Source organism: Heteronotia binoei, chromosome 21 (assembly GCF_032191835.1).
Source record: "Heteronotia binoei isolate CCM8104 ecotype False Entrance Well chromosome 21, APGP_CSIRO_Hbin_v1, whole genome shotgun sequence".
NCBI lineage: Eukaryota > Metazoa > Chordata > Lepidosauria > Squamata > Gekkonidae > Heteronotia > Heteronotia binoei.
Genome location: NC_083243.1, coordinates 31092794 through 31205127, shown reverse-complemented (window position 1 = coordinate 31205127; position 112334 = coordinate 31092794). Strand labels below are relative to the sequence as shown.

General features: G+C 45.1%; 3 protein-coding genes across 6 annotated transcripts; all 3 read left to right on the top strand.

Moving 5' to 3' along the window:
- Positions 1–1789: 1789 nt before the first annotated feature.
- On the top strand, positions 1790–31293 carry LOC132589973 (cholesterol 24-hydroxylase-like). Its single transcript, XM_060262779.1, has 15 exons — positions 1790–2003; positions 3857–3934; positions 8664–8745; positions 9388–9461; positions 10389–10475; positions 12476–12614; positions 15032–15142; positions 17161–17317; positions 17997–18059; positions 20296–20368; positions 22246–22330; positions 24292–24402; positions 27703–27791; positions 28274–28340; positions 30974–31293. Exons 1-15 carry the CDS (start codon positions 1867–1869, stop codon positions 31130–31132), a joined length of 1512 nt encoding a protein of 503 aa, XP_060118762.1. The 5' UTR covers positions 1790–1866; the 3' UTR covers positions 31133–31293.
- Positions 31294–36404: 5111 nt separating this feature from the next.
- On the top strand, positions 36405–64601 carry LOC132589971 (cholesterol 24-hydroxylase-like). Of its 4 annotated transcripts, XM_060262775.1 has the most exons (15): positions 36405–36542; positions 39752–39829; positions 40052–40133; positions 40642–40715; positions 43723–43809; positions 47955–48093; positions 49345–49455; positions 51023–51179; positions 52483–52545; positions 54263–54335; positions 55148–55232; positions 57226–57336; positions 61136–61224; positions 61630–61696; positions 63359–64601. In XM_060262775.1, the coding sequence occupies exons 1-15, from the start codon at positions 36406–36408 to the stop codon at positions 63515–63517; spliced, it is 1512 nt and encodes a 503-aa protein (XP_060118758.1). In that variant the 5' UTR covers position 36405; the 3' UTR covers positions 63518–64601. The 4 variants fall into 4 exon arrangements, with proteins under 4 accessions (XP_060118758.1, XP_060118760.1, XP_060118759.1 ...); XM_060262777.1 differs by lacking the exon at positions 49345–49455 and having other exon boundaries at positions 63359–63682; XM_060262776.1 differs by lacking the exon at positions 52483–52545 and having other exon boundaries at positions 63359–63682.
- Positions 64602–69276: 4675 nt separating this feature from the next.
- LOC132589556 (extracellular tyrosine-protein kinase PKDCC-like) lies at positions 69277–86347 on the top strand. The gene is given in 8 exon segments (XM_060262322.1): positions 69277–69726; positions 71812–71934; positions 78332–78603; positions 79798–79877; positions 79995–80099; positions 81213–81389; positions 86146–86310; positions 86313–86347. Coding segments are annotated over 8 exon segments (1407 nt in total).
- The last annotated feature ends 25987 nt before the right edge of the window (positions 86348–112334 follow it).

The window sequence follows — 112334 nt, the reverse complement described above, 5'->3', positions numbered from 1 at the left end:
CTTTTGCCATACCTGTAAGCCGCCCTGAGCCTGCCTCGGCGGGGAGGGCGGGGTATAAATAAAATTTTATTATTATTACTATTATTATTAAATATATATAGTGTTACACAATCCCTTTTTACCTTATGTAGCCCTGGAGTCGATCCATGTCATTTTGGATCATTTTCCTCTTTTCTTGATGCCTTTGACTTTTCCTAGTATTTTCTTCCAGTGACTCTTGTCTACCCATAATGTGACCAAAATAGAATAGTCTCTAGCCATTTTAGCTTCTAGGGAGCGTTCAGGCTTGAATTGGTCCAGAACGCACTTATTTGTCATTTGGCAGTCCACGGCATCTGCAAAACTCCTCCAACACCAAACTGTGGCCTGAGAGGGCACTTGGAGAAGACACTTCTTGGAATGCAACTTGACCCCCCCCCCCTTTTCATTGACAGGGGCACACGAGGTGGGAACAGATCACCCACAAAAAGAGAGGGAAAGAAACTAAACCAACCAAGCAAAATCCTCCAAAGGAAGTTTAGAATACTGAGGGGCCAAAGGTTAAAAACATCAATAGTTATAAACAAAAGTGCATATATTACAAAATATAGAAACCTTGTAGGGGCCCAAATGAAGCCCCATAAAATCATCAAAGTGACAAATGCATGTGAAAGATACATACATGGCCTGAACAGTGTTCCCTCTAAGCTGAGTTAGCCCCAGAGCAAACTAATTCATGCAGGAGCTCACAGCTGTCATGTCAGTGGCTCATGAAGTAGAATATTTGCTCACAAAACTCTGCAGCTTAGAGGGAACATTGGACCTGAAATGTTTCAGCCTGCATAGCCTTTTTCAGACATCAAATACAAGAAAGTCCCAGTTACACTTACAAATCAACAAACAATTAATGTAGGACCCAAAATGGATTGTTCCAATATGGAAATTAATGACACAATTATTGGAAGGTCACAAATGTATCTGGCCTTAGGTCAGCAGCAATTAATATATACAGCAAATAATAATATTGCAAATAAATACCTTCCAGGTTTAGGTTCTGATAGTGAAATCCCCTTATCAGGGACAGTGGCACCTCAGTATGTATCAACCAGGTCACCCGCCACCGTCCCCCTTCATCTGTTGATGGCTCGTGAGCACCTTCCTTGTCAGGGCATCCGTCACCCCTTCAACCTCTCCACTTCTCAGCTTGCCAGGCTCCCAGCTGCTGCCACCGCCAAAGTTCGAGTCCAGTGGCTCCTTTAAGACCAGCAAAGTTTAATACCGGCATCAGCTTGGGAGTGCATCATCAGCACTTCTTCCCAGTGTATCCAAAGATGTACTGCTGCTTCAGACCAACACCTGACTGCAGCTGCTGCTGAAGTTGCTGTGGTGGGGGGTGGGGGGACTTTGTGCCTTGATTCAAAGTATAAGCCGGGGTGGCCAATCTGTGGCTTGGGAACCACATGTGGTTCTTTAATACATATTTTGTGGCTCTCAAAGCCCCCATTGACTGGCTTGGAGAATGCATTTAAAGTTGCTTTCTTTCCACCTCTCCCTCTCCCACCCATTTTCCTTCCGGCTCTCAAACATCTGCTATTCATGTCTTGCATTTTTCAGACATCTGATGTGTATTCTATGCTGCTCTTGATCAACAGGGACTTCCTGCGCCCCCCTCCCCCCCCCCCCCGGCAGCTGCTGTTCTAGGGGTTAGACAGCCCTTGCTCTTTAGCATTTCGCCCACTTTCGCCGTTCCCCGCAGGGCCTCTTTAAGCCACACCGCCTCTCTTCCGCTTGGTTCCGCCCAGCCGCGCGTTACGCCAATTTGGAGCCGGAGAAAGGGAGGCCTGGGCATTGCTGCTGTCAGGGGGATCCTGCTGGCCCTTGGACGCTATGGAAGCGCTGGAGGCGACCTGGGGCTTGCTGCGCCTCTTGCTGGCCGCGGCCTTCCTGGCCCTCGGCCTCTATTGCTGCTACGTCAAATACGTCCACCTGAAATCCGATCACATCCCCGGTCCCCCGAGGGCGAGGTAAGAGGCTGGCGGCGCTGCGGAGCCCAAGCTTGCGTTGCGAGAGCCCCTTCCCACATCCAGCACAGCACCCTGGGAATTGCTGGTGCCGCTAAAGCTGCAGGGCTCCTCCGTTGCGTCGAGCGCACAACGTCAGAAGTTAGGGGGCACGCTGTGTGACCCAGAAAAGTCTCGTCACTCAAGGGATTGTTCTGAGCGTGCATTTTGTAAGGATGTGTTTTGTTAGTATGCCGATGGGGTGGGATGTCATCGCCTGGAAGAGACAAGAGACCACGTACATGGTTTGGAAAGGACTGTATCCTCCTGGGCGCCCTTTACTCTGTGTAGCCAATACTTTCCCAACTCCTCTGTTGGAGCTGAAACAGAACATATATGAAGAAGCCTCTGCAGAGGAAGTCCTGTTTCGTTTTTTGCTTGGAGTGTTGCAATCACTTGTAAACCAGCAGTTTCGCTTTCCAGCCTATTCTTGTTTTATTATTCTGGAACTTCAGGAAATTCCCTCCATGGATTTAACCCCCCAGTAGAATGTGGTGTGGTTTAGAATGGTGGATAGGGATGTATTTCTTGGGTGTGGCGACGGAGGCGACACAACACTTCACAACCAATCATCCCACGGTAAAGAACATGCTTGACGGGATAGATGGAGGGCAACAACTGGGTCTCAGTTAATCACTCTCAGGATTCCACAATTAAGGATACATTTACACATCAATCTTCATTGTTGACATACTTATTGTCTTGACATGTCTCCCCCCACCATTAAATCCAAAAAATGATAGCCATATAAACTAAGTGCGTTATTCCTATTTGGTCTTTACATCTGTTAGACATCTTCATTATGTTGTACGCTAACTGCTGCTCACTCTCAATGGTAACTTCCATTTCAATGTATCTGAAGAAGGGTGCATACGCACAAGAGCCTATACTTTGAATAAAACATTGATCTTAAAGATGCCACTGGACTCAAAATTTATCCATCTGGAATTACATAGGAAACAGAACTTGCTGGATTTTGCATGACAGTTGCCCAGGGAGGCTGCCCCTGTGCATGATTAACTGATTTGCACAGCTGGCATTGAAATGCCCATGAATACAACTGCCAGATGTTGTTACTGACGTACAGGTGTTGAACTGCTTTCTACAATGACAGTGCAGTCCTAAGAACACTTTCTCAGGAGGAAGCTCCACCGAGTAGACATTAGTTGCATTCTGAGTAAACCCGCTTAGCATGGTACTGTAAAGTTGTGTGGAAGTGCATAACCCATAGCACCTCAATTTGACTAGTTAAATAAAGGGGTGTGCAGTGAAGCATCACCCTGGTCAGCAAAAACCCAAGCTCCCCCCCTGCCTCTGTACAGACATTCTACATGCATATGTTTATTGGTTAAATCTGAGCAATTCTGCCACAGTGAATGTAATATATAAAATGATAACACAGTTTTGATTAGTTCAGTGATTTCAACGTTAAAGTTGAATTCCGTATTCAAATATACTGCAGGCCATACCTGCTATAATTATGATGAAGCTGGGTAGCTGTGTGTTGTTGCTCTTTTCTATAATTATGGGAGTCTGTTTTGGGTCAGGTAGCACTTTCTTTGATGCAAAATTTCTGTAATATTTTCAACATTAATTTTTTCTTGCCTTTCAGATGGCTAGGAATTGTGTGTTCTCACATATGTAGAAAACTGAGGCATTAATACAATTTTAAATTCTGAGTTATGCGTGATTATTTATGTTGTTAAAGCTGTGAAATAAATTTAGGCTTGATAAAGAAGGTGTGTATTGTGTGTATATATGTGTATGCATCTATGTGTATGTGTGTCTATATATAAAGGCTTTTTTTTAATTTGCAGCTTTTTCCTTGGTCATCTGCCAGTCGTTTGGAGAATGTATAAAAAGAAAGAACTGGCTTATGATCTTTTTCTGCGTTGGTAAGTTTTTAACAGTTTGAACAAGCTAGGAATGCCAGTTAAGACCAATGATCCCTGTAGTAGCTCAAGGATCTTTTATAGGAAGTGTACAAGAAATTTCGACTCTTCAGTTTCTGGCAATACAGGAATTTGGATGTGAGTTTCTCATTAAGTGTCTGAGAATGGGGTATTGATTGGCAGATGTAATGATTTACATGGAGTTTTCTTATTGGATTGCCTTATATTATTGGCCATTATAATTCTGTGGGTGTGTATAATTTGCATACTTCTGGCAATGCTTTTGAGAAGTGAGAAGGATTATAGCAGGGGTTTGGGGGAATCATAACTACCTATCCAGAAGAGGCCTCAGGTCCCAGGAAAAGAGCAAGATGGCCAGCATCTTGGGTGTGTGGTTTGGATCCAGGAATGTACAATACAGAGGTTAAACTTTGAGTGCTGTTTTTGTGGAGAAAAACGTATCCTGAGGCAGGGTGATGTGATTACCTCATGGAACAATGTAGTGGTTGGATTAGCTGGAAGTAAAACAATGTGTTGGGAAAGGCTGAATGGGACTCCCAGGAAAAGACAAAATATGTTGTCATATTTGCATCTATGTGTGGGGATGGATTTTGAAATGTAAACAGGATTTGTTAATGTTTCTATTGAAATGTGGCTTGGAATGTGAGATATCCACTGATGATCCTTGTTTGCTGAAGAGAAAAGGCTATCCAACTGTAGGAATTAATTAAAGTGATAGGATTAGAAAGGGAGGACCCCCAGAGAATGGGTTTTCGGGATAAGGATGAATCTTACCTTTTCTGTGGACTCCACTATAGATAGAAATACCTTTTTTGTTTTTAGATGCGGGAAAAATGATTAACATGAAAGATGCTCTAGAACCACCTCCCAAAATAGCAAGTCAGATTTGTGCAAGCTGCCAGAAACCATTGTATTCAGTCCTACTCCATTTTAGTGTGTACTGCACAATTCCAGGCCTTACTCTGGCCCACTCCTGGGCTAAACAAGGCTGGCAGTTGTACTTAAAGAGAATTGGGGGTGAATGATTACGAGGGGTTGCTTTTTCCCAGTGTGCCTTTTGCAGGGGTACATATGGGGCCTAACTCAACAGCGAAGAAATAAGAATAGTGTTCTCAAAAGTATTTTTAATATGTTTATCACTGTTTTAGTAAGGACAAAACAAAAACAGGAAGGAAATACATCCTCTACTTCTTAACACTGCTGCTTCCATTTTAATTTTAATATTGTGTCAGTTGTGTTTTCCCCTTGTTTTGGAGTTTTCCTTGCACTTGGAGGTGAAGAGGAAAATATTTTTTTCCTTCTGTACCAAGGGGTTTCCCTGGGAATGCAGAAACCTCACTCTTGAGTGATGATTGCTAAGGTTTGTTGTCTTTGTAACTGGCATAGGTGGGGGTCACACAATTTGGTAATAGGAAGAAGAAGATGAAGGCCTGCAAGGAACTGAAGGTGGGGGGGGGGAATCCCACTCCAACCCTCCAAAATCTCCCCCCCCCCAGGTGTCATGCAGTGCAATCCAAAGTGGAACCTACTCCCTGCTCTCAACAGTCCATTCCTTTCTGAACATCTTCAGTCCTCACTTGGACATTTTAAAGTTTTCCTCCCAAAATTTGGTTCATTTACTAATGGTGCAATCCTAAACATTGAAATCAATGGGCTGAGACTAGAGTAGCTTTGCATTGGATTGCTGACCAAACAGTGACAGTTCTACTACAGCAAAGCTTCAAAGGAAGATTACAATGCTAGACTCCAGAACTGGAATTCATTGACAAATCCACAACTATGAAACTCTCCTCCAGGACTATTAGGGGTCTAGGAATAATCCTAATCCTATTCTCTCTTTGTGAATGTTGCATGCTATCAGGTTGCTTCTGATTTATGGCCTCAAACTGTCTTATCATTAGGGTTTGTAGAATCTTTCGGGCTCAAGTGCCGTGTTCTGCTGGAGAAAGTTTTTCTTCCAGACGTTTCATTCTCAGCTGCGGAGAACATCCTCAGTGGCGTTGCAGCCGGAGCAGGCGTTCTGACCTTCAATGCACAGCAGCCAAGAAGGTCAGAACGCCTGCTCCGGCTGCAATGCCACTGAGGATGTTCTCCGCAGCTGAGGACGAAACGTCTGGCAGAAAAACTTTCTCCAGTAGAACACGGCACTTGAGCCCGAAAGATTCTACAAACCCTAATGATGATGCCAGCCGTGAAAACCTGAAATCTTTGATGTCTTATCATTAACAGCCTTTTTCTACTGCCTTCAAGTTTTTCTAGCTGTATTGTCTTTTATACACTGAGTCTTGTCTTCTCATGTGGTAACTAAAGCATAATAGCCTCAATTTAGTCATTTCAGTTTCTTACAGTGTTTACTTTCTGCTATGCTTCCCAATCCCCAGGTCCCAGCGGGGGATTCTCCGGTTTTACAGGCTTCCCCCCTCCCCCAGCCAGCTGGCCGGCGAGGGAAGCTCCTCCCCCCACAGCCACCATGTACCTCTAGATCTTGGGCAGGACCTGCAAACAGGTCCGGTTTTAAAATGTGTGTGTGCCTGTAAATTGGAGCAGGAAGTACTTCATGGGGAAGGGTTAGAAACAACAGACCTCGTCAGAGTGCAGCCCCTGCGTTTGTTTTGCTTTCGTTTCGGACAATGAGTGTGTGTGTAAAAGAGCAGCATAGCCCCTGTACTTTCCAGACCTCATTGTGGAGGCACCAGAGACTTCTGCTTTGTTCTGCTTCAGACCAACACCGCTGCCCACTTGCTCCAGAAACAGTTAAGCGTGTGTGTGAGTGAGAGAGAGAAAATGGGGGGAGGGGAGGGAACTTTATTATTCCCTTACGAGACTTATTCTCATAGGAAATAATGGAGAATTGATCCACGGGTATCTGGGGCTTTGGGGGGGGGCTGTTTTTTGAGGTAGAGGCACCAGATTTGCAGCATAGCATCCAGTAACTCTCCCCAAAATACCCCCCAAGTTTCAAAAAGATTGGACCAAAGGGTCCAGTTCTATGAGCCCCAAAAGAAGGTGCCCCTATCCTCCATTATTTCCTATGGAGGGAAGGGATTTAAAAGATGTGTGGTCCCTTTAATTGTGATGGCCAGAACTCCCTTGAAGTTCAATTATGCTTGTCACACCCTTGCTCCTGGCTCCATCCCCAATGTCTCCTGGCTCCACCCCCCAAAGTCTCCTGGCTCCACCCCCAAAGTCCCCAGATATTTCTTGAATTGGACTTGGCAACCCTACATTCTGCACTTCCCACCTCATAGAATCATAGCGATGGAAGGAACCCCCAGGGTCATCTAGCCCACTCCCCTGCACAATGCAGGAAATTCACAAATGCCTCCCCACCACCACCCTTAGTGACTCCTGCTCCATGCCCAGAAGATGGCAAAAAAAAAAAGCAAACAAAAAAACCCCCCAAACCCTTCCAGGATCCCTGGCCAAATTGGCCTGGAGAAAAATCGCTGCCTGACTCCAAAGTGGCGATAAGCATTTCCCTGAACATGTAAGAAAGGGTGATGAGAACTAAGTACTGAGTCAACCCTTCCTGACCTCCCTCTCATGGTCTGTGTATATCTCTGTGTATATCTTCTAACTCTGATAAGAACATAAGAGAAGCCGTGTTGGATCAGGCCAATGGCCCATGCAGTCCAACACATTCAGAAAACCCGCAATAAGCTTTGCAGAAGCCAGATCAAAACACTATTCCGGATCAACATGTGTGGAACTCTTTTCAAACTCCGAAATACTTTGTCAGCATGCTCCGAGGCAAGAGACTTTGCAGAATCAGCCTCTGTGTCACACAGTGGCCAAAAAAACCAAGTGATATCAGGAGGTCCATCGGTGGGGCAGGATGCTAGAAGCCCTCACATCGTTGCCTCTCCCAAGCACCAAGAATACAGAGCATCACTTGCCCCAGACAGAGAGTTCCATCAATACCTTGTGGCTAATAGCCACTGATGGGCCTCTGCTCCATATGTTTATCCAATCCCCTCTTGAAGCTGGCTATGTTTGTAGCTGCCACCACCTCCTGTGGCAGTGAATTCCATGTGTTCACCCTTTGAGTGAAGAAGTACTTCCTTTTATCCGTTCTAACCTCACTGCTCAGCAATTTCATTGAGTACTCATGAATTCTGGTATTGTGAGAAAGGGAGAAAAAGTACTTCTTTCTCTACCTTCTCTATCCCATGCATAATCTTGTAAACCTCTATCATGTCACCCCTCAGTCGACATTTCTCCAAGCTAAAGAGCCCCAAGCGTTTTAACCTTTCTTCATATGGAAAGTTCATATAAACTTATTCTCCCCCCCCCTTTTTTTTTTTTTTTTGCATTGCACCTTTGCATTCAGTTGGCCCTTCTTGGTAACACCTTCTGACCTGGATATAAGAGCTCTTGGATCTTCATTCATTCTTGTGTTTGACAAAAGATTTTTGACAAAATTTTTGTTGGTTTCTAAGGTGCTACTGGGGTTGAACTTCTTTCTGCTACTACAGACTAACATGGCTACCCGCCTTAAACTGAACCTTGTATCTAGGGCGGGATACAAGGTTTAAGTTAACTGACCAATTGGTAATCTTGTGGTACATCAAAATGCTCAAAACTTGCCCTTTGAGGCAGCTGTCCCCTATGCCTCCGATGTGGGAAATGGGAATACATTGTTATTCTGTAGTCTGGGTTGTGGAGTTGGTTTTTTTCTATCTTTTAAAACAATCTTTTTGTATTAATGTAGGGCTGAGGAATACGGACCAATTGTTCGTGTTAACATCTTCCACAGAATTGCAGTACTGATATTAAGCCCTGAAGGAGTAAAGGTATCTTATGAGATATGTGCCTCAGCTCACAATGCAGCCCTTATTCAGAACTTTTGCACTGCAGTCACACACACTAAATAATGCACTTCAGTCCACTTTCAGTGCACTTTCCAACTGGATTTTGCCAGTTCACACAGTTGGGAAGTGTATTGAATGTGGAATGAAAGTGCATTATTTAGTGTGTGTGATACACCACTTTGCGACTGAAACTACAGATGGGTGTACCAGCAAATTGCATGTTGGCTCAGTTTTGTTTTGTTCTTCTCCCTGTACTTCAAGTGGGGTAGGATAAATTTCCCCAAAGTTAGCTATCACCTCTCCTTGCATATGGACTTTCTCCCTCAGTTTGCAAAATGAAGGTATTTAAAGTCTAAGGGGAAAGATGGGCTTCTGTTTAGCAACCACCCTCTCAGCTTAGCCCTTCCAAGTACTAGTCAAGGTAGTGTGATGGAATCTGTCATCCCACCAGGTGACTGACTAGCCAGAGTCTGAAACCGCATCCAGGACTCTGACATGGGAAGGTTGGCTTAGATCTCCCTAAATGTCAGATCGTTTCCAAATGTTTTACTTTATCCAGGGCAATAATACCTGACATATTTCTTTTTTTATGTGAAAGTGAATTGACCTGTGATTTATCTTTAGGAGTATCTGATGTTGCCACAATACCCAAAGGACCGCATTGTATATCGTGATTTTAAGAATATGTTTGGTGTAAGGTAGGTTAATTTAAAATGATACTTGATGTTTGGGATTTAAAAAATATTAACAATTGAATAAAATTGTCAGTTTTCGGGGGAGAAGGAATGTTTTCTGATGCTGTTAAGCAGATACCTGTTGTTATATTACTTCATGATGAATGTAAAAATTCAGCACAGAGGGGGGAAAACATAATCCCATTTCTTGTGTTTATTGCTGTCATGATCCAGGGCCTAAGGCCGAAGCAGCAGCCTTAAGGAAGCCTCTATTCCACAAAGACCTGAGGACTTGTGTAAATTTTGCAATAGCACTACATTACCCAGGCACTTTCCAAGCTTCAGGACTGGACTGGGGGGGGAATGGAGGGAAAACAGGTACCAGTCTTTGTCAAGAAGGCAGAGCTCTGACAGCATATGAAGCCCTGCATAGTGAGGGAGGTGTTGTTCATTCCCTGAATCTGAGCAGCAGTGAGGCTGCGTTTAGAGGGAATCGGTCTCTCACCCACAGCGGGGTGTGTCTGGCCTACTGGAAGTAGAAATGAGAACTAATAAGGCAGGTGCATTAGGAAATTTCGATGTTTCCCATCTGGTTTCTTCCCTGAGTGGTTGTAGTGTCCCTGTGTTAATTCTGCCCCACTGTGTAACTTTTCTCCTATTACTAGTATTTGTTTTATAAAACATTTCTGGTTCACTCTGCTGAGTTCTTCATGCCTCAAATTCAGGGCATTTCATGGTTTCAAATTACTTAACTATGGTTTCAACCATGGTTTGCCCACTTTGTGCCTCAGGGTGGACCATGGCTAGAGGAAACAAAGAAATGAAGAAAGAAACTGTTAAGTAAGCAGGAAAGAGTGAACTTGAGAATGCCTTCCTGATCCTCCACACCATGACTCAGAGGATCGGAAGACGATATCTTTACTGATACTATATTTTTCTGTATTTTTTCAGATTTTTAGGGAATGGCTTGGTAACAGATCTTGACTATAACCACTGGCATAAGCAGCGGAAAGTCATGGATCCAGCTTTCAGCCGAAGGTGAGACAAAATACTTGCTTGAAATAGGCTATTGTTTTCTTCTTCCTTTTTTTCAGATTTCAGTCTGAATTAGTAAATTTATATTACTCTTCTGTTTTCTCAGAATCAGTTTCTACTCAGTTCTGTAAGATTTAATGGAAATTATGTTGTCCAAGATCTGATCCTGAATTGTAGCATCAGAGAGTTCAGCCCCGGAAATCAGCAGAGAGGGACTCCCTCTGGGTGTAGTAGTGATAACAGCATTGATAAACAGAAAGCCAAAGGAGTACAGGAGTAGGACAATAAGGCTCTACTACTGTGATGTTGAGATCAATCACAGGAGATGAATCTCAGATGTCTCATGGAAGTGGCAGACGATGTATTTACTTACTTCATTTATGCCCTGCCTTTCTCCCCAGGAGGAACCCAAATTGTACTTCTCCTAACCTCCATTGTATCCTCACAACAACCTTGTGAGGTAGGTTAGACTGGGAGTGTGTGACTGGCCCAAAGTCATCCAGCAAGCTTCTTTGGTAGCATGCAAACTTGGATCTCCCAGATCCTAGTACAACACTTAGAAGTTCAAGATCTCAAAGAGGAGGTGTCAAAAAAACCCTTTCTCTGCCATAGTGGACAAGATTGACCTAGATAAGCCAGTGGTTTGATCAGCTATAAAGCATTATATTCATATAGTCATCTTTAAAATATCCAAGACTTGGGATACTAGCTGAAGGAAGGAGCTTGAGTGAGGTACTGTAGAGGGAAAGAAATCTGTGTAGTGTGTGGCCCTGCCTAGGGAACTTAGGAAAGAGTCAACATCAACTTCTTAGATTATACTTTTGAAATGGCACACAAGCGGCTTTTGAAAACTTAAAAATGTTTTATTTAACTTGGAAGATAAAAGGTCAGGTGGAATCAGGTGTAGGATGAATGAGGTGAATAAGAAATAAAACTGAAGAAACTTTGTATTCATACAAACACTGGATAATTTGTTGCCAACAAGTTTTTCTTCCATTCAACAAGGTCTTTAAAACTTTGAGAAGAGAGGCCTTCTTTTTAGTTTCTGCTTAAACACTCAAGCATGTTTCTGAGTTTCACTGACAAATAAAGTTTAGAAGGCAGGAACATACAACCAGGTCCCCCAAATCCTTTATACATAGAGTAGGAATCACTCCTCTTTTCTAGAAATGATCTCCCTTAACAGGGCAGGGATCACTTCTCTTTACTAGAAACTCTTTTCCTGTTTTGGCTTAAATGAGGATCCTCCTTGATCCACTCACTCCCTTAGCCTCCTTCCCAGTTCACGGTCAGTGCTTAACTGCTCTTCTACAACTGTCAGTTCCCAAATGTCATTCCTTAACCAATTCCCTCAACAGAATTCCATTTGAACAACCTGTCACTCAAAGGTTATCAGACTCTGTTAGGCATTAGCCCTTGACAGTCCATCAGAGGGTCAAATGGAGAAAGAGGAAAAAAAGGTTACAGCATGTCTTCCCAACTCAGCTATGAAGTGTGGCATGTGGATGTGTCTACTGTTACCTTCAAAAGGGGAGCTGAACTTCCTTGACATCCTGCTACTCAGACTTCTTTTATCCAGTGCCAGAGATGAGAGGTGCTGAAACAAAGAAGTGTCGTTGTCATCATCATGGCTAATTTTTGCCTTGAGATGCTAGAAGGAATATTCTGATCAGGGGAAGGAACTCCCAGTGGAGGTTATAATATCTACTTCCTTGCAGGCTTTTAAGATTAGTTGCACAAAGCTAGAATAGATGGGATGAAATTAAAAGGAGAGGGGTGCCCTGCTGCAGAGACAACCTCCAACAAAAAAATAGTACTTGGAAGAGTCTCCTTCTGCATGAATCTCCAGGCTATCTCAGAGAGTCAACTGGAAACCTGTTCTGAAGAGCAATGATTGTGTCTCTGTATGATGACCTACTGGATACACCCTGTTTATTCACAGAAGGCAGTCTTGTCTCACCATAAAGCATCTTCCCCAGCAGTATTTTTTTTAAATTGTCCAGTTACCTGATTGGCTTGATGGAAACCTTCAATGACAAAGCAGAGGAACTTATGAAGGTGTTGGAAGAGAAAGCCGATGGAGAGACAGAAGTAGATATGATGAATATGCTGAAACGGGTCACTCTTGACATCATTGCAAAGGTACTAAGTGGATGAACTTCTGCTCATAACAAGTAAAACTGTTGGTCCATTTGTGGCTCAGTGGCAGAGCATCTATTTGGCATGCAGAAGGCCTCAGATTCAGTTCCCACGACGGAAGAGCTGCTGTGGGGTACTGTTAAGACTAGGGTAGTCAGGGACACTGGCCCAGGAACTTGAGCAATGGTTACTACCATAAGCTGCTAAATTAGGAGTTCTCAACATGGTGCTCATGGTCACCATGTCGCCTGCAGACACCTTTTGTGGTGCCATCAAGTATTTTTAGAAAGGGGGTGGGTCCAGATGGGGCTTTTGCCCAGCAGATCTTCTTATTGGCTGTGGAGACAGACTTTTTATCTAGTCACAGGCCAATTAAAATACCGAAATTTAAAAGCTTCAACACAGGGATAGAATCTGTGCTATAATAAGGAATAAGACAGACAATTGTCTTAAAATGTTAAATATGAAAAATTACATAGGACTCAAGATGCAAGTTAAAACAGATCATCTTAAAACTAAGAAGCAGTAAAACTAGTCTTTTGGATGCTATAGCAGGTAGCGCACAACTGTGGAGATTTTTAAAAAGTTGCTTCAGTAATAGCCGCCACCTAGGCTTCCCAAACCTCCCGCTCTGGCGGGAGACTTCTGGTTTCGCAGCCTCATCTCCCGCTCTTCAAAACTCTGGAAGCGGGGGTGGAGGGGGGGGGGAGAACATACCTTTAGGCTTCATGTTGTAGAGCTCCTGAGCCGTTTGCAAAATGTCTGCCCCTTTAAGGCTGAGCAGGAAGCTGGAAGCAGAAAGGGCTTCTGAGAACGGCCCCTCCCTTTCTTTGCTTTCGTTTTCACAGGAAGTAGATTTGTCCAGAGGAAGATCTGGTAAGTGTGTGTGTGAGAGAGGGGGGGGGCAGGGGATTCCCTAGTTTGGAGGCCCTCCCCCCTTTAGAAAGCGGGGGCGGGGGAGGGAAATGTCTACTAGGCACTCTATTATTCCCTATGGAGAACGATTCCCATAGGGAATAATAGGAAATTGATCCGTGGGTATTGGGGGCTCTGGGGGGGGCTATGTTTTGAGGTAGAGGCACCAAATTTTCAGTATAGCATCTAGTGCCTCTCCCCAAAATACCCCCCAAGTTTCAAAACAATTGGACCAGAGGGTCCAATTCTATGAGCCTCAAAATATGGTGCCCCTATCCTTAATTATTTCCTATGGAAGAAAGGCATTTTAATAGGTGTGCTGTCTCTTTAAATGTGATGGCAAGAACTCCCTTGGAGTTCAATTATGCTTGTCACACCCTTGTTCCTGGCTCCACCCCCAATGTCTCCTGGCTCCACCCCCAAAGTCCCCAGATTTTTCTTTAATTGGACTTGGCAACCCTACTGCCACCACAGCACAAGGATCTTCAGTGCGTTAATGTGTGTGTGCGCCAGAAAATATGTTAAAACAATATGTTCAGTGGTCATTTTATAGAAAAATAGGTGGTGGAGCTCATTAGCATAACTCATTAGCATATTCTCCTAGCCAGAACAACCCAGTGCAAGAAAGGAGAGCCCAGAGTGAGTGAGGTCTGCTTGGGCTGGCTAGAGATTCATGTGTGGGTCAAAAGGCCAACAAGCCACCTTCCACCCAAAATCACATAAGAAGTGGAGAAAGGGTGGTGTGGGCTTCTCCAGCAGTTAATGAGGGCTACTGGGGGCATGGCAAAGCCCCTGGTGGCTGGCTGGCTGGCTGCCCGCTCTCCTAATCCAGGGATTGTTATGCAGCTGCACCTACTATTCAATGGACAAGGTAGGTAGGGAGAAAGAGGGAGAACCATCAGAAAGGTTCAGGAGCTGCACTCCTGTGAGATCTGAAGCCTGAATATGTTCATTTCAAAATACATCCTCTTAAACAGAGCTTCTACCTGAATTGTTGAAGAGTTATTAGAGTTAATACATACCTCAGTCCTTGACATTTTGGCTCTGCTTCCTGTGGCAGCCATTTTGTAGACGATTCCACCTTCTGAGGCAGCCATTTTGAGGCTGCGCTCACCACCTTTCCAAAGGTGCCTGCAGGCTTTAAAAGTTTGGGGACCCCTCCACTACATATTAGTGGATGAGAGGGAAGCTTGGAAAGACTGAGGAGCTGTGCTTGAGAAAGCGCAAACCCCAATCCCTGGAAGCCATTTGATGGCCCCCTTCTGGAAAATGATGTTTGCAGTCTTCCCTCCATAATAATAAGGGCTAACTTCTGCGTGTCCATTTGTCTGTGGAATTTTCAATTTGCAAGAAACCATTTGCTTCACCATTTTGCATGATACAGAATTTGCACAGATAATGAAATAGAACAATCCCAGTAATGAGATACTTATGTATAAATCTGCTCTCCAGCTACTAAAGGTATTCAGATGTTTGACTAATCTCGTTTTTCTCAATATAATCAGGTAGCATTTGGCTTAGAACTGAACACCCTCAACGATGACCTGGCACCTTTCCCACATGCTATGTCTCGGATCGCACAAGGAATGGTTGAAGTGCGCAAACCTTTATTCAAGGTCAGTGAAGTCTCCCTCCCTCTTTTGAAGTCTCCCCCTGTGCAACCTCACCCCAGTTATTAGAAGATTTTTGGATTTATATCCCGCCCTATACTCTGAATATCAGAGTCTCAGAGTGGTCACAATCTCCTCTACCTTCCCCCCCCCCACAACAAACACCCTGTGAGGTAGGTGGGGCTGAGAGTGCTTTTACAGCAGCTGCCCTTTCAAGGACAGCTTCTATGGAAGCTATGGCTGACCCAAGGCCATCTCAGCAGGTGTAAGTGGAGGAGTGGGGAATCAAACCCGGTTCTCCCAGATAAGAGTCCGCACACTTAACCATTACACCAAACTGGCTCTTATTAGCCAAGAAAAAAAGGCAAGGGGGGGGGGATTAGTTTTTATTGATGCATAGTGAAACCCCCTCTCAACTTGCACTGTAGCCCTAGCCCAAGGGTGGCCAAACTGTGGTTCAGGAGCCACATGGGGCTCTTTCACACACATTGTGTGGCTCTCCAGGACCCCACCACCTTGCTGGCTGGCTTGGGAAAGGCATCTAAAGTTAAAAGTTAGTTTCTTTCCACCTCTACCTCCTCCTCCCTATTTGCCTTCCTTCCTTCCAACATTTGATGTTCATGTCTTGCGGCTCTCAAACATCTGATGTTTATTCTATGTGGCTCTTATGTTACGCAAGTTTGGCCACTCCTGCCCTAGCCCAAACGGAGGTCCTGTACATCTGGTGCTTCTCTTAAAACAAAACTCCAGAAAGAGCCTCACATTCTAGTTTGGCCATTAGTTTGACCTGCTTGTGCCCAGATTTGTATTCCTACTTGCCTGCAGGCCACAAACCCATGCCAACAGGGGTGTTGACCTAGTGTTCTTTGACAGTACATAACTGTTAACTGGAGAGGGAAGCCCCTGCGAACACAGGTTCTGTATTTTAAAGCTGGATGTTGGACTGGCACTGGTCCCATACCTGCTTCAGACTGACACATGCAAAATTGCTAAGTGGTGTACAATAATTTTTTTTGTTAAAATCACAAGGTCCTTTCCCAGGCTTAGAATCTGAAATCAAGTAACGGCAAGGGTGAAAATGCATGGTGCATGAAGAAAGGGCAGAAAAAACAAATCCCAGAAGCAGGAGACAGGGGAACGAGCTGAATGAATTAAGACAAGGAAGACCTGAGAACAGGTCTTGCAGGAATCCCTTATTAGAATGCCCAGACTTTAGAAACCCAAGAGTGCGTATTCATGATCTCCTGACAGCTATGGCATAACTAACCTGGAAAAAGATCAAGATGGATAGCCATGTTGGTCTGTTTGCTGCAGTAAAAAACAGCAAGAGTCCAGGAGCACCTTAAAGACTAACAAAATATGTAGCAGGATATGAGCTTTTCTGAGTCACTGCTCAGTTCAGTGTCTCATACCCTGCCACATATTTTGTTAGTCTTTAAGAGAGCTAGTTTGGTGTAGTGGTTAAGTGTGCGGACTCTTATCTGAGAGAACCGGGTTTGATTCTCCATTCCTCCACTTGCACCTGCTGAAATGGCCTTGGGTCAGCCATAGCTCTCGCAGGGCTGTCCTTGAAAGGGCAGCTTCTGGGAGAGCTCTCTCAGCCTCACCTACCTCACAGGATGTCTGTTGTGGGGGGGGGGGTGGGGAAGGTAAAGGAGATTGTGACTGTTCTGAGACTCTGAGCTTCAGTTCAGACTGTAGGGCGGGATATAAATCCAATATCATCATCTTCTACTGTACTCCTGCTCTTTTTAACCTGCAAAAAGTAATCTTACATCCCTTTCTTAAGAACAAAAGTGCTTTGCAGGATCAGACTGCAGTCCAGGTAATTCAGACTTGTTTGTCAGATTCCCAGCAACCTGCAAGTGCTCCTTGATCCACCAAAAATGTACCAGGGGTCTGACAGTCTACCTTCAATCTCTCCCTGCCTTGACAAGGAAGCATATGGCTTAAATCACACCCTCTGTCATGCCATGTTTTGCTGTATGCTTCTATGCTCATGATAACATCTGTTATCTATATAGTACATCCCAGGGAACAGAAAAGTGGTGAAAGAGATTCAAGAAAGTTTGAGACTGGTACGTCATACTGGGAAGGAATGTATTGAGCAGAGGTGCAAGGCTATTCAGAATGGAGAGGAGACTCCTTTGGATATTCTCACTCAGATCTTGAAGAATGCAGGTAGGAAAGAAACCACTGTTTGGTGTCTTCATATGTGAATGTAGGGAGAAACTAGGAAGAATCCTGCTAGTTAACAGCAGCTGAGTAACACCTTTCTGAGTTTGCTTTCTTTTCTGGACATAGGTATTTTGGCCTGGGTGTTCTTGTGCCAGAGCAAGAGCCTAAGGGGAGAACCAAAAGGCTGTTGACCTTTGACTCTTAGCCTGAGGGTCAGAGCCTAAAGATGGACAGAAGATCAGCTTGTAAACAGTGAAATTTGTGAATTTCCTGCATTGTGCAAGGCCCCTGCAGCAGGGGGTTGGATTAGATGACCCTGGAGGTCCCTTCCAACGCTATGATTTTATGATTCTGTGATTCTATAATGACCCACCCAGAAAGCAGAAACTTCCCTTCCCATTCTAGCTAACTGCATGATTAAAGTTCCTCAGGCAGCTTCTTTCAGAAAATATTTTCTGTGTTGTCACTGTAGAAGAATCTTGGACTTAAAATGACTTTATTGGAACCGCAATAAACAAAAGTGGTTTTCCACCCACCATCTTTGTTTTGTATGTTTTGTTGTCACTTCCTTCTGTTCTGTAGGCATTTGCTTGGCTCCAGACCAGAGCCATATTGTATTTTTGCCCTCTTGTACCTTTGGAGGAAAGTGTCAACCTTTGCTCTATGTTTCCTGCCTCAACAGCACAGGAGGGGGATTGCGATTATGAGAGCATGCTGGACAACTTCATCACCTTCTTCTTTGCCGGTTTGTGGAGCTGTTGCCCTTCTTTTAACACATAAACATTCTGATCTACCAAAGAAAATCTGCACATGTTAGAATCAGGCTTCCAAGGGTCTATCCAAACGGGGATGCAAATGTATATTCTGATGAGCATTGGCATTCACATCAGGGAATTAATCTGGGTCAATGAATTGGCCAAGTTGATATTAATAAATGAATTATCAGCCTTGGGGTCATTGCTTTTTGAACGTGAACGGCTAAAGTTCATGCCAAATAAATGAGAATTGGGCTTAAATTGCAGGAATAATCTCTAGACCAAAGAGCAGTTCAAAGTGATAATATGTCATACACCACTTGATACTAGGGCAGGGGTGGCCAACGGTAGCTCTCCAGATGTTTTTTGCCTACAACTCCCATCAGCCCCAGCCAGCTGATGGCTGGGGCTGATGGGAGTTGTAGGCAAAAAACATCTGAAGAGCTACCGTTGGCCACCCCTGTACTAGGGTAAGAACATAAGAAAAACCTTGTTGGATCATACCAGTGGTCCATCTAGTCCAGTATCCTGTCTCACACAGTGATCAACCAGTTCTTCTGGGCCAACAGCAGTGCAGAGAATCCCAGTGCCTCCTGACTCTGGGATTCAGAAATTTAGTCCCTCTGAATTTGGAGGTTCCTCTCAGTCACTATGGCTGGTTGCCTCTGATAGACCTATCCTCCACGAATCTGTCTAATTCTCTTTTAAAACTATCTGAGCCTGTGGCCATCACTACATCCTCTGGCAGCAAATTCCATATTTTAATCTTTCTCTGTGTAAAGAAGTATTACCTTTTGACTGTCCCAAATCTACTGCCCATGAGCTTCACTGGATAACCCCACGTTCTAGTATTTAGAGAGTGAAATTTCTCATTGTGAGCTCTCTGCATCCTTAGCATAAAAAGGCATTTCCTGTATGGGAATTTTTGCAGACTGAGCATCCATGGAGAATCTGGGCATGGACTCAACCATAGTGAGTTGTCTTCTATTGCTAAATTCCATCGTTGTATCAGTGCGCCTCCTAATTGTATTCAGTACTTTAAATGTTCTGTATGCATTCAAACCTGGAAAATGTTTTCCAGTTAATTGTTGTACCACAAATCATCACAGCACCTTCATGTGTGTGCATGTGTGGCAAAGACATGCACAAATACCAACTTGCCTCCCTGCAAATCATTTCCAATTAGGAAGCCAACTTTTTCTAGGTTCCACTTCACAGAAGGAAATTCCCCCTTCCATTCCTTTCTGTGATGACATTTGAAGAAGAAGATATTGGATTTATATCCCGCCCTCCACTCCAAAGAGTCTCAGAGCAGCTTACAATCTCCTTTAACTTCCTCCCCCACAACAGACACCCTGTGAGGTAGAAGGGGTTGAGAGAGAGCTCTCTCAGAAGTTGCCCTTTCAAGGACAACCTCTGCCAGAGCTATGGCTGACCCAAGGCCATTCCAGCAGCTGCAAGTGGAGGAGTGGGGAATCAAACCCGGTTCTCCCAGATAAGAGTCCACACACTTAACCACTACACCAAACTGGCTCTACATGTATGTCCACTGACACAAATTGTGGTTTGCGTACAAGTGAAATCATAATTTGAATTAGTTCACATACTAGTGATTAGGAAGGAATCTGATTTTGCATCCATAATGGGTGCAGTGCACATGTAATGGAAAACAAGGTTAAAACTGGGAAAGGAGTACAGGAATCACTCCTGGAAATGGGAGGATGGAGCAATGCTTTCCTCCTCCTTGGCTACCTTTTCTTGTTTGAAAGAGCAAGAGTTCAGTAGCACCTTAAAGACTAACAAAATTTGTGGCAGGGCATGAGCTTTTGTGAGTCACTGCTCACTTCTTCAGATTCAGCTAGAATTAGCAGTTCTTCTGGGGACCCATCCTGGGAGGCAGGGTTTGCCCAGGGACCCCCAAAGATCACTCCTGAATGCCCTCCCACTCAGCTACTTGCAAGGCAAGTATTTTATTAGCTGAGGGAAGGATCAGATCAAGGAATTTCTCACACAGCTGCAGTCCAACCTAGCTGGCTTGCTGTGAACTATCTCCATCCATCCCTCCCTCCATCCATCCATCCCTCCAGATAAGTGAGAGTTTAAATTTTGGTCATTATGTTGGAAGTATTTAAATTTGGATTTCCTGTGTTGGATAAATGGGTATGTCCAGTTTCTTGTTTTATTTCCCTCCACATCCCCTACCTCACTTGATTTTCTTTCATGCAGGTCATGACACCACTGCAAATCAGTTGACTTTTGCAATCATGGAGTTGGGACGGCAACCAGAAGTAATGGCAAAGTAGGTAAACTGAGCCTTCATGGGCTCCTTTCTTTTAAAGTTTTCTGATTCAGGGAGTTAACGTAGCCTGTTCATTTTTGGGTACAAGATCATGTTGACAGATATGATTTGTGAATCTGTCAATAATGGAGAAATCATTTTTTAAAATCCCTTCTACCTCCCTAGCCTTTCCATTCAGAGGACCTGATATTAACAACATATCTGATAGCTAATTCAATAATTAGTAGAATATATATTTATTTTGAAAATTGCACAAGTAATAAAAAGGAAAGATTATATTGTGGATGAAAAGCTCTTTAAATGTTATGTAAGGGCATGAGGCATGTTTTGCTGGATCAGATCAGTGCTCCATCTAGTCCATCCAACATCATAGTGGCCAGCTGGTTGCTCTGGAAGGCCAACAAACATGGAATGGAGGTGAAGGTGCTCAAACATCCAGGAAGGGTGATAACAAATGGAATTCACTGTCACAGGAGGTGGTGGCAGCTACAAGCATAGCCAGCTTTAAGAAGAAGAAGATGATGATACTGGATTTATATCCCGCCCTCCACTCTGAAGAGTCTCAGAGCAGCTCACAATCTCCTTTACCTTCCTCCCCCACAACAGACACCCTGTGAGGTGGATGGGGCTGGAGAGGGCTTTCACAGCAGCTGCCCTTTCAAGGACAACCTCTGCCAGGGTTATGGCTGACCCAAGGCCATGCTAGCAGGTGCAAGTGGAGGAGTGGGGAATCAAACCCGGTTCTCCCAAATAAGAGTCTGCACACTTAACCACTATACCAAACTGGCTCTCGAGGAGATTGGATAAACATATGGAGCAGAGGTCCATCAGTGGCTATTAGCCACAAGGTATGGATGAAACTCTGTCTGGGCAAGTGATGCTCTGTATTCTTGGTGCTTGGGGTGGGGGGGGGGGTTAACAGTGGGAGGGCTTCTAGTGTCCTGGCCCCACTGGTGGACCTCCTGATGGCACCTGGGTTTTTTGGCCACTTTGTGACACAGAGTGTTGGACTGGATGGGCCACTGGGCTGCTCCAAAATGTTCTCTTATTTTCTTAAGGCCCCTCCACTGATGTTGATGTTGTACTTCGCAGTGCCATCCAGATACTCTCTTTAGTCCATTAAGGTCTATGAGATTAAAGGGGTATAACTCAGAGGCGGCCAAACTTGTTTAACATAAGAGCCACATAGAATAAACGTCAGATGTTTGAGACCTGCAAGACATTAATGTCAGATGTTTGAGAGATGGAAGGAAAGTAGGAAGGAAGGCAAATAGATGGGGAGGGAGAGGTGGAAAGAAAGCAACTTTAACTTTAAATGCATTCTCTAAGCTGCAGGTTGATTTGGCTTGCAAGAGTGATTTAGAGAGAAATACTTTCTCCAAGCTAGCTGATGGAGTAGTGGGAGCTTTCACAATGTGTGTGAAAGAGCCACATGTGACTCCCAAGCCACAGATTGGCCACCCCTGGTATAATTATTGCTTAAGATATCACTGTGAGTTAAAAATTTATTGAAAGGATAACGTAACTGAGATGTGTTTATGAAATAAAGGGCTTTTATAGATTGCTTTTATGTAATCTCTTGGAACATCAGTATAATTTAATCTTTATGGCTCTTGCATGATAATTAATTTTATCCAGTACCCATTTTATTCTCCTGGAAGTACATTGACACTGTTATGACACTGCATTCATTGTTGCGTTAAACTAGTTTAAATAATTACAATTGGAACACTGAGTACAGGGACTGAATAAAGAAATGTTGGTGAGAAATTGCAGTTCTTGCAGGTTAATTCTTATATTTTCAAATACAGAAGTACTTGTTTTAGCTTTAAGGTGAGTAGGCAATTGACTGAAATTCTTCTATCTGTACTTGTTAGACTTCTGGCTGAAGTAGATGCGGTTGTTGGTGTAAAGAGAGACATTAGCTATGAAGATCTGGGGAACCTCCAGTATTTATCACAGGTACTACTTAATACAGGTGAAGCTGAAAAATGAGATTCCAGGCAATTCAAAGCTGTCCTGGATCCTTTACTGTGCTGTAAGACCACAAGGAGCCAGTGTAGTATAGTGGTTACGGGTGGGACTATGATCTGGGAAACTTGGCTTTGAATCTGCCATGGAAGTTTGATGGTTGACTTTGAGCCAGCCGCTCTCAGCCTAGCCTACCTCCCAGGGTTATTGTGAGGATAAAACAGGAGAGGAGAATGACATACGCCACTTCGGGTCCCCACTGGGGAGAAAGGCAGAATATAAATAAATCAAATAAAAATTATAGTATTGGCTTCCAAATGGGACTTTTAAATAATCGGTAGCTCAGAGCTCTTTACCTGCAATACAGAACTTAAGAAACAAGGCCTCATTGGATCTTCTAACTATGAAGTGAACAAAGTTTGAGTCCAGTGGAACCTTTAAGACCCACAGAGTTTACTTCTGGATATAAACCTTCATGTGCATTCACACTTCTTCGGATGCATTGAAACAGATTTCCTGAAGCCTTACATATCGGTTGGTGGCCAGGAAGGTCTAGTTAGAGTCAAGACGCATAAGTAACTGGGTGATAAGTATAGCTGAGATTAGATTAAAGCAGTTGCTAAGATCTGGGTATAGCAGCAAATGCTAATATAGTGCAGTAATATCTTCTGTTATTCAAAATGCTGGGCGTGCAGCATTTGAGTTCTGTATTACTCTGATTCTACCACTCTGTGGCAGTAGAGTGTCTCATCAAACCACTGCTAGAGTTTTTGCCACCCACCATCTCACAAGGACGGCTACACTGGCATTACGCGCCCACCACATTCTTTGTCTCATTTATATTCAGGGCTTATTTTCTGGGGGAACACAGTGGAACAGAGTTCTGGAACCCCTTCGTGGAAACAAAATTCTCAAAAAATGTTTAAAAGTTCATGAGGGGCACTCATGTGTTTCTCCATTGAGTTCCAGCACCTCTTTTTTCCAGAAAAAAAAGAGCCCTGTATATCATACATAATTTGAACACTGTTAGTCATTTGTTGTGTAATAATTCATAACATCTCTTAAAATCTTGTTGTTTTTAAGGAATGGTATTTGAACCAGGAGAACATGGAATTATTTAAAATAGTACCGTTTAGTTAAGTTCTCTTGTCTTGATGCTGTGCAATTTACGTATCAGTTGGATATTCTCTCCTCGTTTTCCAGGCCTGCAAAATTTTCTTAGTTTTATAACTTTTAGCTTTTGAAAGAAGGGGTGGGATTTGTTATTTCTGATGCAACAGAGCTCTTCCATTGTTCTTACATGTTAATTTCTAACCAGAATTCTCTGCATGAGAAGAGAAGGCATAAAGTATGTGCAGAAGCCCCGCATCAAATCAGACACTATTTAATATTGATTAGAAGTGATGCCTGAAGACTTCATTCTGGTCATGCAATAAAGGTCTGACGCTTCTTGTTGGTAACTGCGTTTCTCTGTAGCATCGACCAAATGTGAAAGGTCACAACTGTGACACTAAGCCAGGGGTGGCCATACTTGCTTAATGTAAGACCCACACAGAACAAATGTCAGATGTTTGAGAGCCACAAGATAGGAAGGAAGAGAGGCACATAGATGGGAGGGAAGGAAAGAAAGCAACTTTAACTTTAAATGCATTCTCCAAGCATTGGCTTGGAGAAGTGATATAAAGAGAGAAATGCCTTCTCCAAGCCAGTTGACAAGGTGGTGGGGGCTTTGAGAGCCACATGCGACTCCCGAGCCACAGTTTGGCCACCCCTGTACTAAGCTAAAGATGAAATTTTTGCTGAACACCCCCACCCCGGTAACCCACCCTAGGGCATCAAGCAAGGTGTTCCAGATGCAGGTCCATTCCTTTTACCTACCTGAAATGTGGTATGCTAAAGGAAGGAGTGACTCCTTTGTGTACCCTGAGATGCATCTGTGTTCCCTCTTTTAGGTCCTCAAAGAAGTCCTGCGATTGTATCCACCAGTTCCAGGCACTGTACGCTGGACAGGAAAGGAAGGCGTCGTAGAAGGGGTCAGAATTCCAGCAGGCACCACTGTAGTTGTGAGTCTGTTATCTATGATTGCCTACAAGATAGGCTGCCCGAAGGCATGCAGTTGTGAGACTGAGGGGTGTGTGTCAGGCAAGTGTATCTAGTACCTATCCCCTGCTACTTCTCTTGAGTCTCCAGCCTTCATTTTAAAAAGTGAAGTAGATGAAGGAAATGTGGAGTAGCGTACAAATTGAATAAGGTGTGAGGTGCAAAGTGCCACCAAGTCACAGCCCATAGGGTTTTCAGTGTGAGAGGTGTTCAAAGGCTGTTTGCCATTGCCTACATCTGCGTCGTAACCCTGGATGTCATCAGTGGTCTCCCATCCAAATACTAATCAGGGCCAACCCTGCTTCGCTTCCAATATCTGACAAGATTGGGCTAGCCCAGGGCTGGCCATCCACATCATTGCAAATAAGATATAGCTGTATGATTTTTCTCTACACGATCACTTTAATTTCTGTCCCTGACATTTTCTTCCATCCTCATCCCCACTGAAAGAAGTCTGAGCTTTTCTCAGAGGGCTCTGTTTGCAAAAAATTTCAGGGTTACACATTTCTGATTTTACGTTATCATTCCTTCATAGGGTTGCCAGCTCCAGTTTGGAAAATACCTGGGGATTTTGGTGGTGGATGCTGAGGAGGGCAGCATTTGGGGAAGACAGGGGAAGGACTCCAGTGGGGTCCACTGCCATAGAGACCACCTTCCAAAGTTGCCATTTTCTCTCATGATCTCTCTGTTGCCTAGAGATCAGGGCCACGGTCACGCTCACCATTAAATCCATCCCTAACGCATTGCTATTATACTCCGCAGCTTTTTTACAATGAGTTTCCTGATCAGACATCCCTCCATCCTTCAGTTCTAAGCTTGATTAATCAGAGGTCTCAACTGGACCTCGTTTTTTGAGATGGCATTCTGCACTCGCGCAAGCACAGTACCATGGGATATCATGCTTGGTTGTTTGTTTGTTTTTTTAAAAGTGCCAGCAAAGCTGGGCAATCTGCCCCTCCCCCCATTTAAACACCCGGCTAGGGAGGGGAAGTCCGGGAGCTCTCTTTGCTGTCTCTCCACCTGGCAGGGAGATGGCAAAGGTGGGTCATCCTCTCCCCCCCCCCCCCCATTTAAATGGGACAGGGTAAAAGCTGGAACAGGCCGGAATGGGCATCAAACAATGTAGACTGTCACAAAAAACATGAACATCCCGCCAGGGTGTTTAAATGGGGGGGGAGCACAGGAACTCTCTTTGCCATCTCTCTGCCTGGTGGGGAGACCACAAAAGTGGGTTATATTCATCCCCCCCATTTAAACACCACACTGGGGTGTTTAAATGGGGGGGGGGGGGGAGCACGGGAGCTCTCTTTGCCATCTCTCCACCTGGCGGGGAAAAGGCAAAGTTGGGCGATCTGCCTTTCCCTCACATTTAAACACTCCACCTGGGTATTTAAAGGGGGGGAAGCCCAGGAACTGCCTTTGCCATCTCCCCGCCTGGTGGGGAGACCGCAAAGACAGGCGATCTGCCTCCCCCCCCCCCATTTAGGAAAGGTCCCCTGTGCACAATTGTATTTTAACTGTATTTTATTGTATTAACTGTATTTTATTGTAATCATGGTATGAACCATGTCCTGTGAGCTGCATTAAGCACCAGTCATTTCTGACTCTGGGGTGATGCTGCTTTCACAACGTTTTCACGGCAGACCTTTTACGGGGTGGTTTGTCATTGCACTTTCCCCCCAGCAAGCTGGGTACTCATTTTACCGACCTCGGAAGGTTGGAAGGCTGAGTCAAGCAATTGCTGGCAAAATAATATCACTTGGGGTGGGCTCTCGCAGGAAAACGGATGTGCTTGCAATGAGTCGGCTACGATGGATCGTTCAAACATAGAAAATACGCGCAGGAGTTGTCAGAAGCATTCTTGGTCCGGATTTAATGCATTATCAAAAAAGTCTACATCCCAGTCGTGACAGTGCGGGACACGAACGAGTCAATGGCCATTGCCAGATGCTGATGTTTGGACAACCACATAAAATCCATCAGTGCCCATCTCATCAGTTTATGTATGTCTGACCTCGGCCCAGTTGTAATAGCAGAAAATCACCAGCCACCACCTGGAGGTTGGCAACCCTAGAGTGCTATTGTATCACTGGATGGAATATTATTACTTTGGCCAGTAAGTTTGTGCTTTTTAATACTTGTGTTCCTATGGGACCACTGAATAAAGTCTGTGGTCAGCCTAGAATACTGGGCCTACTTAGGCATCCAAGGCTTAAAATGCAGTTCAGTTTAGATGAATAAATTAAGCAACCTTTCAGCATATCAGATTTATTTAACACTTTTGTGGTTTCAAATTGACTTATGGTAGGCCATCCCATTCCCACCCACCCAAACCCCAGCCAGGTCTGAAGTCTTTTGGGCTCACTTTTAAGGTCTCCAGGCAGCACATTGAAATATCAGGGCTACCAAGTACCACACACACTTTTGGGGTTCTTCTAATATTGCTGTGCACGCCTGTAATAAATACCTATGTTAATTAGAGATGGGAACCACCAACTCGACAACCATTTACATTTTTTTCACAGCGACTTTCCATTTTTTAAAAAAAAATTATTAGTACGGTAACTACCCAGCTATTTAAATCCACACGACTAACTTCATATACTAAGAGATGTCTTGTGTAGGTGACTACTATGGCCTGTAGTACAGTAACTAGTAGGCTGCAAAAGTACTATCATGAATACTGCTATTCAGTAGGTGCCGCTTCATGACATCATCAGCCACTACCCCATGAGGCTCTAGGCTTGGAATTCTGGGAAACAGGCAACAATGCTCCACCCTCTGTGTACTGTTGTGTCTCCTCATCATAACACTTCTGACCATTAGCCTGATCTGCAAACATCCTTTTTTTGATCAGGTATGTGAGTTTCCTCAAAGAACTTACCGTAGTTCAGGAATGCCAGTTTCCAGAAGAACCCAGAATCCCCATGAGATGGCCCTTCTGAGATCTCAACGCCTGCTTCAAGAGTTCTTTTAAAAAGGATTGTCTATTTTAATGTCCCAAAAAGTATACATGACTTTAAAAACCTGAATGAACAAATAACATAGAATTCATCATACAAAACAAGGCACATTTATTCAATTTTGTATTATATCCAAGACACAGAATTACCTTGTGGAACCTGGGCAGCCTAAATGCAGAATTTTTGTTTGTTCATTGGAACAACATGGTTAGATAAGTATTTGCCTGCTGCTGAAGATGGCTGTTGTATTTGTATCCTGTTTCATACCTAGAAATTTAAATGTTTATCTTCTCTTGGCAGTTCAATACATATATCATGGGACGCATGGAAAAGTTTTTCAAGGACCCACTGATTTTCGATCCTGACCGATTTGGCAAAGATCAACCCAAGTGAGTCTGTGGTCCTGCATATTGGGAGAACTGTGTTCAACATTCTTTGTTCCAACAAAATGGATGTATTACAATCCCTGACCTGGATGGCCCAATCTCATCAGTGAAGTACTTAATATGCTTACAAGTGATGACTTAAGTGGAAGTGCCTTCCAGGATGATAATTCCCAGGGCTTTTTTTGTAGCAGGAACTCCTTTGCATATTAGGCCACACACTCCTGATGTAGCCAATCCTACTGGAGCTTACAGTAGGCCCCGGACTAAGTGCTCAGGGGTGTGTGACCTAATATGCAAAGGAGTTCCTGCTACAAAAAAAGCCCTGAATTCCAGTGGGATAAAACACCTTCTGACTCAACAAAAACTGGAGCTGGGATAAATGTTTAGTGTTGCTGAGATCCTGTTTAATTTCTGAAGTATAGGTATATCTCATTTGGACAAAACCATAGAAATGCTTGATTGCTTTCCTGGAATTTATTTTTTAGGCCTTACTATTGCTATTTCCCATTTTCCTTGGGGCCACGTTCCTGCATCGGGCAGATATTTTCACAGGTAAGGTCACCATTGCTGGAAGTGGAGGACTGTGCAGTGTACACAGCATGTCCATGCTACAGAGGGGCAGTAGAAGTAGCAAGGTTGGGTAGGTCTGTTTCTATATTCTTTGCTCTTGTCTGTTCTGCTGCTGTCTCATTACCCAGAATGCTCCTCTTAGGGATTCCTTCCTTCTCACTTCTCTTCCTGCTTCTCTCCCAAACCAGTATGAAGGCCAGACATGCCCTATTTGATTCCCCATTCCTCCACTTGCAGCTGCTGGAATGGCCTTGGGTCAACCATAGCTATCGCAGAGCTGTCCTTGAAAGGGCAGCTTCTGGGAGGCCCCTCTCAACCCCACCTACCTCACAGGGTGTCTGTTGTGTGTGTGTCTGTGGGGGAAGATAAAGGAGAAGATTGTAAGCCGCTCTGAGATTGAGTATAGGGCGAGGTATAAGTCCAATATCATCATCTTCATCTTCTTTTCCTCTTTAGTCTTTCTTCATCCTCGCCTAGATTGATAGCTAGAATCATTTCTCTTACATTTCCTCTCTCAGTATGATACTGTTCCTATCTCTTTTACAATAAAGGATTTCTATTTCTTTTCTGAAGTTCTCACTCCTTGCTGGCTGAGAATGGAACATACTTAAAAGAATGATTAAGAAAGCAAAAATACAGTTAATTAGAATAGTGCAGTTCTAGACAAGTGAAGGGGTGATTCCAAAGGGTGTTCCCAAGAAGGCGATAGTTCTTCAGAGGCAAAACGCTCCTCCGTAAAAGAAGTGTGATTGATCTTTGCAGGAGCTACAGCCTTCTTGGTGGTAGCACCCATCTTTTGGAATAGCCTGCCAGAGGGAATATACAGAATGTTTGCTGGCAAGATTTAGAAAATGTTAAGATTTAGAAAATCTCCAGCCTTGACCTGGATGGCCCAGGCTAGCCCGATGACATCTGATCATGGAAGCTAAGCAGGGTCAGCCCTGATTAGCACCTGGATGGGAGACCACCAAGGAAGTTCAGAATTGCTACACAAAGCCAGTAGTGGCCGACCACCTCTTTCTGTCTCTTGCCTTGAAAATCCTGGGGGTCGCCATAAGTCAGCTACCACCTGACAGCACCACCACCATGTTACTTCAGCAAATGTTCAAAAATTCAGACTGATTTCTGTTGAGCTCTTGGTGTCTGATGTTAGGCCTTGGGTGGAGGTGGCCATTTATTTTGGGTGCTTTTCATCCTCTTTTCTCTGAAACTGGACACAAAGTAGTAGGTTATATTTACAAGTAAAGATCTATAAAAACTGATTTCAATACCCCCCCCCCCTTTTCTGTATCTGTATAATAATTTAAAAAACCATTGTTACAAAAAAAACCCTTATAAAAACTTAAGAAGCCTAACTGCCATCAAAAACAGGTGGCAGTGTCACAATCTCTCCTGAATAATTCTGCCTTAACACATTTGACTGGATCTCAGTGTATCCATCAGGACATAGCTCAGACTGCTGTCATTGCTTAAGGTCTTTACTCCTTTATATAGGAGCTTGGCATAGCTTTCCTCTTTTAGCCCAACTTTCCTGTCCTACCTAGATAGTCTTGCCTGGGGTCTTTTGGAAAAGGGGGACCAACTATAAATCATTTGCTTTGCCTCCTAGGACTTTCGTTTAGAGTAATTTGAGACTTGGGATGTCCTTTATTCAGTTTTCTCTGTGTTTCCTCAGTAGGGCAGTTACTGCGGTATTTTTTCCCCCTCAGTATCAACTATTTTTAGAGTATTCTATTTCTGTCAGTAGGCAGCCCTGTGACGCAGAGTGGTAAAGCTGCAGTACTGCAGTCCAAGCTCTCTGCTCACGACCTGAGTTTGATCCCAGTGGAAGCTGGGTTCAGGTAGCCAACTCAAAGTTTACTCAGCCTTCCATCCTTCCGAGGTTGGTAAAATGAGTACCAAGCTTGCTGGGGGGAAAGTGTAGATGACGGGAAGGCAATGGCAAACCATCCCATAAAAAGTCTGTCATGAAAATGTTGTGATGCAACGTCACCCTAGAGTCGGAAATGACTGGTGCTTGCACAGGGGACTACCTTTACCTTTTTTATTCCTGTCAGTAGTACAGTAAGAATTTTTAAAAGGTTATTTTTTAAAAAAAGATTATATTTAAAGTATATTTTTTCAAATAGCACGAGAACAGATTTGCACTCATTTTTTCAGGGTGTATGATTTCTAAGCATATACCCTGTCGGGGTGCCCAATTTTTTTGAGCCTGTGGACATTTTTGCAATTCTGACAGTGTGGTGGGCACAATCACACAGTGGCTCTCACAGGAGGCAGACCCAACCACAAAACGTCGAGGGAGGGTATGCACAACTCTCATAGTCAATTTTCAGCATGTCAGGCATAAACTCGGTTTAACAAGATGCCTTTTAAAATGAAAATGTTGTTATATAATAATGCCCCCTCTGGGCCTGTCCACTTTCTGAAAATACTTGGTGGGTGGCAGAAAATGGGGACCTCATGGGGGACCTCTGTATCATGAGTTTTTAAAAAATGAACATCGTTTTGTCCAATGCAACACATGAACAGACACAGGGTTTTTGTTCTGTGCCCTCCTGTATCAAAAACTGCTTTGGTCAGCTCACTGTATCAGCTTTGTTTGTTTGTTCCAGATGGAGGCTAAAGTGGTGATGGCCAAATTTCTGCAGAGGTTTGAATTCCAGCTGGTTCCACCACAGAGCTTTAAAGTTGTGGACATGGGGACTTTAAGGCCATTAGATGGCCTGGTCTGCAGACTGAGGCCACGCAACCCTCTTGCTTTTGAAGATTAGGCAGAACATTGATGATGGGGTAACCTCCATTTGATTGTGGAATTTCTACTGGACCGTGAAATGCATTTCATAGACCAATCAGGATTGAAACTTCTCATTCTGGAGTTTTGACCAAGGATTTTACAGTCTGCTGAAGGTATTAAATTTTAAGGTGTACAGCAGTGCCATCTCAAGCAGTTGTTTACATCCATTAAAAGTCAGGGGGCTTAGGAGGGTGTAACTCTGCTCAGGATTTTCCTGCAGAGTGGGAAGGGCTGACATCATTGGAAAGGCCCAGCAAAGTGGGTCCCGGTGATGCTGCAAAACAGACTTTTTCTGCAAGAGTAGTTGCTCCACCCTTGGGCTTTTCCTTTCCCCAGCTCCACCGATTATATCCCCACCAGTGACTGCACAGCTGCATTTTGACTTTAAAAAACAAGATCAAGATGCCGTGGGGGGAATTGGAGGGAGATGCAAGTCAAAATGCGGCTGCGCAGCAACTGGTGGGAATTCAAGTGGTTGAGTTGGGGAAAGGAGAAGCCTGAGAGCGGAGTGACTGCTGCTGTGGAAAAGGTGTGAGCGTTGCTGAAAGAGCTCTGAGCTGTTGTCCAGAGATGCTAACTTTTCATTTAGAATGATCACCTGTGGGAACCTCTCCTACAATTTCCTCTTTCCTTTTCCTGACCATCCCCATAGTCTCTCCCCTTTTCTTGCTTCCTCTTCTCCTTCTAGGGTTGCCATTCTGGAGATCCCACGTTTGGGGCCCTGCTATCTTGGGTCCACTTCACTTGGCTCCAACTACTGACCCCTGTTCCAGACTCCCATTGTCCTGTTTAGTTCTTGTAGGCTCAACTATCAGAACAGCTCTGATCTAAAATTGACATTAGACCCGGCCAAATTGCACATTACTGGCCGGTCTTGAATTTACCCTTTTTGGATAAAATTGAGAGGGCAGTAGTGCTACAGTTACAGAGCTTTCTGGATGATGCTTCCGTCCTAGACCCTCACCAGTCCGGCTTCCGCCCAGGTCATGGAACGGAGACAGTGCTGGTGGATGACCTTCAGCGGCATCTGGATCGAGGCGGCTCGGCAGTACTGATGTTGTTGGACCTATCGGCAGCGTTCGATACAGTCGACCATCGGTTGCTGACCCGCCGTCTCGCCGACGTGGGGATTCAGGGGTTGGCCTTGCAATGGCTTTCCTCCTTCCTTGATGGTTGGAGACAAAGGGTGGCAATTGGGGGTGAACTGTCCCGGAGGCACGTGCTTGACTGCGGGGTGCCTCAGGGGGCGGTGCTCTCCCCGATGTTGTTCATCATCTACATCTACATGCGCCCCTTTGCCCAGATTGCCCGGAGGTATGGGTTGGTGACACCCAGCTCTATCTATTGATGGATGGCCGGCCTGACTGTGTCCCAGAAAATTTTGATCTGGCGCTACAAGCCGTGGCTGGATGGCTTAGGCTGAGTAGATTGAAGCTCAATCCAGCGAAGACAGAGGTCCTTTGCTTGAGTCGTGGTGGTCTGGGAAGGGAAATTCCCCTATCAGCATTTGACGGTCCACCACTGGCAATGGCGCACAAGGTCAAGAGCTTGGGGGCGCTACTGGAGCCTGCCTTGACAATGGAGGCCCAGATAGCAGCCACTGCTAAATCCGCGTTTTTCCATTTTAGGCGGGCAAGGCAGTTGGTCCCCTTCCTGGAGCATGGTGACCTAGCAACAGTGATCCATGCAACAGTCACCTCGAGGCTGGACTACTGTAATGCCCTCTACATGGGGCTGAACCCGGAAGTTGCAGCTAGTGCAGAACGCAGCCACCCAGCTGTTATTGGGGCTTCCCAGGTGGGAGCACATTCAGCCGGGACTGTGGGAACTGCAGTGGCTGCCAATAGTATACTGGATTCGTTACAAGGTGCTGGTTACTATAAAGCCCTATATGGCCTAGGACCTGCCTACCTTAGGGACCGTCTCTCCTCACATGTCCCCCAGAGAGTACTCAGATTGGGATCACAAAATCTATTAGTAATCCCCGGGCCAAAGGAGGCCCGATTGAAATCAACTAGAGACAGGGCCTTCTCAATTGAAGCCCCCTGCTGGTGGAACCAACCGCCAGATGAACTGAGGGCCTTGCGGAACCTTGTGCAATTCCACAGGGCCTGCAAGACTGTCCTCTTCCGGCTGGCATTCAGTTGACTCGGCACCGGTATTTGGAAGTGGAAGAAGGCCGTCACCACCAGAATAGCACCAACTCAATATTTTGGTTTTTGTTTTAACTGTTTTAATCATTGTATATTTATTTTATTACTGAATGTGTAATTTTAATACTCATTAACTTAAATGTTTGTGGGATTTCATGTTGTGAGCTGCCCTGAGCCTGCTTCGGTGGGGAGGGCGGGATATAAATCAAACTAATTAAATAAATAAATTCCTCCAAAAAGAGCCTCTTCGGTCACTCCAGAGGTGGAATCTAGGTGCTCACATTACCTTCTCCAAGGTCCGGTTGCATTCAGAACCTCCAGAGAAGAGACATTAAAAAAAATGGGAGCATAAGGAAAAGACCAAGTCTACACCCAAACCAGGGTGTTTCAAGTTCTTTAAGGGTCCAGAGGCTGATCAGGATGCCAGTCTGGTTCCAACTTAACATTTCATGGCTAGAAAGAATTTTTTGCAATCAAAATGAATATACTGCCAAAATTATTATTTATCTATTTAGTAGGTTGATATTCCACCTTTTCCCATAAATGGGCTCAAGGCAGATCACAACATATAAAAATAACAATCAAAACCCACATATCAAAGTTAAAACACCAAATTAAAATTAACTGGTAAAAACAAATCAGCACAGTCAACAACCATCTTCCTTATTTTCACACCCCTTCCAACCCTCCCAGCAATTAACACAGAACAATGGTCACATTCAACAGCCAGTTTCCTTATCACTACCCTTCCAGGAAGCCCCACCAAACAATGGGCACATCCACAAACCAATTGCCCTTTCACCACACCCCCTCCAGCCTAGAAATAGCAGCTCTCCAGCAGCCCTGGCCCCACTCAATGCACAGCAGCCAAGAAGGTCAGAGCGCCTGCTCCAGCTGCAACACCACTGAGGATGTTCTCCGCAGCTGAGAACGAAACGTCTGGAAGGAAAACTTTCTCCAGTAGAACATGGCACTTGAGCCCGAAAGATTCTACAAACCCTAATGATGTTACCAGCCGTGAAAACCTGAAATCTTTAAAAAACAATTTATTTCAGATATTGCCTATACCTATAAAACAGGGTGGCCAAACTGCAGCTCAGGAGCCACATGTGGCTCTTGAAGCCCCAGCCGCCCTGCTGGCCAGCTGGCAGAAGGAATTTCACTCTTTAAATCACTTCGCCAAGCCAACTTGGAGAATGCATTTAAAGTTAAAGCTGCTTTCTTTCCACCTTGAAATCATAAACTGCTTTGAGCCGCAGGGGTAAAGTCAAGTGCAGATATTTAATTTATAAATAAATACAGAATTAAGTTCTACATTGAGCTCTAGCCAAGGCCAGCCATAGATTGTCTGGCACCCTAGGCAACGCTAACTTCTAGTGCCCCCACCCCCAGCACTGATAACAGCACAGAGTCACATGGGGGGTGCCCAATTCAGAAGACTGGCACCCTAGTTTGCCTAATGGCAGGGCTGGCTCTAGCCCGTGTTCAGTTGCACCTAGCTTGGCTTTTCTTCTTCTGCATCGTGGCCTACACCCCTACCATTTCATTGCCTGCAGAATACTTGTCAGTCAAGAAAGTTTTGGTCAGCAGGAGATGGCACTTGGAAGCAATTTTGTGTCCACTGCCTGAGATCTCCTTTTTCCAAAAAGTGGCCACGGCTTTGCCAATATTAACAGCCATGCCAACAGGAAACTCACCAAAGGCCACCAAGAAGCCATCTGGAGCTTTTAGCTGCCAGGAGTAGGACATTCTAACTGGTTCCTGGTGATCTGTATTTGGACCAATGATTCGTAATTTCTTCCTAATAGCAGCATACTGATCGCTGCAGCACAGACATTGTCTCTAGATTTTGATGCAATAATTCAGAGCAAGAGGTGTCAGTTAACAGAAACTGTTAAATAAACAAAATATTGCAATAGTGCTAATCTTTTAAGCATGCTTTATTATAATTTTAAAGAAAATCTTTGTATGTGTGCACCTGCCCTTTAGAAAGTTTGTATCTCCACTACCTGGCATTACATTTGATCACACACATTGCCTGGCCTGACCTTGTGTCAGATACAGCCCTCATAACAAATGAGTTCAACACCCCTGCTTTAGCCATTTTGGCTGCTAGGAAGAGTTCAGGCTTTAGGGTTGCCAGTCTCCAGGTGGGGCCTGGAGATCCCCTGCTTTTACAGCTGATCTCCAGCTGTCAGAGAAAAGCTCCCCTGGAGAAAATGATACAATAACATAGGCACCGGTGTATTAACAATGGCAAAATTCAAAACTGCACCGGTTGAATTATTACTCTCACACATAAAGTGTGTAAATAAGCGTTTAGTTTAATACAAAACAATGCAGGCAGCAAAACATTAGAACGCACATCCTCTCGTTGCTCCCCCAGTCCGTTTTCCCTATCAAGGTTTTAGAGGCCTTGCCTTCTGCCGCTTTTTGCAATCCGGACCTCGGGTGGAGTTGGGGGCATCGTTCTGTGCAGTTTCTCTTAGAGAGAACAAAGACCGTATTTCCTGGATTATTAACGGTTTCGTAGGAGTGACCCTTCCTCAGTCTTCTCTCAATGCTGCTTTTACTGGAGCCACAGTACACTGAATTCATTCATGGATCGATGCATGCCTTCACAAATCTCTGCTACTGGCTCTCCTTCCTTGCCCAAGCATCAGTCGCTCTGACAATCTCTCCACAGGTCAGCGAGCTGCTGCGGCAGACCAAAGTTCGAATCCTGCGTAGCACCTTTAAGACTAGCAAAGTTTGATTCTGGGCGTCTGCTTTTCTGTGCATCGACATTTCTTTCCCTAGAACGACGCGGCTACTTGCGGCGGAGGGCAACGCATTCTACCACTGTTTGCAGTTGCACCAGACCTTAATGCTCTTGATTGTGGTGGCAGGCCTGCGCCTCGCTGGCAGCGGCTGAAGTGCGCGTTGGACGACAGCCTTGCTCTCTGGCTTTCGGCCTGATTTCGCGATCCCCGCAAGGGCCTCCTTAAGCCCCACCGCCTCTCAGCCGCTTGGCTCCGCCCAGCCACATGAGTTCCGTTTGCATGTGACGCGATTTGGAGCCGGAGAAGGGTCTGGCCGCCGCTGGTTCTTAGGCACTATGGAAGCGCTGGAGGCGACCTGGGGCTTGCTGCGCCTCTTGCTGGCCGTGGCCCTTCTGGCCTTCGGCCTCTATTGCTGCTACCTCAAATACGTCCACCTGAAATACGATTACATCCCCAGCGCCCCAAGGGAAAGGTAAGAAGCTGACGGGGCTGAGGAGCAAGAAGGACCTAACGACAGAGGGGTTGCCTTGGGAGAGCCCCTGCCCCAGATCTTGCACCCTGGAAATTAATTCAGGCATATTGCATCCTGCCCCTTGTTTTCCCATTAGATCAACTAAGAGGGATCACCTCGGAGCTTCCTATCTGGCTGGCATGGGGTTGCCAGGTTCGATTCAAGAAATATTTTGGGGCGGAGCCAGGAGCAAGGTTGTGACAAGCATAATTGAACTCTGAAGAGAGTCCTGGCTATCACATTTAAAGGGACCATACACGTTTTAAATGGCTTCCCTCCACTGGAAATAATGGATAGGGGCATCTTCTTTTGGGGCTCTTAGATTTGGAACTCCTGGTTCAGTCTTTTTGAAACTTGGAGGGTATTTTGAGGAGAGGCATTGGATGCTATGCTGCATATTTGGTGCCGCTCCCTCAAAAAACAGCCCACCTCCCAGAGCCCTAGATACCTGTGGACCAGTTCTCTGTTGTACCCTATGGAAATCCATCTCCATAGGAAATAATGGAGTGCCCAGAAGACATTCTCCACACACACACACACCCCGCTTTCTGATGACCCTGAAGTAAGGGGAGGGTCTCCAAACCAGGAAATCCTTTGCCCCTACTTAGGGATTTTTAGTAAAAGGAAAAAAAACTATAAAAGTAACAACTGTGGATACAAGACTTGCTACTCTATATTTTAAAACAAACAATTTATTATCAATATTATTGACAGAAAAACACTACACACTAGATGCCAGATTTTAACAACATTGGCAAAATTACAATAAAAGGTTGATGTTACAGCAGCAGCAATGGATTGCCTAGGTAACTATCCATTTCATTTGCTTTCTTCAGGCTGCAGCACACTAGGTAAAGCCTTGAATTCAATAATGGAATGCCCAGTATTTCCTACAAATTTATATTTAGACTGAGGGATCGGCAACCCTAGTCTGGCATCCCCTTTTACAAACCCAGAATTGCTTTTACATTTTCAATCGAAGCCAGAGGGGCATGTCGTCAGAGCGATACACACAGGTGCCAGTCACCCAGCTCCCCTGTATTAGTGGTGCCCCAAGAATTGGAGGACCTCCTACATTCTGTCTTGTTCTGTCCCCTTGAGATCAGCCAGATTCGTTACAGATTCGTCACAAGTTCGTCTTGACTCACCTAAATCTACGATCAGTGGCAAAGTAAATAATTTATATTGTGTCTGACAGTGATCAGTATTATTCATTTATTTGATTTAATTGATCATACCATCCCAACCAAGGCAATCTACAACAGTTAATAACAGAATTTAAAACAATAAAACATCCCAGCCAAAATATATCTTATGAACTCCCTGATGGTGTCTTGTCATTTTTTATTGTTCCATCACAGTGAGGAAGGGGGTAGCCCGGAGGGACAAAAAAGTGAGGTGCCAGCTTGGCAAGCATCACTGTCCTTACTTGAAAGCCTAGTGGAATGTCTCTGCCTTGCTGGCCCTGCGGAATTGCAAAAGATCCTGCAGGGCCCTGGTGGAAGTTGACAGAGAGTTCCACCAGGTCGGGGCCAGGATTAAAAAAGCCCTGGCCCTTGCCAAGGACAGCCAAACCTCTTTAGAGCCAGGGGATCACCAACAAGTTGTTGCCAGCAGAGTGCAATGCTCTTCCAGTGACATAGAGGAGGCAGTCCTGCAGATACGTCAGTCCCAGACTGCTGAAGGCCTTAAAGGTAGAGAGATGGCAGAGAAAGAAGTACTTTTCTCCCTTTCTCACACTACAAGAACTCATGGACACTCTATGAAATTGCTGAGCAGTTAGGTTAGAACAGATAAAAGGAAGTACTTCTTCAGCCAAAGGGTGATTAACATATGAAATTCACTGCCACAGGAGGTTGTGGCAGCTACAAGCATAGCTTCAAGAGGGGAACATATGGAGCTATTAGCTACAGTGTATTGAGCTATTAGTCACAGTGTATTGATGGAACTCTCTGTCTGGGGTAGTGATGCTAAGTATTCTTGGTACTTGGGTGGGGGGGCACAGTGGGAGGGCTTCTAGTGTCCTGGCCCCACTGATGAACCTCCTGATGGAACCTGGGGGGGGGGGGGGTTGGGCCACTGTGTGACACAGAGTGTTGGACTGGATGGGCCATTGGCCTGATCCAGCATAGCTCCTCTTATGTTTTTATGTTCTTAAGGTGATAACCAAAACCTTGAATCTTACTTGGTAGTCAACTGGAAGCCAGTGTAGTTGACGTAACCCAGGTTGAATGTGTGCTGTCTGTGGCATTCCCATCAGGACTCATGCCACCACATTCGGGAGCTTCTGGGTCAGACTCAGGGGTAGTCACTTTTCTGACCAACAAGAAAATCCATGCCAAAGCTTTGTGTGCATGTGTGTGTTAAGTGTCATCAAATCATATCTGAGCTATGGTGACCCTTGAATGTCCTCTAAAACATCATATTGTTAACAGTCTCGCTTGGGTCTTGCAAACTGAGGGCCACGACTTCCTTGATAGAGTTAATTCATCTCATGTTGGGTCTTCCTCTTTTCTTGCTGCCCTCAACTTTTCCTAGCATTATTGCTTTTCCAGTGACGTTTATCTTCTCATAATGTGACCAAAGTAGGATAGCCTACACATAGTAATTTAGCTTTTAGGGAGAATTTGATTTGGTCTAGAACTTATTTATTTGTCTTTTTGGAGGTCTATGGTATCTGTAAAACTCCTCCAACACTGCATTTCAAATGCATCAACTTCCTTCCTTTCAGTTTTCTTCATTGTGCAACTTTTCCATCCCTATATAGTAATGGGGAATACTGTGAGATGAATTAATATGATCTTGGTCACCGGCAACACATCCTGATGCTTAAAAATCTTTTCTAACTCCTGCATGGCTGCCCTTCTCTGTCTCAGTCTTCTGATTTCTTGATTGTAGTCTCCATTTTGCTTGATATAAAGCCAGTTTTTTTTACTTGATATTTAATTTGGCATGTTTGGAAATCTGAACTCTTGGGACATCTTTTTGTGCTTCTATTACTTCAGCGGTTTGTCTGTTAATTTTACTTTCACGCAGAAACCCTACTTCATGTCGTGAAATAAATTTAGGCTTGATAAAGAAGGTGATTGTGTATGATGTGTATATATGTGGTTGTGCAGGTATCTCTCTTTGTGTCTATATATATGAAGTCTTTTTTTTTTAATTTGCAGCTTTTTCTTTGGTCATCTGCCAATCATTTGGAGAATGCTTAAAAATAAGGAACTGGTTCATGATCTCTTTCTGCAATGGTAAGTTTTTTAACAGCTTGAAACAGAAGCTAGGAGATCCGGTGCCCATTAAGACCAATGATCCCAATAGCCAACTGGTAATGCTCAAAATCTACCCTTTTTAACAGCTGCCCCTTATGCCTCAGATGTTCCTTGCAGGAACTGGGACTACTGTGTTCTTCTGTAGTTTGTGTTGGTTTTCTTCCATCTTTTAATACAATCTTTTTGTCGTTCATAATGTAGGGCTGACGAGTATGGACCAGTTATTCGTTTGAATTTCTTCCACAGAATCACACTATTGGTATTAAGTCCTGAAGGAGTAAAGGTATCTTATGAAATATGTATCTTGGCTTGTATGTGTGTGAAGGTAGCTCACAGTGCAGCCCTTATCCAGAACATGTGCACGTCTTCACAACTGAAACTACAGATGGGTATACCAGCAAATTGCATGTTAGCTCAGTTTTGTTTTGTTCTTCCCTCTATACTTCAAGTGGAGTAGGATAGATTTCTCCAAAGTTAGCTATCACCTCTCCTTGCATATGGAGTTTTCTCCCCTATTTTACAAAATGAAGGCATTTAAAGTTTAAGGGGAAAGATGAGTGATGGACTTCTGTTTAGTAACCACCCTCTTAACTTGGCCCTTCCAAGTGCTAGTCAAGGCTGAGTGATGGAATCTGTCATCTCACCAGCTGACTGACTAGCCAGACTCTGAAACCGCATCCAGGACTCTAACATGGGAAGGTTGGCTGAGATCTCCCTAAATGCCAGATCTTTTCAAAACGTTTTGCTGCATTTTTTATGTGAAAGTGAATTGACCTGTGATTTATCTTTAGGAGTATCTGACGTTGCCACAATACCCAAAGGACCGAATTGTGTATGGTCGTCTTTACAATATGTTTGGTGTAAGGTAGGTTAATTTAAAGTTATACTTGATATTTGGGATTTTAAACAAGTATTAACAATTGATTAAAACTGTCAGTTTTTGGAGGGAAAACGTTTTATGATGCTGCTAAACGGATACCTGTCATCGTGTTACTTCATGAGAAATGTAAAAATTTAGCACAAAGACAAAGATATATCCACATAACCTTATTGATTGTGTTTATTGCTGTCATGATCCTGGGCCTAAGACAGGTTTGCTGGGTTCTCTCACCCATCCACTGGGGGGATTTGGAGGGTATTCTGGGGGGGTGTGACATCCTTGATGTGATGACGACACCTGGAAGTGACATCATCACACCAGGGATGCTCTAGTACGGGGTGACCAACAGTAGCTCTCGAGATGTTTTTTGCCTACAACTCCCATCAGCCGCAGCCATTCGTCATGCTGGCTGAGGCTGATGGGAGTTATAGGCAAAAAACATCTCAAGAGCTACCGTTGGCCACCCCTGCTGTAGTATTTGGGCAAAATTCTGTTTTTTCATCCTCAAAACCATAGAGTTTGCCCAAATAACAGAGCATCCCAGGGCGACATCCCCAGCATGACATCACCTGGAATTGTGATGTCCCTGTTTTGGGGTAGGGTTTCCCCAGCTAGGCAGCTGGCTGGTGGCAGATCAAAGCCCTCAAAAGCAGAAGAACCCCCATTGAGACGTGGGAGCTGGCAACCCTAGCCTAAGGTTGAAGAAAGAGCATCCTGTTGGCCTCAAGGAAATCTCTATTCCACAAAGGTCTGAGGCCTTGAATAAATTTTGCAATAGGACTACATTACCCAGGCACTTTCCAAGCTTCAAAACTGAACTGAGGGAGAAATGGAGGGAAAAGAGGTCCCAGTTTTTGTCAAGGAGACAGAGCTCTTACAGCATATGAAGAAGCCCTGCATAGTGAGAGAAGGTAGGGTGTTGTTCAGTTCCTGAATCTGAGCAGCAGTGAGACTGCTTTTGGAGGAAGTGTGGCCCACTGGAAACATATGCTGAATTAGAAATAAGAACTAATAAGGCAGCTGCATTAGGGAGTTTTGGTGTTTTCCATCTGGCTTCTTCCCTTGTCAGTTGTACCCTGTGTGGTTGTAGTGTCCCTGTGTTAATTCTGCCCCACTGTGTAACTTTTCTCCTATCCCTTGTTACAGTAGTAGTTTAATAAACTATCTCTGGTTCACTCTGACTGGACTTTTCATGCCTCAAATTCAGGGCATGCCATGACATAAAGAGGGAGTTGTCTGGGAGCAGAGAGGGTGATCTGGGCCCTTCCCAGTTAAACCCCACAACCAGAGTGACAGCAGCCAGTGAAGGCCCTTGCCTGCTCCAGGCTGAAGGGGGCAGGAGGAAAGGAGGGGGAGTGGAAAGAGAGATTGCTGGAAGGGACATTCTATCTGTGGCAAACCTGCACTGCCTCACACCATTCTGTGGCAATTACAAAACAGTTTCATTTTTGCAAAAGTATGCAAGTCATAAATTGTATGAGATTCTTGCCTATAAATGGACTTTAAGCATATTGGTCAAAACAGTGCATCCCCATAGTATTTACTGGGCTGTATCCAACTGCAGTTTTTCCCATGGAATGGCATTTCCATTTGCAGAAGAGATGGTAGCGATTTCTGCCTGATTCTCAGCCTCGTCTTCCAACCCTTACTTTGCCCTGTATGGCATTCTTGTGGGTCTTCTGAGTTTGGGAACTCAGTGGGATGCAAGCAGAAGGGGAAAGTGGGATAGTCATGCTCTGCAAAGTTGAATAGACAACATCTGTGGCGATTCTCCATTCTGGTTACTACCTTGTTTTCAGGAATAACTTTATGAGTGCTAATGAAACACAGAAAACTTCCATTTTTCAAGGACAGGGCAGATTGTACACACTTGTTCTACTTCACTTTTATCAGAGGGTAGAAAGCACCATTTCCTAAACTGCTGGGTGGTTCATTCCTTGTTTCAAGCAACTAATCGCTAGAAGAATGTTCATACAAAGACTTAAAATTGATTAATTGAAAACATTTAAAAATCCGCTAAAGTAATCTTGTATTTGTTTTGGTGGTGGAAAGCGCACTCAGGTCACAGCTGATGAAACAGCGACCCTTTGAGGCTTCAAGGCAAGAGAGGTTCAGAGGTAGTTTGCCTCTGTCCGCCACTGTGTAGCAACCTTGGACTTGCTTGGCAATCTTCTATTCAAATACTAAACCGGGCCAACCCTGCTTAACTTCTGAGATTTGATGAGATCAGGCTAGCTTGGGTCATCCAGTTCAGGGCCGTGCTTGTGTTAATCTTTCATTAAATGACATTCATCTGATTTCATTGGGCATGCTTTCCAAAGAAAATCACAGTTGAAAACAAGCAACCAAGAGGTATAGGGTTCCTAGCCAGGCTGTATTGAATGCGCTAAACAAAATGCCTGGGAAAGAAATAAAATTTTCACCTGGCACTTGAATTTTTTTTTTTAAATGATGCCATATCTCCTTTAAAATTAATAAAATTTAATTTTAAAAACTTGATGCCAGGCAAATGCCATACAGTTCTACATTTGAGGCACCAACAAACAGAAGGACCTGTCTCTGGTCATTACCCATAATCCTTCCAAAAGTGAGACATACATGGCCTCTGTTACACTTCTTGGGGCTAAGACTTTACAGAATGATAATGCATGTGTCAATAGCTTGTTGTTTCTATACTGATAATTTATTATTTTATAGTTGTAAGCCACCTTGAGCAGGATTCTGAAGAAGGGAGCATAGAAATCTCAGAAAGGAATACATGAATGAATAAAATTTGCTTCCGATCTGTAGTTTACAAACTCATTTGGCCATCATTCTAAATCACTTGCCTCATGGCAAGCTATGGTTAGAGGAAACAAAGAAATGAAGAAAGAAACTAGCATGCAAGCAAGAAGGAGTGAGTTTGAGATCTGTTCCTGGTCATGCACACCATTGTTTAGAGGATCTGAAGATGCTGTCTTTACTGATACTATATTTTTCTATACTTTTTTAGATTTTTAGGGAATGGCTTGGTAACAGATCGTGACTATAACCACTGGCACAAGCAGCGGAAAATCATGGATCCAGCTTTCAGCCGAAGGCAAGACAAAATACTTGCTTGAAATAGGCTATAATTTTCTTCTTCCTTTTCCTCAATTTCCTTCTGAATTGGTAAATTTACATTGCTCTTCTGTTTTCTTAGAGTTAGTTTCTATTCAGTTCCATGAGATTTACTGGAAATTATATTGTCCAGGATCTGATCTTGAACTGTGGCATTAGAGAGTGCAGCTGGGAAAATCATTAGAAAATGCTGATTTGCACCTCTGAATATAGTACTGATAGCAGCATAGATAAACAGGAAGCCAAAGGGATACAGAGGTAGGACTGTATGGTTCCATTACCATGATGGGGAGATCACAGATCTCAGATTGATGGATCCCAGATATCTCATGGGAAGTGGAAGAAGAAATGTATTTATTAATTACTTGATTTATGCTCTGCCTTTTCCCTAGGGTTGCCAAGTCCAATTCAAGAAATATCTGGGGACTTTGGGGGTAGAGCCAGGAGACATTGGGGGTGGAGCCAGGAGCAAGACTGTGACAAGTATAACTGAATTCCAAAGGGAGTTCTGGCTACCACATTTAAAGGGACCGCACACCTTCTAAATGCCTTCCCTCCATGGGAAATAATGGATATGGGCACCTTCTTTTGGAGCTCATAGAATTGGACCCCCTGGTCCAATTCTTTTGAAACATGGACAGTATTTTGGGGAGAGGCACTGGATGTTATGTTGAAAATTTGGTGCCTCCGTCTCAAAAAACAGTTTCCCTCCCCAGCCCCAGATACCCATGGATCAATTTTCCATTATACCCTATGGGAATTGGTCTCCGTAGGAAACAATGGAGTGCCCAATAGACATTCCCCCCCTGCTTTCTGATAACTCTGATGTGGGGGGAGGGCCTCTAAATGGGGGGATCCCCTGCCCCCACCTGCGGATTGGCAACACTAATTTGACGTGTAGCCATTTAGCCATCTTGTAGATATCATGACTTACAGTATTTTAGCACCTATTTTAAATAATTTATTATGTAACTGATTATATTTAAAACTGTTTACATTGTTTTATTTGAATCATGGAATTCCATGTCTGTGAGCCGTCCTGAGCCCGCCTTTGGCGGGGGAGGGCGGGATACAAAAATAAATTTATTATTATTATTATTATTATTATTATTATTATTATTATTATTATTACCTCCATTTTATCCTCTCAACAACCTTGTGAAGTAGGGCTGCCAAGCCCCCGGGTCTGGGCGGGGGTTCCCCCACTTGGGAGGTTCGCAACCCACCGGCCCACATTGGGCCGGCAGGGGGAACCTCCCCCTACGTCGCCAGCATAGGGGCCTACATCTCCCAGTGAAGAAAATAAGTCTGTATGGAGATTATCAGCCTAAATGGCAAGTGAAGAAACTAAATCTGTGTGGAAGTCGGGAAGTTAAGCTTTGGGGAACATACTGGCCTGAGTGGCGAGTGAGAAAATAAGCCTGTGTCACTAGGTCTATTTAAGGAGCTATTATGTTTGTTAATCATACAGAAACCATTACGCTGCTTTGCTTCTAAATAAACTCTGTACATGTTTAAGAAAAAATGTTTATTTTAGAGTAAAAGATCACCTTTTACCTTAGAGCTATTCCCATGAGATGTATGTTCTGTCAATCTACTCTTCTGTCTGTCTGTTCTGCCAGTCTGCTCTTTACAACTAAGCCATCTTGTTCTTGGGTTTAACTAAGAATTCGGTGGCAGTGAAAATAAGAAAGGCAGTATAACATACATCACCTCAGAACACTACAGAGATTTTACATATGGCAATCTCACTGTCTTCCCTCCTTCACACACAGGAATTTCCCTTCTGTCTTCTTTCTTGCTTTATATTTGTCTATGGCTGTCCGACCCAGTCACTTTTTATATATATCACACACGCATGTGCACGTAATATATACTGTACTGTGTTATGTTGCTGTTTTAACTGTATTTTATTGGTTTTACTGTATTATATTTGCTTAGTTTATCTGTATGTAATCCGCCCTGAACCCGCGGAGTATAAATTAACCAAAATAAAATAAATAAATAGATAGATAGATATATTTTATAAGTTGATCCAGCCCAGGGAACTGAGGGAAGAGACAAAAATCATCTTCTTAGATTATGCTTTTGAAATGGCACACAAGAGGCTTTTGAAAGCTCAAAAATAAAATGTTTTTACTTGGAAGAGAAAAGGTCAGGTGAATCAGGTGTAGGATGTATGAGGTGAACAGATAATAAAACTGAGGTAACTTTGTATTCATACAAACACCAGATAATTTGTTGCCAACAAATAAGTGTTCTGCTATTCAGCATCTTTAAAGTTTTGAGGAGAGAGGCTTTCTTTTCAGAGTTTCACCAGCACGTAAAATTTAAAAAGCAGAACCTTACAACAAAGTTTCAAAAATCCTCCTTTATACACAGACCAGGGATTACTCCTTTTTTCTAAAAGCTATTTCCTTAACTTGTCTTTACTGGAAGCTGTTTCCCTGTTTTGGCTTGAATGAGAATCCTCTTTTATCCACTCACTCTCACAGCCTCCTTCCCAGTCTACAGTCAGTGCTTAACTGCTCTTCTTCAACTGTCAGTTCCCAACTGTCATTCCTTAACTGATTTTCTCAACAGAATTCCATTTGAACAACCTGTCACTCAAAACTTATCAGATTCTGTTAGGCATTAACCTTTGACAGTCCATCACAGGGTCAAATATAGAAAGAGAAAAAAGGTTACAGTGTGTCTTCCCAATTTAGCTATTAAGTGTGGTATGTAGATGTCTCTAATGTTAAGAAAATAAGAGAAGCTGTGTTGGATCAGGCCAGTGGCCCATCCAGTCCAACACTCTGTGTCACACAGTGGCCAAAAAACCCAAGTGCCAACAAGAGGTCCACCAGTGGGGCTAGAAGCCCTTCCACTGTGATCCCCAAGCAGAAGAATACAGAGCATCACTGCCCCAGACAGAGAGTTCCAACAATAAGCTGTGGCTAATAGTCACTGATGGACCTCTGCTCCATACGCTTATCCATTCCCTTCTTGAAGCTGTCTATGCTTGTAGCCGCCACCACCTCCTGTGGCAGTGGATTCCACATGTTAGTCACCCTTTGGGTGAAGAGGTACTTCCTTTTATCAGTTCGAACCCGACTGCTCAGCAATTTTATTGAATGCCCACGAGTTCTTGTATTATGAGAAAGAGAGAAAAGTACTTCTTTCTCTACCTTCTCTGTCCCACGCATAATCTTGTAAACCTCTATCATGTCACTCCGCAGTTGATGTTTCTCCAAGCTGAAGAGCCCCAAGCATTTTAACCTTTCTTCAAAAGCGGAGCTGAACTTCCGTGATATCCTGCTACTCAGACTTCTTTTATCCTATTCCAGTTCCAATGGCCAGAGATGAGTGGTGCTGAAACAAAAAGTGTGGTTGTCACCATCATGGCTCATTTTTGCCTTGAGATGCTAGGAGGAATATCCCGATCATGGGAAGGAGCTTCCAGTGGAGGTTATAAAACCCACTTCCTTGCAGGTTTTTGAGATTAACTGTGCATCTATTTATTTTATTTTATTTATTTATTCAATTTTTAGCCCACCCTTTCCATAGAACAGGCTCAGGGCGGGTTGCATCATAAAAACAACAGTAAAAAACAATAAAAGACCAATTTAAAATATATAAAATCAAAAACTACAGAGTGACAATAGAGACTAAAATGGCAGGTTCTGCCTCACAGACATGGCCTATTGTCCAGGTCCAGCAGATCTTATAGCACTGGGATGGAACGAAGGGGAGAGGCTGATAACAAGTGACATCCACTGCCTCAGCTGAAAGCCTGGCAAAAGAGCTGTTTTCTATCCAAGATGATACTGTAGGAACAGAATGTATGATGTGATAACTAGAATAGATAGGGGGAAATGAAAAGGGGAGGGGAGCCCTGCTGCTGAGACAACCCCTGATTTTAAAAAAGGAAACGTCTCCTTCTGTGTAAATCTCCAGGCTCTCTCAGAGTCAACTGGAAACCTGTTCTGAGGGACAGTGCCTTGTAGGGACACCTCCCCACTTAAATTATTGTGCCTCTACATGATAGCATACACTGGATACACCATGTTTTTGCACAGAAGGCAATCTTGTCTCACCACAAAGCTTCTTCCTCAGCAGTCATTTTTTTTTTAAATTGTCCAGTTACCTGATTGGCTTGATGGAAACCTTCAATGACAAAGCAGAGGAACTTATGAAGGTGTTGGAAGAGAAAGCTGATGGAGAGACAGAAGTAGATATGATGAACCTGCTGAGACGGGTGACTCTTGACATCATTGCAAAGGTATTAAGTGAGTGAATTATTGCTCATGTCAAGCAATTTTGCTCATACTAAGCAAAATTGTTGGTCCATTTGTGGCTCAATGGCAGGTGGAGGAGGAGGATATTGGATTTATACCCCACCGTTCACTACCCAAAGGAGTCTCAGAGCAGCTTACAATCTCCTTTCCCTTCCCCTCCCCACAACTCCCTGTGAGGTAGGTGGGGCTGAGAGTTCTGACAGAAACTGCTCTTGAGGAAACAGTCTCTGACAGAGTTATGACTGACCCAAGATCACTCCAGTAGTTGCATGTGGAGGAGTGGGGAATCAAACCCGGTTCTCCCAGATAAGACACTGCGGTCTTAACTGTTACACCAAACTGTTTGAGAGTGCCTGTTTGGGATGCAAAGGCCTCAGGTTCAGTTTCATGATGAAAGAATTGCCATGGGGATACTGTTAAGAGTAGGGTAGTCAGGGACATTGGCTCAGGAATTTGAGCTATGTCCCAGACATGGTGCTAATGGGCAGTCCATGGTACCGGCTGACCCCTTACCTGGTGCCACCAAATATTTTTAGAAAGTGGATGGGGCCAGATGAGGCTTTTGCCCAGCAGATCTTCTGATTGACTGTGCAGATTTTTAAAAAGTTTCTTCAGTAACAGCTGCCACCACAACACAAGAATCTTCACTACGTTAATGTGTGTGTAAGCCAGAAAAATATTTTAAAATAATATGTTCATTTAAAAAGACATTCTGTTAAACAGAGCTTCTACCTGAAGTATTGAAGAGTTATTAGAGTTAATACATAACCTCACTCCTTGACATTTTGCTTCTGCTTCCTGTGGCAGCCATTTTGTACTTGATTCCACTTTCTGAGGCAGCCATTTTGAGGTTGCACCCACCACCTTTCCAATGGTGCCTGCAGGCTTTAAAAGTTTGGGGACCCCTCCACTACATATTAGTGGATGATAGGGAAGCTTGGAAAGACTGGGAAGCTGTGCTTGAGAAAGCGCAAACCCTAATAACTGTAAGCCATTTGAAGGCCCCCTTCTGGAAAATGGTGTTCGCAGGCTTTCGTCCATAATAATAAGGACTAACTTCGGTCTGTCCATTTGTCTGTGGAATTTTAAATTTGCATGATTTGCTTCACTGTTTTGCATGATACAGAATTCTCACAGATGATGAAATAGAACAATCCCAGCAATGAGATACCTATAAATCCGCTCTCCAGCTACCAAAGGTGTTTGACTAATCTTGTTTTTCTCAATATAATTAGGTGGCATTTGGCTTGGAACTGAACACCCTCAACGATGACCTGGCACCTTTTCCACATGCTATGTCTCTGATCTCACAAGGAATGACTGAGTCGCGCAAACCTTTTTTCAAGGTGAATGAAGTCTCCCCCCCACACACCTTTATGAATTCTTTCCCTGTGCAACCCCTCCCCCTGGTTAGCCAAGAAAAAAAAGACAGATGAATGGAGGGGTCAGTTTTAATCACTGTACAGTGAAACCCCTCCCCACATACACCATAGCCCTAGTTCAAATTGAGGTCCTGTGTTGTTACTCCTAAAACAACACAAAGTACTGAGGAAAGCCAGTCATTCTAGTTTGTCCATTAGTCTGAGCTGCTTGTGCCCTTATCTGGGTTTGATTCCCCACTCTTCCACTTGCACCTGCTGGAATGGCCTTGGGTTAGCCATAGCTCTGGTTGTCCTTGAAAGGGCAGCTGCTGTGAGAGCCCTCTCAGCCCCTCCTACCTCACAGGGTGTCTGTAGTGGGGGAGGATGATAAAGGAGATTGTGAGCTGCTCTGAGATTTGGTGTGGAGGGCGGGATATAAATCCAATATCTTCTTCTTTTGTATGTCTGCTTGCTTCAGGCCACAAACCCATGCCAACAGGGATGTTGACCCAGCGTTCTGTGACATCACATCCCTCTTGAGAGGGAAGCCCCTGACAACACATGCTCTGGATTTTTAAATTGTATGTTGGACTGGAACTAGTCCCACGCCTGTTTTCAGGCTGACGGATGCAAAATTGATAAGTGGTCTGCAACAACAGGTTTATTTTAAATCACAAGGTCCTTCCCCAGGCTTGTAATCTGAAATCAAGTAATTGCAAGGGTAGAAATGTGTGGTGCATGTAGGAAAAAGTAAATCCCAGAAGTAGGAGACTGTGGAACAAGTTGAGGGAATTAAGACCAGGAAGGTCTGAGAACATGTCTTGCAGGAATCCCTTATTAGATTGTCCGAACTTTAGAAAAACAGGAGTGCATATTCATGATCTCCTGACAACTAAGGAATAACCTGTTAAAAAACCCAAGATGGGTAGCCATGTGTCTGTGTGTAGCAGTAGAAAAGAGCACCTCAAAGCCTAACAAAATATGTGGTGGGGTAGGAGTTTTTGTTAGTCACTGCTCACTTCAGATTCATGAAAGCTTCTTTTAAAAGGTAAAGGTAGTCCCTTGTGCAAGCACCAGTCATTTCCAACTCTGGAGTGACGTCACTTTCACAATGTTCTCATGGCAGACTTTTTTACAGGGTGGTTTGCCATTGCCTTCCCAGTCATCTACACTTTACCCCCAGCAAGCTGGGTACTCATTTTACTGACCTCGGAAGGATGGAAGGCTGAGTCAACCTTGAGCTGGCTACCTGAACCCAGCTTCCCCCTGGATCGAACTCAGGTCGTGAGCACAGCTTGGACTGCAGTACTGCAGCTTACCACTAGCCACATATTTTGTTAGATGCTACTGGACTCTTGCTCTTTTTAACCTGTAAAGTAATTTTACATTCCTTGCTTAAGAACAAAAGCAGTTTGCAGGATCAGACCACAGCCAGCCCACCTTCTGCATCTCCCTGTCTTGATGGGAAGTATATGGCTTACAACACACCCTCTGTCATGCCGTGTTTTGCTGTATGCTTCTGTGCTCATGGTAACACCTGTTATCTGTTTAGTACATCCCAAGAAACAGAAAAGTGGTGAAAGAGATTCAAGAAAATGTGCAACTGTTACGTCGTACTGGGAAGGACTGTATCGAGCGGAGGTGCAAGGCTATTCAGAATGGAGAGGAGACCCCCCTGGATATTCTCACGCAGATCTTGAAGAATGCAGGTAGGAAAGCCCTTGTGTGTGTGGAGGTGGGGGGGGACATTGTTCAGTGTCTTCATATGAGAAAGCGTGGAGGAACTAGGGAAAATCCTGCTGTCATGGAAAAGAGGAGTGCAGGAACCCTTTCTTGCAGTCTCATTTCCATTCTGTTCATTTGGGAAGAGAGAGAAACTGGTTTCCCGGTTGCACCAAGAAAGAGAGACAGTTCTTCCAAAAAAACCCTCTTATTTATTTAACTTGAATCCCATTGTAAATTCATTAAAACATATAAGAATCACACCTCATTAATCAAAATTGAATATTTAAACATTGTGCGCAGTAAGTTTATAAAAGGATATACCCCAGTCACTCTGTCAAGTCCCATATCACATGGAGGTTGGCCAGAATAACAACAAACAAGAATACATTCACATGTTAAGTACCTTTCTCCATCCATAGGAGCCAGTGTAACTGCCAGTCAGCTCTAGTGATGAACATCTGACATATAGTAACGTACACGACGGAGCTCAACCCTTTCTCCCTATCTCTGTGGGTCAGAAAGGCCAAGGAAAGTCAGGGTGATCCAGAGAGTCAAAGGAGCTAGTTTCTGATATAGTGTCTATTTAGTATTTGATAGCATATAAACATTCCAAAATGCAAAAGTCATGTGAGGCTGAAAGACAGTGTTATGGTATCAGGGAGGTCACATCAATTATAGTGTTCTAAAACCTCCTGGGAAACAGAACCAAAGTTTCAACCATATTAATATAGAAAATGAAATAACACTGGGTTGGCATGGGCAGATGACTGAGACTCAATCCAGCCCTAATTTTGCAACACCTCCTAGTTAACAGCAGCTTAGTAACATCCTTCTGAGTTTGCTTTCTTCTTTGGACACAGGGATTTAAGGCCTGGGTGTGCTTGTGACAGAGGCCCTTGGGCATGAGCCCAAGGGGAAGAACCTAAGGGCTCTTGTCCTTCGACTCTTAGCCTGAGGGTCGGAGCCTAAAGATGGGCAGAAGATCAGCTTGTAGATGGTGAAGACCCACCTAGTAATCAGAAACTTCCCTTCCCATTCTAGCTAACTGCATGATTGAAATTCCTCAGGCAGCATCTTCTAGATGGCACTGAGGGAGAATCTTGGACTTAAATGGCTTTGTTGGAACCATGGCTCCCCCCTCCATCTCTGTTTTGTAGACTTTGTTGTCACTCACTTCTCTTCTGTAGGCATTTACTTGGCTCCAGACCAGAGCCATATTGTATTTTTGCCCCCTTGTACCTTTGGCGAAGAGTGTCAACCTTTGCCCTTTGTTTTCTGCCTCAACAGCGCAAGAGGGGGATTGCGATTATGAGAGCATGCTGGACAACTTTGTCACCTTCTTCTTTGCCGGTTTGTGGAGCTGCTGCCCTTCTTTTAACACACAAACATACTGATCTACTAAAGACAATCTGCACGTTAGAATCAAGCTTCCAAGAGCCAGTTTGGTGTAGTGGTTAAGTATACGGACTCTTATCTGGGAGAACCGGGTTTGATTCCCCACTCCTCCACTTGCACCTGCTGGAACTTCCTTGGGTCAGCCATAGCTCTGGCAGAGTTGTCCTTGAAGGGGCAGCTTCTGTGAGAACTCTCTCAGCCCCACCTACCTTACAAGGTGTCTGTTGTGGGAGAAGAAGATAAAGGAGATTGTAAGCTGCTCTGAGACTCTATTTCAGAGAGAAGGGCAGGGTATAAATCCACTTCTTCTATCCAAACGGATTCTGATCAGCGTTGGCATTCACATCAGGGAATTAATCTGGGTCAATGAATTGGCCAAATTTATATTAGTAAATGAACGATCAGCTATAAGTGGCTAAATTTCCTGCCAAATAAATGAGAATTGGGCTTAAATTGCAGGAATAATCTCTAGACTGAAGATCAGTTCAAAATGCTATGTCCTGTGCCACCTGATAGGACAAATAGCCCAAGGATGCTGGTGAAGCTCACGCTCTGTGTGATGGCTGGAGGCTACTGTGTTCTATTTGAAAGAAACTTGGTTGAGACACTAATTGAGAAAGGAAGGAGCTCTTGAGGAAGACAGGAAACTGCTTATATTCAAATAGCAGATCGGGTTTAGGGATCCTTCTCACCTTTTTGGAAGTTTGTCTCTTGTTCAAGAGAAGTCCCATTGGCTAGTGGAAGAAAGAGCAAAGCACTCTCTATGGGACTATATTTGTAGAACACCTGGGTTTGAACTGAAAAGGTTTTTCACCGTTCATGGACAGTAATTTTATCAATATTGTCTTCGTGTTCTACATTGTCATATACTTACATATATGTTTGTTGTGAATTGCATGGTCTGTTCATTGTTTTTGTCTAGCTTAGAGACCATGGTGCCTTGTGTTTTGTCATTCAGGGCTCAGGCAATTGGCTGTGCAGTGACAACTTGTGCCCACCCTGCCTATGGTTCAGGCAGTTGGCTGTGTGCCAGTGGCCGCTCACATGCACCCAATATAGGGCTTGGGCAACCAGTTTCTAGAAGCAGCTGCTATCTGCCTCACGCAAGAGGAGGGGTTGCCCCTTGCTTGGTCCCAGAGATGCAGGATGGAAGGGGTAGCCATGTTTCTGGGGACTGTCCTGCGTTTTTTGCCCCAGAATCACACCTAGATGCCCTCCCATTCAGCCACTTACTGATAGGAAGTCAAGAGTTTTATTAGCTGAGGGAAGGATCAGATAAAAGGAATTTCTCACACAACTGAAGTCTAGCCTAGCTAGCTTGCTGTGAGCTAGCCATCCATCCATCCATCCATCCATCCACCCACCCATATGTTTAAATGTTGGTCATTGCTTTGGAAGTATTGTAACTTGGATTTCTTTGCACTGAAGAAATGGGTATGTCCAGTTTCTTGTTTTGTTTCCTTCCACATTCCCAGGGCTCTTTTTCTAGCAGGAGTTCCTCTGCATATTAGGCCATGCCCCCTGATGTAGCCAATCCTCCTGGAGCTTACAGTAGGCCCTGTAAGAAGAGCCCTCTAAGCTCTTGGAGGATTGGCTACATCAGGGGGGCATTGCCTAATATGCAGAGGAACTCCTGCACATTCCCCACCTCATTCGACTTCCTGTCATGCAGGTCACGACACCACTGCAAGTCAGTTGGCTTTCTCAATCATGGAGCTGGGCCGGCAACCAGAAGTAATGGCGAAGTAGGTAAATTGGACCATTGACATACCCCATTCTTTTTAAGGTTTCTGATTCAGGGGAGTGGTGTAGCCTGTTCATTTTTGGTACCTCTTCTTCCTCCTCCTCTTCCTCCTTCTCCTTGGCAGTACTTCACAATGCCATTCCAAGCAGAATCTTTAGTCCATTGAAGTCTGTGACGTTAGGAGGTCTGTGACGTTGCTCTTGTTTAGGATATCACCACGAGTTGAGAATTTATTGAAAGGATAATGTAACTGAGATGTGTTTAATGAAATAAAAGACAGTTACGGATTGCTTTTATTTATTCTCTTGGAACATCAGTATAGTTGGATCTTTACGGCTCTTGCATGATAATTAATTTTAGCAGTATCTATTTTATTCTGGAACTACATTGACACCATGTTATGATAAGACATTCATTGCTGTGTTAAATTTAAGTGCAAAGAACTTAGAGCAGTTCCTCAGTGGAATAGGCTTCCTCGGGAGGTGGTGGGCTATCCTTCCTTGGAGGTTTTTAAACAGAGGCTAGATGGCCATCTGACAGCAATGAAGATCCTGTGAATTTAGGGGGAGGTATTTGTGAGTTTCCTGCATTGTGCAGGGGGTTGGACTAGATTATCCTGGAGGTCCCTTCCAACTCTATGATTCTACATAGTGTTGCTTTGTGACCACTGAGTAAAGAGACTGAATAAAAGAAATCATGGTGGGAAAATGTGGCCCTTGCAGGGTAATCCTTATCTTTTCAAATACAGAGGTATATGTTTTAGCTTAAAATCAGTAGGTAATTGACTAAAATTTTCCTGTCTGTGCTTGTTAGACTTCTGGCTGAAGTGGATGCGGTTGTTGGTGTAAAGAGAGATATTAGTTATGAAGATCTGGGGAACCTCCAGTACTTATCGCAGGTACTACTTAATACAGGTGAAGCTGCAAATTGAGACCCCAGGCAGTTCAAAGCTGTCCTAGATCCTTTACTGTGCTGTAAGACCACAAGGAGCCAGTGTGGTAGAGTGGTTATGGGTGGGAATAGGGCCTGGGAAGCTTTCATGCATATACACAGTTCTTCAAATACATTGAAACAGATTTCCTCATACCTTAGAGTCAAGATGCTGGGTGATATGTATAGTTGAGATTGAATTAAAGTTGTTGGTAAGATCTGTGAATAGCAGCAGATGATAATATAACACAGTAGTATCTTCTGTTACTCAAAATGCTGGGTGTGCAGTGTTGAGTTCTGTATTACTCTGATTCTACCACTCTGTGGCAGTAGAATGTTTCATCCAATCACTGCTAGAGTTTTCACCACCCACCATCTCACAAGGATCACTACACTGGCATTATACACACACTATGCTCTTGGTCTCATTTATATATTGTACATAATTTAAACATTGTTAGTCATTTGTTGCATATAACTCATGCATCTTCTCTTAAAACCTTGTTTTCAAGGAATGTTATTTGAACCAAGAGAACATGAAACCCTTTAAAGCAGTACAATCTTGTTCAGATCTCTTGTTCCATGGCTGTTCATTGTACATCTCTATTAGATATCCTCCCCTCCTTCCCCAGGCCCGCAAATTTTCCCTACTTTTACCATTTTTTGCTTTTGAGCAAATGAGTGGGATTTGTTTATCTCTTCTGCTTCCATTAAGCAAGAAAGAAATATTGGTCAAAACCAAAGCTTTTGGGACTGTGCTGCAGATAAGACACATTTTGCCCGTGTTCAGATGTCACAGTAACTGGCATTAAGCCAGTTGGCTGCGGAGCTTATGCACACACCTTGCTCGTCGTTCCTTCTCCTCTCATATTTTGTGCAGAGAATCGCAGTGAGAAACCAACTCTGGTTGCCCAGGACAAACAAATGCATGTGCGTAGTTTAATCGGAGTTATATTTTTTTCCTGCACAAACTAGGATTCTAAACCAAAATTCAATGCACACTTCAAATCCCAGTTTGTGGGATGGAAACTAAGTCCAGGTAACTCAGGATTCTGCAGTAATACATCATGATGGATGAAGTCACGGAGGCAACTAGCCATGGTAAGCAGTAGGAATCTTTGTATTCAGAGGCAGTAAACCTCTGAAGAAGGTAAACCTCTGAATGGAGCCCCGTGACACAGAGTGGTAAGCTGCAATACTGCAGTCCAAGCTCTGCTCACAACCTGAGTTTGATCCTGGTGGAAGATGGGTTCAGGTAGCCAGCTGAAGGTTGACTCAGGCTTTCATCCTTCCAAGGTTGGTAAAATGAGTACCCGGCTTGCTGGGGGTAAAATGTAGATAACTGGGGAAGGCAATGGCAAACCATCCTGTTAAAAAGTCTGCTGTGAAAACATCGTGATGCAATGTCACCCCAGAGTTGGAAATGACTGCTGCTTTCACAGGGGACCTCTGAAGACCAGCACTAGGAGTCTGCATCAGGGGAGGGTCTTGGCCACTACATCGTGTTTGTTGGCCCCCAGGGCTACTGTTCTGGCTGCTGTGTGAGCAGGGCTAGATACTGATCCGGCAAGGCTCTGCTTTTGTTATGTGTTAATTTCTAATAAGAGTTCTCTATGTGAGAAGGGAAGGCATAAAGTATGTGCAGAAGCCCCACATCAAATCAGATACTGTTTACTATTGGTTAGAAGTGATGTCTGTATACAGACTTCAGTCTGGTCATGCAATACAGCTTCTTGTGGGCAACTACCTTTCACTGTAGTATTGACCGTATTAGAATGGTCACAACTGTGACAGCAAGCTAAAGGTGAAAAATTTGCTGAACATCCCCCAGTAAACCAACCCATGATTTCAAGCAAGGCATTCCAGATACAGGTCCATTCCTATTACCTGTCATGTGATATGCTGAAGGAAGGGGTGGCTCCTCTGTGTACCCTGAGATGCATCCGTGTTCCCTCTCTTAGGTCCTCAAAGAAGTCCTGCGATTGTACCCACCAGTTCCAGGCACCATACGCTGGACAGGAAAGGAAGGCGTCGTAGAAGGGGTCAGAATTCCAGCAAAAACCACTGTAATTGTGAGTCTTTTGAATGGATTGTTATCTGTGATTGTCTACAAGATAGGCTGCCAGAAGGTATGCTGTTGTCAGGGCTGGCTTGCCCACTTGGCAAACTAGGTGGTTGCCTAGGGTGCCGGGAAGGGGGACGACATATTGGGCTCCCTGTCATGAGCCCTGACAAGGAGGAGCTGGAAGGGTTAACAGACCTGGAAGAGTTGCCAGCCAATTCCTCAGCTGAACAAACAGCAGCTGGCCCATCAATCACTCTCCAGACAGCAGTGTCAGCTGTTGACGATCAATCTCCTCCAAGCTCTCATAAGAACATAAGAGAAGCCATGTTGGATCAGGCCAACAGCCCATCAAGTCCAACACTCTGTGTCACACAGTGGCAAAAAATTTTATATACACACATACACTGTGGCTAATAGCCACTGATGGACCTGTGCTCCATATTTTTATCTAAACCCCTCTTGAAGGTGGCTATACTTGTGGCCGCTCTCCTCCTCCCATCTCAAGAGTTCGAAGCAGGCTCCGGAAAGAACTTTCAGAGTGAAGACATGAGGCACGCCAAGGCTTCAGATCTCTCAGCCCTGAGTTTTAGCCGAGTCACTGCCACCCAGGGAGCAGGCTGATTGAGACTCCCATATAGCTCCCACCCAGGATCTGGTAACCTTGTGGAAGCAACAAGTCTATTTTCTGGCTTGCATCCACCCTCCTTCCTGATCCTGACCTGCTTGATTTCCTTGGCACCCTGACCTTTTGGCTTTTGGACACTGACTTCTGATTCCGGTTTGTGCTTCTGCATTGGTGACTTGGCTCCTGCTTGCCTTCCTGGACTTTGACCTTGGACTGGCTTTGGACTCCTGCCTGCCTGCACCCTGAGAATGTGACACTCCTGCCCACGACAACCGCCTAGTTTGCCTGCCTGCCTCTCCCCCTGCTGCGCCTCCCTCCGCCATTGCCCACCTTCCCTCCCTGGTGCTGCAGTGCAGCTGCACTCCATTGCACCCCCCCTCAGAACGCACTGTGCTGAGGCTGGGCCCTACCAGCTTCTATGTGGCCAGCACGCCATCTGATGCTTTGAAGCCCGTGTGGGAGAAGACTTCGCTCCCCCTCACTTCCGGTTCCAGGAAGGAGGGGGGAGAAGCCTTCTCCCGTGTGGGCTTCAAAGCATCAGATGACGTGCCAGCTGCATTGAAGCCGGTAGGGCCCAGCCTCGGCGTGGCACAGCTTGGTGCGTTCTGAGGGGGGGGGGTGATGGAGTGCGGCTGCATTGCAGTGCCAGGGAGAGAGAAAAGGCAGGCGGCAGCATGGGGAGCCAAGCCTCATCGCACAGGGGGGTGATGGAACTCAGTGCCACATTGCAGCGGTGCTGGGGCCAGGGGTGTGGTGGGCAGGAAGCCTGCCTAGGGCGCTATGTACCCTCAGGCTGGCACTGGTTGTTGTGAAACTACTGTGGCCCTGCAGGACTGAAGCAAGGGGTGCATTTCAGGCAATCGCATATAGCTGCTGCCCCCTGCTACCTCTCTTGAGTCTCCAGCGTTCATTTTAAAAAGTGAAGTTCCTGAAGAAAATGTGCAGTATTTTACAAATTGAATAAGGCGTGTGGTGGAAGGTGCTGTCAAGTCAGAGCTAACTAATGACAATTAGTATTCCTTCTAAACAGAGTGTGAGCTAGCTCACAGTTGTTTAGCCTCCAGCTCACACATTTTTGTCTTAGCAAAAATGGCCCCAGAGCAATATAATTTATGCAGTAGCTCACAGCTTTGAATGCCAGTAGCTCATGAAGAATTTTTGCTTATAAGACTCCACAGCTTAGAGTGAGCATTGATGGCAACCCCATAGGGTTTTCAAAGTGTTCAAAGGCTATTTGCAAAGAAAACCAGTTTGGTGTAGTGGTTAAGAGCGTGGACTCTTATCTGGGAGTACCAGATTTGATTCCCCACTCTTCCACTTGCAGCTGCTGGAATGGCCTTGGGTCAGCCACAGCTCTTGCAGAACTGTCCTTGAAAGGGCAGCTTTTGGGAGAGCTCTCTCAGCCCCCTCACTTCACAGGGTGTCTTTTGTGAGGGAGAAAGATAAAGGAGATTGCAAGCTGCTGAGACTCTGAGATTCGGAGTGGACGCCGGGATAAAAATCCAATATCATCATCATTGCCAACATCTGTGTAGTGACTCTGGACTTCTTCAATGGTCTCCCATGCAAGTGCTAACCAGGGCTGACCCTGTTTAGCTTTCAGGATGTGATGAGATTGGGCTAGCCTGGGCCATCCACATCAGTGCAAATAAGATATAGCTGTATGATTTTTCTCTATAATACCACTTTAATTTCTGTCCCCACCATTTTCTTCAATCTCCATCCCCACTGAAAGAAGTCTTAGCTTTTCTATTTGCAAAAGATTTCAGGCTTAGGTTTCCTGATTTTATGTTATTATTTCTTCAGAGGGTTGCCAGCTTCAGGTTGGAAAATACCTGGAGATTTTGGGGAGGGGAGGGACTCCAGTGGGGTATAATGCCACAGAGTCTATGTTCCAGGTGAACTGATCTCTCTGTTGCCTAGAGACCAGTTGTGATAGCGGGAAATCATCAGCCACTACCTGGAGGTTGGCAGCCCTATTCCATTAACTGTTTAGGCTGCTGTTATTACTTTGACTAGTAAGTTTGCAGAGTGTGTTTTTTTAATGCTTGTGTTCCTATGGCACCGTTGAACAAAGTCTGTGATCAGCCTTGAATATGGGCCTACGTAGGCATCCACGGCTTAAAATACAGTTCAGTTTAGATAAATGAATTAAGCAACCTTTCAGTATATCAGCTTCATTTAACATTTTTGTGGTTTCAGATAGACTTATTGTAGCCCTCCAGCCAGGTCTCAAGTCTTGTGGGATCTCTTTCAAGGTCTCCAGACAGCATATTGAAATTTCAGCGCCACCAAATACCTCACACACTTTTGGGGTTCTTCTAATGTTTTTGTGCATGTCTGTAATGACTGCCCATGTAAATCAGAGATGGGAGACACCATCATCTCAACTATTTACATTTTATACAGAGCTAATTTCCTTTTTAAAAAATAATTGCTATGGTAGCTACCAAACCCTTTAAATCCACATGATTGTAACTTCATATGCTAAGAGATGTCTTGTGCTGTGGTACAGTAACTAGTAGTCTGCTAAAGTATTATCATGAATACTGCTGTTCAGTAGGTCCCACTTCATGACATCATCAGCCGCTAACCCATGAGGCTTCAAACTCAGAATTCTGGGAAACAGGCAACTATACTCCACCCTCTGTGTACTGTTGTGTCTTCTCATCAAAAAACGTCTGACTATTGGCCTGATCTGCAAACACCCTTTTTTAGATCAAATATGTAAGTTTTCTCAAATAACTTAGTTCAGGAATGTCAATTTCCAGCAGAACCCAGAATCCCCATGAGATGGGCCTTCTGAGATCTCAAAGCCACTTCCTCTCTTTCCAGCTGATTCTGTTTGATGGGCCTCATGGCCATCATGGAACTGCTTCCCAAGGCAGTGTTCTCTTTCAAGCATTCTTTTTAAAAAGGATTAACTTTTTTACATGTCCCAAAAAGTATGCATGACTTTAAAAACCTGAATGAACTAATAACACATAGAATAAATGATACAAAATAAGGCACATTTATTTTTGTATTGTACCCAAGACACAGTACCTTGCGGAAACTGGGCAGCCTAAATGCTGAATTAGTGTCTGTTCATTGGAATAACATGGCAAGATAAGTATTTGTCTGCTGCTGAAGATGACTGTTGTATTTGTATCCTGTTTAAATGTGTATCTTCTTTTGGCAGTTCAACACATATATCATGGGACGCATGGAAAGGTTTTTCAAGGACCCACTGATTTTCGATCCTGACCGATTTGGCAAAGATCAACCCAAGTGAGTCTGTGTTCAACATTCTTTGTTTCAACATAATGGATGTATTACAATCCCTGACCTGATTGACCCGATCTCATCAGTGAAGTACTTACTATGCTTACAATGATGTCTTAGGTGGAAGTGCTTTCCGGGATAATAATTCCAGTGGGATCTCTGTGTTAGTCTTTTGCAGCAAAATTAAACAATGGCATCTTGAAAATAAGCAACATTCCTTCCAGCATAAGCTTTTGTGAATCAGAGCTTGCTTCATACATCGGATAAAACACCTTCTGACTCAACAAAAACTGGCGCTGGGATAAATGTTTAGTGTTGCTGAGATCCTGTTTAATTTCTGAAGAATAGGTATATCTCATTTGGACAAAACCATATAAATGCTTGATTGCTCTTGCTGAATTTATTTTTCAGGCCCTACTATTCCTATTTCCCATTTTCCTTGGGGCCTCGTTCCTGCATTGGGCAGATATTTTCACAGGTAAGTTGGTCACCATTGCAGTGTCCTTTATTCATTTTTCTCTGTTCCTTCAATAGGGCAGTTACTGTGGTGTTTTCCCCCCAGTTTCAGCTATTTTTTAGGGTATTCTATTTCTGTCAGTAGCACAGTAAGGATTTTAAAAAGGTTATTGTGTTTAAAAAATTATACATTTGAAGTATATATTTTTTCCAGATAACACAAGAAAGAACAAATTTGCATTCATTTTTTCAGGGTGTATGATTCCTAACCATGTACCATTGCGGGTGCCCAAATTTTTTTGAGCCTGCGGACGGACACCTTTGCAGTTCTGACACAGTGTGGTGGGCACAATCACACAGTGGCTCCCACAGGAGGCAGGCCCAACCACAAAACGTCAAGGAGGGAGGGTATGCACAACTCTCATAGGTGGCTTAGGCTTAGGCTGAGTGGGCTGAAGCTGAACCCGGCGAAGACAGAGGTCCTTTGCTTAGGTCGCTGCGGCCCGGGAAGGGAACTCCCCCTGCCAGTTTTTGACGGCGCTCCATTAACAGCGTCGGGCAGGGTTAAGAGCCTGGGGGTGCTGTTGGAGCCTTCATTGACGATGGAGGCTCAGATAGCAGCCACTGCCAAGTCCGCTTTTTTTCATCTTAGGCGGGCGAGGCAGTTGGCCCCCTTCCTGGAACGTGACGACCTGGCAACAGTGATCCATGCTACGGTCACCTCGAGGCTGGACTACTGTAATGCCCTCTACATGGGGCTACCCCTGTGCCGAACCCGGAAACTGCAGTTGGTGCAGAACGCTGCTGCCCGGCTGTTATTAGGGCTCCCAAGATGGGAGCACATTCGACCGGGGCTCCAGGGTCTGCACTGGCTGCCAGTAATATTCCGAGTCCGGTACAAGGTGTTGGTTATGACCTTTAAAGCCCTATATGGCCTAGGACCTGCCTACCTTAGGGACCGTCTCTTCCCACATGTTCCCCAGAGAGTACTACGTTCAGGTTCACAAAACCTGTTGGTAGTCCCCGGGCCAAAGGAGGCCCGCCTAAAATCCACCAGGGACCGGGCCTATTCAATAACGGCACCTTATTGGTGGAACCAGCTGCCGGAGGAGGTGCGGGCCCTGCGGGATCTAGGGCAATTCCGCAGGGCCTGTAAGACAGTCCTCTTCCGGCAGGCCTATGATATTAACTGACAATGTAAAATATCCTGGATGAAAAATGTATCTATAGGCCGCCGGTTTTTATTCTATCTTGTTTTTACTAAATTATGATTTAATGGTATTTTAATTGTTTAAACTGAAATTGTTTTAATTATTGTGTTGTAAGCCGCCCTGAGACACCTGGGTGAGAAGGGCGGGGTATAAATCTTAATATAAATAAATAAAAATAGTCAATCTTCAGCATGTCCGGCAGAAACTCTGTTCAACATGATGCCTTTTAAAATGAAAATGCTGCCATAAAATAATGGCCTATCTGGCCCTGTCTGCTTTATGAAACTACTTGGTGGGTGGCAGAAGATAGGTGTGGTGGCACCCAAGGGCATCCCATTGAGGACTTCTGTATGACGACTTTTAAATGTACATAATTTTGTCCCATGCAATGCACAAGTAGATCCAGGGTTTCTGTTCCTTGCCCTCCTGTGTCAAAAACTGCTCACTGTGCCGGTTTGGTTTGTTTGTTCCAGATGGAGGCTAAAGTGGTGATGGCCAAATTTCTGCAGAGGTTTGAATTCCAGCTGGTGCCCCCACAGAGCTTTAAAGTTATGGACACGGGGACCTTCAGACCTTTAGATGGCCTGGTCTGCAGATTGAGACCACGCAACCCTCTCGCTTTTGAAGATTAGGCAGAACAACCTCCGTTTGGTTGTGGAATTGCTACTGGACCGTGGTGAAATGCATTTCATAGAGGAATCAGGATTGAAACTTCTCATTCTGGAGTTTGACCAAGGATTTTACCGTCTGCCATATGCTTTAAATTTTAAGGTGTACTGCAGTGTCGTCTCAAGCAGTCTTTTGGCATACTAAAAGTCAGTGGGCTTAAAAGGGTGTAACTCTGCTCAGGATTGTCCTGCAGGGTGGAAAGGGTTGACGTCACTGGAAAGAATCAACAAAGTGGGTCCCAAGTGATTCTGCAAAACTGCGTGTTGCTGAAAGACAGCTCTGATTTGTTGTTCAGACCTGACTTTTCATTTAGCCCTGTGTTAGAATAATCACAGATGAGAGCCTGCAAGGACCTTTTCCCACTATTTCCTCTTTCCCTTTCCTGACCGCCCTATGGCTTCTCCACTTTTCCTGCTTCCTTCTCTCCTTCTAAGTTTGCTAATCTCTTGGAATCACAGTGGGTCACCTTCTGTCTTCTCATGCAGCCTCTAGGACTGCATTTACAAAGGCCAGGCACAAAACTTTTTTCCTCCTAGAGGGTTTCTTTCCCTCAGTTCCTTTTTTGCTGCCATTCCTTTGCTGCCAGTTCCTTTCTACTGCATTTGTCATTATTGTGGCTGGAAGAAGACTCCTTTTTGTCCATCGAGGGCTCGTTTTGCTCTCCTTTGGGAGTCCATTTCAAGAGGGTACAAGCTCCATCTACCTGCCTGAGCTCTTCCTGTTTGTTGGGCTTGTCGTCCCTCGTCATGGCATCCAAGACACTGTTTGAGAAATGTGGAACAAAAACTATGCACAACGACAAGCTTGAATTCTGCCTTCTGTGCTCAGGAGAAGCCCACAATGCATCCTAATTATCATGGATGTCAACAGGGCAGGCTTGGCAGGATTCGATACTCAGTTTACACAGCAAATGCATCCTAAACTTGTTCAATTTTCCAGCGCTTTACCCCTAGGAGTTGGTCAGATAAGGCTTCTTGGCTATAAGCTGCACCTTGGGAGAAGGCTTTGTCCTCCTCGGTTCCTTCAAAGTGACTCCAAGTTTGGGCCCTATTACCTTGGGTCTGCTTCCCTCAGCTCCACCTGCCTACCCCCATTCCAGTTCCCCATTGGCCTGTTCAGTTCCTGCGGACCCAACTATCAGAACAGCTCTGATCCCTCTAAAAAGAGCCTCTTCAGTCACTCCAAAGGAAGAATCTAGGTGCCTGCATTCGCCTGCTGCAAGGTCCAGTCACATTTGGAACCTCCTGAGAAGAGACATAAAGAATCAAAGCATAAGGAGAAGGTGGCCCAGACAAACCCGATCTCCTGCAGAGTGGTTAGCAGTGGTTAGTACTCGGATGGGAGACTCTCCTTGAAATATCTAGTCAAGAGGGAGGGGCAGGCTTATTCAGCCACCTCCCTGAATATCTTCCACTCTCGCAGTAAGGGTCAGTCACCTGAGGTCGACATGACTTCCAGGTGCAGACATACACACACAAAAAATACAAAAAAAAAAAGCATAAAGAGAAGACTGAGTCTCTATACCAAAATTGGGACGTGTCCAGTTCTCTAAGGGTCCAAATTCCAGAGGCTGATCCCTGGAGCAATTTTGGGTTGGGAAAAGAGTGTGGTAAGAAGGGAGAGGGCTGTGGTTCAGTGGAAGAGCCTCTGTTTTGCATGCAGAAGGTCCCAGGTTTAATCCCTGGCATCTCCACTTTAAAAGGAGCCTGGCATGAAGTGATGTGAAAGAACTCTGCCTGTGATGTGAAAGAAAACTGTTGCCAGTCTAAGTAGACAATACTGACCTTGATGGACTGATGGTTTGGATTCATTACAAGGCAGCATTTTGCGTGTTCATGTGTGAAATCTGCAAGCCCTTTCTTCCCCCCCCCCCGCCCCTCCCACAGCTGCCTTTATGTCTTGAGAATAATTTGTTGGGAATTCCCGAACCCAATTTGTTAAAATATGTAACCTCTACTTTGTCCTCTGTTGAGGGGGGTTAATGGGTTTTTGACTGGATTTTATATGCTTTTAATCTTGAAATCATAAACTGCCTTGAGCCGCAAGGGTAAATTCAAGTGTAGATATTTAATTTATAAATAAATACAGAATTAAGTTCTACATTGAGCTGTAGCCCATGTTCAGTTGCACCTAGCTTGGCTTTTCTTCTGCATCCCTGCCTACACCCCTGCCGCTTCAGTGCCTGCAGAATACTTGTCAGTCAAGAAGATTTTTGCCAGCAGGAGTTGGCACTTGGAAGCAATTGTGTCCACTCCCTGAGAGAGAGATTCAGAGATTCAAAACCTTTGATTGCATAATAAAAAATAAATAGAATACAAACAGAATCTAAGATGAAAGAAAGTAATTAAGACAATGTCACCGAGAAACAATACATAAAAACAGAACTGATCAAATATTCATTGCCTTTGTCCAAATATAATACCTCTTAGTGTAGTGGTTAAATGTGCGGACTCTTATCTGGAAGGACCGGGTTTGAGTCCCCACTCCTCCACCTGCACCTGCTAGAATGGCCTTGGGTTAACCATAGCTATCGCAGGAGTTGTCCTTGAAAGGTCAGCTGCAGTGAGAGCCCTCTCAGCCCCACCCACCTCACAGGGTGTCTCTTGTGGGGGAGGAAGATAAAGGAGATTGTGAGCCACTCTGAGTCTGATTCTAGACAGAAGAGTGGGGTATAGAATCATAGAGTTGGAAGGGACCTCCAGGGTCATCTATTCCACCATGCAGGAAACTCACAAATATCTACCCCAAATCTGCAGTCTTCTTATACAATATTCCTTATACAACCTTCCTTGGAGGTTTTGAAACAGGCCAGATGATCATCTGACAGCAACAAAAATCCTGTGAATTTGGAAAGGTCCCCTGTGCAAGCACCAGCCATTTCCGACTCTGGGGTGACGTTGCTTTCACTGTGTTTTCATGGCAGACATTTTATGGGGTGGTTTGCCATTGCCTTCCCCAGTCCTTTACACTTTCCCTTCGGCAAGCTGGGTACTCATTTTACCAACCTTGGAAGGATGGAAGGCTGAGTCAACCTTGGACCGGCTACCTGAATCCAACTTCCGCCGGAATCGAACTCAGGTCGTGAGCAGATTGTTCAGACCACAGTACTGCAGTATTGCTGCTTTTACCACTCTACGCCATGGGGGTTACAATTTAGGGGGAGGTATTTGTGAGTTTCCTGCATTGTGCAAGGGGCTGGACTAGACTCTGGAGGTCCTTTCCAACTCTATGATTCTAATACAGCCACTAATGCAGTCAGACTGGGGAATTTATTGGCAAGTAAATACTGGGTAAGAGCCCCGTGGTGCAAAGTGGTAAAGCTGCAGTACTGCAGTCGGAGCCCTCTGCTCACAACCTGAGTTCGATCCCAGCGGAAGCTGGTTCAGGTAGCCGGCTCCAGGTTGACTCAGCCTTCCATCCTTACGAGGTCGGTAAAATTGGTACCCAGCTTGCTGGGGGAGAAAGTGTAGATGACTGGAGAAGGCAATGGCAAACCACCCTGTAAAAAGTCTGCCATGAAAGCAACATCACCCCAGAGTCGAAAATGACTGGTGCTTGCACAGGGGACTACCTTTTTTAAATACTGGGTAATTCTTTCCAGAGGGCCAGAGAGGTTATAAATAACAGGATCAAGAAGTTGCTGGCAACTCCTACAGAATATAGGACAATGGAGAAAAATATGGGTAAGTGAATTCGGTTCCAATAAGCAATATTTACATGATCTATTCTCAAAAGGAATATTCTGGCATCTGCCAGAAAGAACAGTTGATGGGAAAATATCTGCATGAGATCTTCCAAAAAGTGGCCAAGGCTTCACTAGTATTAACAGCCATGCCAACAGGAAACTCATGAAAGGCCACCGGGAAGTTATGCACAACTTTGTTATGTTACAACTTGAAACCTTTTTGTTTAAAATTTCTTGGAAGGAGTGAATCAGTATTCATGGTGCTATGCACTCACTGGTTCCATCCCACCAATGGCCCCATGTGAAGAAGTTGCTTAACTGCAAATTCTGGTCAATGAATGACTGAGCCTTAAACAGAGTTCCATAGTTCTTTGCTAGTTGACTTCAATAGATTTATACATTGTAATCTGTTAAGGATTGCAATGCAGTGTACCAATGACCTTTCGTATGATCTTAATCCAGTGCCTCTCAATAAGATCCTTGACTAAAACAAAAACAAAAAAACCAGGAAGCCATCTAGAGCTTTTAGCCGCCAGGAGTAGAACATTTAAACTGTTCTTGCAAACCGGAGAGCCGATTTGGTGTAGTGGTTAAGTGTGCGGACTCTTATCTGGGAGAACCAGGTTTGATTCCCCACTCTTCCACTTGCACCTGCTGGCATGGCCTTGGGTCAGCCATGGCTCTGGCAGAGGTTGTCCTTGAAAGGGCAGCTGCTGTGAGAGCCCTCTCCAGCCCCACCCACCTCACAGGGTGTCTGTTGTGGGGGAGGAAGGTAAAGGAGATTGTGAGCCGCTCTGAGACTCTTCAGAGTAGAGGGCGGGATATAAATCCAATATCTTCTTGCAAAGGGGGACTGGCTGTTGGGTTCCCTGATGATTTATATTAGGACCAATGATTCTTAATTTCTTCCTAAATAATCTGGAATAGAGCTCAGCAGTCAATTGGCAGATAGATGAGGCCAACAGATTGAGGGTCTCTCCAGGACTGGGTGAGTGAATCAATATGGCAGATAAGGTTCAGTGTAAGTGTAAAGCGATGCACATATTGGGGCAAAAATGCTAACTTTACATATGCACTGATTGGAGTTTAAGATGACATTGACTGACCAGGGGAGTGATCTTGAGGTCATGTTGGAGATCTCAATGAAAATGTTGATTCCGTGTCTGGCAGCAGTGAAATGCGGTTTATGTGCTCAAGACCTTTAGGGGAAGGGATTAAAAATAAAAGGGCCAGTGTCATAATGCCCATGTAAAGATGTCTGGTAAGGGTCTCGTTCTGGTCAGCCCTTCAGAGCCAGTTTGGTGTAGCGGTTAAGTGCGGGTTTGATTCCCCACTCCTCCACTTGCAGCTGCTGGAATGACCTTGGGTCAGTCATAGCTCTGGCAGAGGTTGTTCTTGAAAGGGCAGCTGCTGTGAGAGCTTTCTCAGCTCCACCCACCGCACAGGGTGTCTGTTGCGGGGGAGGAAGGTAAGCCGCTCTGAGACTGAGAATCAGAGTGAAGTGCGGGGTATAAATTCAATATCTTCTTCTCAAAATCGATAGTATACAGCCAAAAGAAGGGCGGAGAAGGGCAACCAAAACGATCAAGTAATGGGAGCCTCTTCTCTACAAAGAGAAACTGAAAGTTCGGGCTTTTCACTTCAAAAGCCCTCTGAGGAAAGGATGTGACAGGAGTTTGTGAAGTGACGCATGGCGTGGAGAAAGAAAACGAGCCTTTCCCTACGAAAATTCTCTCTGTGCAATGCAATCACTTTAGCACAGGTTGTGATTACAGCAGCACCACGAACAACCGTGAGTCCTCACCAAGAGCGTATGATTGCCACTCCCCCCCCCCCCCCCCGCCGCTTTCGGTTTCATCCGCGGGGAGCCGGCAGGGCGGCAAACCCAAGAAGACCTGGGCGGGGTCTGCAGGCGTCCCCGCCCGCGGGGCGTCACCTGGCCTCCCTTCCCTTCCCTTCCCCGCAGTTGGGAGGCGGCTGTGGAAGCTGACTCGTGCCGCACACAGGGGTGCGCTCGGGCTTCCCGCTTCTCTCGCCATGCCGGGGGCGCTGCCGCTGGTGGTGGCGCTCTCCGCCCTGCTGGCCTTGGCCTTGGTCAGCTGGGGGCCGCCGGGCTCCTCCGAGCCGCCCGCGGGCTTGCTGCGGGAACTGGAGCGGCGGCGGCGGGATCTGAGCCGCTTGGCCGCTGTCATCCAGGCGGGCGCTTCTGCCTCTGCGCCTCCGGGGCGCGCCTTGGGTTGCGCGGACTTGGCGGGCGCTTGGGGCGTGAGCGTGGTGGGCTCCGGCATCACCAAGGTGGTGGTGAGAGCCGCGCTGCCGCCCGCCGGCCGGGAAGTCGCCCTCAAGTCCGTGCACGGGGCTGGCCGCGACGTGACCCGCTGCGTGCAGCGCTACGGCCACTCGGGGGGGTGCCGCCGGCTGGCCGCTTACAAACTGCTCAAGGAGACGGCGCTCCTCCGGGGCCTGCAGCATCCCGGCGTCATCGAGGCATGTAAGGCCGACCTGGGGAAGGGGGGCGCCGGGCAGGCGTCGGCTCAGAATGGAGAGGACGACGCTTGAGCTTCAGCGCCCTTCGGCTCAATGGGGTTGAGGCGCGAGGAGGTTCACGTGGCTGGGAAGGGAAATGCGCCGCTGGGGCGTTGCCTGCGCTCTCGGCCTTCGCTTGCAACGAAGTTGAGTGGGTCAAAGAAATAAGTAGCTTGAATTAAATTGGGGAACCATGGGATGGGCTCCGGGCAGGCAAAAGCTTGCTTCTTAGAGCCAGTTTGGGGTAGTGGTTAAGTGCAGGGACTCTTATCTGGGAGAACCGGGTTTGATTCCCCACTCCTCCACTTACAACTGCTGGAATGGCCTTGGGTCAGCCACAGCTCTTGCAGAGTTTTCCTTGAAAGGGCAGCTGCTGTAAGAACTCTCTCAGCCCCACCTACCTCACAGGGTGTCTGTTGTATTGGGGGGGAGAAGATATAGCAGATTGTAAGCCGCTCTGTGTCTCCGATTCAGAGAAAAGGGCCTGGTATAAATCTGCAGGCTTCTTCTTCTTCTGCATGCAGCCCGCTTCGCCGGTTTCTGCTGCTCTGGAAAGAAGTTGCAGGCAGCCCTATTGGGCCAAAAACTGCGAGGTTTTGATGTCAACCGGACACTTCATCGGGGCTGTGTTCAGGTCTGATGAGCGTTTGGGTGTGCTATTAATAATGGCTCACGGAGTGGATGGAAATCAGAATCCAACATTTGACCTGGCATCTTGTTCTTGGTGATTCCGGTGGGGCAGCCGGGTTGGTCGGAAACTGCAGAACAATGTTTGAGTCCTGTGACACCTTTAAAAACCCAGTTTTGTTCAAGGTATAAGCTTTCATGTGGAGTCTCAGCTAGAATCCCCAAGCGCTTGTTCATCCTGTCAGCAGCCCCCCACCCAGCCTCCTAGGAAACTGTTTCAATATATCTGTCAAAGTGTGCCTGGCTTGCACATGAAAGCTTATATCATGAATTAAATTCTGTTGGTCTTAAAGGAGTCACAGGACTCTTGTGCTTTCTGGTTATAAGTCCTGTGGGATTTCATTCCCTCGCGTTCCACCTCCCCCCCCCCCCAAAAAAAAAAAAGAAAAGCAACCATTTCTTCTTTAATGAGGAGAAAATATTTTATAGATAACTGGACACTTTTCCATCCTGGTGATTATTTTGCATTGCTCCCCTACCTGGCTTGCTGTTCCATCCCCTCTTCCTTTTTGTTCTCCCCCCAGCCCCCCCACCACCACTATGAATGCCAAGTTTGTGCAGCTGCATCCCATTCAATATTTGCTGCTATCTGGTCTGGTGTAGTAGTGAAGAGTGTCAAGACTAGGATCTCGAAGATCCAGATTCGAATCCCCACTCTGCTATGGAAGCTAGGGCTGTTCATACATACCTACCTCATAGGGTTGTTGTGAAAATAAAGTGGAGCAGGGGAGAATGATGTGAGGCTCCATTGGGGAGAAAGTTTGGCTGTAATTGAACTAGAATAAATAAATTATCCTCCCCCCCCCCCATTGTACCATGCATCAAGCTTATAAGGGTATATTGTGGGCATCCGTGCTGCAGAATTTTAGCGAAAGGTTTCAAAAACTCAGATCTTGTTTTTGTGAAAGAAGACAGGCTTACTGTTCAATCACAAGTATCAGATAGATAAGAGAGCCTCTGTAACAGCATCCGCCAAACCCCGTCTGAAAGTCTCTCTCGGGTTAATTATTGTTAATGGCTCGATAGACCTCATAAGGCTTTGGGAGAAAGCAGATTGCGGTTTCTCTTAACAAGAAAATTGCCCTTGGCTGGGTTAATGGTAAACACACATCAAGGGGAATGCAGTGTTCTCAGGGCGGTGTAAGCACTCCGCCGGCTAATTAAATTCATGATTTATCCAGCGTCAGCATGCTTGGAAGAAGAATTCTTCGCTATGGTGCAGTCTTAGCTGAGCAATTAGTCAGTCCTTGTTTACCATTCTTTCCTTCCCTCCACACGTTTACCTTCAAAAAAGGAGGAGATAACTTGTGTTTTCTGTCTATATTAACATGACAATCTGTGCTTTTTTTCTTCTCCCAGTTGCGAGGCCAATGCTATGATAGTAGTGCCGATCCGGAAATGAAGATCACCACGATCCTGGAGCTGGGAACACCCCTGGAGATGATTGAGCTTCTGCAGACCCCCTGGGAAAAGAGATTTAAAGTAAGCAGACAACACCGAGCCATGTTTGATCAGTTTCCTTTAAACCTCAGACGGAGTGCAGAAATCCCAGGAGGGGCAAATGGACTTCTTTGTTGCCATCTTCTGTGCAAAGCCTTTCAAATAATCTAATTTCTGTTTGTCCAAAACTGCATCATTGTTCTTTAAAGGGGAAAAAGAAAAGAATCCCCACCAGTGATTAGTTACCATCAGTATACAAAATGAAAGAGAGAACAATTGTCTTATATGTGGAGAAGAACCTTCAGCAATTTCAACCTCTTAATAGGCAGGGCTTTTTTTGTAGCAGGAATTCCTTTGCATATTAGGCCACCCCCTCCCACCCACCCCCCATGTAGCCAATCCACCAAGAGCTTACAGGGCTCATCTTTCAAGGCCTACTGTAAGCTTTAGGAGGATTGGCTACATCAAACCAATGATCTTTAGGAGGACTGGCTGCATCACGGGTGTGTGGCTTAATATTTATTTATTTATATTAAGATTTATACCCCGCCCTTCTCACCTAAGTGTCTCAGGGCGGCTTACAACATGATAAATTAGACAACTTCAGATTGAAACATTTAAAATACAATTAAACTATAGGTTAATAAAAACAGGATAAAATAGGATAATTAAAACCGGCGGCCTATAAATACATTTTGTTCCATCCAGGATGTTTTCATTGTCAGTTAATGTCATAGGCCTGCCGGAAGAGGACTGTCTTACAGGCCCTGCGGAATTGCCCTAGATCCCGCAGGGCCCGTACCTCTTCCGGCAGCTGGTTCCACCAGTAAGGTGCCGTTGTTGAGAAGGCCCGGTCCCTGGTGGATTTTAGACGGGCCTCCTTTGGCCCGGGGACTACCAACAGGTTTTGTGAGCCTGAGCGTAGTACTCTCTGGGGAACGTGTGGGGAGAGACGGTCCCTAAGGTAGGCAGGTCCTAGGCCATATAGGGCTTTAAAGGTGATGACCAACACCTTGTACCGGACTCGGAATATTACTGGCAGCCAGTGCAGACTCTGGAGCCCCGGCCGAATGTGCTCCCATCTTGGGAGCCCTAATAATAGCCGGGCAGCAGCGTTCTGCACCAACTGCAGCTTCCGGGTCCGGCACAAGGGTAGCCCCATGTAGAGGGCATTACAGTAGTCCAGCCTCGAGGTGACCGTAGCATGGATCACTGTTGCCAGGTCGTCACGTTCCAGGAAGGGGGCCAACTGCCTCGCCCGCCTAAGATGAAAAAACGCGGACTTGGCAGTGGCTGCTATCTGAGCCTCCATCGTCAACGAAGGCTCCAACAGCACCCCCAGGCTCTTGACCCTGCCCGACGCTGTTAGCGAAGCGCCGTCAAAAGCTGGCAGGGGGATTTCCCTTCCCGGGCCGCAGCGACCCAAGCAAAGGACCTCTGTCTTCGCCGGGTTCAGCTTCAGCCCGCTCAGCCTAAGCCACCTAGCCACTGCCTGTAACGCCCGGTCCAAGTTTTCTGGGGCGCAGGCGGGTCGGCCGTCCATAAGCAGATAGAGCTGGGTGTCATCAGCATATTGATGGCAACCCAACCCATACCCCCGGGCCATCTGGGCAAGGGGGCGCATATAGATGTTAAATAACATCGGGGAGAGGACCGCCCCCTGAGGCACCCCGCAGTCAAGCGTGTGTCTCCGGGACAGTTCCTCCCCAATCGCCACCCTTTGTCCCCGACCGTCAAGGAAAGAGGAAAGCCATTGCAAGGCCAACCCCTGAATCCCTGCGTCGGCAAGGCGGCACGCCAGAAGCCGATGGTCGACCATGTCGAACGCTGCCGACAGGTCCAACAGCATCAGCACCGCCGAGCCGCCTTGATCCAGATGTCGCCGAAGGTCATCCACCAGAGCGACCAGCACCGTCTCCGTCCCGTGGCCCGGGCGGAAGCCAGACTGGTAGGGGTCAAGGACAGAAGCACCCTCCAGGAAACTCTGTAGCTGCAACGCCGCTGCCCTCTCTATAAGTTTGCCCAAAAAGGGCAAATTCGATACCGGCCGATAGTGTGCCAATTCGGTCGGATCTAACGTTGTTTTCTTCAAGAGGGGACGGACCACCGCCTCTTTGAGCGCTGATGGAAAATGTCCCTCCAGTAGGGATCTATTTATGATATCCCGTATAGGATATCTTAGCTCCCTCTGGCAGGTCTTAATAAGCCAGGAGGGGCATGGGTCCAATTTACAAGTTGTTGGGCGTGCAGATAGGAGGATCCTGTCAACTTCTTCCAGGCTGAGGGCGCCGAAGCTGTCCAAAACACAATCCGAAGACAGGCACGGAGCCTCAGGTCCACTAACTGTATCCAATGTGGCAGGGAAGTCGGAACGGAGCGATGCGATTTTATCCGCAAAATAATCCGCAAAAGCCTCACAGCCAATTTCCAATTCATTAATATTTGGTCTGCCCTGTGGCAGCGTTGTAAGGGTCCGAATTATATTGAACAGTTGTGCCGGGCGCGAAGTTGCGGACGCAATCTCTGCCGCAAAGTAAGTTTTCTTTGCGGCCTTGACTGCCATCTCATAGGACTTCATAACCTCTCTATAAGATGTTCGAGTCGCTTCGTCTCGGGTACGCCGCCATTGCCTCTCTAGCCGTCTGAGTCCTCGTTTCAGCCGCCGCAACCCCTGGTTATACCAAGGTGTCGGCCTTGAACGAGGGCGCAGAGGACGCCTAGGCGCGATCTCGTCGATGGCCCCGGTAAGCCTATTATTCCAAGACTCCACCAGGTCATCGAGGGAATCGCCAGGGGGCCAGGGATCCCGCAGAGCCGTCAGGAACCGTTCCGGGTCCATCAGGCTCCGCGGGCGAGCTAAAATAAGCTCACCGCCCAAACGGGGTTGGGGTGGGACGTCCACACGAGCCTTGAGGGCATAGTGATCCGACCATGGCACTGCTATAGAAGCAAGATCGTTCACTAAAACTCCCGACGCGAAGATCAGGTCTAACATGTGACCGGCCTGGTGAGTGGGTGTCGTAACTACTTGGGAGAGTCCTAGTGTCGCCATGGAAGACACTAGGTCCATCGCCTGAGTGGAGGTCACGTCATCGGCATGAACATTGAAGTCACCCAGGATCAAAAGCCTTGGGTGCTCCAATGCCCATCCTGCTGCGGCCTCCACCAGTGATAGTAAGGCGCTGGCCGGTGCGTTAGGCGGTCGGTACACCAGCCAGATCGCCAACCCCTCCCCGACATCCCACGCCAGGCCGGCACATTCAATGCCCTTGATCTCCGGAGCCGGGAGGGCCCGGAAGGAGTAAGCCTCTCGAATGAACAGGGCCACCCCTCCCCCCCGCCCGCTAGTCCGCGACTGGTGAAAGACCGAGTATCCTGGGGGCGCCATCTGGGAGAGAGCTACGGTCTCCCCATCGCGGACCCAGGTCTCGGTCACGCATGCCAGGTCCATGTCCTGCTCAAGCAGGAATTCCCGAAGGATAGAGGTCTTATTATTAATGGACCTGGCATTACATAACACCAGTGACGGAGGCGAGTAATTTCGCCTTGCCCCGCTACCTGTCACCATCGGGATGGGACGCAGGCTGGAAGGTGGTCGAGCACTATCTTGTCTCGATCTCCTTCCCTTCCATTTTTGCCTGTTCCCACCGTCATACCTTCCCCTCCCCAGGAGTACCGGAATCCCCAGGCCAGTCATCTCTCACTGGTGCCCCCAACCCTTCCACTGACCGATATTTGGATTTGTCTCTTCTCAGCCCTCCCACCTCCGATTGGCCTATCAATAAATACCCACTAATATCTAATAGTTATTTAATCTAATAGTTATCTAATCTACCCCCCCCCATCCGATCCAATTCACTAGCTAACAGTAATACTTTATAATTCCAATTGGCTTCTTAATTAAACTCTACAATCATTATCCCTTTTCTCCAATTAATTTGCCATAAATAGTTCCATTAAATTAGCTAGTCAAAACCAATTTTAAATAACCAATAATCAGTCCAATCTTAACAATTTAAATAACCAATACAATTACAATTACACCAATCTTAATAATTTGGGAGAGAGGGTCCAGTGGGTAGGAGGGAACAATTTGTACCAGCTAAAGTGCCGGGGCAGTAATATGCAAAGGAGTTCCTGCTACAAAAAAAGCCCTATTAATAGGTAATTTGAGAAGGTGCAAAAAAGAACAGTCAGACCAATCATGTGATTGAGGCATCTTCCCTGCAAGGAAAAATTAAAAGAGTTTGGGAGATTTTTTAGTTTAAGGAATGGGGAGTTGAATAAGCAAACCTGATTGTTAAAGTAGTTATACGTGGTGTGAAGAAAGTAGGTAGGTACCTTTTTCTCCCTTTCCTTTTTTATTTACTTCATTTATAATTCTAGGGGCTGCAATCACACATGCTAAATAATGCACTTTCAGTGCACTTTCCAATTGGATTTTACTATATGCACTGGCAAAATCCAGCTGGAAAGTGCATTGAAGGTGGATTGAAAGTGCATTATGTAGTGTGTGTGTGTGTGTGTGTGTGTGATTCACAGCATCGCTTTCCCCAATCGGGGAACCAAAAGCAGTTTATATGGTTCTTCTGTTCTTCATTTTATTCTCACAACAGTCTTGTGAAGTAGGCTAGGCTGGGTGTCTGAGACTAGCCCAAGATCACCCAGCAAGCTTCCATGCCAAAGTGGGGATTCCAGTTTGGGTCTCCCAGATTCTAGTTTAACATCCTAACTGCTACGCTCCACTGGCTCTCATACTTGAACTTGGGAGCACTGAAGAAACTGATGAGCGTGTAGAAGATTGAGAACAGTCAGAAGAGGGTAATTGTTCACACTGTGAATAAGTGTCTTTGCTAGAACTCTGCTACTATGGGACACAGGAATGTCCACTCACATTGACAAATTAGACAGTTTCACAGAGGAGAGAGTTTCATCGACAGCTATTAGCTGTGATGGCTAAATTGAATGTCGATGTCTAAATTGAATGTTGATGTCCAGAGCAGCATATATCTGCCTACTGGTTGCTGGGGAGGCCGGCAACAACAAAGGCTACTTGGAAAGGTGGGGGGGTACTTTGTAACAGGAAGTTGCCCTCAATGGATCACTCTTCCATTCTTTATACTTTTTGCTGTAGTAGATGCAGTCCTGCTGTGCTGTGGTGCAAAATGTTGCATGAATTCTGAAGAGGCAGGAAGATCATACTGATTACATGTGCCTTCTTTTTAATACTGCTGTTGCATCTTTTGGAGGAAATTCTGACAGTGAGAGAGTTTAAATAATTTAGATTGGTTTGGGGAGGATTGGGAATTTAGAGAACATCAAGGTCCAGGAAATAACTGGCATTAAAGACGGAAGGGAGAACGAAAAAATAGTCTGCCTGCATCCCTATATTATTTGACTTCACCCCGAAGCTGCCTTAAAGAAGAGCCAGTTGGGTGTAGTGGTTAAGCATGCGGACTCTTATCTGGGAGAACCGGGTTTGATTCCCCACTCCTCCATTTGCAGCTGCTGGAATGGCCTTGGGTCAGTCATAACTCTCACAGAGCTGTCCTTGAAAGAGCAACTTCTGTGAGACTTCTCAGTCCCACCTACCTCACAGGGTGTCTGTTGTGAGGGAGGAAGGTAAAGGATAGGCCACTCCGAGATTCAGAGAGAAGAACGGAGTATAAATCCAATATCTTCTTCTTCCTTATGCTAAAACAGACCACATTGTCTACTCAGACTGGCAGCAGCTCTCCAGTCCAGAGTCTCGGACAGAGGTCTTTCACTTCAGCCAGTGTGGTGCAGTGGTTAAGAGCAGGAGAACTCTAATCTGGAGAATGGAGCAGGCTTGATTCCCAACTCCTCTGCATGAAGCCTTGGGCTGGTCACAGTTCGCTCAGAACTCTCTCAGCCCCACCTCCCTCACAAGGTGCCTGTTGTGGGGAGAGGATGGGAAAGGCAATTGTAAGCTGTTTTGAGAGTCCTTAAAAAAAAGGTAAAGGTAGTCCCCTGTGCAAGCACCAGTCGTTATCGACTCTGGGGTGACGTTGCTTTCACAACGTTTTCATGGCAGACTTTTTACGAGGTGGTTTGCCATTGCCTTCCCCAGTCATCTACACTTTCCCCCCAGCAAGCTGGGTACTCATTTTACCGACCACGGAAGGATGGAAGGCTGAGTCAACCTTGAGCCAGCTACCTGAACCCAGCTTCCGCTGGAATCGAACTCAGGTCGTGAGCAGAGGACTCCGACTGCAGTACTGCAGCTTTACCACTCTGCGCCACGAGGCTCTCTACTTTTTTTCCTTTTTCAACTACTACCTGATCTCTAACTAGAAATGCTGGAGATCGAACCTGGGGCCTTCTGCATGTTGAGCAGATGGTCTACCACTGAGCCATGACCCCATCCCCATCATTTACGTGCTCCCAAGCAACTAGTATTCACTTTCTGCTTTTTCAGATCTGTCTGGATCTGGTGGAATTGCTCTCCTACTTGGCAAATTCTCCCCTGGGTTCCATCACCCTCCTGGATTTCCAGCCTAGGCAGTTTGTGATCGTGGATGGGGTCCTGAAGGTGACTGACCTGGATGATGTAAGCACTGAGGAACTTCCATGTCAGACGGATGGGGACTGCATGTTAGAATTCCCCACGAAAAACTTCTCTCTTAAATGTACTGCTCATGGGAAGTGCAAAGGGATCAACGAGAGAAGAAATCTCTTCAATGCCTACAGGTATGTTGCACAACATTGAAATGAATGATTCCCATCAGGAGCTTGTGAGGTGTAGTAATTAGCACAGGGGTGTTGAACTCATTTGTCACAATGGCCAGATCTGACATGAATGAGCCCTTGTCGGGCTCGGCCATGTGTGTCTTAAAATGTAATGTCAGGTAGTGGAGATATAAACTTTATAAAGGACAGAGAGAAACACAGTTAAAAATTCTTTAAAACATGCTTAAAAGATTAGCACTCTTGCAATATTTTGTTTATTTATCTTTGATAATTGACATGTCTTGCTCTGAATTATTGCATTAAAATCTGGAGACAGTGTCTGTGCTGTAGCAATCTTGAGTATGCTGTTCAGGTATTGTTCAGATATGCATCTGTAAGTTGCAAAGCTACTTTTGATTTACTGACATTCATAACAGAAATCTCATGGTCAGTGCTTTGAGCCTAAGACCCAGAGGAAAACATGAAATGGCTAGGTATTTCAAGTTTTTGTAATTCATGTGCTGGTCAACCAGTGGAGAAAATAGAAGCTTTGCTGTGTAGCTTGACTGAGCAAGCCTGGCAAAGCAAGCTGTGATGCAAAATGAAGCAAGAGAGAGAGAAAGGAAGCAGACAACAGTGAGTTACTTGTGGGATTGATAGGAGCCCCCTGGGAACCTGATCCAGCCCTCAGGCTTCATGTTTGACACCGCCTGGATTAGCATATCAGACTAGGCCTGGGAGGTTCAAATTCTCATTTATAGCACTTTCACACACACTAAATAATGCATTTCCGTCTACTTTAAATGCACTTTACAACTGGATTCTACTGTGTGAAATGGCAGAATTCATTTGCAAATTATTGCTAAAGTGGATTAAGGTGCATTTTTCACCTTGTGCGAAAGCGCAGTCTTCTGTCATGAAGCTCCCTGCCAGTCTATGCTATCTCAGCTTGATTTACCTCACAATTTTGTTGTAAAGCTAAAAGAGAGACTGGAAGAACCACACACTCTGTCTGGAGATCCTTGAAGTGAGGGCATGATCAGAATGCAATATTCAGAGAGATCTCATAGAGACGGGGGGTGGGAGTGCACTGAATTGGAGAGACAATTACATGATCAAAATTTCTAATCAGGGACATTTTAAACCGACTAGCCCCCAAGTCTTAAGGAACATTGCTTCAGCTTTTGAATTTTTTGTTCTTAAACTTTGTTACAGGTATTTTTTCACTTATCTCTTACCACACACGGCACCTTCTGTTTTACAGCCCATTCTCAAGGATATCCTGAATGCCACAGGTAAATTTGAAATTTGGAACGTTGGTTTAAACAAGAGCTGCTCTGAGGCATCTATCTCCTGAAAATTCACTTCATCTCTTTCTCCCCACCCTGTCCTGTCCTGTCCTGTCAATGTAGGTGATTTACGATATGGAGCAAATGAAACGCTGAGAGCTTTTCAGAAAGTTTTGCATTTGTACAAGTCTGGACTTTACCTGCAGAGGAAGCCTTCCCATTTAAAAGGTACAGAGGATGATTTAAAAGTCATCATGCAGTATAATTTCAATGCCAAACTTATGCTAAGGGGGACCGGAGATAGTGAGTTGTTTTAAAAACTGAAATTGGGCAGAAGTTAGTCATGGCGTGCCATTCATTTCAGTGGGAATCAGTGCAACTAGCAGTATTCACACACCCTTCTAACTCCATTGACTTCAGTGGATTTAGAAGGATGCTGTTCAGTTTAGGATTGTGCTGTGATTTTCTCGGGATTAGAGCCAGTGTTGAGTGAGTACTATTTCTTCCAGGTGATTTGTTTCTCCATCTCTTATTTCCCCCCCCCCCTTGATGTAGTTCTTTGGGTACATCAATACAAGCCAGGTTCATTGTTCACCTTTGAAGTGGGAGTGTTTAAGGCTAAGATGCTGTAAAGGTTAGAAAACCTCTCAAGCTTCAGTGACAGCCCTGATCATAAATGGCTTTAAAAGGAGAATAGATTTATGGAGGCTAGAATTGCCAACCTCCAGGTGGTAGCTGGAGATCTCCTGGGATCATTCACAACTGATCTCCAGGTTGACAGAGATCAATTCACCTGGAGAAAATGGTCAATTTGGAAGGTGGCCTGTATGGCATTATACCTCATTGCAGGGCTTTTTCTGTAGAAAAAGCCCAGCAGAAATTCATTTGCATATCAGGCCACACCCCCTGACATCACCATTGCTTCACACAGGACTTTTTTTGTAGAAGCCCAGCGGGAACTCATTTGCACAGTAAGCCAAACCCCAGCACCAAACCAGCTGTGTTCCTGTGCATTCCTGCTCAAAAAAGCCCTGCCCCATTGAGCTCCCCCCCCCAGCCTTGCCCTTCTCAAGCTCAATTCCCCAAATATCCAGGTATTTCCCGACCTGGAGGTGGTAACCCTAGAAGGCTAAGTCCATCCGCTGTTACTAGCTGTGGTACCGCAACTCACAATTGATTGGTGTTGTGTTTCCAGAGGAGCTCTGCAAGTTCAGATAGATGAGATGGAGAAATGCAGGGAGCAGGAAGCAGGATCCATTTCCTGTTTTCCCCAGCTTCTTTAGTTCAGTCTGACACAGCTCTCAGACTTCAGCCAAACGGATAATTTTGTTTTCTTCCCAGAATATATTGCCTTAAAAGGATTCCATAGTGGGACTGCAGAGGACTACAAGTGCTGGCCCTCTTACAGCCACTCAGGGTGTGTGCTGTCGGTTCACAACGCAGAAGAAGCTGCAGACATTTGCAGCTCCCATTCTCAGTGTCAACATTTTATCATCACGCCACAGAAGACATGGACAGGTGAGAGCAGAGGACTTAGCAATGCTCACAGACTTGAGTCCTTTTTCCCTCCTAGGTGTTGAAAAGGGGAGAGAATTCTGGCTTTTTAAAGAAATGGAGACGGTAGCCTTTTTAAAAGCAGTGTATTCATAATCACAACTTGCAGATGGGTTAGCCTTAGCACTGTTTTACCCAATTCTCACAGCTGCTGAGATTCCTATGATGATGATGAAGATACTGGATTTATACCCCGCTCCTCATTCTGAGTCTCAGAGTGGCTCACAATCTCCTTTACCTTCCTCCCCCACAACAGACTCCCTGTGAGGTAGGTGGGGCTGAGAGAGCTCTCACAGAAGCTGCCCTTTCAAGGACAACTCTGTGAGGGCTATGGCTGACACAAGGCTATTCTAGCAGCTGCAAGTGGAGGAGTGGAGAATCAAACCCGGTTCTCCCAGATAAGAGTCCATGCACTTAACCACTACACCAAACAACAAGATACACAGCAAGCTGACAGTTTGTGCTACAGAATATCTTTCAATATTTCAGTCCATTTAGAAGACTGTTACTAATACTTACGCTCTGAGATTGGGTGGAACAACACATTTCAGTCACATAGTCAAATTTGAGTCCAGTAGCAATCTTAAAAACGACCAAGAATTTCAGGGTAGAAGTTTTCACGATTCCAGGCTGACAAAGGGAGTTTGGACTCTCGAAAGGCTCTGAAACTGTTGGTCTTTAAGGCACTACTGGACTCGAAATCAGCTGTTTACCGCAGACCAACATGGCTACCCTCTGAAACATTTCAGTAAAATGTATCTATGAAGTGCCATCAACTTGCAGCTGTCATATGGCATCACTTGCAAAGAGCTTTCAAGGCAAGTGAGGTGGTTGGCCATTGCCTTCCCTGGCATAGTCTTCCTTGGTGATCTCTCTTCCTCCCTGCTTAGCTTCCAAGATCTGATGAGACCAGGCTATACCATGCCGTCTTCTTCCCTCCCTCCAGTAAAATAATGCTCCTGTTCCTACCCCTTCCAATCCATGTTCCGATCTCTTCTTATTTACTGCCCTGAATTTTTTAGCCACCTTTTTCTGCATTACTAAACAGGTTCTGTGTCCTCCACCCCAGAGACAGGTGCAATTTGTACAAGGCTGAAGGTGAAGAGTTCTATGTGGTGTACAGATAATTTAGGTCTGGAGAGTCTTTGGGGGTTGTTGGGATGGGAAAGAAAGCAGCATGAAAGCGGGACCTGTTCTGATTATAAGAAAGTCCCTTCTGATCTCCTTTATTGGCCTAACTCCCCGCACAAACAAAATTCACGTATGCCCTGTAATTAGCACTGATTATGGCCTTTCATTGAAGGTAAATACTGTGCCCTACTTTTTCAAAAGCATACCATCCATTATCTGATTTTTTTGGCTGATGCTTTTGCAGCTGAGCTATTACCCCTCATGCAAATAATGAAAGATGCAGATTAGTGCTCCCGCCATTACTGTTAAGGATGATTCAGTATATCATCGTCTTATGGAAAATTTGACGTGGATGTTTTGTCTTAATAATCCTAATTATCCTTAATAATCCTTTATTAACAATAATCCCTAATTCTTTATTATGAAAGGACTATTATTACACCATTATAATAATAATCCTTAACAGTCCTTTTCTGCCTTTCGGAAACTTGTATGAAAATGCAAAGCAGGTAAATTTCACCAGTGCGAGAAGGCTTATTGATTAGCATGCTGCAATAGGATCTGGGAGATCCAAGTTCGAATTCCTACTCTGCTGTGCAAATGTGCTGGGTAACAAGGCCAATAACGCATTCTCCGCCTATCATACCTCACGGGGCTGTTGAGATAATATGGAGGACAGGAGAATTTATGTAAGTTGCTTTGGGTCTCCGCTGGGGAGAAGGAAGAAGAATTTGCCATTGAGTCACGACAGAGCCCCGTGGCTCAGAGTAGTAAAGCTGCAGTACTGCAGTTGGAGCACTCTGCTCACGACCTGAGTTCGATCCCAGCGGAAGCTGGTTCAGGTAGCCAGCTCCAGATTGACTCAGCCTTTCATCCTTCCGAGGTCAGTAAAATGAGTACCCAACTTGCTGGGGGGGGGAAATGTAAATGACTGGGGAAGGCAATGGCAAACAACCCCATAAAAAGTCTGCCGTGAAAGCAACATCACCCCAGAATGGAAAATGATTGGTACTTGCACAGGGGACTACCTTTACACGACAGACACATGGCAACCCCAATTATGGGGCTTTCTGGGTAAGGGATGAACAGGGGTGATTTGCCATTGTCTTCCTCCATGGAGCATCCTCTATCTTGGTGGTTTCCCATCCAAGTACTGACCATGGTTGATCCTGCCTTGTTCCCAAGCCCTGTTGTACTCAGACCAAACTCAGTGAATCAGGCTGCTACTGGGAAGAAAGCCAGGGTTTCAGTGGAGTAAATAAATAAAACTGGATCATATTGTATTATAGTGTGTGCATTAAATGCACAATATGTAGACGGAGGAAAGATTCTGACCGCTCCCCCCACACTCCACTAAGACCAAACTTTATCATATGAATATAACTTACAGGTCAGGCTTTTATGTTCTCTACCAGTTCTGATGTGGGAAAGCTAATGTGTTAAACAGAGTCCCTTTTCACAGCCATCTTGAATATCACCCAGAGCTATGTACTGGGTGTTCTTTGTAGCTATGTTCAGGTGAATTAAAAAGGAAATAAAACGCAGATAATTTCTAAGAAGCATTTTACTAAATACAGTTCCCAGGAGGGGGGGGGGGGGACGGGGAGAGGATGTTTGATTAAGTGTGGTCCCAGTTTGCCCATGTCCTAATTAATGTTCCCTCTAAGCTGCAGAGTCTTGTGAGCAAAAATTCTGCTTTGTGAACTACTGGCATTAAAGTTGTAAGCTACTGCATCAATTATTGTGCTCTGGGGTCATCCTTCCTGAGCTAAGACAAAAATGTGTGAGCTGGAGGCTAAAAATCTGTGAGCTAGCTCACGCTAACTCAGCTTAGAGGGAACACTGGTTCTAATGAAGGTTACAGAGTGAGGGACTAATAGTCTGAAGGATGTAATTCAACATCAGGGGGGAAAGGCCATAATTATACCCTATGTTTTTTGATTTTGGGGACCATCAGTACATCTAAAATGCTGAGTGGTCAAAAATGATTTGCTTTGTTCCCTTCTTCTGCCCATCTTTCTCTCTTCCCTTTAGATCCAACATATAGGCATCTCCCCTGCCCACCTTCCTGCAGGATACCGTTAAACATAAACATATGAAGCTGCCTTATACTGAATCAGACCCTTGGTCCATCAAAGTCAGTATTGTCTTCTCCGACTGGCAGCGGCTCTCCAGGGTCTCAAGCTGAGGTTTTTCACACCTATTTGCCTGGACCCTTTTTTGGAGATGCCAGGGATTGAACCTGGGACTTTCTGCTTCCCAAGCAGATGCTCTACCACTGAGCCACCGTCCCTCCCCGTTCCTTATTAAATAGTTCCCAAACCTGAAAAGGCTAACCTCTCAATCTTATTCTTAGGGCTTAGTAATGTTAAAATAGTCAAGGGTTCCTCTGAGCATATCCAGAGCAGTTTTCCCTCTTTCCTACTGATTAGATTCTGGGGGGTGTCTTAGGTATATCATCTGTTCATGTGGGCCCATAGTCAGGCTGTTGGGGTCTTTCCTACCTGGTCCTTTTTGAAACTAAGGATGCTAGGGATTGAACCTGCATGCCAATCAGATGCTCTTCCCATGAACTGAGAGTGCGCTTTATAATTCTTGCAGCTGTGCATTGTGGGAAATCATCTGTTGGGATAAGCTTGTCTGCCATTCTTGGTCATTCCATTCCATTGATAAATTCCCTGGGAATCCCAGGGCTCCCTAATATATAATCTGGAAACTATGAAAGAAATTAAACATTACAGTATTGCTGACATCCCTGGAAGGAGCTGGTTCATCTTTCTCTTTTCCTGAGAACCTCCCCGCCCATATCTGAGACTATGTTCCAAAGGTATTGTTTTTGCAAACAGGAGTTAACATGGGTGTTATAGTACAAATGACTTGTCATCGTTTTTAATAGAAGGGAAAGAAATGTATTTGAAAACACATGTTTTTGGAAAATGTATATGCCCCTTTTCCAGAGACTTAATGCATAACATCACTGTTATTCTTTCACTGTCCTGTAAGTGGTTAGAGTAGTGGATGCTGATCTGGGAGACAGGGGGTTGAATACCTGCTCTACCATGGAAGCTTGCTGAGTGACCTTGTAAACCACTTTGGATCCCATTGGGGAGAAAACATGGTATAAATACCTAACAAGAAGCTCGGGTCATGTCTGCTTTCCTTTCTCTGTGGGCCAGTTGGCACTATTGCACAGTGGCAGTACACACAGCCCTGGTTGTGGGTGTGGCTAGGGCTTTATTTGTAGCAGGAACTTTTTTGCATATTAGGCCACACACCTCTGATATAGCCAATCCTCCAAGAGCCTACAAGGCTCTTCTTACAGGGCCTACTGTAAGCTCTTGGAGGATTGGTTACATCAGGGAGGTGTAGCCTAATATGCAAAGAGTTCCTGCTACAAAAAAAGCCCTGGGTGTTGCTATACAAGAACACAAACCAATGCTGCAGAACTTGATGCACTTGCTTGTGAAACCAAAGGCTGCTTTCTGGAAGGATTTTAGTGCTTTAATTGGTCACTTCATTTCAGCCAGTGTTGTTAAACATTCCTTAAGCTGCTTTTACAGATTTTGTCTCTTCTCTTCTCCCCTTGCAGGGCGTCCACTCGCATTGTTTCAGAGCAGTTCAGCTGACTTAATCCCAGGCAGTAACACAGTGGTTTACATTAAACGATCCGCACTCTCCAAAGGGAACCTTCTAACCAGAAGCCCAAAAGAGTACAGAGACACTGGAGAAGAAATACTCACCAGGACTAATTTTAGCATCCCAAGGAGATGACATGTTTTATTTCTGCTTAAGAACATGATCTCTGTACCAGCTTCACACTCTCAGCCTAGCCTACCCAGAGTTCAGATTCTGCCCTCGGCCAGGAAGCTCACTGGAGAACCTTGGGCCAGTTTCACACTCTCAGACTAATCTACCTTTTCAGGCTGTTGTGAGGAAGAGGCACCTTGAGCTCTGTGGATAAAGGACTGGAATAAAAATGTAGTAGGGAGATGGGTGTTCTGATCCAGCTAAGTGCAGACTTCCACTGCGGATCTTGTGACTGGCTGAGGACCTCTGCTCTAATATGGTTCTTGATGGCTCTTCTGTGCCAGCACTGCCTTCTTGGGCTGATCAGCAGAGGCTCTGATCAGCCCTGTAGGAAGCAGATCAGGAGACTGGATTTAATTCCCAAAAGAGCTGATTCACACTGTTGCCAGTGATGTGACCAGGGCTTTCTTTGAGCAGGAATGCAGAGGAACGCAGTTCCGGCTGGCTTGGCATCGGGGGTGGGGTGGCCTAATATGCAAATGAGTTCCCGCTGGGCTTTTTCTACAAAAAAAGTACTTAGTTCATCTTTCTCTACATATGCCAATATTTAGTAATTGCACCAGGTAATCTCACAAATGCAGCTGCTGGGAAGGTCATAACTTTATTATATAAATATATATATACTGATTTCTTATATTAGAGCATTTGAATGGGATTTGCTGTACATCTATGGATCAAGTGTGTGGATATTTTGGACCAAGGAGTTTAGAACCAAAATGAGAATTAGCAAGGTTTGTTTTGGGATGTAAATGCCCAGGATGTCTCAACTGATATTTTGGATTTTGCAAGTCCATTAACAATCTTAGAGATTTGTAAGTGTTACTTTCAGTGAAAGGGATTCTGCAAAATAAAAAGCTCACATATTTATGTGTAGAAATCTTGTGCTATAAAGTGATGGATTTTTTCCCCCACTGTGGAGGAATGGTCATTTTTACTTGTTTATTTAGCCCTGTCAATGTGTGTGGCGTTTTAGAAAGATCCCTGCCTCTGAGATCTAAAATTTGGCATAGAGAAGAGGAGGACAATGTAAGTAGCATAAACAGGGAAGGACATATTTGTTCCAGCTATACAGTCACTTACCCTTCATTTTATTAGGGAGAATGAGTGTGCTGAAGTTCTATTTTATGTTACATCTTTAGTTTGTTATATAAAAAGTGGACTGTTAAGTTATTTCTCATTGCTTATTGGTTGACTTGCTGTGATGTCATGGAAGGTTATGACCGTTCTGACTGCTTGGGCTCTTCTCAGTTTGGTGTTGCATAGATCCTGAAGATGGCACTGGGCTTAGATATGGCCTCCATGAACACATGATCCTATCCCATAGATACAAACTTGTAAGTCATAAACAAATGCAAGTTTTATTTCTAAAATGACATAAGTAAGTCTTAGTGGACAATAAAACAAGCTACACTTTACTGGTAGTTCTCCAAAGAATCCTGTCCTCATAAATTAGGGGGAATAAACTACTTAAGTGTTTTGTTTTACTAATTAGGAGGAGAAAATCATAGCTAGAACTCGGCTAATATTTTAATGGACTAGACAAAATATGCATTTGTCTTTAAGTTTATTACTTTTGGATTTTTTTATTTACAAAATTTGTATCCCACCTTTCTGCCCTTCCACCAACTTAAAACACATGTGATAAAATTACATCTTAAAACCATTAAAATTAACCCCCCTCCTAAACACACAATTTTTAAAAATTAAAAATTGAATTAAAAAGAATTGAAATACATACAAAAAAGTTAAAATACACATAAAACATAAAAACATTGGTTAAGAAGGAGGAATCATTGAGGGAATTGCAAAACAAAACAAAAAGGGTCTTCATCGACTTATTTACAACATGCAATTGAAGAGCCAGTTCGGTGTAGTGGTTAAGTGTGTGGACTCTTATCTGGGAGAACCAGGTTTGATTCCCCACTCCACCTGCACTTGCTGTTATGGCCTTGGGTCAGCCACAAGCTCTCTTAGAGCTGTTCTGCTCAAGATAGTTTCTGCCAGAGCTCTCTCAGTCCCACCTATCTCACAAGGTGTCTGATGTGGGGAGGGGAAGGGAAGGAGATTGTAAGCTGCTCTGAGACTTATTTGGGTATTGAAGGATGATCTCCTCTTTCATCAAACAAAACAAATGTTATTCTAAAAGCAGACCTAGTTAAAATGCCCACTCAAGCTTCCCTGGATCCCTGTGGTGGAGAAAACCAGGGTAAAAAACATCTGCCCCCAAAATAGGGTTGCCAGTAGTCCTGGAGAAAATATCCTGCCCCTTTACAGAAGTTTAATGGGATGCCATTTGCCTCCTTCAGGTGCAGAAGGGAAGGAGATTGTAAACTGCTCTGAGACTCCAAGTAAATCCAGTCCTCTTCATCAGATGAAGATATTGGTTATAGGAGACCAGGTGTCTGTAATTTTGACCTCTTAATTTGGTTCTAAAGTTGGTGAATTTATGGCTAAGGTTACATTTGAACCTGGGATTTGTTCTTTATCACCCTTCTTAAATCTTCGTTCGCGAAGTCAAGCCGAGAGAGAGAGAGAGAGAGAGAGAGAGAGAGAGAGGGAGGGGGGGGGAGGTGGATAGATTTGACTGTTCGCATCAGAGAAAAGAGTTGTTAATTATTTGAGAAAGTTTTACGATAGCATCCTGTGAAGGCTACCTGTAGATAAGGTCTCACCAGGGCCTTGTTGAGACAGAGTACTTACCGTAGGTTCTGGCCATGTACTCACTACTGCAGATCAATTGTAGATGATGAGGGATCATCCCTTGCTCTTGTTATGCAACTGACCCCAGTTCAAATGCAGAGAAAATGGTTCCTCTTTAGAGCGCAACCCATTAAAGGAAAATCTCCTAATTAACAGAACAAAGCTGTCATAATGACAAGATGACCATAACAAAGGGCTTTGTGATGGAAACTTTTTGCTAAATGAAGAAGCAAAGAGTCCTCTTCCAGTGTGGAGGTCCTGGCCTGGAAGAGAAAGAAGGCTGTCAGAGTTGTCTGTTCCCACTTCAGCCTTCCTGGTGGCTTTAGACTATCTGATGATGATTGATTCTCCAGGTCAGTAAGATGATAAATGGCATTTCCACCAGAGATAAAAATGGCAGCACCATGCTCGCAAAACAAGAAACAAGGATGAACCCTGACCTGGATAGCCTGACTTGTCAGATCTCAGAAGCTAAGCAGGGCTGACCCTTGCAAGTGATTGGATGGGAGACCTCCAAGGAATCACAGGGTTAGGAGGCTATCCAGCTACTTCTCTGAATGTCTCCATGTCCCAGTAGAAATTGCCAGAGATCTCCATGACTTCCAGGCATGGAGGTGGGGGCGGGGAGTATGCACACGCACGCACACACACATGCAAAAATACAAGACAGAAGAGATGGAAGGCCAATCTTCAATTCTTTATCAGTGACCTGAAGGTCTAACACAGGGGTGGCCAAATTGTGGCTTGGGAGCCACACGTGGCTTTTTCACACATATTGTGTGGCTCTTGCGGGTCTCCCCGACCCATTTGGCCAGCTTGGAGGAGGCATTTGTCTCTTTAAATCACTTCTCCAAGCCTAGCCAGCCGGCAGCTTGGAGAAAGCATTTAAAGTTAAAGTTGTTTTCTTTCCGCCTGTTTCTCCCCCCATCTGTTTACAGCTCTCGAACATCTGACCATTCATGTCTTAGGGCTCTCAGACATCTGATGTTTGTTCTGTGTGGCTCTTATATTAAGCAAGTTTGGCCACCCCTGGTCTAACACCATAGTCTAAATGCTTTTATTAGCAATACGTTCTATAATGAGCCCAAGAAAGCATGGTGTGAGATCCCCAGCATTAAAGACTTTTTATGAAACCATAGAAATGTATATCTTTAAAAAAGATACCCCCATCTTTAAAAAGGGTTCCAGAGGAGATCCAGGAAACTACAGGCCAGTCAGTCTCTTCAATACCGGGAAAGTTGGTAGAAACCATTATCAAGGGCAGAATGAGTAGGCACATTGATGAACACAAGTTATTGAGGAAGACTCAGCATGGGTTCTGTAAGGGAAGATCTTGCCTCACTAACCCATTACATTTCTTTGAGGGGGTGAACAAACGTGGACAAAGAAGACCCGATAGATATTGTTTACCTTGACTTCCAGAAAGCTTTTGATAAAGTTCCTCATCAAAGGCTCCTTAGTAAGCTCGAGAGTCATGGAGTAAAAGGACAGGTCCTCTTGTGGATCAAAAACTGGCTCATTAATAGGAAGCAGAGAGTGAGTATAAATGGGCAGTCTTCGCAGTGGAGGATGGTAAGCAGTGGAGTGCCTCAGGGCTCAGTACTGGGTCCCATGCTCTTTAACTTGTTCATAAATGATTTGGAGTTGAGAGTAAGCAGTGAAGTGGCCAAGTTTGCAGATGACACTAAATTGTTCAGGGTGGTGAGAACCAGAGAGGATTGTGAGGAACTCCAAAGGGATCTGTTGAGGCTGGGTGAGTGGGCGTCAACGTGGCAGATGAGGTTCAATGTGGCCAAGTGCAAAGTAATGCACATTGGGGCCAAGAATCCCAGCTACAAATACAAGTTGATGGCTTGTGAACTGGCAGAGACTGACCAAGAGAGAGATCTTGGGGTCATGGTAGATAACTCACTGAAAATGTCAAGACAGCGTGCGATTGCAATAAAAAAGGCCAACGCCATGCTGGGAATTATTAGGAAGGGAATTGAAAACAAATCAGCCAGTATCATAATGCCCCTGTATAAATTGATGGTGCGGTCTCATTTGGAATACTGTGTGCAATGCTGGTCACCACACCTCAAAAAGAATATTATAGCATTGGAGAAAGTCCAGAAAAGGGCAACTAGAATGATTAAAGGTTTGGAACACTTTCCCTATGAAAAAAGGTTAAAACGCTTGGGGCTCTTGAGCTTGGAGAAACGTCGACTGCGGGGTGACATGATAGAGGTTTACAAGATTATGCATGGGATGGAGAAGGTAGAGACAGAAGTACCTTTCTCCCTTTCTCACAATACAAGAACTCGTGGACATTCGATGAAATAGCTGAGCAGTCGGGTTAGAACGGATAAAAGGAAGTACTTCTTCACCCAAAGGGTGATTAACGTGGAATTCACTGCCACTGGAGTTGGTGGCGGCTACAAGCATAGCCAGCTTCAAGAGGGGGTTAGATAAAAATATGGAGCAGAGGTCCATTAGTGGCTATTAGCCACAGTGTGTGTGTGTGTGTGTATATATATATATATAAATTTTGGCCACTGTGTGACACAGAGTGTTGGACTGGATGGGCCATTGGCCTGATCCAGCATGGCTTCTCTTATGTTCTTATCTTAACAGTATTACCTATTCCTAGTTTTATATATTAGATAATTACCAGGTTTTTAAAAAATCGTACACTTCCTCCAAGAATCTCAGGCAGGCTGTACAGGTTATTTCCCTTCATTTTGATCTTACAGCAGTCCTGCGACAAGGAATTCTAGAAGGAGTTAGGCCAACATGAAAGAGTGCCTCATCCAAGATCCCTCATTTAGCTTCATAGGGTTGCCAACCTCCAGGTGGTAGCTGGAAATCTCCTAAAATTATCATTGATCTCCAGGTGACAGAGATCTGTTCATCTGGAGAAAATGACCACTTTGGAAGGTAAACTCTATGACCCTCATTAGGCTTCATCCCCCTCCAATCCCCAAGTATTTCTCAACTCGGAGCTGGCAAACCTATTAATGACTGGTCAGGAATTTTAATCCTGGTCTTTCTCGTCAAACCCCAGCCATTGCTGCTTCTCAAAAGACACCTCAAGTTTTCTAGAGGACGTTCTCCTTTTGATAATGGCATTTGTTCTCTCTTAGAGGCCCACATGAAACTGCCTTACACTAAATCAGACCATTGGTCCATCTAAGTAGGGTATTGCCTGCTCAAACTGGCATCTGGCTCTGCGGGGTCTCTAGTAGAGATCTCTCACATTGTCTGTTACCTCATTATTTAAACAAGATATGCCGGGGATTGAACCAGGGGCCCTTCTGCATGGCAAGAAGATGCTCTACCACTGAGCCACTGCCCTGCCTTTTGACAACTGTTCTGGTCTGAGGTCCTGGATTGGGTTTGGACTCAGATGTCAACAATTTCTCTGCAACCCAAAACTATTCAAAGACTAGATTTGAGTCCAGTAGCACCAGATCTTGGAAGCTAAGCAAGGCTGGTCCTGGTTAGTACATGGATGGGAGACCACCAAAGAAGTCCAGGGGTGCTGTGCAGAGGCAAGCAATAGCAAACCACCTCTTGCTTTCCAAACCCAATGGGGTTGTCATAAGTCAGCCACAACTTGAGGGCACTTTACACACATGCACATGCACAAACACAGGGGCCAATCAATTTATTACAGTTCATTATTCTTTGAATTAAAAAAACCCTACCTGAACATAACTTTCCTAATCAGAACTGAACCAGTTGCATCAGGCGATTTTGCTTACGCCATCTTTCGCTATCTCAAGCTCAGCAGTATGAACTGTTCCTCTGTCAAAACTGGTTTTGTTACTTTGACAAGTTATCTTTTAACACTCATCATATCTGGCCTTATTAGGTATGTGCATGTCATACATATCCTTGTTTTTGATTTCCTTTTCTTCTTTCTAAGCCCTTCCCTGTTTGCACAAATGTGGGTGATCAAAAGACACCTCAAGTTTTCTAGAGGACGTTCTCCTTTTGATAATGGCATTTGTCCTCTCTTAGAGGCCCACATAGTGATATGCCGCCAAATGTTCTTAGGATATAGAGAAATCTCTGGGCTTCATTAGACCTCACCAGGCATACATGGAAGACTTTTGATTTGATGGGCCGCTATGGTGCTGTAGTAGTAGTAGCAGCAGGGTTTATATCCCGCCCTTCACTCAGATTCTCAGAGCAATTTACAATCTTCTTCACTTCCTCTTCCCACAACAGACATCCCGTCAGATAGGTGGTCTGAGAGAATTTTTAGAGAATGGTGACTAGTCCAAGATCGTCCTGTGAGATAGGTGGTCTGAGAGAATTCTGAGAGAATGGTGACTAGTCCAAGATCACCCAGATGCTGCACGTGGAGAAGTGAGGAATTAAACTCAGTTCTCCAGATTATAGTCCACTGCTCTTAACAACTACACTGAAGGAGGAGGAGATTGGATTAATATCCCACCCTTCACTCAGAGTCTCAGAGCAGCTTATGATCTCCTTTCCCTTCCCCTTCCCGCAACAGACACACTGTGAAGTAGGTGGAGCTGAGAGAGCTCTTTTGAGAACTGCTTGAGAGAACAACTCTGATAGAATTTGTGACTAACTCAAGGTCACACAAGCAGGTGCATGTGAAGACGTGGGAAATCAAACCTGGTTTTCCAAGGTTACACCAAAACTGGCTCTTAGAGGTTCTCTTGCACATGTATACACACACACACACTATAGGGTTGCCAACAACCTGGAGAAAAAAAAGTCTGGTCTGTTTAATGTGTGGAAATGGGCAACTGAAGCTTCTCATGACACACAGGCAAACAGAATTCAACTGAGCCTATGTTAAGAGGGCAGCATACTTTTCTCAAGGATGTTCGAAACCCTACATACACAGCATGTTGTACAGTCCCCACTGACATGCTTCCCAGTTTCCACTTACTTTGCCCACAGCATCCTGGGCAAAGCAAGGAACCAATCCAGATAAGGGATTGCAACCCACTGTTTTTCACACCCTCAACTTCCCCTATTGATGTATGTCCCTTTAAGAATTTGTACCTAAGTGTTCTGTTTCATTTCCCTAGTTTTCTGGTGACTCTTCTGCTAGCATGAAAACCCATGCGCCAAAAGTAGCACAGAAGAATATAAGGAGAATCATGGGATCCTGATTCCTAGTTTGTCATGTTCTATATGTCTGCCCTTGGCCATCCAGGCATTGGCTGGCTGGTGAGGAACTCTGACCTTGGTTCTACCTTAGAAACTCCAGGATCCCCAAAATGAATGATGCAGATTTTGCCCAAAGAAGGAGACACAAAACTGGGTTCATTTTCTTCTTTCAAGATCTGAGAGAAAGTTTACAAGCAGCCCGGGGGACTAGATTTATGGAGTTCAAAGCACCTAGTTATTAAAATGTGATTAAAGTTTTCTATCTCTGCAAAGGCATCCATATGCAGATGAAAGGAGGCCCGTGGGTTGGGAGGGGGCCTCTGGCTTAATTACAGGTTGCCAGATGGGCTGTTTTTATGGCGCTGAGAGTGATTGAAGGTGGGGGGGGGGACACAAGGAGGAAAGCACAGCAAGGGTCAGTTTCGTAGAAGGGATCTCTGCTGCCAGTTTGTAGAGGATACACCCTTACAGTCTGGAAAGGAAAGTTCTTGGCAAAGTGCTTGAGGGTGCAATGGTGCCTGCTAAGCCATTTCCTGGTGCCCCCCCACCCCCAAGTGTTTTGAGAAAGAGGGCAAAATCAGGTGGGGCTTTTTCTGGTTGGCCATCGGAGATATGATTGGCTGTGTAGATTTTGGAAAACTTTGCTTTGGCAGTAGCTGCTCCCACAGGGCAATCTGGTGTAGTGATTAAGTGTGCTGACTCTTATCTGGGAGAACTGGTTTGATTCCCCATTCCTCCACTTGCACCTGCCAGAATGGCCTTGGGTTAGCTAAAGCTATCTCAGAGCAATCCTTGAAATGGCAGCTTTTGTGAACGGTCTCTCAGCCCCAACCACCTCACAGGGTGTCTGTTGTGTGTGTGTGTAGGGGAAGGTAAAGGAGATTGTAAGCCATTCTGAGATTCAGAGCATAGAGTGGGGTATAAATCCAATATCATCTTCTTCTTCTTGTGGTTATGTGTGCAGACTCTTATCTGGGAGAACCAGGTTTGATTCCCCACTTCTCCACATGCAGTTGCTGAGTGATCCTGAGGCAGTCACAGTTCTCTCAGGACTCTCAAGAGAAGTTCTCTCAGAGGTCTCTGAGCTCCATTTACCTCACAGGTTGTCTATTGTGGGGAGGGGAAGGGAAGGAGATTGTAAACCACCCTGAGCCTCCTTTGGGTACTGAAGGGTGGGATATAATTCCAATCTCTTCTTCTTCTTCTTCTTCACATGGATCTCCATCATGTGGGTAAGACAGGGGTGTCAAATTAATTTGTTATGAGGGCTGGATTTGACATAAATGAGACCTTGTCGGACCAGGCCATATGCGTCATAAAATGTATGTCAGATAGCAGAAATATAAACTTTATAAAGGACACAGACAAACACAAAGATTTCTTTAAAACTTAAAACATGCCTAAAAGATTAACACACTTGCAATATTTTGTTTATTTGACAGTTTCTGATAACTGGCACCTCTTACTCTGAATTATGGCATTAAAATCTGGAGACAACGTATGTGCTGTAGCAATCTTGAGTATACTGTTCAGGTGTTGTTCAGATGTTTATCTTTAAGTTGCAAACCTACTTTTGATTTATTTTACAGAATTCATTACAGAAATCTCATGGTCAATGCTTTGAGCCTAAGAACCAGGGCAAAACATGAAATGGCCAGGCATTGTGAGTTTCTGTACATAAGCTACTTCATGTGCTGGTCAGCCAATGGAGAAAACAGAGGCTTTGTTCTAGCTCCTGTGTGATTGAGCAAGCCTGGCAAAGCAAGCTGTGATGCAGAAGGAAGCAAGAGAGAGAAGGAAGCAGATGACAGTGAGTTGCTCATGGGCCTGATAGGAGCCCTCTGGGAGCCTGATTCAGCCCTCGGGTCGCTTGTTTGACACCCCTGCAAGGGTTTGCAAGGCAAGAGATGTTCAGAGGTGGTTTGTCATTGCCCCCCTCTGCATACTAGGCCTGGGCTTCCTTGGTGGTCTCCCATCCAAGTATTAGCCAGAGCCAATCCTGCTTAGCTTCTGAAATCTGATGAGATTGGGCTATCCAAGTTGGTTTTTAAACTCTTTGTGGGTGGTTTTCATACTGGAGCAGACAAAAATATTTAACCTTTTGAGTGCTGAAAAGGAAAAGAGAAATTAGAGAAAGGAGAAAGGAGAAATTAGAGAAAGGAGGGGTGGAGGAAAAACATGTGAGGTTGGGGGTATTCCTGATGGTTGAGAGGTCAGCCTAAATCAGAAATGATCCAGATGGGAGTGTATCTAGCAGCTGGACCTGTCTGATAATAGCAGGATTATTTTACACTAGTAGCAGATCAGACAACTTCACTATGATGGCCTATGGATTTGGATTCTGGTGTCTGTTAATGAGTCTATCCTTTAGGCTTAGGAGGCAGAGAAGCTGTAGCCTGTAACAAAAGAACGGTCAAGTTTCTTAATGATTGTAGACATGTCATCAATGGGCCTTAATGGTTAGGAAGTGGCTCTGTCCAAGTACTCATTAAAGCTTAGAAGAGATGATCCCTCTCCCAGCTGAAGGTAGGGGTGTGTGTGTGAAATCAAAAGAAAGAAAAGAAGCTCATGGAAGAGACACACAGAGAAGCAGATCACCACCAATAATGAGTTGGTTGAAATCTTGGGTGGTGGGTGTGTTAAATACTGGGTTCCATGCGTTGGAGTTCAAACAGGAACATGCTTTATTGGCAACTACATACTAAGACAACATGGCGGGGGGGCTGCAACTCTACTTATATACATGCAAAAGAAACACGCACACCCGATTCCCATACCAAATCACTGCGGTCAAGTTTCGTGCCAAGATTGCTCATTGGTTGCTGCTTCGAGTTCAAATCAATCAGAGTCTCTAGCTTTCCAGCGGCTTTCTGGGCACACGCAAAAGTTTTCCTCGAAACATTAAATTCAGTACATAACAGCGTGCAAGTTCTCTCCCTTTGGGGATCTGTTGCCCTGTATCTTTGAGCCTGGCGTGACTTGGTCCATGGGGTCGCAAAGAGTCAGACTGTTGGCACTGTCATCTGTGCTATAAAATGGAATAATATCTGCCATCTCTATGGGATAACATCTCATCATTATGTGAGATGGCTAGGCTGGGCAATATTGTGATGATATGGAAAATGTTCTGAGTGCTGTTGAGTTTTTCATTTATAAAATATTTTAATTGTATTTAATCGTTTTATTATATGTTGTACTACACCCTGAGCCCTATGGGGAATGGGCGGAATAGAAAATTTGAAGACTCGACTGCAACATTTGCTGCAAAACCATCCCCCCACCAAAAAAAAGTCTCAACTGCTCTTTTTCTCAGAAAGTAATCAACCCAAGGAGTGCCACCCTGGAATTTCTTGCCGCTCAGAGAGGAGGAAAATATTTTACAGTACAAAATTTTTTTTGGTGGGGGGACACAAAAAGAGGAGTCTTGAGCCACCTTAAGGACTAAGGGTTTTTTTTTGTTTATTTGTTTGTTAAGGTCTTTGCATCCAGAGACCTTAATGGAAAATCCATTCCATTTTTTCCTTGCAACTTTGTGCTGCAGTGTATTTCAATGAAGTGGAGCTAAGGCAGTTTCACTTTTTGCAGCCTTTATGACCAGTTGAAACGCCTTGCAAATAAAGGGTTGATGCTTTGAACCAGCTTGTCTCTGCTGAATGAACTGGTGCCTGGTGAGTACTCTAACCTCGGACCCCACAGCCAAAGGGAGATATGACACTGGAGAGCCATTGCCAATCTGAATAGATGGGGGTGGAGTGGGGAGGAGAAGCTTGCAATGCCCAGCCATTTCACGTTTTCATAGGTTCAGAGCATTTTATATTTTTAGTTTATATTTTTCATTTCTGCTGTGATCCTTGTGCTTTTTCTTCATGTTTTATTTTGAAAAGTGCATTGCCAAATCTCACTGTTCCCCCACCTTTCAATTTCAAACAAAGCATCACAAGAGTTTTAGGAATGTTTGCATTTTAAGTTAAAAAACAATATCTTTAATTGTGTGTATCTGTATCCTTTATAAAGTTTATATCTCCGCTACCTGCATTACATTTTATGACATACATGGCTCAGCCCCACAAAGTCCCATTTGCATCAAATCTGGCCCTCGTAACAAACGAGTTCAACACTGCTAGATCCTTGTTCACCACTCTAACCACTTCACCACACACTGTGAAGGGAGGGCATAGAGGAAACCAAGTGCAGAGTTATTTCCTGATGCCCCAGAGAGTTGGATCAGAATGAACAGCTTGAAATTATATCAAAAGAATTTTCAGCTAAACATTAGGAAGAGCTTCCTGACAGAGTGGTTTTGTAGAAATGGTAGGCTCTCCATCTTTGGAGGTTTTCGAACAGAGGCTAGGTGGCCATCTGGCAGCAATGCTGATTCTATGAACTTAAGTAGCTCATGAGAAGGAGGACAGGAAGGGTTGCATCTGTGCTTAGTTCTCATGGCCCCTTCTTATATGCCCAGGAAATGCTAATTGCCATTTTGGGGTCAGGCAGCAATTTTTTTCCAGACCAGTTTGGCCAGGGACCCTGGAGGGTTTTGGGTTTTTTTGCCATCTCCTGGACATGGAACGGGGGTGGGGAGGTAGTTGTAAATTTCCTGCACTGTGCAGGAGTTTGGACTAGATGACTCTGCAGATCCCTTCCCACTCTATGATTGTACCTATATTGCTTATTTAATCATCTAGTGTGTTTTGCACTCTTGGTTGGTTGGCATCCATTTCCTGTTTCTTCTTCCCTGAAGACAATGTGGGTGCCATCTGATACCAACCACACCCTGCACTTAATGAAGGGTTGCCAGGCATAGAGATCCCCTGCCCTAACAAGAAGACAGAACCCAAAACCTATTGGAGCATGCATTCTATCCAGGGTGTATAGCCAAGAGGAGGCTGCAATTGTTTCCCAATTCCTTATTTGCATTTCCTAGTTCAATCCAATCACAAATATTAAGGTTAAGTTAAATGTCTGAACCCCTTGATAAAGTTTGGACTACCACACATAGGGTTGTCAGCCTCCAGGTGGGGCCTGGAGATCTCCCACTTTTTGGAGAGCCAGTTTGGTGTAGTGGTTAAGTGTGCAGACTCTTATCTGGGAGAATAGGGTTTGATTCCCCACTCCTCCACTTGCACCTGCTGGAATGACCTTGGGTCAGCCATAGCTGTTGCAGGCGTTGTCCTTGAAAGGGCAGCTGCTGTGAGAGCCCTTTCAGCCCCACCCATCTCACAGGGTGTCTGTTGTGGGGGGAGAAGATATAGGAGATTGTAAACCATTCTGATTCAGAGAGAAGGGTGGGGTATAAATCTGCAGTCTTCTTCTTCTCTTACAACTGATATCCAGCTGGCAGAGGTCAGCTCCCCTGGAGAAAATGGCTACTTTGAAGGGTGGACTCACAGGGTATCTGTTGGGGGGAGAGGAAGGAAGGTGATTGTAAGCTGCTTTGAGATTCCTTAGGGTAGAGCGGGGGGGGGGGAAGGTAAAGGTAGTCCCCTATACAAGCCCCAGTTGTTTCTGACTCTGGGGTGACGTTGCTTTCACAACGATTTCATGGCAGGCTTTTTACGGGTGGTTTGCCATTGCCTCCCCCAGTCATCTACACTTTCCCCCCAGCAAACTGGGTACTCATTTTACTGACCTCGGAAGGATGGAAGGCTGAGTCAACCTGAGCCGGCTACCTGAAACCAGCTTCCGCTGGGATCAAACTCAGGTCCTGAGAAGACTGCAGTACTGCAGCTTTAGCACTCTGCGCCATGGGGCTCTTAGGGTAGAGAAAAGTAGAGTATAACCAGAGTTGGTTTTTATACCCAGGGTAGAGAAAAGCAGGGTATAAAAACCAACTCTTTTTTTCTATCGAGGAAACAGCTCTGGGAAGCATCAAATCCCATCGCCATGCCTTAACGTAGAGTAAAAAGTAAAAAATGGGAGATCCGTTTATTGATCTCTTACACATTGCATCATTTGGCCCACCTTGCTCAGCTATTATAACCTCAAGCTCTCATGTCAACAAACATATAATCTTGGTGTTCCTAAACAACCATTCTTGAGTTTTAGCCATGCACCTCCTGGGTGATAATTAATATCAGAAACTTCTGTCCTTGAACATAACCACAGGTTACTGTTCAGAAATTTCTCCTTGATTTCCCCCCCCCTGCCCCAGCACTGATGCTGCTTTCTGTGTAAACCCATTTTGTGAGACTGTATTTATTCCTGCCACCAGCAGAGCTAAAAGCAGCTTTGGGGAGGGGGCAGCAGTTCAGTCTGGGGAGGGGGCAGCAGTTCAGACTGGGAAAGCATCAGAGGACGAAGAAGGTTTAATGCTCCCCCGCTTTTCCAGGGCTGCTGCTCTGGTCTCATTCGCAGCTCTCAGCGGCTGCTTTGAAGATAAAAATCAAAAGATCCAGCTCACCTACATCTTGTGTTTGCAATCCGAGCAGCAGTCCATTGTCCAGGCATGCCTTCTGTTTATCCTTTACATATACATCTTGCCTTTCATCTGGAGAGTTCAAGCCAAATGTACATAGGACTTCTAGGCAGGTTCCCATCAGAGCCATGACCAGTCCCAAACGTACTCTGCTTCAAGAGGGGGATATTGCTTCATTTCATTCCTTCAAACCGTGCCCTCCTTCCAAAAGTTAATCTATTAGGGCAGCTCCACAGTCTCCTTTCCTGATGTTTGTCCACAGAATCTAGTATTTAGAGCTTGGGGGTATAAGAAAATGAAGAAGATATTGGATTTATACCCCGCCTTTCACTCTGAATCTCAGAGTGGCTTACAATCTCTTTTACCTTCATCCCCCACAACAGACACCCTGTGAGGTGGGTGGGGCTGAGAGAGCTCTCACAACAGCTGCCCTTTCAAGGACAGCTCTGCAAGAGTTATGGCTGACCCAAGGTCATTCCAGCAGGTGCAAGTGGAGGAGAGGGGAATCAAATCCCGTTCTCCCAGATAAGAGTCTGCACACTTAACCACTACATCAAACTGGCCATCCATTGTGCAGATGAGGCTCTTGAACGTGAATGAAATCAGGCTGGCCTGAGCCATCCAGGTAAGGAATAACAACATGTCCATTTTTGTTAAAAATCCAGGGGTGGAATTCTAGCAGGAGCTCCTTTGCATATTAGGCCACACACCTCTGATGGAACATCTTTGGATGGAACAAAATGCTCTTATAGACCGCTGGCTTTATTTTATCTTGTTTTATTAATTATGGTTTTATTGTATTTGTAAATGTTTTAAATTGAATTGTATGAATCATTATGTTGTGAGCCGCCCTGAGACACTTCGGTGAGAAGGGCGGGATATAAGTCCATTAAATAAATAAATAATAAATAAATAAATGATGTAGCCAATCCTCCAAGAGCTTTTTTGTAAGCCCTTGGAGGATTAGCTACATCAGGGGTGTGTGGCCTAATATGCAAAGGAACTCCTACTAGAATTCCACCACAAAACAAAGGACCTTGAACACAGTTCTCCCAAAGTTTTGTTGGTCTCTAGCCTCATCTCATCAGGTCTTGGAAGCTAAACAGGGCCAGCCTGGTTGGTATTTGGATGGGAGGCCACCAAGGATGTCCAGGGTTGCTACAAAGAGGCAGGCAATGGCAAACCACCTCTCTCCATCTCTTGCCTTCAAAACTCTAGTGGGTTAGCCTAAGTCAGCTGTAACTTGATGGCACTTTCCGCCATCAGTTTCTCCTAGCCCTACAGACAAATGAATATATGGTTAGTTTCACCTTAGCCCTCCACTATATTTAGTATGCCAGACACTGAGAACCTATTTCAGCTGCGCTGGCTAAGAGTAAGATCTGTCATCTGTAAACATATCAAGCCATCTTTTAAATCCACATAGAACATAAGAGAAGCCATGTTGGATCAGGCCAGTGGCCTATCCAGTTCAACACTCTGTCATACAGTGGCCAAAAAAAAAACAACAGGTGCTATCAGGTGGTCTACCAGTGGTGCCAGGACACTAGAAGCCCTCCCACTGTTGCCCCCCCCCCCAAGCACCAAGAATACAGAGCATCACTGCGCCAGAAAGTTCCAGCTACCTTGTGGCTAATAACTGCTGATGGACCTCTGCTCCATATGCTTATCCAATTCCCTCTTGAAGCTGTCCATGCTTGTAGCTGCCACCACCTCCTGTGGCCGTGAATTCCATGTGTTAATCACCCTTTGGATGAAGAAGTACTTCCATTTATCAGTTCTAACCTGACTGTTCAACAATTTGAGTGCCCACGAGTTCTTGTATTGTGAGAAAGGAGAGAAGTACTTCTTTCTCTACCTTCTCTATCCCACACATAATCTTGTAAACTTCTATAATGTCAACCCTCAGTCACCCCTCAATTTCTCCAAGCTAAATCAACACTTCTCCAAGCTATGTTGTTTCTCCAACCTAAGTCATTAGCTGTAACCACATCCTGAGGCAGTGAGTTCTGCAAGTCAACAACCTCTTCTGTGAAAAAGTACATGTTTTGTCTTCCCACTTGGAGCTGTTTGAGGGTGGATCCTCATTTCATACATTTCAGACCTGTTGTGTCATACAAACTGAAAACTGTGGCTAGAAGAAGATTGCAGATTTATACCCCACCCTTCTCTCTGAATCAGAGATCAGAGTGGCTTACAATCTCCTTTATCTTCTCCCCACACTACACACACTCTGTGAGGTGGGTGGGACGGAGAGGGCTCTCACAGCAGCTGCCCTTTCATCATTCTATCCCATGCATAATCTTGGAAAATGCCCAGCTGCCTTCTGTAACCACATATTGCAAGGGAAGATTGGTAGTATTTAGCAAGCTAGTGTGGTGTAGTGCTTAAATTGTCAGATGAGGATCTGGGAGAGCTAAGTTTGAATCCCTGGTCTGCCATGGAAACTCTTGACCTGTCAGCCTCCTGCCACGGGTGGGAGGAACATGCAGTGCTAATCAACCAGCCAGCAGGGAGACTTACCAGTGGCAGGAGGAAGCCTAGGCTGGCAACACAGCAGCAATTCCGATATTGCCCTCCTAGGCCTTTCCCTGTGACTAATAAAGTCCACGCTACCTCCCCCCCATACGCACACACACAGAGGTTGCAACCCTTGGCCAGTCATTCTCTCTCCATCTGACCTACTCCACAGGGTGGTGGTTGTGAGGATAAAACAGAGGAGAGGAGAATGATGTTGCAAGCTGCTTTAGCTTCCTAAGGGGAAGAAAGTCTGTTTTGTTCTTGTTTTTCATTAGGTCACAGCTCACTTCTGGCAACCTCTCATGGGGTTTCAAGGCAAGAGACATTCAGAGGCGCTTTGCGGTTGCCTGCCTGCAACATTGTGACCCTGTTCTTCCTTGGTGGTCTCCCATTCAGATACGAACCAGAAGGCTGACTCTGCTTTGCCTCTGAAATCTGACAAGACTGGACTAGCCTGGGCTATCCGAGTCAGGGCAAAGTCTGGGTATGAATAAATAAAACAAGATAACAGCGGGCAAGTTGTGTTTTCAGGACAGTTCATCTTTCATTAGCGATCTACTGCTGAGGGGCCCCTGATAAGGCCAAAGAATGCCCCAGGCATTCCTTAAATGGAATTTGAGAACCAACCAAAGTAAATGGATCCATGCTGAGATGGTGCCAACTTGGGGGGTGGTGTGGTGTGTGACAGCCAGTTGCTAGAGCTGGAGAGCTCCAGATAAAACCTCTAGGCTTCATATACATTGAGACAGGGTCAGGTACAACCCCACCAGTTGGGATTTGGCAGCCTTTGATTTTTGAAAAGGAGGTAATAAAGGACTGGGTTGGTTCTCATAAGAACATAAGAGAAGCTATGTTGGATCAGGCCAAGGGCGCATCCAATCCAACACTCGGTGTCACACTGTGGCCAAAACCCCATGTGCCATCAGGAGGTCCACCAGTGGGGCCAGGACATTAGAAGCCCACCCATTGCACCCCCTCCAAGCATCAAGAATACAGAGCATCACTGCCCCAGACAGAGAGTTCCAACAATACACTGTGGCTAATAGCCACTGATGGACCTATGCTCCATATGCTTATCCAATCCCCTTCTCTGAAAGAGCAGGCTCATAGCTTGGAGATGCTCAGGGATTTTTTTGAGCAAGGACACACAGGAACGCAGTTCCAGCTGGCTTGGCATCAGGGGATGTGGCCTAATATACAAATGAGTTCCTGCTAGGCTTTTTCTACAAAAAGCCCTGTGTGAAACAATGGTGATCAGGGGGTGTGGCCCAGTGTGCAAATGAGTTCCTGCCGGGCTTTTCTATAAGAAAAGCCCTGGAGATGCTGCAGAGGTAGACTTGCAGATGGAGGCTCTAACTTCTGTGGTGCCTAATGCTTCTAGTTGACTTTGTTTGGTGTGTCAGCTGCACGGTTGCCCATCCAGCCTGGAGTAGGGGGTAGCTCTTTAAAATGCATTAGTTTATGAATGTGTTGTGGCCTACAGAGTTTTGCTTTACTTTGGGGGTAGGGCATGAAGATGGATATAGGGTTGCCAGGCCCCAGCCACCAATGGAGGGGTAGCTAGGAGTTTCCAGGTTGGGAAACTCCTGGAGATTTGGGAGTGGAGCTAGGGTTGCCAGCCTCCAGGTGGGGCCTGGGGATCTCCCACTTTTACAGCTGATCTATAGCTGGCAGAGATCAGTCCCCCTGGAGAAAATGGCTTATTTGAAGGGTGGGCTCTATGGCATTGTACCCTGCTGAGGCCCCTCCCCTCCCCAAATCCCACCCTCTCCCAGATCCACCCCCAAAGTCTCCAGGTATTTTCCAACACAGACCGGGCAACCCTAGGTGGAACCTGAAGAGGTCCTCAGTAGGGTACAGTGCCCTAGAGGCCACCCTCCATGGCATCCATTTTCTCCAGGGGAACTGATCTCTGCAGTCTTGGAGATGAGCTGTAATTCTGGGGGATCCCCAGGTCCCACCTGGAGGCTGGCATCCCTAGAGCTTCAGCTCTGAAAAGCTTATACCCTGAAAATTTTGTTGGTCTTTAAGGTGCTACCGGACTCTAATAATCTAACTCTTCAAAGCTACACTTTGAATAAAACGTTGTTGGTCTTAAAGGTGCCAGTGGACTCCCACTTTGTTCTATTGCTTCAGACCAGCACGGCTGCCCACCTCAGGACTGAATCTACATGCTTTTTGAAAGGGGGGGGGCAAAATTAAAAAATGACGCCCCCTTATGGGCCATTCTATCTTATGGTCCCATAGAATACAATGGACCCCATACCCAATTTGGCACCCTCCCTCCATCGGTGCTCGGGGCAAGCACCCCCCTCTGCCCCCGCCCTAGATCCAACCCTGGCCCATCTGGATCTAGTCACTTTTTTGTTGGTTATCTATATATGATTTTATATAGATACAGGGATGAGTTGCTTTTGTAGAAAAAGCCCAGCTGGAACTCATTTGCATGTTAGGCCACACTCCCTGACATCACCATTGTTGCACACAGGGCTTTTTTTGTAGAAAAAGCCCAGCAGGAATTTATTTGCATATTAGGCCACACACCCTGATGCCAACCCAGCCTGAAAGGCATTCCTGTGCATTCCTGCTCCAAAAAAAGCCCTGTTCCTGTGAATTATTCACTCCTTTAGTGGAAATACGTTGCCATTTTATACAGGTGTTATCTTTGTATGCCAAACATATATTATCTATGATAGATGTCTTTAACTCCATGAAGTATTCACCACTTGAATTGAAATCTATTCATTTCCCCTCACCCCGCCCCCCCTTTTTGGTGATTTTATACCAAGGAGTCTCCTCGTTGCAAATCATTTCAAGTAGATTAAGATTCACATCTTTATTTTAAATGAGTCCTGGCAGTAGATGAGATAAGGTATCGTAACAGCAGGGCTTATCAGTCCACTGAAAAGTATTAATCATGGAAACAAGGCAGCCTTCTGCCGAGGGAGAGCTGCAAATTGGGCATTCTCTGAGTGACAGGAGGCTAGACGGATGGCCCTCCTGTTTAGCATCACTATTGACAATTACTCTGCAGGCAGCTGTCAAATACCGACAGTCATTTCTCACTTGCCCATCACACATAGAGCTTTCTGCATTTAGAGGCAGCAGCCGATCAATGCCATTTTCAATTAAGATAATTGCTCATTAACTTGTGCCTCTTCCAGCTAAAGTCCTGCAGTGCTGTAGTCGCCTAAATGCGCCACGATAAAATGCAATTCCATTCCTGGAAATGAGGAATGTTCTACAAGAGACCAAACTGTGCATTGTAGAGTTGGAACGTTGTACATAGTTAACAATGTAATGGTTTTGATTGTATGTGAGAGAGGGGTGTGAGCATGTGAGAATTCCCTTCCCTTTTGATTACCAGTAAATGGGTTGGGGGAGGGAAGGCAGCATGTATAGTTCAATCTTGTCGGATTTGGGAAGCTAAGTGTGTTTGGTACTATGCTGGGAGACCACCAAGGAAGACTCTGCAGAGGAAGGCGATGGCAAACAATTTCTGCTTCTCACTTTTCTGGAAAGCCCCTTGCTGGGGTCACCACAAGTCGGTTGCGAACTTGCAACGGGACAGTACACATGTAGGCAAATGGGTTGGATCCAGCCAGCTTCTCTACTTAGTCTTGCACAATTTGCCTCACTACAGCCTCTGTCCCATGGACAGGGTTGCCAACAGCCGGGAGAAAGGATCCTATTCTTTTAATAGAGGCTTAATGGGATATTGTTTACCAGGTGACGTTACTTACCTGCAGTCCATGAACAGCTTTTACCAGCCCATTCCCACACATGAAGCATCTATTAACGATGCAGGGGGACATGTAATGGTAGAGGCAGCAGCCGATCAATGCCATTTTCAATTAAGATAATTGCTCATTAACTTGTGCCCCTTCCAGCTAAAGTCCTGCAGTGCTGTAGGGCCTAAATGTGCCACGACTCTGCAGAGTCTTCCTTGGTGGTCTCCCAGCATAGTACCATAGTATAGCCAAATCTCACCAGATCTTGGAAGCTAAGCAGGGTCACTACTTGGATGGAGGACCACCAAGGAAGACTCTGCTGAGGAAGGCAACGGCCAACCACCTCTGCTTCTCTGCAGAGGAAAGCATCTTCCTCATTTCTCGTGGGCTTTTTTTGCAGCAGGAACTCCTTTGCGTATTAGGCCACACACCCCTGATATAGGCCATCCTCCTAGAGCTTACAGTAGGCCCTGTACTAAGAGCTAACAACTCACATACATGCCTGATAGTTACACTGGGTAAAGACCCCAGAGCTAACATTAAAAGATTCTGGGGACAAACAGGGAGAAGGTAGCTCCCACATTCCCTGTGGGTGAGCTTCTCCCATAGCATGTACAAAGTGCCCTGACTTGGAAGGCCCAGGTTAGCCTGTTCTCATCAGACCTCAGAAGCTAAGCAGGGTTAGCCCCCATTAGTCCTTGAATAGGAGACCACCAAGGAAGTTCATGGATGCTACATACAGGCAGGCTGGGCTTTTTTTGTAGCAGGAACTCCTTTGCATATTAGGCCACACACCCCTGATGTAGCCAATCCTCCAAGAGCTTACGGGGCTCTTAGTACAGGGCCTACTGTAACCTCCAGGAAGACTGGCTACATCAGGGGTGTGTGGCCTAATGTGCAAAGGAGTTCCTGCTACAAGAAAAGCCCTGGAGGCAGGCAATGGCAAACCATCTCTGAATGTGTCTTGCCTTGACAAACAAACAGGATTACCCAAAACTGGCGGTGACCCTATGACACTTTGTGCCACCATGTGCAAGGCTAAGGCTACAATGTTAAGTAGGCCTACTCAGATGCAAGTCCCATTTTATTAATTGGGTCTTACTCCCAGGAAGTCTGTTTTGCTTCCTGAATGTAATGTGCTAAAATGGTGCTTAGAGCAAGATGCAATGTATCTGAGTTGATAAAAGTGATCTATGGGCAGGAGTGGGATCCTGGTATAGATTCACCGGCAATAGGCTCGATCAGATCTAGATAATCAGGATTAACGAAACACTAATTACAGTTCTCCTTGAGGCACATAAAATGCTGCTTGAGCAGACCGTCACGGCACAAACAGCACTACTGAAAACTTTTCACAGGCAAGCCCTTCACTCAAGAAGTGTCCCTGATCAGTCAGCCGTAATGAAACATAACATTTGCAGGGAAGGGAAGGAAAGAGGCAGCCATGCACTGCCCTTTATCTGCCTGGCTCATGTAGCTTTGCAAAATCTATCAATCACCTTATTCTCTAATAAGCCTCTCGTCGCCACTGAATACTGGCTGGCCGGCCATGAGAACATGAAATGCATCTGTTATCATTTATGTTTTTCTTGTCACTTCAGTATCTACAGATAGGGATGTCAACAAACTGAAGCAAAAAGTCCTTCTTCATAATCCCATGGTTATTATTTCAAAGAACCTGACACCAAACTGGATTTTAGCATATCATTTTCTTTGCAGAGGAAAGATGCCATTTCCTTGACTGCCCCCTGGTGCATTTTATGAGGAATGTTCCCAGTAGAAAAGAAGCGTTGCTTATAAAAAGGTAGTCCCCTGTGCAAGCACCAGTCTCTGGGGTGACGTCGTATCACAACATTTTCATGGCAAACTTTTTATGGGGTGGTTTGCCATTGCCTTTCCCAGTCATCTACACTTTCCCCCCAGCAAGCTGGGTACTCATTTCACCAACCTCGGAAGGCTGCGTCAACCTGAACCCAGCTTCTGCCGGGATTGAACTCAGGTCATGAGCAAAGCTTAGAACGGCAGTACTTCAGCTTTACCACTCTGCACCATGGGGCTTATACAAGGCTACATAAGCAAAAACAGATAGGGGTAGGTAGGCAGCTCAAGGTTGACTCAGCCTTCCAGCCTTATGAGGTCGGTAAAATGAGTCCCCAGCTTGCTGGGGGTAAAGTGTAGGTGACTGGGGAAGGCTGCCAAGAAAACATCATGATGTGACGTCACCCCATGGGTTGGTAACAACTTGGTGCTTGCACGGGGGACTACCTTTTTGGGAGGGTTGTACCTGGCCTGGATAGTCCAGGCTAGCTGATCTCATCGGATATCAGAACCAAAGCAGGGTCAGCCCTGGCTGGTATTTGGATGGGAGATCTCCAAGGAATATCAGGGCTGTGACGTGGAGGCAGACAATGGTAAACCACCTCTGAACATCTCTTGCCTTGAAAATCCTAGGGGATCTCTGTAAGTCCGTTGTGACTTGATGGCACTTTCTACCACAGGGATGCTGTATTTTCCATAGAAAATGGTGTATGAGCATGGGTGTGGCGGGGGGTGGGGTGTCAGTCTGTTCTGCTTTACATGATCTATATCAGTGGTATTCACTTTGTGTCACATGGAGAGCTGTTGTTGTTCTGTAGCATAGTTGAGTCCGACTCTTTGCGACCCCATGGACCAAGTCATGCCTGGCTGTCCTGTCTTCCACCATCCTCCGAAGTCTGCTCAAATTTGTGTTAGTTATATCAGTAGCACTGTCCAGCCATCTCATCTTTTGCCATCCCCTTCTTCTTTTGCCTTCTGTCTTTCCCAGCATCAGGATCTTCTCCAGGGAGTGCTCCCTTCTCATTGGGTGGCCAAAGTATTTGAGTTTCAGCTTCAGCATCTGACCCGGAAAAGTCAGGGTTGATTTCCCTTAGGACTGACTGATTTGATCTTGTTGCAGTCCAAGGGACTCTCAAGATTCTTCTTCAGCGCCACATCTCAAAAGTCTCAAAAGTATCTATTCTTCTGCACTCGGCCTTTCTTATGGTCTAGCTCTCACAGCCATACATACATTACTACTGGGAATACCATCGCTTTGACTATACAGACTTTTGTTGGCAGGGTGATGTCTCTACTTTTTATTATACTGCCCAGGTTCTCCATAGCTGTCCTCCCAAGGAGCAAACATCTTTTAATTTCATGTCTACAGTCACATGACCAATTTCCATCAACCATAAAAGCACATTTACTGCCATCCATGGCATGAGGCCTGCACCTCAGGAAGTCTCACAGTTTATCAATTCCTCTGTCAGTGGCAGTTTCAAGGGAGAACCACCCGCCAACCACAATGTCATAAGCCTTGCCCACTTTCTTGAAACACAGGGTAGGTGCTGCATTGGGGAGCATTGCTCAGAAGGGTCAAAGGTGAGTCCCAAGCCGCTCAGTGGTTATCACTGATCTTTAGATAAGGTTGTGTGCCTCTAGGTCAGCGCTGGAGATCTCCTATAGGAATGGGCCTATTGATCTGTATCAGTTCATGGTTTATGTTATTGCAGTTCATGCCCACCCCTAATCTATAACTACACCTGTTTATGAACAGGATCACAAATGTAAGTTCATGACTAATTTTGGCCAGTTTGTGGTTTGCAAACTGAGGAGCTGCCATGAATTTCCATGAATTTTAAGGCAGTTCATGAAGAGCAAAAAGCAGGGGTTTAAATGGCTCCAGATTTATTCACTGGCAAAGCTCTGCATATCGGTCTCCAGAGAGGACACAGTTGTTTCTCCTCTTTACAGATTTTAGAACTACAAAGGACAGGTTAGGGTCACCATCCTGTGTAATTCCCAGGCGTGTGGTGTGTGAATCAGATCATGACTGTGGCCAGGGGCTGTTTTGTAGGGGAAAAGGTGCAGAAGCTCAGTAGCATAACTCATTTGCATACACGCCACACTTCCTGATACCAGGGGGTGTGGCATATGCAAATGAGTTGTGCTAATGAGAGAATAAAAATGAAAGAAATAAAATTATATGATAATGAAAGAGAGAAGGAAGGAAGGAAGGAAGGAAGGAAGGAAGGAAGGAAGGAAGGAAGGAAGGAAGGAAGGAAGGAAGGAAGGAAGGAAGGAAGGAAGGAAGGAATAGAGAGGAAGGGGAAGGGTGGAGGGAAAACAGAGAAACAAACAAAGAGCAATAGGGAGGGGAAAAGAAAGAAAGAAGATGGGGATGGAGGGAAAGAGATGGAAGGAAGGGAGGGAGGGAAGGAGGGAGGGAAGGAAGGAATACCAAGGCGCTCTGTGCCTTCTGGACAGCCCAGAGAGAGGGGTGGGGATGGGGGAGAGATCTTCCCTGTGCTTCTGCAGACTTGCTGTAGAAGCACGAGGAAAGGCCAACCAGCCAAGATCTGTGTGTAGCAGGGAGATTTCTCCTGGCTGCTCGCAGACACCTGGCTGAGTGGGGAGGGGGGGGCGCTGGAGGTTCAGGAGCTGTGCTCCTGTGCGCTCCTGCTGAATCTGACCCTTGACTGTGGCACACATGGAGATGTTTAATTTCAGCCTTCCATCCTGTGCCATTTCTCCAATCTGAAATGGCTCTGAGGTTGGGTTTTTTTTTTTCAACCTTTGGGAAAATCCAAAGGGATCCCTGAGAGAAATATTGTTATAGCAGCCACATATGCAAATACCAATGCTGTGAAAAAGAAAACACTTCCCAACAAAAACTATTCCTGTTGACTCCTTTGGACATTGACTTCTAATATCAGGTTCAGGAATTATCAAAGAGTTTCTGGTTTTGGCTTTGATTGTAACAGAGGCCCTTCATGGATTCATGCGAGGAACAGAGAAGCATCCCATAACGTTTACAAGCTTATGTTTCTGCTACTTGGCACATTTACCTCATAGCAGCTTAGTTTTTCACATTCAGAGTTGCCAACCCTGGGTTCTGAAATACATGGAGGTTTGTGGCTGAGGCCTGGGAGAATGGGGTTTAGGGAGGGGAGGGACTTCGGCAGGTATTATTAAGATTGTACGTTCTTTGGAGTCTAGTTTGGTCCGATTCCAAAGTGATAGCAACAAACAACATTGTAAGCTTTCTGGATTCAACTTATTCAATCTTGGACCTAAGGAAGACTTGAAACGGTGTACTGGATTGACCTACTGTAGTCCAGGGGTGGCCAATGGTAGCTCTCCAGATGTTTTTTGCCTACAACTCCCATCAGCCCCAGCCATTGGCCATGCTGGCTGGGGCTGATGGGAGTTGTAGGCAAAAAGCATCTGGAGAGTTACTGTTGGCCACCCCTGCTGTAGTCCATGATTTATATTTGGGGTTTGTATGTTGTATATACTTGTACAAAAATGACAGGCAATTACTAAATTTTTTATTGTGTCTGGAGCAGTGTATTTTTGATCTGTATTCTCCACGCTGTGGTTCTTTGTATTGACTACTTACTCACCTCGAGGTTGGCAACACTACACATATCGATTAACTCTGGATCTCTG

Excerpts from the sequence above, each read along its gene's own strand:
- LOC132589973 (XM_060262779.1), top strand. The coding sequence starts at position 1,867 with ATGGAAGCGCTGGAGGCGACCTGGGGCTTGCTGCGCCTCTTGCTGGCC. Across the intron at positions 15,143-17,160 it reads TGCGCAAACCTTTATTCAAG|TACATCCCAGGGAACAGAAA; the intron begins GTCAGTGAAGTC and ends TTATCTATATAG. Across the intron at positions 20,369-22,245 it reads CAACCAGAAGTAATGGCAAA|ACTTCTGGCTGAAGTAGATG; the intron begins GTAGGTAAACTG and ends TGTACTTGTTAG.
- LOC132589971 (XM_060262775.1), top strand. The coding sequence starts at position 36,406 with ATGGAAGCGCTGGAGGCGACCTGGGGCTTGCTGCGCCTCTTGCTGGCC. Across the intron at positions 43,810-47,954 it reads GATCCAGCTTTCAGCCGAAG|TTACCTGATTGGCTTGATGG; the intron begins GCAAGACAAAAT and ends TAAATTGTCCAG. Across the intron at positions 49,456-51,022 it reads CGCGCAAACCTTTTTTCAAG|TACATCCCAAGAAACAGAAA; the intron begins GTGAATGAAGTC and ends TTATCTGTTTAG.